This window comes from Tympanuchus pallidicinctus, unplaced genomic scaffold, assembly GCF_026119805.1.
Source record: "Tympanuchus pallidicinctus isolate F22 unplaced genomic scaffold, pur_lepc_1.0 scaffold9, whole genome shotgun sequence".
Lineage (NCBI taxonomy): Eukaryota > Metazoa > Chordata > Aves > Galliformes > Phasianidae > Tympanuchus > Tympanuchus pallidicinctus.
In genome coordinates this window covers 12,739,610-12,883,788 of record NW_026294813.1, presented here as the reverse complement: position 1 = coordinate 12,883,788, position 144,179 = coordinate 12,739,610, and the positions used below count along the sequence as shown (strand labels likewise).

The following is a 144,179-nucleotide window of genomic DNA, read 5'->3' as shown; positions in this document are numbered from 1 at the left end:
CATCCTTGTAATTATGTCCCTTCAAAAAAATCAACTAACTAGAAAATATTGCTGACTTAAGTAGTCTCTAAACACTGACTGTCATAAAATCTCACTGCAAAAATCTGTCTCAACACATCATTCTGTAATGATTCCAAGCTGCATGAAAAGAAGCCCTCCAGGCACATCCCTCAGAAAGCAGTCTGGCAGAAGATTCAAAACATTTTACAAGTAATCAGAACATTTTAAAAACGGCATTTTACTTACTTTAAAATGTGGCTACATGATGTCACACTGTCACCATACTAGCAAGTTCCTCAATCTGCTCTGTGGTCCATACCTCAAAATTTCCACTGAACATGAGGTTCAGCCATTGTTTTCTTTTCATTTTCTTCACTAGTGAAGCAAGCCATTTTGTGAAAAAAGCCTCTTAGCTATGCTGAATTTTCTTGATGCCTGCCAAAGTACTCCTACCCATTGAAAAGAGCACAGAATGATAGATACAATCTGAATATGGAGTATCAAGCATACTGCATTGCTAAGCAATATTATTATGAAACTAAAGCAACAGCAATAAAAAAAGAATTCAATTTATCAGTACAAATTTCTTGCTTTGGTACTGCTTCTGTTACCTCTAGCAGATTCGATAGTAAATATGCACATTCATAATTAAAATGAAATTTTATTTCATTCCTGATTTTACAAACTTCTCTTGACACCAAAATATAAAACGTTTTCTTTCCTTCATTTTGAAGTATTATCTATAACGAAGATTCTGTAGCTTGGAGGCTGATCACTGGATATCCCTGCAAATTCAAGAAGGACAGATGCAAAGGGCTGTGCCTCTGGAAGGAGTAACCTCTTGCACTGATAAATACTGAGTGGTTAATAGCTGGGGAATAACTCTGCTGGAAAGGACCTAAGAATGTTCATGGACAGAAAGCAGAGAATGAGTCAGCATGCTGAAACAGCAAAAGCCAATAAAACCTTAACTGATAATTAAGAAGAATTAACGAGAATATACACAGTAGGTTGAAGATACTCAATACCTTTAGACAATCAGCACTCATCACTTCCAGAATACTGTGCCCATTTTTGAGCTTCAAAACACATGAAATACATCAACAAATTGTACAGGGTTCAGTGGAGGGCCACCGAGAGGAGTTGACCACTTTCCAGGAGACAAGAGTCTGAAGGAACTGGGTTTGTTCAGTCTAGAGAAGAAAAGTCTTTGAGGGAATCAAACACTAGTTATAAAACATCTATGACACGGTTATCAAGGGGACAAAGTCCCACTCTTTTCTGTGGACAAGAGATAATGAGCACGATTTTAAACATGACTCATTCTGAGCAGGCAGAAGAATAAGCTTTTTCATGTGATGACCGCTTCTAGCAGTGGAACAGGTTGCCCAGACATGTTCTGCAAACTGTTCTAGAGGCTTTCAATGCCTGATTCCTATGGAATTCCTGAGGAAGCTGGGCTGGCGTCATGATGATGATACTTGAATACAAGAGTGGATTAGGTGATCTCCAGATGTTCCTTCTGAATTATTCTGTGATGTTAAATTTATTATTTTCAGGTGTACTATGCAAAATCATTGACTTCATTGATGTCACACAAGCAAAACTAATTGTCTCTTAATAAGTAGTTCTCCTGAGAATGAAAATAGATAAGAGCCTTATCAAGCGTTATTATTTACTTCATGAGCACCATAATGAGAAGAAAGAAAAAGTGAAAATTATTGGTTTCATCTCTCATACCAACAGGTATAACTTTGGCTATTTTCAGCTAGCACTGCTGTAAAGCAGAAAGCTATTTTCTACTGTCAGTTTTTAATGGATGCTTGTTTTCAACTTTGGCTTTGTAATATGCACGTTATGATTAAGTTGATTCAGAGCTTAGAAATAAAACACCACTACGTACGTTTAATTTGGAAGCATTCATTTTGAAAACGTAATTGCAGGGGAAGTTTCCTGAAATTTGAATGTTCTATATATAATTTTAAAGTTCTGTGAAACATTTTGAATTATGTGCGTATTCATCTGAAGTTTAATTATATCCTGTCTAATCATGAACTGTTGCTTTTCCAGAAAATTACACTCTGTGCTTGATTAGATATTATTTTTATTTGCAGTACTTTAACTGTTAAGTTTATAATCTGATCCACTGAAGAATTTCATGCATGTTATGTCTTAGCAGTAGTAGCAAAAATAAGAATAAAAATGGTGAATTTGGAAAGAGGGAAACAGACTTTACAGAGTAAAATTGGATCTGGAATTGCAAGGTAGAAATCTTCACAGAGGAGGTAAGAAGAGGCCCTTAATGAATGACCAGGAAAACACATCAAGAAATATGTGAAATACAGGAGACTGCACTGGTTGCATACAGGGAACTGGGGAACAGAAAGGGAATGCCAGAACCTCTTTTTGTGCATCAAACTTGAGAATGGACTGCCAGGATCCCAGCTTACTTTCCACAATTTAAGCAGGATAGTGATTTCTGCAACAAGGACTGCTGGTTCTGCACAGATAGATTTAACAAAGGTATGGAGTGCCCAAAACAGTTTGGAAGGCCACAAAATCTGGAACAGCAGTATTTGAGCAAGTGAGAAAGCAAAGGCCTATGCAACACTGAGAGGAGCTTGCCAGCAATACAAAATCACATAGGCAAATTGGTGATCTTTTGAAGTAAGAGGTCATGTTCTTTAAGGCTTGCCTGTTTTCCAGTTATACCTTAAGACAGATTACAGGACATGTTCTAGATCTTTGCTAACTCTAAAGAAACAGCATTTAATTTTGTCATTGTATAATAATTATTTTGCTTTTATGTTTATTAATACAAATAGCAGTACCTAAACAATCAAATGATTGTTGCCAGTAGTTTAAAAAAATCATTCAGAAATTGCTATGAATTTGAAGGCCTATGGGATAATTGGCCCTTTTTGCTCCTGGGCACACTGCTGGTTTAGATTGAACTTGCCATCAAGTAGAATCCTAGATCCGTTTCCATGGGGCTGTTTTCCAGCCTTTCATCCCCCGGTCTGTACATATAGCCAGGGTTTGTAGAATAACAGGTGCAAAATCTGGCATTTATCCTTGTTGAACTTCATGCTGTTGGTGATTGCTCAGCCTTCAGTTTGTCAAGATCTTTTTGCATGGACTTTCTGTCCACAAAGCAATCAACAGCTCCTGCCAATTTTGTGTAATCCACAAACATCTATAGTATGCATGTGAATCCTGAATCCAGACCAATTGTGATATTAAAGAAAGCAGGTCCCAAAATGGAGCCCTGGGGAGCCCCACTAATGCCAGCCTGATGTAACCATTTAAGCACGAGCTGTCAACACTCCATTTTGTTTTTGTTTCACTGTGTGCTGCACATTTTGTCCAGAAAGACACTATTGAAAGCTTTGCTGAAATCCAAAATTATTACGTCAACTTGCCTCCCTTAGTCAGCTAGGTAGATGTGCTTTTCATAGAAGGAAATTAATACGGTTTATAATAATAAGGCTTTACCCTTGTAAACCCATGTTGGCTCTGGACAATGACTGCACTGTCTTTCAGGTCTTTTTCAACTTCTAGAACAGTTTTCACTTAATTTTACCAGGCTCTGAAGTGAAACTGACAGGCCTGTAATTGCTGGGGGTCATCTTCCATACTTTTTCTTGATAACTGAGATAAGCCTTGCCAGCATCCTGTTGATTGGAACCTCCTGTTAAAATATGAGATAGGTCACATGATGACATAGGTCAGTTTTGTGAGTACACTAGGATGAATTAAACACACGGCAGAACTGTTCCACCATGATTGCTTAAGTTCAAGTATTATATGTTGGATTTGATTTAGCATTGCAATTACCTTTTGAGCTTCCCAATGAGTGATAGTGACACAGTGATTTCTGTTTTTTGTTTGTTTGTTTGTTTTTGTTGTTGCTTGTTTGTTTTTAAATACTGGGCATATCATTCACATTGTTTCTAGGAGGAACTTTGAAAGGGAAGAAAGATGGTCTTGTGGTTAGGGCTCTGTAATAAAGATGCACCTACTTTGTCAAGCAAAATGTAATACAGAGGTATCAAAACTGGGAGTAGCTAGGTTAATTAGCTAGTTTAGGCAACAGAAGCAGTCCTGATGCTACCAAAGCTGGTTTTTTACTGTAGTACCAACACTAAATTTAGAGCACCTAAATTTATTACCATGTATTGCACCAGGTATACATTCCTAGAAGACAAAAATCAGTTTTCTGAAAAATGTCTCTCATCTTTTTGTTCTTGTATCAGATAATAGAAGATATCAGCTTATAATCATCTGGAATCTCAAAGACTATATACAAGTTATTTTGAGATGAATATTTATCTCTTTTTTATCTCTTTTTTTAAAATTATTTTTGCCTGTCACTTTTAGCAACAATTAACTTTTATTTTAAAAGAAATATGTTTTCAGTACCACAGCCAGTTTGGCTTTTTTTTTCCTCCCTTACCACTTCCTTTGAAAATCTCTTGAATTAGATGAGCCCTCTGATGCTGAGAGTATTTTTACCTCTTGTTACCTGAATTACTTAGGCTTCTCAATAACTAAAACAACCTTCTCTTTTCCTCAGTTAACCTATTCAATGTGAGTAGCTCTTTCTTCAGTCAGGAGTGAAGGAAAAAGATAAAAATCATTCTTCTACTTCATTCTTGCCAAGCTCATTTGTAAGCACAAATTGTTAAAATGAAGAGCTCCTTAAGCAATCCAAAGTTGAGCAAAGGAAGGGCTAGAGTGGCTTCTCAGAAACAGATGAATTAGAAGTAAGAAACAGATTTCCTCTTCTATACCACTACCCACATCTGAACATACAAACAACAAAAACAATGGTAAGGTAAGAAACAAAACGGCGACAAAAAAAAAAAAAAAAAAAGAAAGAAAAAAAGCTGATAGTCAGATAGTCAGATAAAATCAAAGATTGTTTCTTACATTCAGTTTGTTTTGGAGCATTTCTATTCATAGGGTGATTTTTTGCCTATACTGAAGTCAGTGGATTGTTTGATATCGGTCTGAAACTAAGCCTAGTTTTCATAGGAAGATTTTACATTTTGATTAGGAGACATTTCACACTAAAATTGCCAACAAAATGTGAATTCTGGAATTTACAATAATTAATTCTTATTGATGGTTTTAGAAGTATCCGTTTATTTTGGAGAATGTTAACATAACATACTAATTTATTCTAACAGTTAATTACTCTCAATATTAAAAATGTGTACCTCCTCTTCATATTTCTACCTTCAGATTCCAATGCCTGCTCTTGGTTACACTTCATATTGTAAGCTGAAAATTCTTATTTCTTTTGGAAACTAGTTACAGTGACCAAATATTTTCTCAATTTTTCATTCATAGGAAAAAAAAAAATCTGAATTTTTGATTCATCTCCACATGTTTGTGTGGACATTCTTTTGTATTACTGAGTTCATATTCTGGAATAAAGTATTTGGTCAGAATTACAGTTTGGCTAATGCTAAGCTGTCCTATCTATGAATCAAATATTATTTAATATTCATAATTCTCCCATGTTATGTCTCATCAATAAATCACTTACAAAGCTTTCTGATGTGTTTTTAGAGTAAAAGAGGTCATTTATAAACAAATGTGCAGTTTGAAACCAAAACAGCAGATTAAATAACCAATGAGCCATTATTGCTGCAGAACACGGACACAATTTCCTTTAAGAAGTGCTATTGACACCAACTCTGCTCTTTTGGACCTGGTGAGGGTTTGGGAAATGTGCTATCTTATCTTCTAGCAGTTTAATTCATTACCTGTGATATTTAGAGCTGGACATGAGCACATCAGAGCTCTTGGAGGCTTAGTTAACTAAGCTTGTGGCAGTGTTGGTCTTATGTTTGCAATATTAGCAGCCTAAGCACTCTGAGATTTAGAGAATAGGCTTAGCTGTTAAGTAGACTTAGGAGTTGTAAATGGAGTTTTCATATCTGCATTATTCATTGGTGTTTTTAAATCTAGAGCCAAGAGCTGACACCAGAACTGGATGAAGTTACTCACTTGTTCTGTATTTTGAAGTACAAAGTCATTCTCATGTAGTAGAGGTTTGCAAATTCTTACATTAGATGGAACAGAATTGGACTTGCGCACTATTTTGAAAAGTATTTTACCAGAGGTTTTCAGGATAACACTGGAATAGTGGTGGGTTAATGAAGTATCTGTATTAAGCCATTGAACAAGACTAGGCTTTTAGCTCAGACTCAGAATGGTGTAAATGATTAGGTTTTTAGCTCATATGATACATACAGGGCTCTACTCTGCCCTGGTAAAGCCTCATCTGGAGCACTGCGTCCAGTGCTGGGCTCCCCAGTACAAAAAAGACAGGGATCTCTTGGAAAGAGTCCAGCGGAGGGCCACAAAGATGGTGAAGGGCCTGGAGCATCTCTGCTATGAGGAAAGGCTGAGTGAACTGGGTCTGTTCAGCCTTGAGAAAAGAAGACTGAGAGGGGACCTGATCCAGGTCTATAAGTATCTGAGGTGTGGGGGGCAGAGGGGCGAGGCCGGACTGTTTTCAGTGGTGAGTGGAGACAGGACAAGGGAAAAGGAAACTGCAGCATAGGAAGTTCTGCACCAATGTGCGCAAGAACTTCTTTACAGTGAGGTGACGGAGCACTGGAACAGGCTGCCCAGGGAGGTGGTGGAGTCTCCTTCTCTGGAGATGTTCCAGACCTGCCTGGATGCCTACCTGTGCGACCTGCTGTAGGGAACCTGCTTTGGCAGGGGGGTTGGACTCGATGATCTCTGGAGCTCCCTTCCAACCCCTACGATTCTGTGATTCTGTGATAAAACAGAAGTCAGGAAGAATTTTAGAAGGTTGGCTAAAGTTTTGTTCATTTCTATTGCAGGCATAAAGCATATCTGTATTAAATAGTTTGACTCCATGTGCAGAATCTCACCTGTTTTCTGCAGTGAAGTGCCAAGAACACTGATCTTGTTGTACATTCATGTTTTTTAAAAACTTTATGGGGAATTAATAGTTAAGCTGAATTCACAAGATCCTAAATTAATCTTATTCTAGCAGTACTGTATTCTTAGAGACTTTACTCCACAAAGGATCACATGGTGTAGCATAAATACTAGTGTAGTTAACTGGGTGTAGTTAAAATAGTTTAGGGAAACAAAAGCATGAAGCTTAGTTGGGGAAGAAACTATATATCTTAACAAAACTTCCAATATACGTAACGATATTCTTCCTCCTTAGCCCAAGAGTGCATGAACATGAAAAGTAGGCAACTAAAAGATGGGAATGCTTACACAAAATTAAAGATGAAAAACTACAAGTTTTATATTGTAAGCAGAGAAAATGTCTTTACTAATTTTCATCTGGCTGATTGAACAAATGTATTCAGCTAGACATACAATAGGAATAAAACAGATTAATATTATTGGAGAAGGAGATGCATAATACTGAGGTATGGGATAAGAATAACCTTACATTGTCTAAGTAAAGGTAAATTGAAATGGTATTTTCTCACTTCCACTTGTAATGGCCAAATTTAGATACGCCTGTATAACTCCCACTGATGTGAAACAGACTGTGGCATATTCCCCGTTGTTCTGGCTTCCTCTGTTAATTTTCTAACAGACCTTGTATCTTTTTTTTTCTAGAGGCATATTTTGGCAAGCAGGACACTGCGGGCTGACTTAACTTGATTTGAGTAGGTTACACTTCCATCACACTCACAAATACAAAGTGACCTAATTTAGATCATGACTTACTGTTGAAATGGACTTGATATTCATGCTTATGTGAAAGTAAGGTGCTTTGGAAACCTTTGAGACAGCCAAAATAAATGATGTGAATGTCTCAGTAATTTCTGAAGCAGCAGTGACTCAGATATAATCACTTACATATTTGATTTTAACATAAATGCTTAAAATAACGTTTCTACTTAATGCACTGTTTGAGATATCCATAACAGGTTAATTTTTTCCCAAAAGATGGCAGGACATATTTTGAGTCTGTTGCAGTGCTGGAGGACACCTTCATTGTTTTTCTTTTAGGCTTCTGTTTTTGTTGTTGTTTTTTTCAAATGCAGTATTAATTAGACCTTTTTTTTTTTTCCTTTTTTTCCCTGCCATTTTGGTTCCAGAGCAAATTTTCCCTTATTTTGTCCCTTTCTTCATTGTGTGTGTAACTTATGCTGGAGGTCTAGAACATGAAGCCAGGTTCAGTTAGCCCCTCCAGTTTAAAAAATTATTTAGAAAGTGATACTGCCATTTCAGGGAGAAGCTGTGATTTTTATTTTCTTCAAACTTGCTGCTGTTCTATAATTCTTTTGTAGTTCAGCTGGCATTTTGAACAAAACTAGTGAGTAGTGCTCACCAGAATACAGTGAGAGAAAAAGGAGAGGAAGGACAGAAACAGAAGCCATCAGATCTCAGAGATGCACTGAAAAAGGTGTTGAGACCTACTCTCAGACAGCAAAAATACACAGTCTGTGTCTGTATTGCTAAATAAAGTCCAAAGACTATCCTGACCTGATTAAGCACAGGCTGACTGGTAATCAAGATGTTTAGGATTAACCTTTTAAGAGCACAATGGCTGCCTTCACAACACATCACACTCGAACATAAGTCTGCTCCAGGGCTCACATGATCCCTCTGTTTTTTCAGTTTGAAGAGTTTTGGTGACCATCCATCAGAGCAGTTTTGCTATAGCATGAGCTTAGAGATACGTGTTGCAATACTTGCAGCTATTATGCTTGGCTGCATTAAGTGGCATCTAAGGATGAAACAACAACTGAAATTTTGGTGGAAGATTGTGGAGTGTCAAAACGACTACAGTCCCATTCATGCATCTCTAGATATTAGTTTGGAATTGTCCTACAGTGCAGCATGGATGGACACTGTATGAGAGCTCATTACAGTGGTCCTAAAGAGGGCACACATTTACCTAGCAAGTCAGTGGAGCGGAAGGTTTGGGGAGCAGTGCTCTAACTGTCTTTCCTGAGCTATCAAAACCTATTTAAATGTACCTTGCCTGACTTTGACACTTAAATATTACTCTTTTTTTGCTATGCATCCTTTATCTCTGTAGCATTTGAATGCTCATTTTTAGCACTAATCTTCAAAAATGTATTTTCTATTTCAGTCCAATGTCTCCAAGACAGGCAAGCAGAGACAGCAGCCTGACACCTGGTTCTTAGATAAAAAATTAATGAAATGATAAGTGTGTTCTGAAGAATTAGTCTGCATTGCATGTTAGTTAGATTTTCCAGCATAGAACACTTGGAGGAAAATTGTCCAGATGGGAAGGGAAGGGAAGGGAAGGGAAGGGAAGGGAAGGGAAGGGAAGGGAAGGGAAGGGAAGGGAAGGGAAGGGAAGGGAAGGGAAGGGAAGGGAAGGGAAGGGAAGGGAAGGGAAGGGAAGGGAAGGGAAGGGAAGGGAAGGGAAGGGAAGGGAAGGGAAGGGAAGGGAAGGGAAGGGAAGGGAAGGGAAGGGAAGGGAAGGGAAGGGAAGGGAAGGGAAGGGAAGGGAAGGGCAGGGAAGGGAAGGGAAGGGAAGGGAAGGGAAGGGAAGGGAAGGGAAGGACGTTTTGTGTCTTGCCAAGAATGTGACAGTACATTTTGAAACTACTTCAAAAGAAAGATTTCTCTTCATATGCAATTAAATAACTGTGTGCTGCTGAACTATGAGAAACACATGGACCACAATCATTCATTAACAATGTGTACAATCAGCAGCAGGTTGCCTGCATGCTAGTAGCTCATTAGATGAAACAGTTCTAACACATAAACCACAGGCAAAAGTGTCACGTTGCACCCGCACGTAATTGAACCACTTGTATATCTTAAGGGTAACTAAAAATTCAACATTGGTCAATGTTTTTTTTGGAAGTATCCTTATTCATATTTACACAACAAAACAGTTTATCAAGTGGTGAGTTTGAAAGAGGTGGTGGAACAAAACACAGTAACATGTATTTTTGTATCTCTTTAAAGATGGGAAACTTTGCATAAAAGATGTTATGTGTTATTTGAGGTAATCAACTGGAGATTGTCATCTTAAATAGCTGTCACTGACTATATTTTCAGAAGTAGTAAATTCCTATAGCTGGTTTGCAGGCACTAGTTTTTTGTGAGTTTACTGTAGATGAGAGGTTTTCAGAATAAACTACACGACAAATATTAGTGGAGCTCTCAAACCCATCACTATATATTACTCAGATTATTATTTTCAAATAAATTTTTGAAATAAACTTAGCCAAATTTCATTTTTGCCAGCCAATCGCAAACTGATTCAAAGACACAGAAAAGTATTTATGATTCACAGACGTCATTTCCACTTTGAATTGGCTGTTTTCAGGGTGTGTTTCAGTCCTCTGCATGTTTAGTAATTTGCATGGAGAACGCACATTCCTTTTTGCACAAAGGGACAAGATGAGAGGGAAATGATTAACACATGTTTTGGTTCATACACTGATAACAATTGCCATCACATCCAAGTACAAATGTTTGTAGCAACTACATAAAAAACAACTTTCAGTTATTTACATAAAACAAATACAGCTCCTACAACTATTACTTAATAATATACAAAGAGAAGAAGAAAGCTAGATGGGTCTGCTGCTCACCAAAGCCCATGAAAAAATCCCACTGTTGCAGCTTCCCACTTCCCCCCCTAAGCATGAGAAACAGCTTTGACAAATAAGTTATCAATCTCCTGTTTCCAAAATCTCTGTTCTGAGGCTTTCTAGCTTAACTACATAACTAGTTCCAGCCAGTTCAAGTGGTTTAACTCTCTGTAGTCCTCCGTCTCTTATCTTCTTTGCTGATCACTATGGTTGAACCCTCTGTTTCAGTAGCTGAGTACGCTTACACTGGAACAGAAAATTTCAAGTATTCAGCCCACATGAACTTTGTAATTTTTATAGTGGTAAGAACATTTTAATATTTTTATAGATAAACTTGTCAAGTAATCAGTATTGGCTGTGCTGTGTAAACAGGAAAACAGTTTTTTGATAGCTTCCTACCTGAACCATTTTCGTGTTTGCATGTGTGTATGAGTTGATTGTCAGGAAACTTCAAGATTCTGCATGTGTTGGTTAAAATACCACTTCTGTGACAGTGTAAACCACGGTCAGATAGCAAAGGAGCTCAGGGCAGATTCAACAAAACTATAGAGGACCAAGAACTGCATAACTGTGGCACAGATAATGTCCTGCTTTGGTGCACACCATGTTCCCACACTACATCCATTGTTGCTCTGCTCAGCTGCATGACTGAAATACACAGACAGATGGTTTTACATAAGCGAACAATTTTAGGGGAAATAGAGAGAAGCTGAAATAAAAGTGGAAATCCACACTTCTTGAGCTTAAGAAGTTGTATTTTTGGTAAAGGCTTTTTGTGTTTTCAAAACTGAGCAGAAAGGAAAGTTTTCGGTATTATTTTTATTATTTTCTAAGTTTAAGATCCTGGTTCACAATCTATCAGTGCTTGGGGCAGCTACTATTTCTTCAGTGAAAATCTGTATTCATTCATCTATTCCTTTCAGCTACTAGTTACTGCTAATGAAATTGCCTTCATTAAGAATACAGTATGGCAGAATTAGAAATTACTCCAAAACATGCAGTTCTGGTAAATCAACAGCATTTTTTTCCAGTCTTCTTTCCTAACCAACCATGTTAATTGTCTAATTATCCTTCTGAACCATTTCAACTCTTTGAATCTGATGGACAAATGGAAGGAATATGTGGCTGAGATTTGAGATGCTGGGCTCCTGACAGGATTCACAGTTTACATTTCTAGGTGGGCTTCCTCTCTAATAATCACTTAGCTAAAAGACAAACAAGCAAACAAACAAACAAACAAATAAATAAAAGTGAGTTTTGCTATCTGCAGTCTCAATTCAGTGTGTTGTAAGTACCATGGTTCCTTTTACTTTGTTTTTGCAAAGCAACTTTGGGATGATGTCTGCACCCTCTTTACTGTGAAGCTGAAGGTAAATGCAACAGACGAAAGGAAACTGTGCAGCCAACTTGCAGTGGGTAGAGAGACATTGGCATACAACACCTTCCTTATCCTGAATGCTCTTAAAACCTGTACTTAGCAATGTCAGCACTTAAATGTAAACAGACAGAAATAGTTTATTGGCTATCCCTTTTTGACTTCTTTGTAGAATAAAATCAGCATTCCTCTTACATAGTCTAAGTCTCAAAAAAGTCAATATGAAATCACTTTCAGTACAGGGCATTTCTGTCAAGTGTTATTATACATTCCACTTCTCATAATTGTTGAGAAAATATTCCAGGTGATCAGTAAAACTGTCCAATGTAACAAGGAGCTGGGAAAAGAGGTTGTAAAATGGGAAGAACACTATTTGGAGCAGTATCTTGGTATACACTATTCCTCAGAAGAAACTGTGGACAGCCTTTTCTAAAATAAGCCCTAAAAATCAGAAATCCATTTTTAGTTGTTCAAATACACAGTCAAATAGTTAGAAGTTCTGACTAGTTTGTAACAGATCTATGTAGGATGCTGAAGAGCTATAAAAATCAAGCTAAATACTCATTAACAAATAAGTTATAATGGGATTTTCTGAAGTTTTCCAGTCATGGAGAAACACAAATTCCAGTGGAAGGAGATTTTTCTCCTCATTCACTTCTATACTTTGAAAATCTTTCCCTAGAATGGGAGCTAAACAGAAAGTTTCAATTTTGAAAAACATTGTTTATACAATCCGAAAGATGAGAAATTTAAATGCAATAGCTGAAGAAGGGCAAAGCCATGATTCTAAGAGCATTTGTAATGCATTACCCTTGCTTGTACCTGCAAGGGTTTCTTCACATCAGGTATGAAGAGGTGATGAATACTCCAGGTTTCGAAATAAGTTTTTGGTGACAGAAGCAAATAAGCAAATCACTGACAAGGAACGAAAACTTTTCTTGATGTTTTAAATATGATTAAGTTTGCAAAAAGTATTATAAAATTTTACCATACACATTAACATAATCATCCTGGCTGTATCAATGATTGTGGATTATGATGCTATCTTGCTTTTCAGTGATTATAGCATCAAACATGTATAAACCTTCTCCTGATTTTTCTTCAAGTGTGGTTAAGTCTTTAGAAAATTGTTTGGTATATTATACTGGGCGTGTGAAATGTGCATTTCAGCAGCTGCTGTCCGTTGTTGTTTTCCCACTTCATTCATTCAGTATTCAAATTTTTGCTTCCCTCCTTATTTTTCTTTTTCTCTTTTTTTCCAACTTTTCTTTTTCCCAGGCCAGGTCAATTCTGTGTAGGTTGGCACTGTTGGCACATCTAGTTGTGAATACAAATGCTTTGAAGCCAATAACTTCCATTGCATTTGTATCTCACTGAGAGACTCAGCCTGTACTGTTTGTCACTGAAAGTGAAACCAGGGGAGGAGGTATACTTGTTTTCATGTTTTGTTTCAAACTCCACCTCAGGCCAAGGTCATTGAAAGGTTGGGCAGCCTTCATAGTCTGTAAGCAATCCCTTGTTTATTGCTTTTCAGAACTTTCACACCAAGCTTTTGCACAGGTTTGTGAAACTAACGAATTTATGACATCTTTGGAATTTTCCCTTCATCTGGACTTCAACATTCCTCCCTCTTGCCCACATAGAGTGGGATCTGAAATAAGTTTTTACCTTTTATAAGAAATTCAGTGCTATGCTTATAAGTCCAGACTACAGTACATAATGTTAATATGCTAATTATAGAAGCATAGAATTATTAAGGTCGGAAAAGACCTTTAAGATCATGTAGTTCAATGTGCAATCCATAATCACCATGCCCACAATACTATGTCCCTAATCAGTACATCTGCACTTTCAGTGAAAGCCTCCAGGAACTGTGACTCCACCACCTCCCTGGGCAGCCTGTTAAAAAGCATTACAATTCTTTCTGAAAAGAAACTTTTCTTAATATCCAACCTGAATTTCCCCTGGTGCAACTTAAGCCTACTACCTGTCTTTCTATCAACTGTGAGAAGAGGCCAACACCCACCATGTTACAGCCTCTTTTAGTTGTAGAGAGTAATTATGTCTCCCTTGATCCTGCTCTTCTGAGGACTAAACAATCCTAGTTCCCTCAGCTGTCCCTCTTAAGATTTGCATTCCAGGCCCTTCACAGCTTCACTGCCATTCTTTCAACACATTTCAGTGCCTCAGTGTCTTCGTAGTCTGGGATCCAAAGCAGAACATAGCACTCAAGGTGAGACCTCACCAGTGCCAAGTCAAGAGGAACGATTTCCTTGCTCCTGCTGACTACATTATTACTGGTACAAGCCAGGATGCCATTGGTTTTCTTGGCTACCTGGGCATACTGCTGACTCATGGTCAGCTGGCTGTTCACTAATAACCCCAAATCCTTTTTCTCCATGCAGCTTTCCAGCCATTCTTCATCAGTCTTGTAGTGTTGCATGGAGTTGCTGTGACAAAAGTGCAGAACCCTGCAGCTGGTCTTGCTGAAGACCATGGATACAGCCTATGCAGAACCCTCTGGAGGTCTTCCATCTCTGATTGTCAATCAGATCCAGCACATATCCAGCTTTTATCTGTGGAATGGGGTCAGCATACAGAAATCCAGTGGCTAAATATCAAGTATCCAGGCTGTTGTCATATGCCTAAAGACTGTATTCAGCCAAATCCGAGTAATTTTTTTAGCAGTTCAGATTTTTAAACTGAAAAATAAAGGAAGTTTTTATACCAAGTTCATTAAAAAGAAAGAAAATTCAAGCATATTTAATTTCAAAATTTCAGGAATCCAGTTAATGTATTTTGCAGAATTAAAACACATTCAAAAATACTTCATTGTCACTGAAAATATGTGGGGTTTTTTCCCAACAACATGTTCAAAAATTGTTGTTGAGCAAACTTGGTCCTGAGTGAGCAATGTCTGGATCTGACGTTCCTTAAGAATTAGAGGAAATAATGTAAAGGCAGTCTAAGTTTTATTTCTTATGCTTTAATTCAGGCTGTGGAAAACAAATGATTTTTTTTTTCCCTCAGCATTCCCTAAACACTTAGGAACTTAAAAGCGAGCAAAAGAACCCCAGAAGTATTAGTGTGACTGTTCCTGTTGCTGCTCTTGCTGTATTTGTTCAATAGAGGGGAAAATATCAGCATTTTTAGCCCCATGTATAGTTTTGGGGAATGGTCTCATAATATTTGAAAGCCTGACTGAAGTGCAAACCACTCCTGTTTTGCTCCTTACCCAGCAGTTTCTTTTCTTATATTTTTACAGGGCTCCTTTATTAATAAATTTAATAGTTCTCCGGTAGGAAATTCAAAGTAACAATTTCAAGCATCAATACCTCAAAGACAAAGAAAGTGCCAAGAAATTGTGAAAATTTACTGCTCTTTCCTCTTTTCTTCAGGACTGGAATTGGACTAAGTACTTTCAACCCTGCATTGCACACTGTATTCTAAATCTCAGTGTAATTTGGTGATGGAGAAAGCAAAATGTCCTCCAGAGTAACTGCATTCAATTAATTCAAATAACTGCATTCATTTAATTCAAGATTTAATTCTTACCAGAGCTGGTTTCTTATCTAACATATATACATAACCTTTTTCTCTCTCTGAGGCATCAAGTGTTGTTGTCCATGGTGATGTTGCCTTAAGCAACACTTCCCACTGCTGGATGAGCAAAATACCAAGAAAAACAATCCTGAGGCTAAGAAGAGGTCCCTCAAAGCAGGTCAGAATAAGAAATGTCAAGAAACAACAACAAAAAAATGTGAATTTCTTGTGTAGAAGTCCTCCTTCTCATTGCTGAAGCTCGTTGGATGATTTCTGCTACTGAGCGTATCTGGTAAAAAAAGAATAAAATCTAAACTGTATTTGAGTAAATATTTAATACATCTAGCAAGAGTCTGCTTTATTACTGACTTCAGCTTTATCAAACTCTTTCCTAACAGCAGCAACAAAATAATAGCAATCGTGTTTTAGTCTTCACCAACACTTAACTGTAACTTACGAATATGGTTATTTGTTGGCACCTGGATTTTGCATTTATTGAAATTATAAAATTTTGTTTTAGAGCTGCATAAATATCCCAATTTTTCTTCCTGACAACAACAACAACAAAACAACCTTTGGCAGACTTTACAAATGCTGAACTTTTAATTTAAAGAATATTACATGTGTTAAATTTATGCACAATTTAAATGCTGTATTGAAAGAGGATGGACCTAAATAGGTGTCAAAATCTGTCTTGAATTAGCACCCATGGCTCATTGAAGGGAAAAGATATTGTACCACCCTTCTCTCCATTCCACCATCTTCTTGAAATGCAAGGCAGAGCAGGACAGTTCAGGTGAGGCAGATGGACCAACGTCGTTGCTCTGTAAAGAAATGAATTTATTAATAGTCCAGGGAACAGAAAAAAAAAGAAGAAAAAAAAAAAAACGAAAAAAAACCCCACATGCCTCGTCCATAGAGAGAGCCAAGAAGACCAACAACTTCTGCTAAATCTTACTGACATGAGAAATATTCCCTCTCAGTCCTAAGCTGGGTTGTGATTTCACCTAAATTTATCTGTCTAGAACACACCAAATGAATTCTTCACACACAAGGATGCCTGTGTCTTCTGACTGTCAGACTGTCTATATGACCTGTGTCCATACTGAGATGTCAGGACCTGTCTAACCTGGCATCCACAGATGGTGATGGACCCTTGAATTGACATGTTTGAGATGGATAGGTGGTAAAATGATGACATTTATCATCTTCATATTTCTAAAAAAAAATCTAGAGTAAATTGAGAAGTCTTTTCCATTTTTTTTTTGGAGCCAAAACAGAATTTAAACAGACTTAGTGTCCTCGGGGTTCTAAAAAAAATGGGTGAACAAGCTGTATAAAATGTGAAAATGTATAAATGGCTTGCTTGATTAGTCATAATCACTGATTGAAAGGCAAGTAGGAGCACAAGAAATTACAAGACCACCTGTAGCAATCAGTGGGAACTTCATGACTGCATGCACTTAAGAATCACGGGACACAGAAAAAATTCCTTGCACAGTGGAGTTATCACCTGGCCTTAGACATAGCCAAACATGTCAGAAGGCTTGGGATAACTCAAAAATGCTAACAGTGCTGAGACAGTGAGAACTGGCACACCACTGGGAAGAACTGCTATGGTTTTGCTGTATCAACCAAAGCCTTGCCTGTTTAAAAGGTTATTGCTTTAAACCATTCTTTTTATATACCTTTCTAATTTTCCTGATCCATCAGCTTTCCACAGGATCTCAGACTATTACAACAGAATGAACAAATGTATCCCTCTGCTCAAATTTGAAGCCTAGATTCAGGAAAACGTCTTTTTCTTTCTTGTATAACATTGAATTAGGAGATAGATGCAGAATAAACTTATAGCAGAATAAATGCATAGCAAAAAAAGGTTAATTCTGTCTCCTTTCCACCCCTTGAGTATTAATACTTCCGCTGTCCTAAAATTGGACTCTCATAAATTTGATTTCCCATATCTAGTACATTAGAGGAAGACACCAAAGTGAGACTGATGGACTCAAATGCTTCTTAGAAATCAAGTAACTTCTGAAGCAAAGGCTGAGAAGTAAAACAAAACATATTTTTGCTTCTGTTTTTTTATTTTTACTAGGTTGGCTTTTTTTTCTTTTCATTGTGGTCCCTCATTTCCCCACCCTGACAAAATGCAGCTATGACAACATGGAAATCCCCTCAGCAGCACAGCTCTGTTAATAAGATTGCCTGAGGTTCAGCCAAAATAGTATTTCTGAAAAATCTTTTTCTTTTAGTTTGCTTCAGCTGAAACAGGAAAAAAAAAAATGATCGAAGTGATAGCCCACTTAATTATAAACAAGGCAAATTTAAAGTGAAAAGGTGTCATTTCCGGGCAGCAATCAGTTTGCCCAGGAAAGCCCTCCTTTATTGACATTTCTAATTGAAAATGCAGTAGAAATTATCTTACTGATTTCTAGAATAATATGATACAGAATATTACTAAGCCAGATGCAGGTGTTCTTTACCAAGAAAGGACAGTCCTTTGGGACATGAATTCACTGAGACCCAATCTCCGATTCACATTTGTGGTCAACAGGCTTGACATCAAGTACAGGAAGGTCAGGAGTGAGAGATGAGAAGCCAACTACTCCTAAAGTCCTGCCAGTTAACTAGGACCTCTGAAGGGGCATATTTCTTGAGGGAATGTTGTAGGAATGAAGAGGTTCCCCCAGTAACCCTGTAGGCTCCTCTGGATTGGGCCTGGTTAGGACAAGAGGAGGCCATTTCCAGTGGCTGCATGGCCCTGCATCCAACTCCTGTTTTTCTTTGTACAAGAGGTGGCTGCAGCCCAGCAGATCACTCCTGTGCCTGTGAGTGGGATGGATCATGGAGATCTATCTAGCAGATGTTTACCTCCATGTTATCTTGGGTTCTTTTTGTGCTCAGTGGACAGAAATTAATGTGTTTAAAGGATTAAATTTTGTCTTTTGAATGCCTTACCAAAAGGGGGCATTTCTTTCCATTAACATAAAGCTAGGGAGCCCAGAAACTTCCCCACTGCCCCTGCCTAGAGCAGGGAGCTACACTGGAAGATAGACCTTAACACCCAGATGAGAAGGATGCTGGTCTAGACATGAAGGTTGAGTTTTCATCATTTTGGTGAGTGGTTTAAATTCTTTGAAAATGAAATGTGAAAGCCACTGTGGGTTGTATGTTGCACTTTTTATAGTGTCATGACTTCTCAGTTTGCTTGGGCATTGTTACCAACTTTTCCCTCAGTTTCCTTCATGTCTGCAACATAAAGTCTTTTTGGTGCAGCCAGTGCTGATCTGGAGCTTGCTCTCCTCTTTCAGGTCTTCTGCTCACTTGTAGCTAGCCACATCAGTCAGCTGTAATACGTACCAGAGTACATTGATGTATACAGCCAGAGAAAGTGTGCAAAGGAAATATTTAACTTCGTCTCCATCTTTTTTCTGCCTTTGCTTTGTCCAAAGCCTAAAAAAAAAATGTGAGATGTACCACTTTTGTTCTCAGAACTGCATTTTGCAGGATTAATCTTGTAAATAACCTTTTTTTTTTTTTTTTTTTTTTTTTTTTTTTTTTTTTTGTCAACATTGCCTTATTTGTCCTTAGAATCATAGAATCCTCAGTGTTGGAAGGGACCTTTAAAGGTCATCTGCAATGAACAGGAATATGCACAACTAGATCACGTTGCCCAGGGTCTGATCCAGCCTTACCCTGAAAGTCTTCAGGGATGGGACATCAACCACATCTTCGGGCCACCTGTTCCAGTGCCCCACCACCCTCACTGTAAAAGATTTTCCTTATAACCAACCTAAATCTATCCTCTTTGAGCTTGAACCCATTCCCCCTTGTTCTATCACCACAGACCCTGAAGAAGAGTCTGTCCCGTTCTTTATTTTAGTTCCCCTTTAGATACTGAAAGGCCACTATCAGGTCACCACACAGCCTTCTCCTCTCCAGGCTGAACAGCTCCACTTCTCTCAGCCTGTCCTCGTAGCAGAGGCATTCCATTTGATGGATCAGTTTTGTCGCCCTCCTCTGGATGCACTCCAGCAGGTCTCTTTCTCTCCTGTACTGAGGATTTTCACATCTGAATGCAGTACTCCAGGTGAGGCCTCATCAGCACAGAACAGAGGGCAGGATCCCCTCCCTCACTCTGCTGGCCATGCTTCTTTTGATGTAGCCCAGGATACGGTTGGCTTTCCAGGCTACGAGGGCACATTGCTGGCTTGTATGATGCCAACACTTAAGGAATAAATAATAGTAATTATAATTAGCATTTTATAGCTGGAAGACTTTTCTCTCTGGTACCTGTGTATCTCCACTGAAAGGAAAGCAGAAATGAGGTCTGAACCATTTTCTCAGGAAAACCAGCAGCAGAAGTCTCACTAGATCAAATAAGAACATGGTCCATGAAGCTTGCTCTTGACCCACTGGACTTCATCAGCATATTCAATGGGCCTGATCCAGAAGGTCCTTAATTTTGAAATGGGAAATATATTTCAAAGTAAAAGCTCTGCAAATATCTTCTCTCTGGCTTCCTGCTCTCTGCCACTAGTCATCCTTGCCAGTATGTTTACATTTCCCTTGCCTGCGGTCTCTTTATCAAGCAATGGGTTTTTTGTTCTGCATCTAGTATAAAGTCAGTGAGTGAGGGTTTCACACACACACGTCCTGCACACATGCAGCATGCTCAGAATGACACGGACAAGTACAGTATTGAGCATTCTCATCTTGTTTCTTCATACCACTTTTGGGGAAAGTGGTTACACTTCAGGAGATGGTGATGGTGAGTCATTTCATGTTCATCTTTACACTCTTGTATGATCTTGAAAAGCTGAACTAAGAGCTCAAAAATGCAACTGCTGGGTTGAATATGTTAGTGTTTTAGCCTCCATTCTCTTTGTTTTAGAGCCAGTACTGGAAATGTATGCAGAGCTGAAGGATTATCTGTTTCATTCCCAAATCTTCTGTCCATGCAATGTTCAAACTTGTATGAAATGACAGCCATATGCAGAAGCCATGCAAGATTAGACCTGTTAATCCTTTCTTGCTGCTTCTAGCATTTGTGTGAGGAGTTGCACCTATGAGTAGGGTGCTGCTTTACTCTTCTGCAGCCTAGGATCACTCTGAGTTGCCATCAGAGAAGGCTGAAGTCCTGGCTTCTCTTTCTCTTGCCAATTTCCTCCACAGAATCTTAATGCAGCTCAAGAGTGACCTAACCTGTTTCACTAAAAACGAAAAACTTTCTTCTTTTTCTTTAAACAATTGTGGAAGTTGTATGTAGGGATAGTCCTAGCCTCTGTCAGTGTAGTAGCTGAGACCAGGGGCTTCTCACAACCCATCACTAAGAATACTAATCCCTTATATGACAAAGAATTGAAAACTAACTCAAAAGTTTAAATTAAGCTTTATTGCAGGTTTAACTGTCTTATCTAGACAAGTGAAAGTTGATTAGAAGCATCAAAATTGAAAAGCAAAACACAAAAAGTGATGATAAAATCCAGTCTTTAAATCTGCTATCCCTTTTCTCAAAAGGGATCTCAAAGGGATTTACAGATTCTCTATCAGATCTGTTAAACATTTTCTGATATGAACAAACAGCAGTGAAAGAGCTGATTGCATTTTTCTGAAAGACATCGGCTGTCACTCAGTGCTAGCCATAGGACACCAGAATTTTATTGCGTGGGAACAGAAGTGTCTTCTGGTTATTAGGAAGGTGATGCTCCCATGGATTTGATGACAAGGAATATCTTGCTTGATTGTCATGTATAGTATAGCATTACTACATATGTATGTGTATACAAAAATACATTTTCTCATACAGACATAGATAGGGTATGCGTAGTAAATTTTTGAGTTAGAAGAAAACAGAAGAGAGCTCTGAATTGCAACTTTTCAAACTTGCTTGTTTCATTTCTGTTTATATTTTGTTTATACAATTTTCAGCTTCCTAGAGCCAGATTTTGCAAAAAGCTGCAGCAGGGAGAGGTCAGTGCCAGTGATTTACAGCTGATGTCACTGACATCCTCAGGGCTTCCCAACAGCAGAGGGGAGAAGACCTCTCCTTGATTTCATCACTAGCTTCCAGTAAACCATAATTAGTATTTTGCTTAGAAATAAAGAGAAAGATGCTCAGAAAATCCACACAGAGCAACCACCAACTGTTACGATTTCTTCATGAGTGCCACAGATTTGGCCAACAAATTAGAGAAAAAGCTCATTTTGGCACTTGCCTTCATCTCCTCCTCTATGACGAGTGGCAGGCTGCCTTGTCAGAAATGCTTCCTTGGCTCCATCCCTGGCCTGGAAGAGCAGCCCCAGGCAAACTACAGTGGAGCAGCCATGATCCTGCAGATGGACACAGGCAGGGGCAGGGTACCATAAGCAGGATGGCCAGCACCAGTGGCCTTCTTCTCTGCACTTGTACAGCTTGTGCAATCTACAGCAAAATTGTTATGATGAAAAAAAGTCCTTCCAGAATCAAATAAATCCTAAGTCCAGGTGACGCAAATAAATCCTAAGTCCAGGTGATGGACTGTCTGCTGCCATCAGCACTAGAGATATCACATGGCTCTGTCCATGGAGATGGTCACTTCTTGACTTCACAGACTCAGTCACTGAGCATGCAGGCACTTATCAGTGTCTTCAGTTTTACACATTGTGGTTAGTTATAGTGGCTTTGAAGCATAAAGCTGACACACAAGAATAGCCTCTGCTAGCACTCTTGGTAACGGCTTGTAAGATTCCTCCTGTGATTTAAACATATCTGCTGGATATTGGCCAAACACAAGGGATGACCATTTCTGAAAAGATCAGTTTTTCTTGCACTGTAATAACTCTGTAACAAGTCCTGTCTTGATTTCTGTATTGCCAGGCTCACATATCTGTCTGGTCTGGGTTTCTCAAAGAAAAAAAATTATTATCTTGTAAATTTTTAATTGTGTATTGAGTCCTTAGCAATGCGGTTTGTGTTGGAGTCACTGAAATTGTTTATGTACTGGACACATTTGCATGCTGAGCTTCTGAGGGCTAGGGAAGGGGTATAACTGAGGTGATGCACATTTGTATCAAAAAGAATCACTCAGTCCTTGGAAAAAAAACACAGTAAAAGCATTTCGAAAGTCATATTTCATTCATAATCTTTATTTATTATATGTCTTATGATTAGGATATTATTTCAATGAATAAGGAACCACATTATCAGTTATGTGAAAGTTCAGAATGAAAAAGACGAGGTTAGTTTTCCTTCTGCTCAGCACCGAAGACTGTGTTGTTTAAACATTTACAGTCAGACTGACAGAGATTGGCTTAAAATTTCTGTCAGTTTTCAGCAGAACTGTAGCAAATAGATGAGAATATCAGTCTGATATGCTATGTTTGAAAATATTTATCTGTTTTGTGTATTTATATGAAGTGTGGTATATGTGATTTTTATATTCAGAAAATACCCAGCAGCATCTCTCTGCTATATTAAAGTAAGATCCATTTTTGTAGCTACATGTATGCCCAGACCTCTCAGAACTCTGTCTGTCAAGACTTTCCCTGCATGAAGCTGCTGAAGGGCTTGCTCTGGAGGTGCACGAACTTTTGTGTCTCTCTTAAATGCGGTAGTCAAAGAGGGTGGCCCTCTACCTACACTGTCTAAGCTGCACAGAGTGTTTCCTCAAACATGCAGCGCAGGTGGAAGATGTCCTATGTCAACATCTTTCATCTTTTTTTTTACCAACTCCCTATGGGACAGGTGACACCAGACTTGCAGTGAGAAGGGAAGTCCTGGAACAGCTTCTGAGCACCAGCTGCTTCCAGTGGCAAACAGCCACTTTTAGCTTGGGAGATAGATCAGAGAAACATCAGATGTTCTCATCCCTCCTGCTCACCAACACAGGTGCTAGTGGCAGCGGCTCACTTCTCAGTCCTGCACTGCTTTTGCCTATTTTTCTGGATTCCTGAACGATTTTTAAATTACTTCCCTTACTCCAAATGCATATAAGGGGAGGGATTTTCCATTGGAAATATTTCCATGGGCGTTTCCCCATACTGTAAATACAAATACGTGAATCACTGATATCCCTGGAGAAGTCCAAGTTTTCTTCACACTGAAAGAGATGGCATGGAACGGGCACTTTGGAGAAGTGGGAAGTAGAGGGACAAGAAAAGAACTGGAAGTAGTCCCTGGACATGGAAATATGTTAGAATATTATGACAGCTACGCTGAAACCCTGGTGGAAGGGATAGAGGCATTCCTGCCTTGACAATCCATTTAAGGGCTTGTAATAACTTCTTCATTGTCTGCTTGGCTACAGCATGTGGTATTTCATGAAATCAGGTTAAACTGGCAGGTGTGCCAGGGAGAAGTCCTCTCAGAAACATCAGCTTTTGTTTCACTGACATCATATATGCCAAGTGTAGGACATGAGACGTATGCTGTTAGTCAAATCATGATTGTTTTATGAGTCATCAAAGCAAATTTGCAGGAAGGCACATGTTCTGGCTGAATGTCTGAGCTTTCCCTCCTCAGTCCAAGTCTGTGACATTTAAGAAGACTCTACAGTACAGTCAAAACGTGCTGTGTTGCTTAATTGCTTCGTGACACAGTACTTTTGTTTTCCTAAAAACTGTCATATAATTCCCCAGGATTTTCAGGAATGGTGGGACTGAGCATGGACAGGGCAGAATCAGGAGGAGGCTGCTGGGTGTTGCTGGGATGTCTGGTGCAGGCACAGTGCTGGCAATTGTGTGCCTCCTCTGCTATGGGGCTTTTGCTTCAATGCTATGAGTGTCTCATATACTTCCAGGTTGTTCTGCACTGAAATTCTTGTACAAATAAGTTCTGTTAAAACTAGCCTGTGCTTATAAGCAGATATTAGCATTGAACATCAGCCCCAGACACCTTTGTCAGCAGCTCTACAGTATATTTTCCCAGTGCTTATTTCTGTGCTGTTTATTTTTGAAAGAGTTTTGGTCCTAGTGTATGACTCCACTTTGTGTAGAAGGATGGCAGCATTTTGTGGTTCCTAATAAAAAACATGTTTGAGATAGTTCTGAGATGATTTTCGGGTGGAGAAAGTCCCAATTTTACTTGGTATGAAGATCATCCGCAACTTTTACAGTGACAATGCCCCATACCTAGCTCAAGTTTTGGGAGAATTAGGAGGTAAAGTGGACAAGATACTTTCTCCGTTTTCATAAGAAGACAGGACTATTCACAGAGATTTCAAGGACAACAATGCTGTCCCCCTTTGCTCATAAGTAACAGAATAGAACAGGCATAGGTTACACCAAACTGTGATGAAGTGTTGTTTGATGGTTTACAGACTAGAGATGCCATATGTACTTCAGTGCGTACCAAGTGGACAAGTTTCATTGGCATGCACAGGGAGAAATCATGGAAGATGCAAGTGTCCTTTAATTTAATTTTGAGCAAGCTTTCTTTGCTTCTTACGGGACAGGCTGATCTTCCTTTCATGCAACCACATAAAGAAGCAATCTTCTTTACAATGAAGCAGCAAATTGAATTCATATACCATTTGCTTCAGTAACATCCTATTAATCTCTCTTTAGGGACCTTCGGAGATGATGAACCTGATAATTTGGACATTGACTGTTTCAGCCAGCTGGAATTTAAGGATTCCTATAGCAGCTTGACCTGCAATTTCACAGAGCTGCCTCCTCACAACACTAACTATACCCTGGCTGTGTGGTAAGTGCTCTCAGCCTGTCCTTTGGTAAACTTCTGGGAAATTTAAGAACCTGTGAGTCACACTGCCAAATGTTGGGAAACAGGAGCAGAAAAACATAATTTAGTTTGAGTGCTTCACCAAATTGAAATACTATATTTAGTGAAGAAGAGCTCACTGAAACAGAATCTAACCCTGGCAAGAAAAAAGTCAACTGAAGGATCTGTAAAGGGCATTATGACATCTCCGGAACTCCTCATCTTCCACCCATTGCTCTGAAATATTTGTAATTTCTGGTGAAGCTGAGCATGAAATGAAAGTATTTTTCCTTTATGTTAAATGATATTAAAAAAAAAAAAAAAAAAAGAGAGAGAATTCTGATTTTCTACTGGAAATATCATTATCTATGTCAAGACAAAATTAAAATTAATCAACTGTCTTTGCACACATGCAAAACAACCATAATGAAATCAGTATACAAAAACAGGAGAGTTACCAAACACATCAGTCATTCTCACTTGCAGCTGTGGCCATGAAGCTCTTGCACCTTATTTTTTAACTGATACACCTAGATGATGAAGTTCAGATTTTGTTTCTGCAGCATACTTCTGCTTTCTCTCTGTCTGATACTCCTGAAACTAAATATACTATGGCTGCAAGCAAAAGTCGACTTTCCTTCTCTTTTGCACTTTACTATTCTAATCATTACTTTTTCTTTTCTCCTCCTACCTAGTTTATTTTTCTGTTGTCATGCATTTTACTCAGGATTTTGTCTGAGGTTTTATGGCAGTCCACAAACACAAGAGGTACACAGATGGAAGAACAAGCAGACACATTTCAACTTCTGAAACAATACCATGAGAACCTCATGGCTGAGCTGACCACTGATATAATGCCAATTTGGTCATCAGGAAATTCCTCATTACCATCAGGGAGTATCCATACATATAACTTAATATTTAAATATGGCAGCAGTAAGATCATTTAAAAAGATATATTAACACATTAATCTCCAATTAATAATTACTGTTTTGAACTGATTTTTTCTTGGAGAACTCCGGAACTCTCACTGTGACTCATATCACTTGATTGTTATGCTCAAATACCATGAGGAAAAGCATTATCTATCTTTCAATCTCCTTATCTGCATGATATTTTTTCTTACTTAATATGGTGTCACACTTCATTTTATTTGAAATTAGCAACAAGGATTTTTCCCATACAATTTTACAGTAAGACTGAGAAGAAACTAATATTGTATTGCTTTGGCCAACAGTACCAAGGAAGACAGCAGTTACCCGTGTTTCAATATGGAGAAACAGGAAGATGTTTATTTTTTAAAGTTCATCGACATACTCTCAAATAAAGACATTTGTGTGGAATATGAGATAAAGAGAAGGGTCTGCAGGAGTCTGATTGTAACTGACATTGGTAAGGCACTGAGCATTTTGGACATTATTAGTGTATGCTCATTAGTGGAAGGAAATAAGTTTGTTCAGGGCAAACTTAAATGTCAAGGAAGGGATGAGGTCTGGATTTGGGTATTGATAGTGTGTGATGCTTCAAAGCCTAACATGATTAACATCCATTCAAAACGTACATCTGAATTCTGGCTGCTAATAGCCCAGAACTGGATGTAGATTAAATTATTATGCAGTTGGTCAAAGCAGCTAATCCTGGTCCTGGGTGTATTACTAAGCAGGGACATTTTATTCGTCTCTTACTAGGACTTGCATAGTATCAGGGCTTATTAGTTCAATTCTATATTGAGCTCAGCAGCAATTAGAAGTCCCACACAGTGACCAAAGAGTTGAAAGATCTCATTTTTTCAAGCTTTGCATTTTGGTGGAGCCTGTGGTGCCAGTGGTGCTGATGGGGCACTAAGAGCCCAAGAATGATCACATCAAAGCCACAGTTGGGACATGTCTAAACTCAGGAACTGCTTTCCAAGAATGAATATGACATGCCACATTCTTAAGCTGTGCTTGGCCCAACCCTGATTCATCTGGTCATCATTTAGTCCCTTTTGGGACCAAGGTGTAATGCTGAGCTGACCTAAACCAAAGTTCACCCAGCTCAGGGCAACCTTTACTCTCAACCTATATAGTTATCCTTAATGGATTTTAACTTGAAAATGACTCCATGATATCTTGGTTTGTTATTATTTGCAGTCAAGCCTGAGGTACCATTTGACATAAACATAACGTACCAAAAGGAGGCAAATGAATATCTCATTCATTATAGTACACCACACTCACGGAAGAAATATTTAAAGGATAAATTAATACACCAGATAGCCTACCGGCAGGAAGAAAACAATTGGAAGGTAATTATATATTGTTAAGATTACCTAATTTCTGAAATTAAATTTTTTCATGTAAATATCAGTATCATGCAAAAACTCTCAGATCTGCCTTTCTCAGTTTTCCAACTGACACTTGGAAAGGAGCAATATTTGGCATTCTGATAGTCAAAGCAATTCATGGCTAACAGTGTTCTTGTCTGTTCTTCTCTGGGCTACAGAGTTTTCATTCATTTGTACTTGGGCTTTGCCATGGAAATAGAAGACATAACATCGTGAAGAAACAGTATGAAGCTCATTACCAACAGTGTAATAGTAATAATGTTTGCTTTGGTGGTTCTGCTCTTATCTTCTATGCCTATTAGTAATTGCATTTTTTTATGTGTTTAGACCATAGAATCACCATACCTACAGATAAAGTTACTTGGAAAAAACCTTGAAACGGATGCATTGTATGAGGTGAAAGTACGTTCTCAGCCCAATGGAGATTACTTTAAGGGCATGTGGAGCGAGTGGAGCACTTCGAAGAGATTCAGGACCACAGGAGAGTACTCCACAGAGAGCTGTACGAGCAAAAACCATTTTGGTCCAAGACAGTTAAGGGGTTCTCAGGCCACAGACTAGTTTTTCCTGGCAGCAGTAGTGATGAAAGCATGGGGAGAGATGAATTAGTGCCCATAGCAGTTCCAGCCCTTGGCAGCACCTAGACACAGTGTAAGCTGGGAATCATATCAGTGCTGCCATAAGGACACAGCAGAGCACATGGTGCTTCAGTACAGCTGGGAACCAGCCTGAAGCTCAGCTAAGACTGGAGCCATGGCTACTCAATATCACTTTCGTGGAGTCAGTGAAATTCACTATTGCTCCAGACCAGTGGTAAGAAGGTACAGTGCTGGGCATTCATCCCTAATAGATTGTCTGAGGTGGCATTACAATTAGAGTGGCTAGCAGTGAGGCACATATATGCACTGACAGATGTTCTGTGTTTGCCTTTAGACAGCAGCATGTTCATGATTATACTCTCCATCCCAGGATTCATTCTGTCAGTTGTCATGATTGTTCTGATCCTAACATTTTGGGAAAGCAGGTAATGGTAATCTGGATCTTTTCATATGAGAAAGAAAGTTGCTAGCCAATCCTGTTCTGACAGTTCTATTGCTTTCCCTGTCGTACCTATGAACTATTCTTTTCTCATTTCTGAGCCTCTGTACCATGCCAAAAGCAAAGAGTAGAAGAGAGAAACACGTGAAGCAGTACTGGCAGGCAATAGTTGCCCTATTACACCTCTGCTTCAATCAGACGTTAATCGTGGACTTGAAATACTGAGACCCTCAAGGATCTGAAGCCACCATGAGACATTTACATAGTCAGTGTCTCACTGGAGGCACATTTGACTCAAGAGCTCAAGCAAGATGCAGAAAAGAAAGCAAACTGTGGGTTTTAGTAAATTTCTGAGAGGTATGGAAACTGCATAGTGGGGAGATTGCCTCTTTTTCTTTCACAGTCTGAGTCAGCAGGACTCTGCTTTTGGAAGTGGGGGGCATTGCTCTCTGCAGCAAGGACTTGATGTCAGCTATGAACCCAGCTGGGTCCACATTCATTTGTGTGGCAAAACTGCACAAAATCCCTGGCTTTTTTTGTATACATTGGCTACCAATAGTAGATAAGTATTCCTCTGAATAAGAAAGTGGGCAGGCGAGGTAGGAAACCGGCATGGCTCAGCAAGGACCTGCTGAGAGAACTGAGGGCGAAGAAAGGGGTGTACAAGCTCTGGAAACAAGGCTGTGTCACCTGGGAAGAGTACAGGGATGCCGTCCGGACTTGCAGACGTGGGGTCAGGGAAGCCAAGGCGCAGGCAGAACTGAACTTGGCAAGGGACGTGAAAAACAATAAGAAAACCTTCTACAGGTACATTGGCCAGAAGAGACAGGCCAAAACGGGCGTACCTACTTTGGTAAATTTAAAAGGAGAACTGGCTTCAACAGATGAAGAGAAAGCTGAGGTGCTGAATGAGTTCTTCACCTCGGTCTTCACTGGTGGCCAGGATTCTAGTCTTCTTCACGTCCATGAACCCTGCATCCCCAAACCTCTATGTGGGGACCAAGGAGGTAAATCCCTCCCCACTGTAAGGGCAGAGCAAGTCTGAGAGTACCTCCTTAGACTGAATGAATACAAGTCTATGGGGCCAGATGGCGTGCATCCCAGGGTCCTCAAGGAGCTGGCTGAGGTGGTTGCCGAGCCGCTCTCCATCATATTTGAGAAGTCGTGGCTGTCAGGTGAGGTCCCGGATGACTGGAGGAAGGGTCACGTCACTCCCATATACAAGAAGGGGAGCAGGGAGGACTCGGGGAACTACAGGCCTGTGAGTCTCACCTCCGTGCCTGGGAAGATCATGGAACAGATGCTCCTGGACAACATGCTCGATCACATAAAGAATGAGCATGTGATCCGAGACAGCCAGCACGGCTTCACCAAGGGAAGGTCATGCCTGACTAATCTTGTGGCCTTCTATGATGGAGTGACGGCATTGGTGGACGAAGGGAAGGCGACCGATGTCATTTACCTGGACCTGAGCAAGGCCTTTGACATGGTCCCCCACCACATCCTCATCTCCAAATTGGAGGGAAGTGGATTTGATGGGTGGACGACCCGATGGATAAGCAATTGGTTGAAAGGCCGCAGACAGAGGGTGGTGGTCAATGGCTCTATGTCCAGGTGGAGGCCGGTAACAAGTGGTGTCCCCCAAGGGTCTGTCTTGGGACCGGTGCTCTTTAACATCTTTATTAAGGACATCGATGAAGGAATTGAGTGCACCCTCAGCAAGTTTGCTGACGACACCAAGCTGAGTGGTGCGGTTGATACGGTGGAAGGAAGGGATGCCATTCAGAGGGACCTCGACAGGCTGGAGGGCTGGGCTCGGGTGAACCTAATGAGGTTCAACACGGCAAAGTGCAAGGTTTTGCATTTGGGCCGGAAGAACCCCAGGCACCCGTACAGGCTGGGAGGAGTGGTCCTTGAGAGCAGCTCGGCAGAGAAGGACCTCGGGGTCCTGATGGACGAGAGACTGAACATGAGCCAGCAGTGCGCTCTGGCAGCTCGAAAGGCAAATGGGATCCTGGGCTCCATCAGGAGAGGGGTGGTCAGCAGGGACAGGGAGGTGATTGTCCCTCTCTACTCGGCTCTTGTGAGGCCCCACCTGGAGTACTGTGTCCAGGTGTGGAGCCCTCAGTACAAGAAAGACATAGAGATCTTGGAAAGGGTCCAGAGGAGGGCGACTAAGATGATCAGGGGGCTGGAGCACCTCCCCTATGAGGACAGGCTGAGGGAGTTGGGCTTGTTCAGCCTGGAGAAGAGAAGGCTGCGGGGTGACCTCATTGCAGCCTATCAATACCTGAAGGGAACCTACACCCAGGAGGGGAGTAAACTCTTCAGAAGGGCTGACAACAGCAGGACTAGGGGAAATGGATCCAAGTTGAAGGAGGAAAGATTTAGGTTGGATGTTAGGGGGAAGTTCTTCACAAGGAGAGTAGTTAGGCCCTGGAACGGGCTGCCCAGGGAGGTTGTGGATGCCCCGTCCTTGGACGTGTTCAAGGCCAGGTTGGACGGGGTCCTGGGCAACCTGATCTGAATGTGTGCGTTTGGTGGCCCTGCTAGGCAGGGGGGTTGGAACTACATGATCCTTGAGGTCCCTTCCAACCCAGGTGATTCTGTGATTCTGTGATTCTTTGAAGTACCTGTTAGTAGACAAATTTAAGAAAATGAACACATGTATGGATAATCTGGTAGAAATGGAATCTAAATGAAAAACTCCCAAAACACAGGAGATGGACATCCAGCAAGGTGAAGGCCCAGGGCTGCATGGAGGCACTCTGCCTCTGCCCGTGGCAGTTCTGCTGACATCTTCAGGGATGTCTGCATGTGAACCACTCTATTGGGGACAATATTTGAGCTGTGCTAACTACTGAGTTGCACATGGGAATTGCCTTCCCATGTGTTTGGGTGGCATCAGTTAATGCATGTCAAGAATACTTTTAATTATTATACATTTTAGACACCTGAATTGTCTGCCAGGGCATACTCTCTGGTGCTGTTTAATTTACAATCACGGATGTAGCTTGAGATTTCTAGCTCTTGCTCTTCAGTGTTACTGAGCACCTGTAGTTCTCCAACTTTGCTGGAAGTTCTGCATGTATAAAACTGCTGAAAAAAGCAGGTGTTGAATCTTTTTATATTTATTTTATTATTATCATTATTATTTATTTGTATTTGTTTGTTTTTATATTTTTGTATATTTGCACACATACGCAAATACTCGTATGAAGAGGAATATAGATTTGTACGTATCTGTGATATTATAATGTTGCTGAGACAGTGCTGATATATTTGGCTATACTTATATTACTGCAATCTTGATTTTCAGGCAGGCTGTGTTGCTTGGATGTATCATGGCTAAGGGTTTCCACAGCACCACAGCATGAGAACTTTGCTAGAAGTAAGAAGAGATCTATGGGACAAAGCTGTACCACAGATACCTGAAGCACAGGAAAATGACTATGGGTTAGGAAAATACGCAATTCTTTGGTTAATGTGAATATGCAGAGGCAAATTTCTGCAAATTTGCACTTTAACCACAGCCTCTTTCTTTCACTTACAGAAAATGGTACAGAAAAGCCCAGTTAACGCAACTAGATGCAAATGAGATCTTTGCCAGCACTATTTGCTGCTTTCCCAGTACTTGATGAAATGTCTTTCTTTAACCGAGACAGTCTATGCTCTCAAAAGAATAGTGACTTTTAGGTGACCTTTATATCTCCTCTTCTCTTGTCTTTGTTTTTTTTTTCTGGAACCTCTCTCAGTCATTATTGTGGGTAATGCAAGCCACTCCTAAGGCTTTGTGAGAATTAGTACAAATAACACAATGTGAACATCTCAACGCATCTCATTTTTGCTGCTGTTGAACCCCATGATGTCTACTGTTGCTCTTTCAGGATCAAGCCTGTTGTGTGGCCAAACCTTCCTGATCATAAAGTAACTCTGGAGCGACTGTGTAAAAAGCCAAAAAATGTATGTATTTCTATTGTCTTTTTCACTTGATTACAGACTACCGGAAACAAAATTTATACTCATGACAGAAGGAACATGCCTTTGCTGCACAACCAATCCACCTTTCAGAAATGACTACATTCCACACAAGAGAGCTAATATTTGTACAGGCAGATGTTAGTGAAAGGTATAGATATAACAGACAATTCAACTAGAGCCTGAGTTTTGGATTGTGCAAAACAACTATAGAGGGCTAAAGAACTTGATATGTGAAGAACAGTTGAAGCAATTGGATTTTTTTGTGGGAAAGAGAATTCTGGAGTGCTAATCACAGTCTACTGATAACTAAATGGTAGGAAGCAGTGAGATGCTCTCTTCACAAGAATCCATGGTGACAGGACAAGAAGTAACAGGCCAGCACTGCTTCAGGGAGAAATTCACCTGGATATAAGAAAAGAATCCTTTGCTATGAAAACAATTAAATCTAGTAGATTGCACAGAGAAGAACTAGAATATTCCTTACTGGAAACACTTGAGTCTTCGCTTGACAGGGACCTGAAAAGCCCAGTTTAAGGTCCCCTTTTGGCACAAGGTCAAACCAGGTGTATTTCTGTGGTCCTCTCCCCCTGTGGCATTTTAGTACTACTATGAAACTGGTCGTGGAGCTGGATGGGAGTCACTTTGCCAACTTCAGATATCCCTGGTGATATCCATGTACCCTTACATGGCCAATAGCATTGCTCATAGACCATGGAGCACATCAGCCCTTCTTTTCCAGATAAAAACCTGGTGGTTAAATGATACAAACTATAACAGTTAGGATTAGTTGATTGCCTATTATATCTAGTTTTTTGGGTTTGTTTTTTTTGTTTGTTTGTTTGTTTTGTTTTGTTTTTGTTTTTTACTAAGGAATTCATCTGCTCTGTCTTTCCAGCACTCTAGCTGGTGATTTACTAGCAAGTTCTTAATTTTTAGACTCTCCCATCCTTTGTGCTCCCTAGTGCAAAGATTCCTAATGTATTTCAAAAAATGGTAACATTTAATTTATCACATTGCTAAATTAGGAAGATAAAGCTGAAAGGAACAACCAGGTTCAGCACCTTCATTCCTGTGAAATAGCCAGTGTGCAATGGATAAGTGGCTCCAAAAAGTCTACCACATTGTCCAATGATACTACCAGCAGGAGATTGCAGAATAGATTCAGATTAGCATACAAAAAGTTATTAAGTGGTGTTGTAGTTAATTCTCTGCTAACCTACCTTTTAGTCTGTTCAGGGTTACATTCAGAATTGAAGAAATAACAAACACCCTTGTAAAATCAGACAAACTCTTGAAGCATCTTTTCTGTTACACAGAGGGCTACTGTTAACTGAACATGCTGTTCCTTTTGCCATGCAGAATTTTGATATAAGCTTTAACCCAGAGAGTTTCGGTTATGTTTTTATCCATGAAGTGGATGGCATTCAAGCAAAAGCCGAACAGGAAAATTTTCTGCAGCCACCATCTACTCCAGAGACTGATATTTCACCAAAGCTTAGGAGTGGATCAGACCTGAAGCGAAGCCCTGCAAGGACTGACAAAAGCAGCCTGAACCTGTCTATGAATTACGGAGGTATCTGGTCTGCAGAGGCTCTTCATGGACTCCTTGGTAGCAGCCAGTCTACAGACACTGCTGACACCTGCAGCTCTGGCTTGTATGAGGTGTGCCACAGCAGCAGGGTGCCTCTGTGTGATAATGGCTTTCACCTTTCTTCTGCTCCTGCCTTGGATCCTCCTGGACAACCTGGACCGGAGTCCCAGAATGGCAACATGGTGCCACCTAACACTGAATTGAAGGCACCAAGCGATGAAGAAGCCTATGTCACCATGTCTAGCTTTTACAAAAATCAGTAGGCCTTACAGATATCACGAAACACTGCCTTTTCCCTAGAACAAGCAGGGTACTGAAGCTCTCTATTTTGTTCTCCTGTGTTCTGTCTCATCTAGTTCTCATCTCCACCACACCCTGCTCACAATGCAATGCTGTATGAAGATGTGTGGGTTCTGCCTTTCTTTGAGTGGCCCAACTTCTGCCCTCTGTGTCCCAGCAGAAATCTCCACTGCAGAAAAAATGAAATTTAATTTAAACTGACTTCAGATCTGATAAATCCGGAGCAATGACACTGCACCCCTAGACAAGAACAACAGCATATCTAAGAGATGTGAAGACTTCTGTTAATGCCTAAACAAGAAATATGGCAAGAAGTTCAAGTGAAACTGATCTGATCTTTCTCACACTAGACCAAGAGTAACTCCTTTGCAGTTGGTGAAGTCCAGAAGTTTGCAAAACTTATGGACAGTGACAGTAAATGAGAGTTGCTATCAAGCATTAGTTACCTGGGGATTCAGAAGACTGACCGCTGCAAAGGTAGTTTACTGAGCCCCCAGGAAAAAGCACATGGAATCACTTTTGGAAGATGTCTTCTCAGACTGATTTTTTTGAAGGATGAAAACAGCACAAAACCGAATATATCACTGTCTTTGCTATTGGTATAAACATACCCTAGAGCTAAAATCAGGATCTATACATATTTCTGCTACAGTCATGTATTAAAGACCTTCAGTATCTCTTCTGTTGTGTATTTGCAATTTTTAGCTAACAAAACAAAACCAATTAAAAGCAAAGTCCTATTTCTTTGTTTAACTGAATTGGGGCTATAAAATGCATGTTGCTTTCTTTTTCTGAAGCTCCTGTGCAAGCATTAATGCAGCATGCAAGTACTTTCCAGGACAGAAGGGATATTCAGGCAATGTTTGCTCTCTAAAATTATCACGAGTGGCTGTGTCTGCATAAGAATACTTTCAATTGGGCCAGGTACTTTTTTTATGTGGTGTCTGGCCTAGGAATATGAATGGAACATCACAAATCTTGCTACTGATCCAAAGACCTGTATTTCAAAAACAGAAGCTTGTAAATTGCCTGGAGGTAATGTAGTTTTAATGTTATGACCCAGGAAGGCACCCTATCTCTCCTCATTTGTCCTATCTCTCCTCATTTGTCCTTCTGGACTCTGTGCTCATTTCTGAGGGACCTCCCATGTGCTGCCACCAAGAGGACTGAGCCACTCCACTGTCCTTGTGGAACACTGCACACTGCGGAGCACAAACTTGGAGACAAAGCTGCTACAGCCACGTGGCCGCATGATAGCCCAGCAGCGTGGCCATGGGAAATCCAAGCCGCCTTGCTGTGCTCTGGGATTGAGGTTCACCAGACTGTGAAGTGCCAGCTCCTCTAGCTGCTTGAAATGACATGCCTATGTTCCCAGAGTATAAGGGCAAAAAGAGTCCTCCCTCATCCTCAAAGCTACCCAGACATTTTCCAACTGCTAATAACCACTGAGAAGCTGTTATATTTGACATAGTCTGCTGGAGAAAACCAATGCTTCCAGCACAGCTGTCTGCCACCCCCAGGTCTCTGCATGCACAATAGCATGGGGTTTGGCTCATGGAAGTGCAGTGACATTTGCACAATTTTTTATTGCTGGATCTCACCAAATTACACATTTATTAATACAGTAAAACAAGGTGAAAGCCCTGGACATTCATTTGCTTTATAATGCTTGTTTTACATTAAAATAAATAGCTGCTGGTAATGCTCACACAGTGCAGACTTGCACAGTGCAACTGTAGAGAGAATGTGCTGGAAATATATCCTCTTCCAGTAACACAGTGACAAACAGAGGGGATATCCAGTACAGTATGTGCTGTGCTTGTTCTGAACTCAAACCTACGTTTTTAATGAATAAAATACCCATATCTATTTGCACTATTTACATAGTAAGTCACCCACATGTAACAGCCTTCCTGTTTGTCCAGAAAGGTACACTGCTTTTTAATACAGAAAGAGTGTTAGCAACTTGGTGTATATTTGCTTTATCTGCTGAAATTGTTGTATTTTTCCAATGCAGTAGTCATATTTTTTGCATAGCTGCTAATGTTTAAATATTCATTCTGTTCCTCATGTCTTATTTTATTTAATTAGATAACTTGTAACCTTGGATTTATAACATCCTTACTGTATTAAAAGGACATCGCTATTTGCATGACATACTCATGTTATTTTCAGTCTCCCTAAACATATCTTGCTCTATCAGCACTGAAATGAGAACAATTCCATGGGTTCTGTCCAGCTTCAGCCAGGATTTTTCCCAAATAATTCTGGATAGCTCAGAAGTGTCAAAGTGTGGAAGTAGTGCTTTATGGCTGCAGCCCCTCTGCCAGGGGCTCACAGCTGCTCTGAAAGCTAGAAGCATTGACCAAATCCCTGTGTGCAGCAACAAGTCCTCACCAATAGCAACAGCAAAAGCAAAAACCCTCAGGTTTGTGACGGCGTGGGTGTGTGTACATTAAAGCAGAGTCTCATGTAGGTTGCATCCTCAGAGATGCTTCAATTATGCTGCTGAATGCTGATAAATATGCAGCCAATAAAAACAAAGCAGTCTTTTGTCAGCACATTCATTGCACTATGGCTTTTTCTCATAAACGTTATAAGCTAATTCATGTCAAATACGTCGGTTACTTTATTCCAGATATGCATCTGGGTAGATGTTGAAACAGAGAGTATTTTCAGGGATGAGCACAGCCAAATCAAGGGAGGTTTAGGGTTAGCAGTAAGGTTTGCAAAGGATCCTGTCTCTCAGAAACAGCAGTGGAAACCTGAACCTCATCCATAGAATCACAGAATCACAAAATGGCAAAAGTTAGAAGGGATGTTAAAGCCCACATGTTTCCGAATCTCGCTGCAAGCAGGGCTGCCCCCCACCAGCTCAGGCTGCCCAGGCCTTCATCCAGCTGAGCCTTGAGCACCTCCAGGGATGGGGCACTACAGCTCTCTGAGCAGCAATATCAGTGTCTCATCACCCTCTGAGTAAACAACTTCTTCCTAATATCTAATTTAAATCTCCCCTCTTTTAATTTAAAGCCATTCCCCCTTGTCCTATCCCCATTAGACCAGGTAAGAAGTCAGTCCCTTTCAGCTTATAAGCTCCTTTCAAGTACTAGAAGGCTATTATCAGGCCTCCCCAAAACCTTATCCAGGCTGAACAAGTCCAGCTCCCTCATCCTGTCTTCATAGCAGAAATGCTCCAGTCTTCTGAGCATCTTCGTGACCCTTCTCTGAACCCACTCTAACTTCTGCCCAGTCAGTGACAACAGCCTGGTCACTGCAGCAGTCCTGCCAGGCTGAGCTCACACCAGCCCTGAGTCCCTCCAGGAGAATGCTGCTTGGGGATTAGCTCCCTCTGAAGCACGCAGAGACCAGCAGTTCTCCCTCAGATTTGACAGTGGTCTGAACGGTGGGATATGAATCTCTTGAAAAAATCAGTCACTGGCTATTTTACTGGTTCTGGGTCATGATAAAATAGCAGTCCCATTTTCAGTATTCCTGAACATCACATGCTATTCTACAGTCATTGAGGTAAATATGTGTATAAAATTGCTCACTAACTTACAGAGTTTTTCTAGGAGAAAAAAAAAGAGAAATACAACTAAGCACTATACGAGATGCACCACCCATACTCTTGTTCTACAGACAGCTTGTAGATATGCAATGTATATGTGAAAGTCGGGTCTGAGTGATTTCCTTACTTTACAAGACAGCATTTCCCCCTGTTGCTGTTCCCAGGTCCATGTCAACACCTGCAAACCATCCGGCTCCTCTTTCACATCCTGCATGCCCCCTTCTCAAAAGCACAACCTTTCTCACCCACGCCTTCTACATCCTGCGCTTGAACTCAGCTGCACACACTGTCTGCAGAGAGCCAGACTACCCCGTACTGTGTGTCGGGGGCTGACAGCTGCTGTGTGTTGGAGCACTGGGCACCCCAGCTCCGAGTTCTTCTTGGGCTGATGGTATGGCGCAGCCACTCTCATTTCTATCCTCATCTTTCCACAGCTTCTTTGCATAATGCAAACAACTTCTAAGAGCACACAGATTATCACCTCTGAAATAAAATGTCTTTTGTCAGAAGAATTGCAGCCTAATCTTAATGAAGAAAAAAACGTTAATTATCTCTCAAGATGGTATTTGTTCTCTGCTGTGTTTGTTTACCAGATCTCTTCCACTTGTACATGTTCTTTGAAAATGACAATGAAGCGCAGGAAAATGTGACTTGTAGGGTTGTAACAGACCAACTAGGGGCTGACCAAGAGGAAGTAGGGGAACTGACTGCTCTGCTCCTCCTGGGCTAAGAATGGGCATGCATTGCCTGCATTTACACTGTGACCCTGTGGTGCAGTGGTGAGAAGGGCCGTACTCACTATTCTTCTAGCTTAAGCCAGTTATCAATTTGTTATGAGTTTATGAAGCTATCTTTTCAAACCTGCTAATGTGTAAAATAAAGGACACGATATCTCTGTGAAAGCATTATTTTAGGGTCAAAGAGTTCGCGTTACTGTGATCACAAAGAATCCTGAATTAGCACTGCTGTGTCTAAGAGGATGTTTGCAAAATAAATTGAATATGTCAACACTCAGGAAAACAAGTGCTGATGCTGGGGAACACAGGTGGCCTTTTACACAAAGCTAGTCCTTCTCTGATAAGTGCCACTTGTTGATAGATGGAACCACAGGGATATGTATGGGACAGTGCTGGTGCCACCACTTAATGCTGCTCACAAATTCTTTTCAGACCAGAAGGAGGAAAAAACACAACAAACAGAGAAGTGTTTCACTTCTTTATAGTCTCCGCTTCCCAATAGGTTGAGGCAAATGGAATAAAAAGTCAATTTCCATTGTTAAAACAAAGTAGGCACTGCTGTCCACAGAGGCACTCACTCCAGAGTAGTAGCTCTTCATCTTTCGTAACCTAGGAACGAGAAAAGCAGAGTTTAGAATGTACGATGGCACTAGACTGCAGCCCGCAGGTGTTTGTGTAGCACATGCCCTTTTCTTTTTTCTTTTTTTTTCTTTTTTTCTTTTTTTTTTAGCTGTTTTCACAGAATTCTGATGTTTGGTCAGACTGTCCTGACCTAACATCAGGTTACACTCCTTAGCAAGCTCTCACAGTGCACCTACTCCAGTGACTCTGACGTGGAGGTGGATTGAGCTTCCTGTGTTCAGAGAAAAACTGCTGGAAAAATGAATCTAAGAAAGGTATTCTGACTACAGCTAAATAGTGACAGCACAGTTTGGGTGCTGTGATGAAACTATGTTATTCCAACACTAGCACCATCACCAGATGAATGTAAAAAGCCCCTAAGGGCAGTCAAGCAAGTGAAAATGAGAACCAAAGAAAAAGTGCATTGGTAGGGCTACAGGAAAAAACCTGTGCTATAGGGTCAGACCTTGTTCTGGAAGAGCTCATATCATAGGAAAAGCCACAGAAAGTGGGTATCTGGCAATGGCATCAGGCTTTCTGCTCTACCGTGTGCAGATGAACGTGCTACTGCTGCTGCTCCTGGCATAGATCTGGGCATGCCCAGCTGAAATCACTGGTCTCACGTCAGCAGGGTGGCACAGCTCTGTTCTGCCCTCTGTTGCTGCACAGTTGCTGCCATGATGGCTTTCATAGAGCAGTGTGAGCAGCTGGTTTCATCTGCACCAGCCTCAGCCATTTCCATCTGTCTCTGCAACTCTGTGCAGTGCACCAACAATGCCAGCCAGCTCTGCCAGTGCAATCAGTGGCCATATATGTGTATATGTGCTAAGTAAGCATACTGTGATCTGGTTGCCTAAACCAGAAACTCATGCTGAGGGAGGGAAATGTGAGTCGAACAGCTGTGGATCAGAGCGAGCCAAAAAGCTCCCCTCCAGGAACAAAAACACAAAGCCACTAAACCACACTGGGGCAAAACCAACATTAAGTCATGAGTGAACAGGCAAGCGCAGCCTCAGCCTAGGAAGGACGAAAGGGAGAGCGTGAGCCTTGTATTGGCCTGCAAGGTCATGAAGATGCTCTGATAGCTCAGGCAGAAGAGACCAGGAGGAGCAGACAACACTTTTGCAGCAAGGCTGGAGCCAAAATCATCACTTCTGGCGTCGCCCTTCAACCGTACAGGCTCAGATGTTCCTATGGTTTACACCATCCTGTTTAGCATTGGTTGCACAATCAGAAAGAAGAAATAAAATGTTCAAGCATGAAGCACCAACCGAGATCTGACAATCTTGATGGCAGCGCCTGATATGGTCGCGTGCATTGCCACCTATCTCTCAACATCTGCTGGGTGCACCGTGCAGCCCTGGGCTGGCAGGACAGCCTGCATGCATCTGTATCTGCAGCATATGTACCCAGCACACTGCAATCTGCAGCTGAGCAAATCGGGAAAGCCACACGGGCATTCTCCTGAAGTTGCTGAGGATTGTGCCCTGTGGGTGATGAGCAGGGAGGTGGGAGAGCAGAGTCAGATGCTACAAAAAAGCATCACTATTCAGAGCTCAGCTCAAAATCCTCCTTCCACCAAATCCTCCTTTCTTGATAAGTAATTTCAATTTGGGATGAAGGGGTTAGTATTGGGAAGAGAAGCAGGCTGGGAGTAATGGTTATTCAGATTTAAACTTCCATTACCCCCAATTAAATGTCAGCTCAACAAATCACAGTTGAGACTGAAACTGCAAGCTAGCAGGTCAGGAGGAAATAATGCCTTTATTTTGTGATGCCCGCAGTCTGTTAACATTAACTTCTTTTCATTTGAAACAGAAGATAACTAACATGACACAATGCCCTGTTCTGGAGCCAATTAATAAATGAAAATGAAACAGATTGCACCAGGATGTGTAAAGCCTCTATTTCACTGCAAGTTTATTTTTCATACAAGATATACTGGCACCTCAGTAGCGTTCCAGTAAGTAATGACTCTTCATATGGTTAATGTCAGTCACAAAGAGACACTTTACACAAGGTAACAGCATTAGCTAGTGTACAGAAATCTGGAGGCTTGCAGATCACAGAAAACAATTGAGTTTGCACAGCCCTTAGTCAGGAGCTGCAAACTGCTATGGCTTCTACTGAGGTAATGGCTAAAAAAAACCACAATCAGAGCTTGCACAGAACCAGAGCACTCAGGGCTGCAGTACCCGAACTTCTAGCAAGCTAGACTAAGTATAAGCAGAGACTTTTCATTCAGACTCATCTGAAAGTACAGTGTGCAAGTCTATACTGCTTTTAGCTTGCTACCAGCCTGAAACAGAGTAAATGCTGCTGTGCACAAACCATTTACTCTGAGCAGCAACAGCTCAATCTGGCAGAACAGCAGCATGACATGAGGGAAATAGAAGACAAATGGAAAAGAAATCAAGGCAGGAATAATTAGATACATTAGATACATTCCCCCTCCCCAGATGCCACTTTTGAAAATGTTTCCTCATTGTGCCATTTCCCCACTCACTGTGTGGGGAGAGGCCATCAAATCTCAGAACACAGGCAGTCCCACTGGTGTGGATGGGACAACAGGAAAAGCATCAGTTCCCATCCTCTATACAGCATCAGAAACAAAAGATGATATGACAGTTTTAAGTTTTTAAGATCCCAGAAAATTTCCTGAAGTCATGAGCTTGGTCATAACCCAGTACATAAAAAGCAGTAAGCAACTTTTGGTGTTGGTGTGTACGGACAACAGGTACACAGCTGGTAAACTTTCCAGGAACAGAGAGAAGAAAACACTACAACACAATTTTATCCTTTAAAGCAAACCATTAGTTTTCAGAGTACAAAAAGAAAGAAACCAAAGGCAGGGAAACAACCAACAGATCCACACAGGTTTCAAGCAACAGGTGTGCAAGAAACATGGATGCACAGTGAGTGTTATTGGTTGTAAGTCGTGGAAAAATCAGGGTTTTAAAGACACTTAAAACTGTTCCATGTCTCTCCTGCTTGATTTGTTCCCTCTCCAGCTTCTGACACTCCAAAGTGAGCAATCATGCAGCTGCTCTATCCTGCTGGTGAGAGCTGAGAAACCAGGAGATGTTGCGGGAGAGGAATGGTGGCCCTCCAGCCTGCATCAAGGAGGCTGGTCCCTGCTAGGACACTGTCACTGGTGTTGCGTCAGGCCATCACCCTTTCAGAACATCTCATTTTCCTCCTCTTGTATCCTTTGCCTAGCAGAGATGGAGGGGGAAAAACTGTGACGTGAAAAAAGCAGCTCATCTCAGGAAAGAGAAGATATGTCAGGGATGCAGGTAGAAAAGAGACAGATCTGCACAGTGGCTGGATGCCAGATCTACTCTCTGATTGTGCTGTCCATCCTCTGAGGCTCAGTCTAACAAAACATCTGGGAATTGCTTCTGTAGATTGAATGTAATTGGCACAGTTACGGGAAGTTGCTGTTTTGGAAAATGAGCATGTTGTTTGCATACATTTAATCATGGGAACCTACAAAATATGGAAATAAAGTCTCGTTCATTTAATCATACAATCAGAGTTTCCAAGCATTCTTCATCATGATGATAAAATAGACATCGGTGTCTATTGAGGCGCTGACTCCTGCATAGTAGTTCATGAATTCTTCTGTTGTGACCTGGGACAAGAGAATTTAAAATAGAAAAATAAAGATGTATTTTTTCCAAAGTAGAGTAATTAAAACCAAATACTGGGAAAAAAAAACATAAATAAAACCCAATACCTGCCATTTTGCATTGTTTGTAGTGAAAAGGGACCCAACAGGAGAAATTAAGACAGTGAAAATTTGTAGAATCAAATCTATAAGAGCTCCTTCAAGAACACTTGGATGCAGATTAAATGCGCACAGTTAAATTAATCTCATCAGGAACCAAAGTTAAAATTAGCGCTGCCCATGAAGACAAATGTTTTAATCTGATTTTTTTCCAAGAATACTATCACCTCGTTCTTTGCATTATCATTAATGAAAGTAGATTGGGCTTCTGGTGCAACCCAGAAACAGACAGGAGCTTTACACTCCTTCAACAGAGAGAAAATGTCAGTGCTCCATGCAAATCTCATTTAAAGAACCAAAAATTTTTTCAAATACTGAAGAGATTTTAATGAATTTAATGGGTATTTGGAGGATGAAAATTCTGCATATCTCTTGTGATATCATAACCCTTGAACCATAGGAGTTATTCTTTGAACAAAACATCACACAGAAAAATATTTGCTCCTATAGTATCATGTATTTCAGAGCTAAGCAAAATATTGCAAACAGAAACAGCAAAGCCTACAGCCTGTCCTAACAGTACAAATGAACACAAACTTCCCTGACCATGTCTGTTTCAGAGGCATCCAGCAAGATCACAATGAAGAGTACCTTCATAGCAAATATTTAGTCTTGAGGCATTTCAGCTGAAAGCCTTTTAGGTGTCCTCAGTTCATAGAGCGGCCATTAGTGACCTCCATTCTGGCACAGGAAGCTAACAGTTCTCAGAAGAAACTGCAATCTAGCTACCTAGCGTCAGATTGTTGAACAAGACATGAGATATCAGAGTAACTTTTCTTTAAGTTCAAACACTATGGTATTTTTGAGAAGCAAGGCATTGGTGAAGCTTCTTGGAAGCACTCAGTTTATCAAGGACCAATCTTGTTTAACGTATTCATTTATGACCTTTAGCGCAAAAAGTGGGAATATTTTGCTGGGGTTTGCTATATATCACCAGAGCTGCAGGAAAGGGACAATTCACACAGCGGTATTTCTGAGAGTGCCAAAGAAGAAAAAGGTTTGAAATTCAGCTCTACAAAGTGAAAAGTGTTCCCCAAGGGAAATAAAAGCAATCACCTCTCAACCAGCTGAGAACCTGCCTATTGGAAGCCTGCCTATTTGTGTGTTTGCAGCCTGGATGGCCAGCAGTACTCTGGGCTGCATCAGTAGAGTGGTGGCAGCAAGGAGACAGAGTGGACTGTTCCCCTCTGCTCTGCCCTCCTGAGGCCCCATCCAGGACAGGGGCATCCAGGACAGGGGCTCCAAGCAAGAGAAAAAGGTGGAGCTGTTGGAGCAGGCCCAGAAGAGGCAACAAAGATGATCACAGGGCTAGAGTATCTCCACTATGAAAACAGGCTTAGTTTGGAGAAGAGAATGTTCCAGGGAGACCTGACTGTACTTTCAGTACTTAACAGAGACTTATAAACTGGAAGGGGAGCTATTTTCACATGGTCTAATAGTGACAGGACAAGGAGGAATGGCTTTAAACTAAAAGAGAGGAGATGTACACGTGATAGAAGGAAGAAAATCTTTACTCAAGTGGTGGTGAGGCACTGGCACAGGCTGCCCAAAGAAGCTTCCTTTTCACCAACACCCTGTGGATAAATCTGTCACTATTACAGACTGACTTTCAAGTAAAGCATGATAGCATTTACAGGTGCTAGAGAAGCGCTAACTGTAAAGTATTTCACCTATTAGGATACCTGCTTTTGAGCTGGATCTCGGTTTATTTTCCCTAAAAAGTAAAAGTTCCTCCAATTTCTGTGGATTTTGAAAATTAGCAATTGAGTGGGATAGTTTGAAAAAATAATATATGAAAATAGGTCTATAGAAGCTACAAGCTCATAAATGTAATCACACACCCATCTTTTCATCTTCTGCCAAACCCCTTTCCTATCAACGACTCAGCAAGATGCACCAACAGCTCTACTCAGAGGTTTCATTGTACTGTACTCCATGTATGCAACACAAATGACTGTTTGGTAGTGGCCACAGTGCTAAATGGCACCTAGTATGTTTAATAATTTAACTCAAATTGTGAGTCAGCTGGTGATTTCATGGCCTTACATTAGGTGTTTCACCTACCTTCCCATCTTTGTCATAAGGTGAATCAAAATTATCCAGAAAGGCCCTAAAAACTTGATCTTCTGTCCAGTCTCCGTTTTGGTATTTGGGATGGTGCTTTGCATTATATACTCCCCGTAAGTCTTCAATTGTGATGACACCATCTCCAGTTTTATCTAATTTCCTAAATGCCTGCATGATGATCTCCTTTCTGGCATTTGACATTGGAGGCTGTAAAGAATCAACAGATTAATATTCTATAGTAAAAATACAGGAACAAAAAATCGTTCAAGGCCCATGGGATAACAAAATGTTGACAAATTATGTTGCCCATGACATAGGAAGAGCAATGTATCATCAAAAAACTGGTTTGAGAGAGTTTAATTACTGTCTATCGGTAGGATAGGCAATGGAAAAAAAGAGATAAAATGCTTTCTAGAATATTTCTACCAATTTCAAATATTTATATCATCATTAAGCACTAATTATTTTCTTTCTAAATTGTTGAGACTTCAGCAGAGTAGGGGCTCCAACCAGAAACAGTCTCACTGTGGCCCCAGAAGTCTAGCTGATGTTATGAGGAGGAGATACGATATAAGACGATGCTTAGGTAAGTGAGATTAACAGGTTAAAATACATATGTATTCAGACTACAGAATAGAAACTGATGTACCCAAATCAAGACAGCAATTCATAATGATCTATCGTAACCTTTTATTTATAAGGAGGCTTAGGCTTTGCCAATAAATAGCAATTATGTGTAAGACTCTGCCAACCATAGACGGGTTATTTGTGGCAATTTTCTTTTTCACATATTTAGATGAAAATGGAATATTCTGACATCTCAAGAGTTACAGACACATAGAGTACATCTATAGATTTTGCTAATTACTAATTACTCATTAACTACAGTGCTGTGATTTGCTAGTTCTAATCAAGTTTAGCTAATGAGAAATCAGGACAAATTTAATGCAGTAATGACATAAATTCTCAGACTTACTCTCAGTGTAACAAGAAATTCATCAAAATCAATTGTTCCACTGCCATCTTTATCAAATATCTGGAAAATCTCTTGTGCTTCTTCCTTGTCTATCATCATAGCATAATCATTTAATCCTTTCACAAATTCTTTGAAATCAAGGGTCCTGCTGTTGTCATCATCCATAATCTGAAATACTCTGTGGAAAACATGCAAATTGAGGAGAACAGAAAGGCGAATTTAGAGGACACTGCAAAGGTTTATCACTGAGCTGGAGAATGGTACTGTCAAAGAGTCACATGAAGTTTCAGCTGGTCATGTGTGGTCCCACTTGTATCTAAGAGGGACAAGGAGGGGGTTTCAGGGCATGACCCTGTTCCCCCTCCCTAGGCTGGGTTGTCTACAGAAGGGTCTGGGTGCCCCTCAACTGCCCCTCAGCAGTGGACAGACCATTAAACAAGGGCAGTCACAGCCCAAGGAATGCAAGGACATTTCACATTCCACTTCTCTCTAGGGAAAGCATTATGGATTTTGGGAAAGCACTTTCCTTTGGGGGATTCATGATACTCAGTACTTCACCAGGTGAGCAAATCAGCCCTGTCTCCCAAAGCAGGGCTCTGTGAGTTGTGGCATGTGCATGAGAGGTGGCAAACACGGGTTCTAGATCCTGCTCAGACTGCTGCTGGCCAAAGAGCAAGGTTTGTCCCAAATGGTTAAGGAGTACTTACTGCAAAAGCAAGGAATTCAAATCTTCAGTGGGTGAAGATTTTGAGGACCAAAGTTGGTCCTTAGAATTTGGGCACGGGCAGAAAAAGAGCCAGTTGAATGGGATGAAAATCCCTAATTTCTTCTCCAGATCTAGTCCAGAATGTCTTGGGGATTCACTTCTCACATGAAACAAGAGATCAGAGTGGAGTGATGTGCTTTCCAGGTGCAAACAACTGCACATGGCATGCAAATCACAGCTGTACTTTATGGGTGCAGTGAAGATTTCTAATGTACAACTCAGCAGGGCCAGAATTTCAACAAAGATATGAGATTTTGTAACTTTAAACAGAGGATAATTCAGGTTGAACAAGACATCTGGAAGTGTCTCATGCAGCCTTACACTGAAAGCAGTGTTAAATTCAAAGCTAAGCCAGGTTTCTCAGTGCTTTGTCCAGATGGGTTTTGGAATACTCCAAAGATGGAAGTTCTGCAGTGTCTTCTAATGCTTAACCATGCTTATGGTGAACAGCTTTTCCGAATATTCATCTGGAATTTCCTTCATATCAATTTGGCTGTTGACTCTCACCCATCTGGATACTCTGGATACTCAATGAAGAACCTCCCTCTTTTATCCTATAACCACCCTTTTGCTACTTATGGCTAGGGCCTCCTGCAGCTAAAACTATTAGGTTTAACAAAGAAATTGACTTATTAGACTCACTTGCCAAGTCCTTTGATGCCCGCAGACCCTCTTGCTAAGCACTTCAGTCGAAGTCTTTCTACAGGGTCAGTGGTTTTGGACAGACTCCTTTTGGCCTGGATGGCCATCTCTCGGTCATGCCTTGCTGTGCCTGGCATCTGAAAGATAAAGGCTCTCTGGATACTTACTTACTTAGAGACTGGATTCTTACACACAACACACTGTATTTAAGCCAGTCAATATACAGAGCATTCCAAATCTCTCACTTGTAAGGTGCTGGCAGCACTTTCATGAGGACTCCTTTCCACCCCCTATTTCCCTTCTTTTATCCTTTATCCTTTATCTTAGTAAAATCCTTTACTAAGAAAAAGAAATTACTGAAGGAACTACTCATAATCTTTTCACTAGTGAAAATGATCGCTTTGACCTGTGCTTAATGGGCTAGCAAACGTGAAAGGAGAGCTCAGACAACCACACTGCAATTGTAACCCAGATACAAATGGGAAAGGGTGAGTAAAAGTTGGCTTGACCAACAAGCTTGTGTGTACAAGCTTGCTGAAAGCTGGTGGGCACAGCAAAGAGAACACTGCAGCCACTGCACCTCCTGCATCTCACTGGGCCTCTTCAGTCTTGTGGTCTGGTCAGTGATCTCAACCCAAATTGTTCTGTATGAGGACTGTCTTCTTGTCTGTATGTTGTTCTCTGTGCTGATTTTCGAGAGAGCATCTGAAGCCCATGTGGGCAGTAGAAACATATGTGAGCTCAGGTCCCTATCCTCATACAATGCATACACTCCTTATACGCAGCAATGGCTACAATGGCTTATTGTGGTGTGTGTGTTCATTTCAGACCTCAGCAGCTGGGCTTTAAAAAAAAACAGCCACCAAACAAAAAACAACAATTAGAGCAAACATTTTTGATCCCCCAAAATTTTGATCCACTTCTAGCATAATTGAGAAATTCAATGTGAAAGAAAAGAGATAGTTGTCAGCTTTTGCTTCATCCAGAAAGCGCAAAGTTCTCCCAGGAGCTCATTAATGAGTGACCAGGAAGGCCTTTCAGCTATGTGAAGTCAGCAGTCAAAAATGTTTTCTGCAGACAATGACCTGTCCTTAATGGATGTTTCTATCCAGCAAGAATAAAAAATACAGTGAGTTTACATCAATACTGCACAAACCGTATTTTCCTTCAGTGTCTATATACTACATCACACATATATTGTATCTATACATATATCTATTAATAGTGTGCACAACCATTTATAGCGTGAGGATGGTTAGACCCTGGAACAGGCTTCCCAAGACAACAGGCACTGAATTGTCAGTCAGAGTTCAAGAAGAGTCTGATTTTTGGGAAGTCTCATATGGAGTAAGGAGTTGGACTCAATGAGTCTTCTGTGTCTCTTCCAACTGAAGATACTCTATGATTCTTAAACATGTGCTGGTTTCCTGTGCCACACAGCAGCATGTTTTTGAGAATCCTCTCTCTGCATTCAGTAAACACAGAAAAGCTGAAATATAAATATGTAAATATAATCCACATATAAAAAAATGTATGTATATATATATAATTGCTCACAGTCATTGGGTTTGGATTTTGTGTAGTCCTGTGTGGAGCCAGGGGTTAGACTTGATCCTTGTGGGTCCATTCCAACTCAGTGCTACTCTATATAGAAGTATAAAGATGTAAACATGAGTCTGATCCATAGTAGCATGTCTGCCACTTCCTTATTTCTGTTGGCAGCTGCTTTAATGCTAAAGATAAATTTTCTAAGACTGTTAAAAGATCATTTTAAGAATTACTGTAAGAAAAGAGCTCCTGAATCATGGCATGGATTGAACATTCACAGCAATTCACACGCTCTCTCCTCTGCTTTCATTCTGCTTTCCACATATACTACTTCTTCCAAGAAATCCTCACTTTGCAGCCTGTCCTGTGAAATAAAGAGCGAGTGCAATATGTGATCATGTCTGTGTTAGACACAAGTGACAAAATCTACGTTATTCAGCAGGAGCAGGATCTGACCGCTGTCTCTGAGAGGACAAGAGCATGCATTATAGAGCCTACACACAATTAAGCACTGCAGTGCAAAGCCGGAGGTGCAGGTTGGTTTTGTCCCTTTTTTGCAACAGCATCACATTATTGTTGGAGATGGAGATAGAATAAAACACTTAACTGCAATAAGAGATCAAAACAGCACAACTCTAGAGGGATTTGTCACCAGAGACACTGCTCTCCAGAGGGCAGAAGGCTCTTCCCAATCTATTCTCCTCTGTTTCTTCTTTGTTTACTAACTCCAAGCAGCTCTTCCTGCAGGTTGATTTTAACCTATCTATCTCTCCCAATGCACTGAACAAGAGAACTGATGTGTGTGTGCCAGGGGCACACTACAGGGCATTTACAGAATAACCACTGCAAAAACAATTTTTTTTATTAACTGAGGCCCTCTTTTGGCTCTAACATAAAAGAGTTACGCAGAGGGTCAGGATTTTTTGACTGTGACAATTCACCATGTACCTTCCAAATGTGTTATGCATTAATAATCACAAATAAAACAAGAACAGATATTAACTGCAATTTTATATATTTATAATTCCAATACTTTTTGAGATCATCAGACATATCCCACTGTGAAATGAAAAAGAGTCTGGTTAATTAAACGCTGGACAGTCCTGTTTTGCCACAGCTTGGCTACAAGCAGTCACAGAACTGAGCATTGTTTGTTTCCACGGGCAATGTTGTGTTGTGCATGCTGAACTACAGTGACTGCATTTCCTAACAGAAATGAAACCTGATATATTGGGTTCAGAAAACCTCAGGTTGTTCAGCACCGAGATCCTCTTACATCCCTTTTGCACCTGTAGCTTACATCTGGAAAGAGCCAGATGTAACCAAAATGACATTATGGCTCTGTGCCACTCATTTACACATCATCCTTCAGCTGAGCCTAAGAGCTTTCTTGGAAAATTCTAGCCTTATTTTCCCCAAGAAACACCTAAGCATGGCAGATATAAAGCCACACTGATCTCTGGATTTCTGTCATTCTGAAAGTGCCTGTCCTGGCCAAAGTCCCAAGTCGCACACTACACTTGAGAAAAGATATCAGATCTGGTGATCAACTTAAGCAGCTTAAACTAATTGCATGTGTTTGAAATTTTTTCTAACAATTTCATTACATTATTACAAACATGAAAACTGCACAACTATTTGGTGACTACTCAAACATGAAACAAAAAATTGGTTTTCCAACCCCAGCAACCCTTCTGTAGCAAGCTGCAGCCTCCCCTCTGCCTCTGCCCGATTCCAGAAGCATCCAGTTCCCTTCCGGCAAGTTTGGCATTGCTATTCTGTGCACACATGTATGTATCTCTCTATATATAAAATAAATATATGATGTATATATATGATACATATAGATCTGTATGTAAAATAAGTTGTTCTTAGCTGAGACCCAAGCTCTGCAGATCAGAGAAACTCATAATGAGCCAGCAAACAGAATAGAAAACTTTTTACCTGCAATGCTGACTTGCACGTGGGATACCACTTGGGTTTCGGGGCTGTGAATGCAAGGAACCCTGGCTGCTCCCAGGCTCTCACCCAACAAGCAGAGGGCACACAGGTCCAGGCTCACGGTAGGGCTTCCTCATCCATCTCATTTTACTTGTTTACACTGCCAGTTCCCCCCCCGTTTCCCTCCCCTTTTTGGGAGGCCTGGAGTTTACCAGCCAGTCTCCAGGGTGATAGTGGAGCTGCAGCAGGGCCAACCTGCAATGACGTTGCTTCCCCAGACAATTGCTGGCACCCCTTTACTTAACCTGATTTTAAATGGAAACCTTCATCCTCGTCCCTGCCCAGTAGTGCTGAGCAGGGACTATCCAAAGGCTACAAGGTTGCTTAGAGCACCTTTCCACTGAAGAAAGGCTGAGGCGGCTTGACTTGCTCAGCCTAGAGAAAGGCAGGCTCTGGGAGATCGCATTGCAGCTTTCCAATACTTAAAGGGAGCTTATAAACGAGACAGAGAGTGTCTTTTACCTGCTTTGATAGTGATAGGACAAAGGGTGACAGTTTTAAGCTAAAATAGGGAAGATTTAGATTTGATATCAGAAGGAAAGTCCTTACTTGCAACCATGGGTGGGATTTGGGCTGGGCATGCTTGTGCTCCCTCCCTCCCAGAAGCACAGGACATACGCTACGGGTGCTGGGGAGATGGTGAGGTTTTGGTGACGTTTCTCTGCTCCATAGCTGATAGGGATAAGAGACTTGCTGGTTTAGTCTTTTACTCAATGTATAATAGGAGAAAGCGATTAATAGTCTGGAAGTTGTGTTTTGATATACAGAAATTTCCACTTTTTTTTTTTTTTTTTTTCTGGTTAATTGCCATTTTGGGAAACCAGACAGTGGCAAGAGCCCTTGGGGAGACTACACTCAGATGCAAGAAGAAGCAAATTGCAAAAGGTTAAACTTCCAACTAATGAGGGACAATTTATCTCCATCTTGACACCACTATTAACAATCCTGCCTGCAAAAGGTCACCAGCATTATCAGCAACAAACTGTGGCAGCTGCAGAAAGAGCTAGTATCTTGATAGACTCCTTAGGGGTGACAAAGCCTGTGTGTTTCCTCCTGGTATTCCCTGAGTTCATGGCTGGGGCGTAGGGTGAGGGCAGCTGAGCATGAATGCATGAGAAATGTAGAGAGAGCTCTGTGCTGCCCACAGACCAGAGCGAATAAGAGCAGGAAATTATTTTAGGCCACTACTAGAGTAATAACATTTGCATCCTGGCAGGTTGCTTATCTTTCATCGACAGGTACTTCCTGGTACTGAACTACAGCTTGTGCAGGGCTTCTTGTGCTCTTTATATCTCCCATCCGGCAACTGGCAGTATGTCAGTGCACAACCAGGAAACAATGCATGTTTAATCAGTCACCGATTCGAAAACCATAACTCCTGGCAACATGTCAGCACAGCCTGCCCACACTGCAGGCAAAGCGGGGGCTCGGGATGGAATCTTCTCCTAGCAACAGCTTGATCTTTGCAAGGCAGCATCCTTACAGAGGCAAACAGTTCTCCGTGCGCAGAATTTGCAGTGCTCCCGGATGCCTGTGTATTAGCACAGCAAGGCAGCCTCTGAAACACTGAGGGGCAAGTTGACACATGGATACTTGGTTGTTTCTATTGGAAGTAATTTATGTGTCTGAACACACATTGGCAGGTGTTCAGCCTGCCTTCAGCACACCTCTCTGAACATGGGCTATTCTGTTTAATGAGATAGGAATCTGTATCTGAATAATGATTAATTTGCTTTCAGATGTCTCAGATAGCATCAGGCTGGGATTAGCTTTATATGCTAATATCTGCTTACGGAAAGCAAAGCTGTAAGCAGAGCACAGATGATTCAGAGTTTATCAGAAAGGAGATAAAGTTTTCACCAAAACTCTGGAATTGTTCCTCCTCTGAACACTTAACCATTTGGTTTTTGTTCACGCCTGTTCATGCCAACAGCCTGTTCAGTTCATTCTGTCCAGTTTCTGGTTGAAAATGCGATTGAATTCAGCAATCTAGCAATCTAATGTAGTTGTCAAAGAAGACAAATCTTGCTGATGTTCAGTTTCAAAAAATTCAAACTTCTTGTTGAATTTCAGGTGGAGGGAAGACATAAGAAATATACGATGTCTCAAAGAAAAGAGAAAAGGCCCTGCATATTTTGCCATAGTTAGTTTACCTGCAGTAGTGTTGTTACTTAGTGTAAATGCACTGTACTGATCTGTGAATATTGGTGCCAAGAAGTTCTCCTGCAGTAAGGAGTATGAGGTATGAAAACAAGTGTGTCCATTTGTACTCGGTAGGAGAGTCAACACAGGGATTAATTATCGTGACAAGCTTGGAAAAAAAAATAATTATGAAGTATCAGAATACTGTACACCAAAGATGACTGTTTATATGGTATAGACATTGGGGATTTTTCCTGCCATTAAATTCAGAAAATTTCACACACACCAAAAAATAAACCCTTATGGTAGATGAAATGCCAAGGGAAAAGTATTCCTAAATGGGAATTCTAAATGGAAGCAAACTATAAACATATTGAATTGAATTTCCAGCTTATAAAGTATTTTTACTTCCCAAAATGCTGTGTCCACGTGGTCGGGAGCTATTCAGCTCTGTAAGTTGTGCTCATGATTGCTCTCTGGAGCTGAGGCTATTGTGTGTGCTGTGATGATCAGCTTCCACTACTGCCTGCCTGCATGCTCTCCCATGGAACACATCCTCAGCATTTCTCACCCTTCCTGTATCTTACTCCACCTCTACATCTCACTCTGGAGAAGCACAAGCAGATGATATAGTTTGCTGTTAAAGGCATGTGTTGCCTGACAACTTTTGTAAGGTGATTTGCAGAAAAGACAGTTGTTACGAAATCTTGTATTCCTTCTACTGAAAATCTTTTCTCCTCTGGAGAATACAAATTTGGGGTATTTCAGCTCTTTGAGAAGCTCAGCAACTAATGTTTACTGAAAATAAATTATTGTTAGCCCACAGTAGAAAACAATGAAAATTTAAATTTTAAAGCTTTTATGTAAGAAGTCAGTGTGTGCCCTGGTCCTCTGAGATGAGCAGCTGGTAAGTGGGATTGTGCAGGCAAGATTTGTCCTGGAGGTAAAAAGTGCTAAGAAAGTGGTTTCATTAGTCATACAGGAGAGGGTTGGGGCTTTTTTCTCTGGGCCTGGGCAAAGTGTCAACTTGACACTGCAGACAGGTGAAGCTGCTTTAACTGCCAGTGAGAGAATGTTTCACAGTCCATGCAGCAGGTCTGACAGAACCTCTTCAGTCTGTGTGACACAATTTTTTAAAAAAACAGATAAGATGCATGTTTTTGTTGTTCTCTGGAGCTTTCTCTCCAAGTGCTAGAGAGGTTTTGGTGCCAGCAGTTTGTGGCTCAAATGCTTTTTCCCGTGACATGGCAGAACAAGTGGAAAAAAAACTTGCCTGGGGGAGTTCAAAAGTCTACTGGCCCAATATCTTAATCTGTAGAGTGGCCATGGTTGGGGTATAAGTATTGGGTATGGGAATATAGATCTCCTCCCCTGTCTGCCTTCCAGCTACCAGCCCTTTCTCAGTATCCTAAGCAGGAAGCCACATCTAAAGAACCATTCTCCATGAGCTTTATAGTCCCTCCTTGAGCTCATTAGTGCATTTATCCTTCATGGGAACCTTACAGCAATGAATACCACTCGTGATGAGTTGCATCATCCTGCATGTTACTTCTGGTGTTGCAAGTAGTTATTATGATTTTATGGCATTCTCACTGAGGAATGAGGACTAGAAGGTGAGAGGGGATGTCATTGAAGAAGTCCAGCAAAAAGCATCCCTGCCAGTAATCACAAGGCCAACCTTTGAGCCAATTTGTTGGGATGAGTGGCCAGAGCCACTCATCAGTGCTGAAAGATAGGTGTGAAGTGGCTCAAACATTTCCATCTGAAAGGAGTGCTGATGGCAGCCAACTCAAGTACCTACATAGAAATGATGCATGCACACAAGAATAGAAGAAATTACAAATCTAAGTATTACAAATCAAATCATCTTCTTGTTTCTTCTTGACTGTGTGATGTAGGAATCACAACTGTGCATTTGTAATATCAGCCTTTGTCATCAGAGTTGACTTTTCAAGGATTCTATTTTATAGTTTTGGTGGAATTAAATCTACTTGATGTAAGCATTTCATAAGCCTCTAGTTGTCAGTTTTCCAGTAGAATAGTTCTGAGAATAGGTGGCATTCCCTACCTTGTTAATGGACACACATAGGTGCCTTTGGCACTTCAAGGTGAGCCCAAGGGAGTTCAGTGCCGCCGAGGCAACAGTGAGGCTCTGCAGATATTCCTACTGTTCAGCAAAAATATGCAGTGTGCAACCACAGCATGGAGTACTGAACTAATGAAATGCAAAGATGCTTCTCTTTCTCCATTAGCTTTTGGTAAGCAACATTTAAAATAAAACAAAATACCTACCCTATTTTTTTTTTTATTCTGATTTTTCATGGTACTCATAGTGAAATGAAATTTGCAGAATTCCCTGCAATAGCTGCATACAATCACAGTCCCTAAGAGATTGCGCTTTCTCCCACTCAGAAGTTTTTGAAATCATTTTAATGTTGTTTTCTGTGTGTTGTCTCTCATTCTCTGATGATGGTACCAACAGATCTTACTTCAAAAGTTCTTTTTTCTTTTAAGTAAATGCATGCGAAGGAGCGTGCATACATCTACCTGCACCTGATTATTACTCCCTGGGTTTTACAAACCCTGAAACACAGAAATTGTAGTGCTTAGGGGATTTCATTACAAGCATAATTTTCTGATGACTTTGACACACGGAAGATTCAAGAACTCAGTCACTCCTTTGATTCCAGCCTGGTAGCATAGTAATAGTAGTAGGAAAGTTCCTGGAATATATTTGTGCAACAAATGCTTAACCAGACACCTGTGTGTATGATGTCGGAGCGAAAAAAAATTAAAAAAATATTTTCTGCTCAAAGCTATATATCTCTAAAGCTTCTAAAATCTGTATCCTCCATTTCATTGGTAAACAGTCAACTAGACAGAAATGGATAGCAAAGGACATAGCGCATCATAGGAATGTAGAGGAGGACCTAAAACTGGAGAATGCCTCATCCCCAAAGAGGCAGGCAAGAAATGCAGGGGTGTGCAGCTGTGCTGCCCAGTAGCCTGCCATTAATTCAGCCAGCAGCATGACAGCTTTGTGCTGAGCTTGCAAAGCCCCAGGGAGAGCCCTACCAGCCTTGCACTGTCTGAACTTTCCTCCATCTTCCTGTAGCTCTGTGTTACTTTCTCCTATGACAGCAGTTTCTCCAACTGACCAGCAGCCTATGGCTAATCGGTTTGAAGAATTTTTATTTGTATGTGGTACAAACACAGTTTAATACAGATGGCAGTAACAAGTATTAGCTCTGTGTGTAATGAGAAACTTACTGCAGTCAGGAAAGAGAAATGCCAACCTGATACAACTGCAGGGGCCATGATAATTAAGGATGTGGAGTACAGCACAGAGCAGTCCAGGGATGTAACGCTAACAGCTGGGGCATGACCTTGGCAATAGAAATTCCATGGCTCTCATCAGTGTCCAGAGAAATGCATACCTGGAACTGTACAAGGCTGGGTTTGGCTTATGGAGCATGCACTGAAAAGCTTTTAACATGTTTGAAATACGCCGTACAAAATAAATTCATCTGTAACATGTACCTACAGATGAATGAAAATTAGGAAGGTTTAATTGCATGTTAGGAAGTGCACACAAATATATGAGTTTGAGCGTGGAAAAAGCCAGCATCATCAACACCAGTTTTCCTAACAAGGACATAAAGAGCTGAAGATATTACAGTGTTGTGTTACTGCAGTTTGAAGATGCAGTTTATGACCCAGAGGAACAACTGAGAAGTGAGCATAATCCCAAGAATACTGAAAAAAATTAATAAGTGTGTTACATTATTAACTATATTATTATTATTGGCACTTTTCCCTACACTGGAGTATTTTAACTTCAGTTTCTTCCTGTTTTTTTTTGTTTTTTGTTTTTTGTTTTTTTTTCCTTGCAATAATTCTTGCTTTTATGTAACAATTAGATCTGGAATATAGTCTCAGTTATACTCTCAATACGTTCTTGGCTTTACTTATATGTATGTTCTTCTTCTTCACCTTCTTTGCCTTTTTTTTTGGTTGAGAAGAACATAGAAGGCTTTGCAGGCTATGCAGGCTTCTTCAAAGCGAGCACAGGGACAGAAGGCGCAGTGTAACACCACTCTGGCTCTTTATGAGCTGTGTATCACTTTGCAGTCTGCAAGTTGCATTAGCAGGAAATTGTATTGTTACCTTTTTTGTGGTTGCATTCGCATCACTGTGATTGTACAGACCTGAGGTTTGTTTCAGCAGTGAGATTGTTTTGATGTGCCACCTTTTTGCATGTTTCCCTTAGAATAGGATGGTAGGGAGTGCTTCTTACCTGGGAGCTAGTCAGGTGGTATCTCTCCCCAAATTCCTTCTTCTTTTACCAGACTGTCTGCAGAGAAATGTTTCTGTGTTTTCCCCTCTCTTGTCTGCTGATCTGTGTTTAGCATAGAACTGTAGAATCATAGAATGGACTGCGTTGAAAGAGACCTTAAAGATCTGCCCTGGGCTGGTTGGCCTTCACCAGATCGGGCTGCCCGTGGCCCCATCCAACCCAGCCTCCAACACCTTCAGGGATGCAGTATCCACAGCTTCTCTGGGCAGCTGTGTCAGGGCCTCACTGCCCTCTGAGTAAGGAGTTTCATTATAATTTCTAATTCAAATCTCTTCTCATTTAGTTTAAAGTGATTCCCCACTGTCCTATTGCTATCAGACTGTGTAAACTGTTGATCTCCCTCTTGCTTACAAGTTCTCTTCAAGTACTGGCAGGCAACAGTGAGGTCTCCCCAGAGCCCTCTCCAGGCTGAACAGGCACAGCTCTCTCAGTATTTCTTCTCAGAAGTGTTCCAGCCCACTGATCATCTTTGTGGCCATCCTGGACCTGACACAACAGCTCCACATCCTTCTAGGTTTGGGGGCCAATCTGGCTGCAGTACTGACAAGGGCAGAGCAGGGGAGACAGTCTGCTCCTTCTCCTTGGTGACACCCCTCTTTTGATACAGCCCAGGATACTGCTAGCCTTCTGGGCTGTAATCACATACTACTGTCTTACATGCAGCTTTTTGTCCACATATAATAAAGAGTGATTTTAAATAGAGGTGAATGTATTGGCTACGTCCAACAGATTTGGTACTGGTTATCCCAGTGTTCCTGCTCTGAATCGTGACACAGTTCCCAGGACATGTGCTGGAGAGACATCTGACAGGGGACAGCAGAGAGGTAGGCATGCCCAGGGCTGCAGAAATGCTAGCATGATCCCCAATGCTTTCCTAGATCTATAGGCCAAACAGTATTATTATATTATATACATATTATATATATACATATTATATATATATTGTATATATGCAAATTATATACAGTCTCTTCTTTATTTCAGACCTTCTCCACTAATCAAATCTTCATATCAAACCATAGTGGAGCTCCTGCTGATTAGAGAAATGCAGCATCTGACACATGCATCTTAGACTGATGTAATAGGAGTATAGAGTTCTGTCACCACACTTTTCTCTGGTGTCTGTCACCTGGGCCATGTCTATATTCACAGGCTGATGCTCTCAACAGAGGTCTCTCTTAAAATCTCCATTATGAGATTATTGGTACTGTTTGGGACCCTGCTGCTATGCAAACTGCCAGCAGGACCAGAAAGCAGCATTTACACAGCATCAGGCCTAGAATATTGGAAAGTGCCTGCTTGTAAGCACTTGTAAAATACATTTTCTGCCAGAAGACATGTTCTATTTAAAAATAAATTGGCCAAACCATCTCATGTGGAATTACGGTGCAAAATGTAGTTCAGTCATATGAATAGGCAATTGGACTACAAATACTGTGTTTCTGATATACTGTTCCTGCATTTCAATCCAGATAATGCTAAAAAGAATTTTTTAACGTTATCTACCCAGAAATTGCATAATCTGGCCTGTTTGTTATCTATGGGAGGAAGTCACTATCTTCTGATGGATGAAACCTCACAAGTTTTTGTACAGTCATGCGATCCAGATGTCACCCAAGATGGCTGTTTTGATGATGCCAACCAAAAAGAAAAAAAAAAGGTACCAAAAAGACATGACTCACACAGTAACAACAAACACTAAATATTTCTCAGAATAAATCATTACAAAAATAATGCAAATTCTACACTGCTAATTTGCATACTACTGTGCATATTACGCAAAGCATAGTAAAAGTATATTTGGTCCAGCACCCATTGTCTCTGGCAAGGACACTGGCTGCAGTACCGCACCAGCATGGCATGGAGCATCAGGAAAGAAGGTGGGAGCAGAGTCCAGAGACTACTGATGTTGCTTACAGTAGTGTTTCAATATGAATGCCAAGTAAATACTCCCGACTGCTTTATCACCCCAGTGCCTAGTTGCCTGTAAAGAATATGATTGACCAAAGGAAAACGGGGCTATGAAGCCTTGAAATAACTCCCAGCTTACTTTCAAGGACTTGTGATGGCATGGCACAAGCTTGGGCCTATTCCTTAGTTAGGGACAAAATGGGTAACAAGGATTTACTCTCTGCTAGAGGATCTTTCTGAGAGGTTTGATTCCTGTTATCTAGCTGCCTTGTAATTGTCCAAATCTGGGATCCAAATCAAAACAAATAGTGAACTGTTTGCCTCAGCGCTGTGAAAGACCAAGTGTTAAACTCTGCTGAACTCATTTTTGAACACAAGGTAAATTTTAGCCTCTGAAGAGTTCAAGGACAAAAGAAAGAAGACTGAATTAAAAGCAATATGTTAAAAATGTCCTGTTTTGGAAAAAAAAGAAAATTTAATATAATGTGTGTTAAAATAGAACCAGGTAACCAGGTACAAAGTACTCTGTTGTGCAGGACTACACCAGTGAACACACAAAAAATATTTTTGAGTCACACAGATAAGTTTGTGGAGGAAAGGGACGGTCTGCAAAGCTCACCAGCATCTCATCATCCCAGCTAGGATCTTCTTAAATTCTAGGCATTAGATACAGATGTAGGAGTGCAAAGTACTTTCTCTCTCCCCCATGGCATACCATTATTTAACATATTATTGCTAGGCAAAGCAAATGCGGCTTAGAATTAAGTACCGCAGACCCTTGTTTCAAGTCTAGGGATTTCACCGGTGGATCTTATTCTTAGAATAAAATACAAAATAATTCTAGGCACGACACTGAGGAGAGTCAGTGTAGCTCCCAATTCATTACCGATACTTCAGTGTAGAACTAAGACACAAACTGAGTAATATGAAAACAGAAGAAAACACAAGACACACAACGCATTTCTCATGCAGATAGTCTTATGCTTTCTCTACTTGAGGCTTTGGCTTTTTGGTTGGAACATCCCTGGTCATCAGCATCAGAAATCCGTGGCTGGCATGGGTGAGGCATCTGTCACTGACCTTAATGATCAACTCCTCAGAAATCAGACAGTGCACTGGGGGAACTTGCAGAGGATATGAGCTTTCTTTTCCAAAGTTTACAAAACGCTTAAATTCATAGACTTTTTAGCCCTTACCCGGGGACTTTCCTAGTACAGAAGCTTCCTGGAAAGAGACATTGTGTTGAGTCAGGGGTTACTGATACATGGATGTTCTTGAACTGTTGCAGCTTGGATTGAAAACAAACTCTTTCTGCCTAACGCTAAGAACTCAGTCCAGCCCTTTGTTATCATGAGATAGGGAACGGGATAAATTCTCTTAATGAATTCTGTTTCACTTGTACCCAAAGCTTGTCCCAGAGTTGGCATCAGGTCTGAGAGACTGCTCTGGCGCAGGCTCTTCAGTTGCTGAGAAAGATGGAAGGTTCATCACACCAAGCTTGGGGATTTGATATGTTTGGACCTATAATGAAGAACAAGCTTCCTGATAAGTATTTTGTCTGGTGTAGATAGATAGACTCTTAGATTTTACCTACCAGCATAATCTGTTCTGTAGAATTTTTGAAGACTGCTAATGATTTCCTGGGAGGCAGAACTTCGCCTTAGTTGAATGATGAGGCTATTTCAGGCACTGCAATGCTTATCTCAGCTCTAGTCTCTTGAAAACCAACACATGGTTTCCTGTCAACATAAGCAAAGTGGTAAGCAGACCAAAAGAGTTTGCTGTGGGGCAGGATGGAAGTGGCAGCTTATAAGTGGGCATACATATAGCTGGCAAGAGCACTAATTAAACATACTTTTTCTATTTAAGGATGCTCTGAAAGTAAGCCAACCTTACAACTATGGATTTCAGTGGTAAAAAGAACCGAGGGATCATTTTAAAGTAAAACTAGTAGGGCTTGGCTTTGTTTTGTTCTTTTGTTTGTTTTCTTAAATACAGTCGATTACACACTTTCAGAGGACTCACTGAAAAGTTAACCAAATTTGCTAATTTCTAAATAAAAATCTACAGAATTCATGATTTTTAGATCTCAGAAAGAAATAGTAGTTAAAATGCTTAAAAACAATAGAACCCAGATAAACAGTTTTGCTCTTCGTTCCATACAAACTTGATTCAAGAAGTCTGAATTTTAAATCAATTGCTAAACCAACAATATACTTAAAGACTTCAATTACTTGAAAGAGAAATTTGGCATAACTCAGCTCGTGCTTTTAATACTTCCTGCTCTGATGTAGAAAAATCAAGTCTGAAATCTACTGCATAGTTTTCTATTGACAGCACTTCACAAGACTGAATCACCATACACATCCAGTGTGCCAGCATTTCACTGTCGCTTAACTGCATACTTCTGGAGCCATGTAGAGTTTTGTGCCTCTCTGGTCACTAGCAATAAATAGGCTAAATCCAAAAACATCAGGAAAGAAGAAAAAGTCAAATTCAAAGAAAAGCTGACTCTACATATAGAGACCTCTGAAAACATATTCCATATTCTTTGAATCCAATTAGGGTAATAGCAACTATTCTGTCCTAATTGCATGGCAGAAGTCAAAGCGACAGAGACCTTTGGGAATCTCAGAATACAAAGATATGAAGAAATAGCTCTGAAAAAATATTCTCAGCCTTATTGCTGAAAATGCCCTTCTGGAAGTGTATTAACTTTGATTCTCTACCTTCAGGCGCTTGGAATTATCATCTGTTCCTATGGCTGATGAGCTCAAATTGTCACATGATAAAAATCAGAGCTGGGATTCCTCAGGATGGTTGAAATTGGAAGGGAGATCTGGAGGTCATGTTGTAGAATAATAGGATCACAGAATGGCTTGGGTTGGAAGGGACCTCAAAGATAATCAACTGCCTTGCTGTGGGCAGGGCTGTCAGCCTCTACATCAGAGGAACCCATCAAGCCTGCCCTTCAGTGCCTCCAAGGCATCCTCCGCTTACCTGGGCAGCCTGTGCCAGTGCCTCACTTCCTTCCAAGTGAAGAATTTCTTACTAACATGTAACCTTAACCTCCCATCTTTCAGTTTAAATACATCCTGCCTTGTCCTCTTACTATCTACCAGTGTAAAAAGTTGATTCCCATTCTGCTTGTAAGCTCCTTTCAAGTATTGGAAGATCACAATGAGATCTCCCCAGGGCTTTGTCTTCACCATGCTAAACAATCACAACTCCCTCAACCTTTTTTTCACAGAAGAAGTGTTCCAGCCCTCTGATCATCAAAGGTCACATAGTTCAACTTCCTGCTAAAGCAGAGACATCAAGAACAGGTTACTCAAGTTTGACTAGCTAAATAATACCCTAGCTATACTATAACCAAAGGATTGGTTTAATATTTTCTGGTGCAGAGCCTTTCCCCACCCCCAAGCCCTCCCCTGATGCAGCTCCATGCCGTTCCCTCGGGCCCTGTCGCTGTCACGCAGAGCAGAGCTCAGTGCTGCCCTCTGCTCCCTGTGAGGAGCTGCAGCCACCATGAGGCTCCCCTCAGTTCCTCTGCACCTAAACCTGCCCAAAACTCAGTGCTGGAGGCAAGGCCCCACAGCACAAAGCAGAGGGGACCCTTCCCTCACCCACTGTCAGTGCTGGACCAGTCTGATGTAATCCCATTAGTGTAACCCTTTGAACCTGACCCATCGGCCAAGTGTTCACCCATTCCATTGGGTTTTTTGTCAAGCTGCATGCTGGGAATTTTGCCCAGAAGAATGCCATGAAAAACTGTATGGAAAGCTTTGCTGAAAGCTTTGCCAGAAAGTGCAGACCTACTTGCTTCTCTTGGTCAGCTAAGTGTGTAACCTTGTCATAAAAGGAGATTAAGTTCCTTAAACAGGACTTTCCTCTCCTGAACTCATGTTGGCTGTGACCAGTGACTGCTTTGTCTTCCAGGTGTTTTTCAGTAATTCCCAAAACAATCTCTGTAATTACACAAGGCACTGAAGGTAGACTGACAGGCCTGAAATATTTTCAAATACATTGATGTGCTCAGATAATCTCTGTAACAGCTCCCAAACAAATAACCACATAAGATATGGCCAGATCTGCTAGTCCTGTTCATTTTGATGGGATCAGAACCAAGCTTATATCTCCTACGGCACAGCAGTGTTGATCCTGATAATCTGCACAGGGGTGAACTCGTAACAGCACTGCATGTGCATTGCCTAGATACCTGTAAGAAAAATAAAATCCCCAGGGAGTTTGCACAGTACTGAACCCAATATGTGCCTTCACAGCTGCTCTGCAATTGCAGAACTATGTATTCTTAAACCTCAGGGGTCAGTTGTCAGTGTTGATATCAGACTTCATCTTGAAAATTCTAGATGAGGCTGTGAACACGGAAAGTTGTAAGATTACAACAAGACTAGGCACAGCTTACACGTTAGTCATCACCTCCTGCAGCTCCGCAAGGCCTTGCTATAACTCTGCCATTGCTTCCTCTGTCCTTTCTCTCTGGTCGTGGTTCCTCTTGCCTCACTCCTTTCCACATGCAGAGTGATACACTGTTTTTGTACCTTGTCGATCTCCATAGATCTAAAAACCAAAATCCTCCAAAGTAAAAAGCTTAGAGTTTTTACCATATTAATGCTAACAGAAGGAGCCTCTGAGGGACAAAAAGGCATGCACGTTTTCACAGAGGATGTCTAGACACAAGCCTGAGTTTTTCTGTTGTGCTGACTGAGCTTTTCAAGTCCACACCTTTAACAAGATAAGCTATTTGCGTTGATGGAACTCAAGAGCTTTTCTTAGGTTTGTGGATAACCTGACAACAGCGCCAATCCCTGACCTCTGGTTCTGAACTAAATCACTCTCTGCGACTTGCCATGAAGAAAAGTTGTCTCTTCAGAGTCTGGTCCTCACCAACTCAAAAATACTCTTGAAAAAACTTGATGGCAATGGTGTCTAGTGAACAAAAGCGCAAGATAATACAAATGATAAGATGTATACAAAGAAGAAAGGTCAAGATTTCCATCACAGCATGCAGAGCAGACTGAGCAGACACAGCATGGCACGGTGCAGGCAGAGAGAAGTGAAGTGATACTAAGTCACAACTCATACAATTCACTGCCAGTTCAATGCTATTTCAAAAGGCACTCACTGAGTACACTGAATACACTAGATAGGTGTATTATCAAACACTGAGAATTAAACAACAGAATCAATATTGCTCTGGGACCACAGAAAAATCTGACAATGAACACTGACAAGGTAGAAGATCACTCTGCTACTCCTATCTCTTTCCCAGTCAACAGAGGTAATGTCAACCCCTGGAATGTAATAAATGAGATGAACTTCATTACTATCTTTTCTAACATCTTCATGCATAGTTCACTTGCTGCATTGTCCTGAACTCACATATACATAAAATGGTAAACAAAAAAGATTTAAAGAAATGTGATAGTGCAGCAACAAAGAGGGATAATGGGTGACAGTCCAGAGAGGATGTGACAGGAGAAGTCTTTACCAACAGTTGGAGCCATTCCTACTGCAGTGATGGTAGACACTAGTCTTGATAGGCCAAAACATGTCCTGCAACTAACTTGAAACAGCAACTATAGATTAAATGTAAGAGACAACTAATGAAATACAGCAGTCATCCTAAACTTAGTTGTTGCAAACATCCTGATGTGCTAATAAAATGAGTAATTGCTTGCTCCAGGATTTTCAAATTAGTACTTCCAAGAGATAATTCTGTAGTGAATTGACAGTTGATAATTCCCAAGTGAAATGACGTTTCATTAGAATGAAAAAATGAAACCTAAATACATATCCCACCACTGTAGCTGTATATAACATTTTAAAAAATTATTATTATTTTAGGAAGGACAGAAAAACGTGATAAACATGCAAAGGAAGAGATGAGAGTTAACTCTTTCCTTCACCTTTCTCCTCACAGGAAACAGTCTTTTGCTTGTCACTAACAGCTGCATATATCTAGGACTTCTGTTCCAGCGTGATGATGGAAAAGGATGGAGCCATGCCCTTTGCCCATCTTTTGTCCCCCAAAAGTACCAAGGACCCCAGTCAGCTTCAGGAACATACAGGCTCTTTGCAGCATTTCAGTATGCACTGTGGGAAGCTTACAGTCTCCCTGCACCCACAGAAGCATGATGAGCTGTCAGTAAAGGGACTAGACCAAAAGCACTGGTCCATGCCTCAGCTCTGGGCTCTGACAATGATATGTCAAGGCATGCAGGCTTCTGAGCAACTTCCCTTTCTAACCTGCTTTAAAGATGTAAAAAATGTGACCACTATGTGGTTGTATTGTCTCATAGAATAAACTCTCTATCTGGAAAGAAGAAATAGGTAGAATTTCTCTGAAAGATCATTATCAAAAATATTTCAGAGAAGTCTGAGTATCTAAAATACACCAAGAAAAAAATGTATTGCAGAAATGATTTATTTCATGCCAACTTAAGTCATTGACTAGATATTTTAACATACATTTCAAAAATATATCCAGTACATCAATAATTTAAATACTACACAGGAAAATTTATAACTCAGTGAATTTTAAAACAATGTTTTATGCACACGTACTTGTATCATAAGGCAAAAGAAGCTAGTCTATCCATGAGCAGCACTCCTACAGCCTACTCTTGATATACACTGGAGAATAAACATCTTCTGTTACTACAGCCATATTCGAAAATGATTTCCCTTGTCTTCCAGACACTTCCATAGAAATTTAAAGTGATCTCTTAAAGAAAATAATTCCTACAGTGACAGTTAAGATATCACAGTTGAACTCCTAAAATTCACAGAAATGTCAAATATAACAACACTATCCTGAAGAAATAATTGAAGTCGCACATTATTATTGCCTCTCAATTACATCTAAAACACACGCACACAAAATTAAGCATGCTGAGGAATACATTCCAGTGCATTTTAATGGAGACAAAGAACATATGTGATTGGCATTACCACACAACTGAAACAGAAGATACCAAATGTAATGTAATATAATCAGTGACAGCAATCTATATACTAGAAAGGGATCTAGTTCAAGGTGCTATTCTGCAAGGGATGCTGTGTTTCTGTCAACATAATCAAATGGTGTAGGAGTGTCTCAGCTTCAGATTAGACTACTTAATTAGAGGCACAGATAATATCAAAAGAACTGCTGTGAAACAGCATATTCCTGCAGAGTTTATTAGGGAAAAGGAAAAATTTCAAAACATTTACAAGATACACCAGTAAGTTGCTCTGTAAAAAAATCGATCATTTTCCGAATGCTAAAACAAAAATAAAAAGCTAGGAGACAATATACGCAATGAGTGGCATTTCTTTTAATTATACATATGGAAACAATTCTGTTATGAATAGGCAGATTTCCTTAAGAAGCCTCACAGAAAGTTTCCATTCACAAAATGATCTCTATTTAGTACTGTAAATCCCCTCAAACTGCAAGTAATTAGCAGCAGTAATGAAATTTGGAAGAAATAATGTATTTTTCATTAAACATTGACAATATTCTGAGATAAATTTAGTAAAGTGAGAATTATCATCATTACTGAAAATCAGAGTAACCATTGGTAATATTTCACATCTAAAAATCACCACGATTGTTTTAAAATAGTAAGAATAAATATTGAACAGATAGCAGCTTTCCACCATTCCCTTTAATACTGCTAATGACGATTTATTTTACAAGTGCTAGATTGCAGAAGACAGAAAGCAGAAGAAGACAGAAAGCAGAGACATATTGCATACTGTGATTTTTCCAGTAGTGTAAGTTACAGTAGTTTAAAGTTTGTTGCCGTACTCATATGATAGAATATACCATAGTATGCCCAAATTGTCACTTGCTAACACAGACTAGAAGCTCAGGTTTTTTTGTATTCCCTCATAAAAAAATTCCTTACTTTACATCACTAAGTGCTGTGCCTTAACATGCAGAGAGGGCTCATTTCCCAGTACGTGTAAGTTAGCAGAACATGTACATGCTTAAATGCCTGAAAATACAGAACTACAGTTCTAGCAGGAACAGTAAGACTAGACTAGAGCTTTTTGCTATCTGTACTGTCTAAGAAATCCAGCACTGACAGAGTGTTAAAATAGTTACGGTTTCCACTCCCGCTTTGTAAAGTTTGTGACAATTTACTTTTCACTGGTTTACAATCTTGGGTGGTTGCTTGGTGCAATTTCTATGTGTAAGTGGTGCTCACAGCATAAGAAGTACACTTTGGCTGCTTGGTAATTCAAAAAGTGGAATTGTAAATAAAGATATAATTGACATTCTTTAGTTGCAAATAAACATGACTATACACCAACAGAATTAATAAACATTCTGTTTCCGAAAGCAAACTTTGCAAGCTCATTTTACTTCAAATTATCAAATCTGGAGCATCAAATGTGCTGCAAGAAAAACATCAACATACGTTACAATCACAGCTTAAACATGCCAAAGCTGGTTTTAGTTTATTTACTCATATTTCTTTTAATATAGGCTATTTTTAGAGTATAATTACAGTAGCAAAGAACTCAGTACAGATGCCACAGTCAGGCACTTACTTAACCACCGGGCAAGTTCTGCATTATTTTTATAAGCAGTAACTGAAGTAGTCTGCAGTGAGCTCAAGTACACAGCAAATGTTGTGCAGGTACATAGCTTGGTTCTGTCATGTTCTTTTATTGTAACCAGTCATCTTTAGTTAAAAGCTTTTCATATTTAGTCATAGGAACTTACAATTACTTTTTGAAACACTAATTAGCTACAAATTGCACTTAGAGCAAGAGTAATAACTGTTAGTCAGTAATGAATACATGGATGAAACATCACATGGATGACATCACTTATCATCTCCTTATTTAAACCTTTAGTATCCAGCTGGTATGTGACACTGGGGATCTCTAAGCACTATCCAGAGAGAGCTGTTGAGCTATTTTAAAGCCCTCATGTCTGTGGTTTCAAAAAGCAGCCATTAGTTACTCTACTACTCCACTGCAACATATGACAAAAGGTCAGAAGATTCCCATCTAAATGACCTCATAATTTCAATACTAGCAGATGGATTCCCACAGCAATTAATTTACAGTAAAATCCTCATATTACTGTATCCTGAGGAAAACACACAGATGTCTTATGTCACGAGCTAGTTAGCTTTTGTACATAAAACCCTCAACAAGTTTCAATTGTAAATTCGCTAGCAACCATTCCACCGATGTCTGAACGACTGAAGGAAGTGGAGCTGTTTAATCTGGGGAAAAGGAAGCTGAGGGGAGACCTTATTGCTCTCTTCAAATATCTGAAAGGTGCTGACAGCGAGAGCATGGCTGGTCTCTTCTCACTGGTGACAGGATGAGGGGCAATGGCCTCAAGTTGCACCAAGGGAGGTTGAGGTTGGATATCAGGAAAAACTTCTTTACAGAAAGGGTTAAGCACTGGAATAGGCTCCCCAGAGAGGTGGTTGAGTCACCATCCCTGGATGTGTTTAAAAACCATTTGGATGTGGTGCTCAGGGACATGATTTAGTGGTGGGTTGTTAGTGTTAGGGCAGCATGGTTAGGTTGTGGTTGGACTTGATGATCTTTTAAGGTCTTTTCCAACCTGAGCAATTCTATGAGTCTATGTGTCTATGAATGCAGAAAAATCATGCCCTGAGAAGGCTGATTCAATACTCTGAAGTCAACAGCAGCTAGATAGGAGTACTTCACAAGAGCTCTGAAAAATAAACATTCCTTTCATGGTTTTTCCATTAGCACTGAATTAGATCCCTTTGTAGTGACATTTCAAGAATTAAATAAAGAACTTACACCTTATTTCATCCATGTATTTTTACAAATACAAATTACAAATAAACTTTTGGGCAATTAAATGACATATAAGCTATAAAAATAGAAATATAAAGTCTAGAAATGTTAATTGTTGATGGATGTCCAAAAAACATATACAACCTTTTTCAGATCAAGTTGGACTAATAATAGCATTTCTAAGATTATCTAATAAAAATTAAATATGTAACATCACAAAGTTGCTATAGAACAGTCTGCATCCAGAAACAAGTATCCTATTTTCTTGACTTTCATTCCCTGATACAGCCATGCTGTATCATGCTGATCACGCTTTTATAAGACATAAAATACTCAAACTAAAATGTGTCCTCTTACATGCAACATAGAAATTACATGAGCTTGGGTACATTTGAGCATGGCTGTAATTCAGTGTATTCACCTCAGAAGTGAGGGTTACTTTATGTCTGCCCTTTTATTTACATAATCATTTCTACACAAGCATTTTTCCTCCTTCATAACAGAAATATAGTATTTTAAAACAGGCAGGTCAAATTAATAATATAAGATCAATATATTATAAATACCACTACTGTTAGAACATACAATGTACTAAATTGCAGGAGGTAGAGTTAGATCCCCATTAACAGTTACTTCAGAAAAGACTACTTCTAAAAATTAGTAGAACATATAGTTCATGAAAGTTTACTTTTCAGACTATCTCAGTCTCAGGTGCTTTAATGGATGCTTATCTTTTTAAGCATGATAAAGAATTAATGACGGAAGCATGTTCTCTTTCCATTTTCATCATCATTTAGAAATAAGTAAAAAGAAAACTCCCAAGTGCAAGAATATATGACAAATTCCCATAAAGCAGCATTTTAAGTTAATCGTATTTCCCAAGATATCATGAGTATGATCACATCTTTTACCTTATTATTACACTTGAAAGTTCATTTGACAAACTACAGTTAAAATGCATCTACACCAATTAAATTAAATAGAAGCATTTCTACATAGTTAATAATTGGCATTTTTGAATGGCATTTAAATGAATATGCATTTAATCTTTTTGCAACAATTTACTGCAAAATACAGGCACCTTAAGAACTGATACATAATGCAAACAGGACATGTGGGATATTAAAAGTGTTCAGCATTATCTAGTTGTGCTATGTATTTCCCTTCTTCTAAAGAAACACTCAAAAATTTTAAGCTGTGTCTGAAATCTATGCAAATAATTTTTTTCCAAATTTAACTCATTATTCACATTAGATTTCTTTTATGCTTTAAAAAAAAAAAGAACCCAAATTCTGCCAATATTTTTCAACAGTTAGAACTGTAAAAATCTTAAGCAAACATCATGCCTTTGATAACATTTCCTTGCTATTGCACATACACTCATACGACAGTGAAACCTTCATCCATTTTCATCTAGTCACACACACAATCTAGAATTGCTTGGGTTGGACCGTAAGGACAATCCAACACACTGCCCAGGCACAGCTGCAACTCACTTGCCCAGGGCCCCATCCAGCCTGGCCTTGAACACTGGAAAAGAAAATATTACCTTTCTTGACAAATACATATTCTGAATTTCATTAGTTCTAAAACTAATGCCAGCAAGATTTGTGAAAACAGACTGCCATTCAGTCCTTCTGCTTATTTAGGGTCTGATCTAAAGACTACTGAAGCCAAAAGAAGACTAATTTAAATATGTAAATTTTGGACTAGTCATAAATGTTCAGACAGAAAATTTAGTAAGTGTCCACTATTGTAATCAATATAACTGCACTTTGGATGCATCAAGATTTTCTCATAGCATCTTTTTCTATACAAATAAAACCCTTCCAGAAAATGTTCATTCTGAAGCTTAATATTGTAATTCAAGTTGAGCCTTTTTTATGAAATTAATCTCTAGTAATTTAATTACTAGTTCTCTCCTTTTGTTCATTATAAAAACTCATATGGATGCACAATAACATCTAAAATAGAAGAAGAATATTCTTGTTGTAACTGGTAGAGTTATCATACAGATACATTTCTAAAATATAACTGTTTCTTCATTTTTTTAATAAAACAAAAATGATCTTTTCTGGTTCAGCAATAGCCATAAATACAATGTTTTCCAAGCAGCGAATAGGAAATAGATTGCCAATGATTTTTCTTTAGATTTAGATTAGACATCCTCAAATATTCTGCTTCGAGACATTGACAGATATCTTCCACCAGGCTGGTACCTGCAGAATGAATTTTAAATATGAAAAGATATCACAGCAAAAAGAAGAAAGACCTATGAATGAAGACTTCAGATATCACATCTGCTCCAGAACAATTATATATGCCTACTTCCATTTTTGTAGACTGTTACTTATTTCAAACACTGTATCGAAGTAGAAAACAGAATTACACTAGGCTGCTTCCTATTTAAACTTTGTGCTAAAAAGAAACCCAAAAAGAACTCCAGAAGCCAAAACTTTTCCAAATGTGGTGACATTAGATTAGACAATTTAGTTGTCAGTATTAACAAGTATTGCTGAATTAACCTGTCGAACCTGCCATCATCATTTAAAAACATTCTTTATATGTTTATGAACTGGCATTTATTTGCTGAAGTTACAGACAGAAGTCAACACAAACAATTTCAGATGGATTTGATATGCTAATTTAAACTGAAAAACATACAAATTATAACTTTTTGTAGAAAAATTTTAAACAATTTGTCATAGCAAGGTTCTAATACATAGCTGTCTAGATTAAAAAAGCAAAATTAAACATTTTACTTCTTTCCTGAATGCAAGCAGAACTTAGCAGCTAATATTATATCCTATTTCATGATGGATATTGGAAACACACACAATTCCCTATTATTCACATAGCTACACTGCTCAGCCTAAGACTTTGCCCAATAGGTTCAGATTTGAATTTACTTTACTAGTCTCAAGATCTGATGCACAGGTGCACTCCTGCAACTACTGATCCTATAATACTCCGTTTCATTTCCTTCAATCTTTACAGATTTTCTTTTATACAAGGTATAATAAGCTCTCTGAAGTCTTTTAGGAAATTGAGAAAAATAAAATACCTATACTGAGCATATGTAAGTCATTGCTCTGTACTTTCACTACTGTGTTTATATGCATAGTTTCCAGATTATGCTAACACATAAATTTATGGTCATCTCAAACCTTACTCAGACATTTCTATAAAAACTGATAAAATCCAGTGGTTTCAATTGGGTTGAAAACACTTTTGATATCATCAGAGAGAAGGAAGAAAAAAAAATAGTGATGTGAGAAGCAAATACTGTTTATAAAGGTATTATACAAAATCATCTGACGTAGCTGTTACAGGACAGGAGATAAAAGCTATTAAAATTTTTAAATTGTAAGTAAAACAGAGGATTCCTCACCTTCCAGAGTCCGATTCAAGAGGGTCATCATTAACTGAGTCTGCATTAAAATCCAAAGGTTCTGCATCCTGAAGAAGTTCTATTCTATCTCTTTCAGTCCTACCATTTGTTCGAGTGTACTTTGACAGTGCTGAATAGGTAAAAAGCAGGAAAAAGATCCATTTAATTCTATAAACACATCCCACTGTGTGAAAATATCAAACTTAAAAGACCAGTATAATAATTTGCTAGTAACTCATCTAAAGCATAATCATGAATATTTAGAGTAAATTCAGTATTAAATAAAATCTGACTGTATGCTCAAAGTTTTTAGAGTTTTTGTTCTTATTTATCTGCAGAACGACATAACTGCAACAAGCAGATGAGATCTATTTTGCAAAGTCACAGAAAATTAAAAGTTCTACAGAAACATTATTTACAAATAAATAAATTCTTGCCATTCTTGACATTTTTAACCAAGACAGACAAAAACGCTACGTGCAAAATTTAGCTGGAATTTTTTAAGATCTTCTGTTTGTTTTGAAATGGAAAAACTCATGAATGAATGAAATACAGCTGTTTGGCAATTCACTGCCAGCTTCAGGCCAGTGTCTACAGCTTGTTTTGGGCCTAGTTAATAGCAGAATATAATTGAATACAATTTCAGTTAGTCTTTATCTGAATACTTTGGTTTCCTACTGGTTTCCACTCTTAAAAAAGAGTGGCAGTAAGACCTACTTTATTTTTTATTGAAAGCACTTGTCTTGAATCTTCTCCTTTTTATTTTCTAAACTTTAATCACTTTTCCATCACTTCATTCAACCTGTCACATTTAGCTGTTTAGTTTCATTTCTCACCTGTTGTTAGCTTACAAGAGTACATGAAATAGACACTGAAAGTTAGCAAAAGGACAAAAAAAAATCAGTGGACAATAAGAGGTTTGTTTACTTTTAAACATTTTCAACTCAACATTCTTCTACAAGCAAATACTGCTGTACATGTAACAATCTAAATTGGCTAGTTTAATGTGCTATTAAATGACATGCATGCACTCATGTATATCCTGGCTTTATATTTGTAAGTCATTACTCCAACCCAAATCAGTTCATTTGCATGTAAAAGAGGTACATTCCAATATTTAAAATTTCCAACTGCAAGGTATACCTCAAATATAGTTTTGTGGGGTTTTTTTTGTTAACAACTGCTACTCTAGTTGTATGTCCCATGAGAAAATCAAGTAATTTAGACCAGCCAGAATCTCCAGCCTCAACAAGTCACAGAATCACAGAATCACAGAATTGTAGGGATTGGAAGGGAGCTCCAGAGATCATCGAGTCCAACCCCCCTGCCAAAGCAGGTTCCCTACAGCACAGGTCGGCATCCAGGCAGGTCTGGAACATCTCCAGAGAAGGAGACTCCACCACCTCCCTGGGCAGCCTGTTCCAGTGCTCCGTCACCTCACTGCAAAGAAGTTCCTGCGCACATTTGTGCAGAACTTCCTATGCTGCAGTTTCTGGCCTTTTCCCCTTGTCCTGTCTCCACTCACCACTGAAAACAGTCCGGCCTCGCCATTCTGCCCCCACACCTCAGATATTTATAGACCTGGATCAGGTCCCCTCTCAGTCTCCTTTTCTCAAGGCTGAACAGACCCAGTTCACTCAGCCTTTCCTCATAGCAGAGATGCTCCAGGCCCTTCACCATCTTTGTGGCCCTCCGCTGGACTCTTTCCAAGAGATCCTTGTCTTTTTTGTACTGGGGAGCCCAGAACTGGATGCAGTACTCCAGATGAGGCCTTACCAGGGCAGAGTAGAGGGGGAGGATCACCTCCCTCGACCTGCTGGACACGCTCTTTTTAATGCATCCCAGGATGCCGTTGGCCCTCTTGGCCACAAGGGCACACTGCTGGCTCATGGCCAACCTGTTGTCCACCAGGACACCCAGGTTCCTCTCCACAGAGCTCCCCTCCAGCAGTTCATCCCCTAACCTGTACTGGTGCATGGAATTATTCCTCCCCAGATGCAAGACTCTACACTTGCTTTTGTTGAACCTCATCTGGTTTTTTATTTATTTATTTATTTATTTATTTATTTATTTATTTATTTATTTTTACATTTTACATTTTTAAGTCAAAATGTAAAAGATGAGAAGAAACACGGCACTTGTCTTGAATGGTCAAGATAGCACTATTTCCTTCCTAAAGAAGGAAATGTATCAATATATGATCTGAGACAAAAAGGAAACTATTTACTTTTACTTACAGTCAGTAGTGCACAGACAGGATATTAAAAACCTAAAAGCAAGCAAACAAAAAATTTCCACACAGCACAAAAAAGCCCCACACAACTTACGTCTATTAGTATTGGCCTCTGAGAAGCTGGATTCTTTTTGCTCTGTGTGGACAACCCTATTTCTAGTGGAATCCTCTCTATTTCCATACCGTTCTTTCCATTCCTGGAAAAAGACAAAAAAAGAAAAACATGAACTGTCAGAAAAGTAACACAACTAAAGCACACACAGGATCAACAGATACTGCAGTCTAGAACTAACTGATCAACCTTGCCACACAGTGAAAGAAAATACTTTGAAAATGTTACTGCTTGATATCTTGATACAAGAAGAGTTCTTGTTTTGTTTTTAGCTCAGTGTTTATGTACCTTTACAAAACCAATTTCAGTAACTGCTCTTTAGAAGAAAAATACTCAGAGGAAACAAACTGCATATTAAATCTACAAAGTTCTTCAACTGTTACAATGCAAAGGCAGATGCTCGTTGTTTGGTTTATATTTCCATCTAGTGGCAGAATGGTAGAATACCCAGACAAAAAAAAAAAAAACAGTTATTGTTATACTTCTATCACATAATCTTTTAGCATTTAATAATTTTAATATGAAGAATTATGAAGTATTAAAGAAGAAAACCTGCTCTTCTTAGGAGACAAGTTCATGACACAGTAGAAACCTTTCCTATTGCATCTGTAACTTCCATATTGATCAGATTCTTATATGGACCCTTGATAAACTCAAAAGTTACTATGCTAATTTATGCCAACAGATCTTACAGTTCAAGCTGTAGAGAAAGTATTTATCATGATGTAACAAAAGAATACTCTTATATCCTCTAGAAGTTTCAAGAATATATGTGCTACAGTGTAAAATGCAAACTCAAAAAACAGGTTTTTTCATATTCATATTTTTTTCTATTTCAAAAATAGAAAATGAGTTTTCTATTGAAAATAAAATTGCTGATTTATGTCAGTTCATTTCAGTGTGTAACAAAGGTAATGCACTGACTGGTACTTGGTTTTGTATTAAGGGAAAGCCTTAAATCTATGGGATGGAAGGTGCAGAGCAGAACATCAGAAGAAAGGTTTTTGCAGTACTAGCTGTTAACAAGAATTGAAGGCAAGTATCCCTGAGCTTGAAGAATCCAGAGGTTTTAGACCCTGTATTATCCTAGCTTTCTGCAAATAATACTTTTCCTTTTGGCAGTTTATTTTTCACATGTACTCCTTAGATATCCTTTCTTTCTATACTGAATTTGAAGTCAAAAACAAAAGCTACAATTAACTGAACTTGCTGAAGCGAAACTCTCTGAATTATGTTTCAAAAATTATTTGAAACAAAGATTCTGTTTATTACTCAGTGGCAACAGTACTCATTCCTTCCTGCTTATTTTCTTTGAAGAAGGGAACTACATTAAATGTTTTCCCTGCTCAGAAGGAAAAAATTAATCTTTGCCAATTACTAGCAATGACTACGCAAAACAGCAGGCTAAGTCTGGGAAGAGCACTCAGTCCCCATTCCAAGAGAACAACCCAACACTGCAAGTCTGTTATTTCAAGCAAATCAGCATCAACAGAAGAGACTGAGAACAAACTCTTCCAGATTATTCTGAATCTTGTAGGTCAGGACTGGTTATCTTGACCTATGTTTATAGCCATAATTGATTCTAAGAATAGAGTGAGTAACAAGAGAGTACAAGTAGTATCACCACAATAACCCTCTTATCTTTTAAAAAGAAAATATAAATTATCTTTTTTCCTCAGCCAGGCAAGACAAAACTGTTTCCATCTGTGATTGTAGGACTTTTTTCTTGTAAAAAGTTAGGTTGAATTAAATAACAATGGCCATCCCCAGTAGATTTTTTATTATATTAACATTGTGATTACATAAAATAAATCTTTTACCCTTCTTCTGTTTTCACCTTCTTCCTGCCTTTGCCGTTTTCTTTTCTCTAGAAATAAAAAATAAAGTCTGTAGCTAAATACAAGAACAATCACTTCTAACAGGTTTTTCTTAAACAAATGCAACGAAAAAAATAACATTAACTACTGAGATTCTTACTGAAATAGTTGGTTAATACAATTAATTAAAGACACACGAAGTTCATTGTAATGGAATTTCTCATTAAAATTAATTTATCATGTTGACAATGGCTGTCATCAGTGCTGAAATGCACCACTTACATGCTCACATCTACTCCTTTGATCTCCTTAAACATTCAGCACGCATCAATGAATGCCAATGGGTGCCATTTTTTCACATGGAGGAATTCAATAACACACCTTTGCTTCATCTGCATTTCCATGTCACATGCCATTTTGTCAGACTGCCCCTCTGCTGCCATCTCTCACACGGCAACAACATTTAACAGAAATATTGTCAGGAAGGCTCAACCTCGACTGCCATGAAACCAACATCCACCTCTGACATTATAGATCAACACAATAAAATAGGAGGCATTACTTTCAGATCTCAGCCCCCCTAAGATATTATTGATATTAATACTGGTACTACTATAGATATTATTACTAAGATAGTAATGGCTTCAGAGTACCAGCACTTAACTAAATTGTAAAATTACCCACAGTGAATGAGTAAAGTTGGTATTTTATTGCAGATGTCAACAAAGTCCAACAATACTTACACAGCAACCTGTATTGTTAATCTGTTGTGTTTTGTGCAGTAGATTGCCACCTACAGTTCAAAAATTGAAAAGCTATGTCTTTTCATTTTTTTCACAGACATGGAAGAATTACTGTATTTTGTAGGATGATTAGGATATGGGATCTGAATTACCTCTTCGGATTAACTCTTTTCCTTCATCAATCAAATCAGAAGTCATTTCACTGTCCCCCATGAACTGCTGGAAACCCAAAAGATTCAAGCAACGAGTTCCTAAACTGGTAAAAGCAGAAAGATAAGGAATTTCCCATATTAGTTTACAATGGGTAAATGGATACATTATATTGCAAAATGTAAAATAGACATTTCAGAAACACAGTAATTTAGGAACAATTAAAAAAACAAAAAACAAAACATGAAAAACGGAAAACAAATAATACTACCTGAGAAATCAGAAAATTCAAACCAGTGACACGGTTCCTGAATGTAATTGAAAGGATGGAAAGGAAGGAAGTTCAAGTAGTAGGATAAAAATGCTTATAGTCTGAGAGTAGTACAAATTTAAAATAATTATTTGATATCTTCTCAAATAGAATAGTAATTATGCCTATGTCTCCTCTTGACTCTCCTCTGCCAGAAGAAAATTACTGAAGATTACATGCAACAAGATTTCTGTTTTTGGAACAACAATAACAGGAAAGCTGCTTTCATCTCAGTTATTACTCAGAAGAAACACCTGGCTTTTATTTATTTATTTATTTATTTATTTATTTTTCCAGCTGTAGGAACACTTCCCATTTTGTATCCCATCAGGCAGCAGTCAGAAAATAAACTTGCTCTACCTTTCATAAAGGATTAAGCTAATGCTGAAATTGTATCCAGGAACTTTTTCAATTTACTACCAGAGACTGCAACTACTGTTTTTTCATTTTTTTCTCTGTCTAACCCAGAACATTAATATTATGTCTAAATACAGCTTCACTTAAGGGGAAGATTTTTCCTGTCCTGTCTCAGCATTAAGACTGCTGGATTAAATAGCTTTATTTGATAAATTTTAATAAACATTCAATCCCATGTGTACTTGATTTTTTATAAGGTATTAGAGATCCTGCAAATCAGATTCTTCATTTTTTTTCTCCCCTTTCCTTTCCCTTTCATTACATTGTAACAGCAAAGAGAAAGATCATCAGAGACGAATTACACAAATCAGTTTTCTTTTCCTTTCTTGTTTGCTTAGGGAATTATTTTCTTCATAGAATGGCTTGGGTTGGAAGGAACCTCAAGGATCATCAAGCTCCAAACCTCTTGCCATAAGGCAGGGCCACCAACCTCCATTTCTAATATTAGACCATTTAACCTGAAAGTAGGTAGGGAAAAACTAGGACTGTATTCTTGCTATCAGTGGATGCTCAAACTTTCTAGCATCAAACCACTTTCCCTAAAATTCTAAACATATACAGTGCTTCTAACTGAATAGCAGTGCAAGACTGAAGAAGCAAACAAACATGAAATCATATCTCTCAGAGTGGTCAGAAGCAGATGTTTTGAAATAAAACAACAAAAAGCAAGCACATAACAGTATTTCCTGTAATTATCTTTTCAGATTCCAGCAATCTGTGTTTAAGGGAGAAAGATCCAGTGATTTAAAACACCAGCTAGTCTAGTAACCACTGGATTAAATAAGGAAAACAGCTTTCTTTTACAGATTTTAATTAAACATTCAGTTCCACATACGTTTGTTGCAAGTCTGCTGGAACATTCATTATCTAGAGGTTTTGCAAATCTGTGTATCAGAAAACTGCTGAAAATATAGCTTCCTCACAGTAATTTTAATTTCATTTGGCATAACGTATGTTTCTGTGGGCTTCAAAATTTGAACAGAAAAGAACCCAAAATCTGATTAATGAATGTTTGGTGGAAAATGGAATTAGTATTAAAGAAAATCAAGAAGTTAGGAGTTCATACAAAGGATATTCTTAAAATGAATACTTTTGACACAAATAAATCTAAAACTATTTCATTATTTTTCGCATTTCTGTTAATATGTCACATCTCATCATCTGGAAATGAGTCTTTTCCTAAGTGATAAAATTGAAATTATTAATATAAAGAAATGCAGAGGATGAGTCTTGCCCATTACTTACCTAAAGTACGTGGCAATGCAGAGAATGACAACAAGCATTGGGTAATATATGTAGAATCCATCTGCAATGAAGGACAGCACTTTCATTGATCCCATTATCTGGAAAACAGAACCAGAAGAGCAAGAAGCTCTGATGATACCCAGGAAAGATTTTGCTACCTCATTCTTTCCAGTTCACAACACATAAATACACAATTCTTAGGTTACATACACATAGGTATTATCATCACACATCTAATTCTTGTCATCTCACCTAATCCAAATTCAGTACAAATTTAGTGTGTTTCATCTGGTGTTGAAGTACAAGAAAAGAGGACTATTTGCTATGAACAAAAGTAGACATTACTTGCTGTCAGAAACTATTTATTCAGTAGAACCAAATTCAGCAATTTTCAGCAGCCAGTAAGGTTGGCTCCTAATCCATAAAGATACCCCATGCACAGAAGCCAGTGGGAGCTAACACTCTTAAGAAGAGAAGCCTGCACTCTTCAGCAATCTATGCTTTTCTAGGACAAAGGACAAAACATTTGGTTGACAACTCCACTGTAGCCAGCAATCATTACCAAACTCCTGCTCTATAACTCTTTCTACCCTGTTTAACCTAAGTGCAAAAATACAAATATCTGAATCTTACCATAAAAATTATCACAAAGCATTTTCTTCTTCTCTAAATCATGACAAAGCCCCAATGCCTTATTTCCTGTACTTACTGATGTGTAAGCAGTTGGCTGAGCATCTCTGTGAGAGATTGTTGCATCCATATGGGTCAAGCCCAAAAAATTCAAGCATAATGGTGGAGTGAGACGGCAAAATAACCTGAATAAATGCAAGAGGTAACAAACAGCATTTAAAACAATTTACTGCACCAAAAATATTAAGAAATCATATCAAGGAGTATGGCTTTCATGGCCAGGTTGGATGGGGCTTTATGCAACTGACGGACATGAAGGCAATCCTTCCCAAGGCAGTGGTCTTGAACTATACGGGCCCTCCTAACCCAAACCATTCTATGACACAATTTAAACATATATATGAATATAAATGAAAGAATATAAATAAAAGCTTAATGGACATTTTCAATAGATTATTTGACATGAAATTTGCAAAATACGTGCCACATACTCACATGCCACTGAAAAGGAGACTGTATGCATCTGTTTGATGATGTGAAGCTAAGTAGTAATAGTTAAATACGCGGATTCTGAAGACAGTGGAGTAAACACAGATACTGAGGAAAAAGATGGTAAGAAAACAGGCCATCTACAAAAGAGGGAAAAAAATACTTATTTGAATATAGAACTATCCTGGTTTGGCCTGGGACAGTATTAATTTTCCTCCTAATAGATGGTATGGTGCTGTATTTTGGATTTAAAATAATACCGATAATACATCCATGCTTTAGCTGTTGCTGAACAATTCATTACACTGTCAACATATTACCCTATATTACCACATCAGCAAGGAGCAAGGGGTGCACAAGGTGCTGGGAGAGGACAGAACCAGGACACGTGATCCAAACTAGATAAAGAGACACCTTATACCATACAAAACCAGGCTGAACAGTAAAACAGGATTGGGATTTGGTTAGAGCGGCTGCCGCTGCCTGGGGACTGGCTGGACACTGGTCAGCAGGTGCAGCACTTATTTTGTTTATTCTTTTTGTTATCATAATAAAAATCATAAAATCTTATTTTTAGTTCTGTTGTTTTCCTTTTCTTTCTTTTTCTTCTTTCTTCTTACATTGTGCTTATATAATGCTGCAAGTTCTTGTGCTATTCAATTTTCTCCCCTATTCTGCTACATGGAAGCAATGAATGAACAGCTGTGTGGTGTTTAACTGCTTGCCAGGTTAAAACACAAGAACTCTACTAAAGGTATTAATGTGTTAACACAATTTGTATATGCAACAGATTGAATGCAGAGTAATTTTTCATTTTGAAATTGGACAATAAAATCAGTGCCAATACTAGGAAAAAAAAACCTCCATAAACTTGTGTTGAACTATACCTGAAACATTCTGAACTTCATGTAAGTTATATCATAATTGACACTAGAAACACATATTCTACTTTTTTGTAACATAAATGGCATTGATTTAAGTATCTTGATAATTACAATGAATCATTTAACATCTTCTTCCTTTAAAAAGCATTAAGAATAGGTGTTTTAAGTTCAACCCAATTTATTAGTATACTGAAGCTTCTTCCGGTCATCTGCTTTACTGTTCCCAAGACAAGGGGAAATGGTTTTGAGGGAGGGAAGATTTAAGTTGAATGTCATGGGAAGTTCTTTACTACGAGAGTGGTGAGGTGCTGGAACAGGCTGCCCAGAGAGGCTGTGGATGCCCCGTCCATGGAGGTGTTCAAAGCCAGATTGGATGGGGCCCTGGGCAGCCTGGTCGAGTGTTAAATGGGGAGGTTGGTGGCCCTGCATGTGGCAGGGGGGTTGGAGATTCATGATCCTTGAGAACCCTTCCAACCCTGGCCACTCTGTGATTGTGTGATAACTTTCTGCAGTCAAATTCTAGCCCCATCAGGGAGTACTGGATTTCTGGCCAGCAGTGGATTCCTACTTAAGAAAAAGAGGTCATATAAATGGTTGATTAGATGGTAGGTCTAATATAAATGGTCAACCATATAAATGGTCGATTAGATGGCAGGTCTAAATATTTAGGCTCCAAGCTAATGTTTCATGAATTATTCTACATGTGGTATTCAGATCGAACGACTTTCTCTCTGTAACAGAGAGGTAAAAGGCAGGCCTCCCTCACAAAATCAAAGTCTGGTACAATGTATTTTACAGAGCTTCTGAAAGCTTGTAACAGAAACTTAAAGCTTGTTACAGAAACTTAAAGTCAATTTCATCTACTATTATTGTAAAAACAATCTAGTTTAAAGCTTTCTGTTGAGTGATGATCTCGAACTTACCTCTATGTATATATAATTGTATGTCTTTTCTGCGAGCTGTATGAATACTGCAAATAGTGATAAAACTGGCCTTGTGCTGAAAAACGTGCATTCCGACCACACGACAATTACAGAGAATGTGGCCAAAACAACTGCAAGAACCCTGTAAAACCATGGTCGTAGAAGACACTCCCAGTACCACTCTGAAAAACAAATACACATACAACTCTCCTGAGTTAATGAAAATTAGACAACCAGAAATGGAACTCCTGTAGGAAAACAAAAAAACTATTAATAACTTACTGCATGAATAACCTTAAAATCAAGGCTAAATCTTTGGAGTTGCACATTCGAATTCTGAGATTTAATGATGCCTAGAGATCTGCCTCAGCCCTAGAGAATCATATGCACCAGCTGTGGAAAACAGAATGGATTTGGGTTGCAAATATTGCAAAATTATTGACAAGAACTATTAGAGGGAGCAGAACTGGATTCTCCACTTTCAGCCCACTTTTTATTTGTTTGCTCTTTTATTACTCTACTTCAAACAAAGCTTAGACTGTAAAATTGTACTAAGAAATAAATGACTGATATTATACATCAAATCAGAAGTTAATATATGACAAGAAGACACTTTCTAAAAAACTGCACAAGCAACAATATTTCTAATTATCAGTATAGGACAGACAAAGAGCTCTTTCCCCTGTGCATTACTACAAGAGCTGCAATATCCCAATATTCTACAAATGTAAAAGACGGCTACAATTCCATAATTTGAAATTTCAAATTTTTTCTTCATTTAAAATTTCAAAATATTTCAGTTGCTATTAAAGCATGCTACTGCTATTAAATTTGTAAAAAGTTTAAACTGAGAGCCAAGTGCATAACTCAATGCCTGATGAATCTTTCATTAAACAAGCATTTCAAATGCACATTTTGGAGAGTTTCCCTCTACTCTAACCAAACATCTCCGTATGTCATGGCTTTGTGATTTTTGGTTTTCGGTATTCCACACAATAACATCGTGGGGCACTGGGAGTTTAACTGTTAATGCTCAAGCCCTGGATACCTGCCCAAAAGAGAAGAACTACATTCCCCTGGGGACTTTGCGGTCAGGTAGAGAAGATTTAACTCCTGGCAAGGTCACTTGATGCGCTTTCTTTTTCTTCTGCACTTGGTCGTGGGTGCTGCTCCTGTCTCCTTGCTTCTCAACAGGACTGTGCATCTCACCTCAGTGTTATGGTGAGGCCTATCCACCTTTCGGACATTCTCCCTCTCATTATATTTGATTTATTAGCTTCAATTCTAATTATATTGTATTGTGGTGTGTTATCTTGCATTCCAATAGCATATTTAGTAAAGTAGTTTGTTTCTCCTCAGATCGTTGCCTCTGTTTTTAATTATTTTGGGGTCTCCTGTTCCCTTTTCTGGAGGCACGGAGTTCTGCGAAATCCCTCCGCCCTGCTTGTCATGGAACCAGGCCAAACCAGCCCTTAAACCAGTGACATCATATAAAACCAGCTGTTCTTACACAACATTACCAGTTACTCCTTTATATATTCAAAATCTGGATAACAGCACTTACCAATTGTTGGTGTGTAGAAATACTGAATAATTTTATTCTCTGGTTCCTGGGACTGAAAAGTATGAACAAACTGTCGAGTTGCGCTAGTCTCATTTTTTGCCACATCTTCTAGGTAAAAGGCTTGTTCTAGAAGAATTTGCCACTGGACCTGTGTACGACGATGCCTTTGTACTGAATAAATCACCTACCATAAATTCCAAGAAATTATGGTTACAACATATCATTCCAAGAAATGAGAGAAAAGCTTTGCAGAAATCCCTTAAAAATTTCCACATTACAAAACTGCTAAGATTAATTCCATACAACCACAAAGGCAGACAGCAAACTCTCTTAATAGGTAAGCAGGAATAAGGAAAGAAAAAACAGATTCCTGGGTATTGCTGTATTTTCAGAACAATCAATCTGTATCATTATCAAGCCTACTTTTTCCAACATAGCTTCTTATTTTTGCGAACCAGCAAATACCATGCTTTTCTATAACACACTGCTAATAAGTCATTCCAAGGCCCCAAATATCATCAATCATCTAGTCAACCAAAATATTGTCAAGTTATCTTACAGTTTTTACATAACCAGAAAATACATTTGGATCACTTGAGATATTGAACTTCTATACTTTCTTTCTCTATGAAAAGTCATTAAGTAGCATTGCTAAACACACTACAGCAGGCATGCCCAACCTGTGGCCCATCCCAGCTCACAATGCATCCCATCCCACTCCTGATACAAAAACAGCAGCTCTTCTCCACAGAGCAGCCCCAGGCATGCAGCCATCACTCAGCAACAGCCAAACAGTCAGTGTGCTATCAACACTGTCAACTGAAAGCAGGGCACAGGGAAGACAGTGCTGTGCAGTTCTGACTGAGGTGATGGCAAATAATTGTATGCATATTGATACAGTGGCTAAACACAGGACTCTGAAAAGAGATGAATAAGCAGGTGCTTTCTGTTGTGAAGAAGGAATTTGAAAATAGAATCACAGAATACTTTGAGTTGGAGGGGACCTTTAAAAGCCAAATCCCCTGTACTGAACAGAGATATGCACAGCTATATCATAGAATCATAGAATCACCAACGTTGGAAAAGACCTAAAAGATCACCCAGTCCAACTGTTCACCTATTCCCAATAGCTCCTACTAAACCATGTCCCTCAACACAACATCCAGCCTTTCCTTAAACACCCCCAGGCTCGGTGACTCCACCACCTCCCTGGGCAGTCCATTCCAGTGCCTGACCACCCTTTATGAAAAGCAATACTTCCTCATGTCCAGCCTGAATCTCCCCTGCCGTAGCTTGAAACCATTCCCCCTGGTCCTATCACTAATGACATGAGAGAAGAGGCCGACCCCCAGCTCACTACAGCCTCCCTTGAGGAAGTTATAGAGAGCAATGAGGTCTCCCCTGAGCCTCGTCCAGGCTGAACATTCCCAGCTCCTTCAGCCTCTCCTCATATGGCCTGTGTTCCAGACCCCTCACCAGCTTTGTTGCCCTCCTTTGAACACGTTCCAGGGCCTCAATACCTTTCTTGCAGTGAGGGACCCAAAACTGGACACAGTACTTGAGGTGCGGCCTCACTAGTGCTGAATACAGGGGAACAATCACCTCTCTGCACCTGCTTGCAACACTGTCCCTGATGCAAGCCAGGATGCCATTGGCCTTCTTGGCCGCCTGGGCACACTGTCGGCTCATGTTCAGCCGAGCACCAATCAATACCTCCAGGTCCATTTCCTCTACGCAGTCCTCCAGCCACACCGCCCCAAGCCTGTAGCGTCGCCTGGGGTTGTTGTGGCCGAAGTGCAGGACCCGGCATTTGGCCTTGTTGAACCTCATCCCATTGGCTTCAGCCCAGCTCTCCAGCCTGTCCAGATCCCTCTGTATGGCCTCGCTACCCCCAAGCAGATCCACACTTCCAGCCAATTTGGTGTCATCTGCGAATTTACTGAGGGTAAATATCAAATATCAGGAGCTCCCAACCTGGTCCCGTCTGGCCTTGCATGTTTCCAGGGACAAGGCATCCACCACATCTCTAGGCAACCCGTTCCAGTGCTTCACTACCCTCACTATAAAAGATTTTTTTCTTAACACCCAACTTAAATCTACCCTCTTCAAGTTAGAAATCATTTCCCATTGTCCTATTGCAACAGATCCTGCGAAGGAGTCTGTCCCCTTTTTTCTTACAGCTGCCCTATAGATACTAAAAGGTCACTACCAGCAATCTGATGCCTTCTCCATATTGTAATGCCCCAGCTCTCTCAGCCTGTTCTTACAGAGAAAGTGTTCCATCCTTTGGGTCATTTTTGCATCCATCCTCTGAACACACTCTAGCAGGTCCATGTTTTTCCTAGGCTGAGGATTCCACATCTGGATTCAGTAATTCAGGTAAAGCCTCCCTAGCACAGAGTAGATGGCACCTCCCTCATTCTGATGGCCATGTTTCTTTTGATGCAGCCCAGAATATTGTCGGCTTTCTAGGCTGTGAGGGAACGTTGCTGGTTCATGTCCAGAGTGGTGCAACGGTGAATGTGAGCACAGTGAGTTGGTGGGTAGTGTTTCAGGAGTGGTGACAGTGGGTCAGATTGTTACGTGGCATGCAGGCTCTTGTTCATTGCTGGCAAAAATGCACAGCTAATGATGGCGACAGTGTTGAAAAACACTGTTTTGCAGCTCAGAATTTGGTCTATCAAATAGCGTTATTGTGCTCTTCGTATCTGTTATTGTTTCCAAGGAAATGAATCAGAGGCACTACTATTGGAGCAAACTATGTATATGCCACCCAAGACAATTTCTATTCACTAAATGTGGCCAGGCAAGCAAAAAAGCTGGACAATCATGCACTACAGTAAGCTATCTGGGTAAAATACTTTGAAAAAAATATTTGATTTGTATTTATTCTCATTACATTAGAATAAATTGCACATTCCCTCATTTATTAATATACCTGCTTGTGAAGTTTGACCAAACTTTTTTCACTTGGATAACTGTTCTGTCTTTCATCAAAATCCTCATAATCATCCATGTTCCTACCCATTCTTTCCTGGTACTCAGTAGGACACTAGAAATAAAAGAAAAATAACAGTATTTTTATATATTTTTCAATGTTATGAACATTTCATGCAACTGAGAAGCTCACTCTAACTACAGATCTTTCCTTCTGATACTAACATTTATTTACTACTGTTAGAAGAAATATTTTTTCCTTCTGAAAAAAGATCAGTTTGATATTGTTAACCAAAAAGATAAGCACTGAAAACTATTTCTCAAGAACATACTTTGTATTTTGCAAAAATTCAGAATAAGGCACACAGTGGGAAAACACAGCATTTTCTACATACCTCATTACACTTCAGAAAAAAAAAGGTATTACTGTATGTAATCAACTGTTACAAATTCTGCTCATAACGTACTACATATCTTAAAACACGTCAGATAATTACATTCATCATAGTAACTCATTCTGTACAGAATTCAAACTCCAAAGCCGGTCTGAAAACCACAAGGTGCCAATTAGAAAATTCAAGTTAAAGAGAAAATAAAATGCAAGCATTCAGTAGATGTTGGAAGTACTCCATCCTCCTCCCCCCACCATGAACCAGCTGAAGATAGTTAAAGAAGAGCAAATTAATGTATTTATTACCTTTTTCAGTATTGTGTCAACACATTTTCTCAAAGGGTGATTATACTTGATACTCTCACTTACTTTACGAACTTCCTGTCGAGAAAAAAAATACAGAGTTGTTTAGTTCAAGTAGATGAAGTTTTACAGGAAAAGACAAGAATTCCTTCCCTACCAACGAAAACAGTAACCATCAGAGCCTATGACCGGCAAAACTTAATGAGTTTTTTTTACTAGACATCCAATAAAACACAAATTAAGGACAATTTAGAAAGACGTTATGTATTTATAAAGCACACTACAGTGTCAGCGTGCAAATATTATTCTGGTTTGTGGAATACTGTTTTCTACTCATGAATGCTAATCAGAATTTATAGCTAAGTAGCTTTCTAAGTGTCCTCTGGTACTACAATTTCTAGCATTTTAGTAATTTCATTCTAAAGAAAGAAGATAAAGGAAGAAAACGGTCTAAACTAAAATGGGTGAAAGTTAAAATTTTCTGACTAAATTGCCACAACACTAATGTATAATATTCACAAGTTATAAGAGTCAGCACTGCTGCTCTTAGGAATTTTTTTTTTTTTTTTTTTTTTTTTTATATTTTCAAGTTTCAGTGTTCCTCTGAAGGCTGGAAAATAAAGAATATATATATTGGACAAGTTTTCTAAAGGAAAAGTGCAACATCTGCAGATTATAAGACAAGTGACTGCCAGTTCTCAATACTTGAAATACCTTTTTATATGCATTAACAATATAACCGATTTTATCTTGTACAAGGTATAACCTCAGAATGTGTCAATCATCTTACTGGAACTAAAGCACGGTCAAGTAAAAAAAAAACAACAAAAAAACAAGTGCTATCTTATTAAACAAAGTTACTGTTGCTCTTTCTCAACTAAATTTCATAGTTATGTACCTCTAATATTTTTAGCATTTTCATCGTAGAGCTGTTACTGAAGGAATTAAGACTTCACTGTTATGTTATGTTGAATCATCACAGAAGTTACTAGCCTCTCCTGCAGCTCCTCTGAGTATTACTTCTATGCCACAGTATTACAACAGTACAGCAGGACACAGCATTTCCGTTCTGTTACTACAACACGTTAGGAAATACTGCTTCCTCACACAAGCAACAGCAATGTCTCTCTCACAAGAAAATCTTGGAAAAAACATTGATCTATTTTGTATTTGAAGAGCACAGAGTGGTCCTGCAAATCCAACTTGGTACCTCCAAAGATCCTGAAGTACCTTAAGACTGCTGCCCACCAATGCAGATAAGCTCAATAAAGAGGCTAAAGTTGAGACATTCTGGGCTGTAGCAACCATGCCCCAGCTGAGCTCTTCAAAGTCAGGACCCTGAACTTCAGGAGAGCAAATTCCAGTTCAAGGAACTGTTGGATGAGCTCCCCTGCAAAACTGTTCACAGGCACATATGAACAAAACCAAGCTGGCAGCTCTTCGCAGACACCCTTCTGATAGCAAAAGAGCTCTCCATTCCCCACCTTAAGAAACCAAGAACAAGAGGCAGGGAACTGGCACGGCTAACCAAGAACCTGCTCTTTAGACTGAGGCAAAAGGAAAACTGTACAGACAGCAGAAGCAAGGAAATGTGGCCTGGGAAGAATACATGGACATTATCCAGGTATGGTACCAGGAAAGCAAAGGTACAGATGAAACTGATCTTAGAGAAGAATGTGAAAAACAACAAGAAGGGATTCTACAGGTACACTTTTCAGAAGAGAAAAGCAAGAAGAGAGTATACCGCCTGTGATAAATCAAAAGGGAGAACCAGCAACAGCAGTTAAAGAGAAGGTTTAGGTACTCATAGAGTTCTTTGCCTCAGCCTTCACTGGTAGTCAGACTTCTCATGCTGCTCACATCCCTGAACCTGGAGGTGGGGGTTGAGGGAGCAAAATCCCTCCCAGTAAGTACAAGATTATCCAATGAATTGCCTACTGAATGTGTACAAGCCTTCAGCGACCAATGACATTAATCCCAGAGCCTTAAAAGAACTCACTGATGTGGTTACCAAGCCATTTTCCATCATACTTAAAAAGTTCTGGCTGTCATGCGAAGTCTCCAGAGAAACAGAAACATTACTCCATTCTTAAGAAAGTGAAAAACGAAGACCTAAGGAACTACAGGATTGTGAATGCTAACCCAATGCCTGGGAAAGGCATGAGGCAGATCCTGCTGAAAGCTGTGTTAAAGTATCTGTGAGACAAGGAGGTGAACCAAGATAATCAGCATGGCTTCACCAATTACAGATCATGCCTGACAAATCTGGCAGACATGGGAGACAGCACCAGCAGAGAAAAGGAAGAATAAGTGATGTCATCTGCCTGGATTTCCACAAGACCTTTGATATCTTCCCAGACCACAATGTTATCTCTAAGTCAGAGAGATGTGGATTTGAATGGTGGATTCTTCAGTGGATAAAGAATTGATTGGATGTTTGCAGACAAAGGCTTTATGCTTAGACAGAGGCCAGTGACAAGAGATGTCCACCATAGCTCTGCCTTATGACCAATGCCATTTAACATCTTTATCTTGACAACCTAGTCAAGGGAATCAAGTGCACCCTCAGCAAGCTTGTGGTATGGCTGACATTACAGAATAAATGATGTCATCCAAAGGAACCCGAACAAACTCAAGAAGCGGGCTGACATGAACATAATAAGGTTCAACAAGGCCCAGTGCAAGGTACTGCATTTGGATTGTGGCACCCAGATGTGCACAACCTGGAGAAGTCGCTGAGAGCAGCCTTGCAGAAAAGGATTCAGATTATGGTGGATGAAAAACTTTATGCAAGCCAGCAGTGTATGCTTGCAGCTCAGAAGGTCAACTGTAACCTGAGCTGCCTCTAACAAGGAATGACCAGCAGGTGGAGGTGATTGCCCCCCTCCACTCTTCCCTTGTGAGGACCCACCTGCAGTATTGTGTCCAGGTCTGCAGCCTCCAGCACAAGAAAGACGTGGAGCTATTGAAACAAGTAAAGAGGAGGCCACAGAGAAGATCAGAAGGCTACAGTACCTCTATTATGAAGAAAGACTAGGCTTGCTTAGCCTGGAGAAGAAAAGGCACAAGGAAGACCACACTACGGCCTTCCTATACTTAAAATATATACTTGTAAACAAGAGCCAGACCAGCTTTTTGTCTGATAGTGATACTTTGGAATGGTTTTACATCTAGCTTAGATGTTAGGAACAAATTCTTTACCCAGAACATAAAAGAACAGGTTGCCTTGATACACTGTGAATGCCCCATCCCTGGAGGGGATGGCATTCAAACTGAATAAGGTTGTGGGAAGCCTGATCTAGTGACTGACAGCCCTGATTACATCATGGGGGTTAGAACCAGAACCCAAGCAACTCTATGACTCCAAAACATACTGAAAGATGAGCACAAAAGCATACACAACATAGTTTCAAGAACACTAGCAAAACACCCATACACCGGATTTTCTGGATTGCTATTCATTAGTCACCAACATTACTCTGAAAAGGTCAATAAATAATAATAAAAAAAAGAACAAACAAACAGAAAAAAAACTAACAAATAATGACTAGCAGGTTGCCATGAGATAAATATTCTTCTAGTTAGCAAAGTACTTCCCTTCTGATACTTATATAGGATGTAGTGTCATCAAGAGGCACACTATGATGATCTTAAACTACAGATACCTCATAGTAAGTACTTGCATTTTCTTGCCACAAATGCCTAATATCAAGAAATTCAATGATGACAGACAGACAATAACCTTCAGTTACTTCGTGGCATAACTAGTTGCCTACCTCCATAACATCCTCCAAATTCTCCTCTGCATCTGCTTTTTCAGTCATCAGTTTGGCAGCTTTGAAATAGGTCTTCATGAGAAGATAACCCCTCTTAGCCCCATTCCAGTGAGAACGGGGAATTTCCACCAGACCATAGCCCAACAGCAACACAAGAAGAAAGAGACCCCACGTGTTTGCAGCAGCTATCCCAATAGTCTGAAGTTGATTCCTAAAGAAAACAAAGACCACAACCAAAAAAGCAAAGTCAACAAGATATAATCCTCCATCCCACCTGCAAGAAAGTAACCTTGGAGTGTCTGTGCACAAACAAGGCTTTCAAATTTACAGAAACAAACTCTGAAACTGTTGCCTAGGCCCAATTCATTATTTAGTTGGGATTTAAACCCATCATGATTTTAACATCTAGTACATTTCCAGAAGTGGCAAAAGTTCTTTCGGGCATGCCTTTCCTCGAGGGAGATAAAATATTCTTCCTGGAGGGAGATAAAATATTCTTCCTCAAAGGAATATGTTCCTAACAATATAAAGTTAGCAAACTTAATAAAAGTGAGGTCATAACACCACATCAGGAGACTCTGTAAGAAACAGTTTCAGAACTCAGGATTTGTAGTCAGTCACATAAGCTGACAGCAACTAGGCAGTGTACAACATTACAATACTTACAATATTATTCTTACCATTGTAAATTGAACTTTGGGTTTACAGCAACATATATTAAAAATGCTCCAAAAATCAGCAGATAAGTGCCATAATATATTGCATTCTCAATCAGTGCAGTTTTAATCTTTCCAGTAATGGAGAACCCTCCTGACCTAGCATACGATTGCATGAAAGGTAGCAGAATCCTATGAAGAATGCAAACAAAAGCAAAACAGATCAGCTGATCAAAAAAAAATATACACATATACATACATACATATGCACATATAATAGTCTATCAGAAGCAAGACATTGACACAAAGGTGTTCAAAGTTTCTGACAAGATGAGCTAATGAAGTTCTTATTCCAGATAAATTGGTCTGAGGGCAAATCTTTAAAAACAAGTTGTAGATAAAAGCAGTAGTTAGCTTTACTAGGAAAAAACTCCTTATCAAGAGCTTGCTACCTTGATCTTGATTTTCATGACTGAAAAAAAGAAGTAGCTATTTAAGAATGTGTTGGTCACTGATTATGTATAATCTAAACCAAAATCACTATCAGTTTGAAGTAGATATATTTATAGTTTTTTTACTATATAATTTAATGAAATCAAATAATTTACATTAAAATTACCCAACTTAATCATTTGATGTTATGTTGTCTAAAATGCAATCTTTTCAGATAATCCCCCCATAAAAATCTGTAAGTTGGTCAGTTTCAGATACGAATGTGAACTACAAGTAAAAGGCTGCCACCTGAAGAGAGGCACAAAAAAAATACATGATACAGTATTTAGAGAAATATCTCAGTTTCAGCTGAGACAGAGTTGTTTTTCTTCATAGTGTCTGGTGTGACGCTATGCTTTGTTTAGGAGAAGAACAACGTTGATAATACATCAATGTTTCAGCTGCTGCTGACCAGTGCTTTACAGAGGCAAGGAAATTTTGTCATAGCTATTACTCTTTTTTCTTTTCTTTACCTTATTGTAGTAAATAGTTTCTATGTCAACCCACAAGTTATACTTTTTTTCCCCCCGATTCTCTCCCTCATCCCACTGGGAAGCGAGGGTAGTGAGCAAACAACCACCTTTCAGGTTAAACTACGAAAGAAATTTCGTTGATAGCTTTGCAAAATGATGATATTGCGAGTGCTACAACATAACACTTATAAATTGGACGCGTATAACACTGTCATATTCCTTGGCTTAACTTACCATGTTAAAAATTGTGATGTCCAGTATACAACACGCCAGAAAATTGGCATAATTCCATTAGGGATGTAACTCCATGGTTTGAAACATTTTTGCTTGCTGTAATAACATACAGAAACTTATTAGTAGTTGTTAAGTCAAAAGTCTTGAATTGCTTTTTTTTTCCCCTCTTTAAATTCCACTATCTAGAAAGGATTTTGGAAAAAGCAAAAGAAATAACACATTATTTTTTAACTACTCAACCATCAACCATACCAGAAGAGAATAAACTGAAGTATATTTAGTATTTGACTCACTAAAAATAACATATTTGGACAAGGCGGCTTAATTTAAAAAGAGCCTGCTCAAAGAGACATTTCAATAAGTAATTCAAGGCTTTATTTTTTCTTTTTGCACTTCCTTCATAAAAAGAAAAGCATTTAACTTCAGTTTGCACCGTAGATTTTTCAGAAGTATCTAGGGAGCATACCACCTCAATATACTAAGAAGACTATTTAGTGGCAAGAAAGTATATTAGTTGTTTCTCCTATAAACCAACTCAGCTTAGTTGCATCTCATAAACTGATTTTGTTGTATCTTTCAACAGTTACAACAAAGGTAATGTTTGCTTCAGGACACAAACAGAAAAAAAGCCTCTGGAACCTTTTTGACAGAGCAGAACAAATGGCATAGTGCTCATCTGCACCAAGATACTTGTGGTGTTATTTTCCACACTTGTCTGAGCAATAAAATAATGGTGAGTCAAGGGGCAACTCCACCAGTTCAATAGGAGTATCTGTTGAGAAATAATTGATGTTTTCCAGAATGAAACCAGTTAAACCTGTGCTGTGAGGTGTTTTTTTTTCCTCTATGTACAGTCTAAATATTTTCAGAACTATCAAATTAAGATGGTATGACACTCGGTGTGACTAGAGGTTTCAAACAAAATTTTAAGATCTGATTAATACTAACACGATCTAGCCAACTAAGTTAATATTTCTATTTTATAGTCTCAAGTCATATACTGTATAACAGTTGTCAGCATATTCTGGAATTACAGGCAAGTCACAAGGCTATTAAATAGTTTTCACATTGTGTATTTACCTAAATATACTTAATCAACATACACTGAATAGTCTAAAACAAAAGGTAAAAAGTTGTGTTACTAGGTCTAGCATTTTAGAGTGTATCCATAAATAACAATATCCTGGCAGTCTCTACTTTTGGAAAACAAATCTGGCATTACATTGCACATAATGGACATCTTAAATGTAACTACACTGCACATATCTGCAAGATGTGGAACTAGCCAACAGAGGCAAAGGAGACACAGAAAGAGTCAACATACATCCACGTTTCCCATCTTTTATTGATTATTTCCTTCCTGCCAGAAGAGAGCACGTGAGCAGTTTCAGATTACTGATTTTCTTTTATTTTTTTCCTCTCAGGGAGGACATGAGGAAAAACTTAATTACCACAAGGGTGGTCAAACACTGGAAAAGGCTTTCTAGTGAGGTGTTCAATGCTGCGTACCTGTCAGTTTTGAAGAGGCATCTGGATAATGTCCTCAGTAATATGCTTTAACTTCTGGTTAGCCCTGAAGTGATCAGACTGCTGCACTCATCTTTGAAGATCATCTGAACTATTCCTATATCCCACTGATCTACTCTATTCTAACTTCAATTATTATATATGCACAATTATAATAACCCTTACATATGCTCCCTGAATATAAAACAAGTCTATTAATCTCTACATTCATGATTTATAGAATTAGATTTTCATATCCAAAGCCTTAAAATTATGGAGCATTCAAAGCATTTCCTGGTAGATAACCAAAGTTATTAAAAAAAACTTACTTCTATCAGTTTAACAACAGCAGAAGTCTATTATGAAATTGAAAGCATCAATAGGAATATTTAGGTAATTAATTAGAACTAGAGGTATTACAAATAAATGCCTACCAATAGATGCAGATACAACTTTCTTCGCCTCTTCTCTCACTCTCCTATATGCTTCCAATCTTCAAATGTCACATCAAACAGGTAATACTTACATAAAGGAAGCCATGAAATATTTCTTTAAGAAAAGCCTATTTGAAGAAGACTTACCTTGGAGCAAGAGTAACAAAAGAGCCATTGGTTTCTGCAGGGCTGGAGTTAACAGCAAGCTTGCATCGATTATAAATTGTCTAAAAGAATTTTTTATCGGGAAAAAAGTACAACATGTAATTAAAAAACAAGTCCCATTTTAAACACATTTCCTTTCCTCTGAATTTACATTTGGAAGCAATTAAAGTAATAAACACTCAACATGCAATCTGCATGCAGGCAAAGAAAATAAAATGGAAGTGCTTTTATGCTGCTGAAATAGTTTTAAAAATTGCTATAAACAAAAAGAATTCTAAAAGATGTGAAAGATTTGTTGTCTTATAAGAGCAACAAAATTAACTGTAATTGAGAAGTTGTCATGCAAAAACTGATGTGCTAAGTTTAAAAAGATACTATTAGAGAACTTTATTTGCTGTTTTAAATATAGTACTCTGCAAATACGAATTTAAAAACAAAAATACAAATGCCTCATTTTACCTAACAGAGTGGAAAATCTTACAAACTTCTTACCGTACTGACGTCCAAAGGCAGTATAAATACAATTAGAAAGCAGAGATACCAAGCCAGTAATGTTGCAATGATCACCAGCCTATGCTGTTTCCTGAAGTCTCCATATCGATGAAGTAGGAATAAGGCCAGAAAAAAGACAAACACAATCTCAAGGCCCAACGCTGCACCACTCATTATTGAAGGTTCACTCCAGACACACAGCAGAGCTCACATAAGAAGGCTGATTAGAACTGCAAGACAAGACGTTATTTAATTACATTAAAATCTCTGAAAGATATTTAGGCAGAAAAGTTTTCAATATACATTTTTGAACTTTATAACAGGTTTTTCTGATGTCATTCAAAAAGAATGAAGATTTTTTCAGTAAGATGCTTTGAACTCTTCCGCATCTTCATGGTCCAGAAGATCCTGAAATCATTTTTTGTCTGCGAATAAGATTATGTAAGACTATAACTTTTACAATAACTACAAATTAAAAAAAAAACACCAAAAAAACTCTTTTATCTTCATCCAGAAGAATTCAAGTAATTTTAACAAAGGAGAGGTTTAAACTTAAATGTTTCCAAAAAGCTACTCAGAAACTTCTATCTAATGGACTGTTGATCAACTATGCATTTAAATTCTCTACTCTAGAGTTAATAGAGCATAAAAATACAGCGAAGCTACTTGCAATGCAGCTCTTCTAAAATTTCATAGGAGGGAATGTGTTAGCTAGCTAATTCACCTTCCTACTTTTCTTCTGCTCTTCTTCAGAAGAACACAGGTCTCCATTCACTATTAGAATTACTATATTTTCCTTTTCTCTGGGATGACTTACTGTTACAGTCAGTTACCATTACTGCTAAAAATTCTTAGAAAGCTCGTCCTCACTCAGGCATGCTACTAAGCAAAAGACCAGTGAGCTGCACAAATCTGCTGAGAAAGCGTCATCACCTTGTTATACAGTTAGTAAAATTGTTTCTGATTTTTAACACTTCATCCATTTAAAAATATATATATATGTTTACCCTGCTCAGACTAACTTGCTTTTCCACCAAAGTTACCATTTTATTTGTTTTGATTCAACTGAAAGACCTTTTGACATCATTTCCTCACTGTTCTATTTTTAAGTGTTTTTAATTGTCACTGAAATCCAGGGATTTAAAAGAAATGCTACTACTAAAATTTCCCTCATTTTACTCAAATTCTGTTCAAGTAAACTGTTTCTTCTACTAATTCCACAGTACACAGCTAAAATATGCTATAAGATCTCTACGCATTGAAAAATGCTTTATTACTAGTAAAGAATTTCAAAGTTTGTGATGCCACAGTACTTCCTTTAGGAAGTCCTTTGGGACACATACAACAGTTATTCCCTGAATTTTCCCTGAAGATTTGTTTACCCCATTTTGCTCCTTTTGCATTTAATTTCTAAATACTGAAAACAGTCTATTTACTTCATGTCAGCTGTTATACACAAAGCACCCCATATTCTGAAAATGGGTTGAATTACCTTCTTGTATTTTATGAAAGATGTACTTTCTATATTCACTTCCTATATTGTCTATTTTGTAAGAGGTTTATTAAGTAATCGGTAATTTTATCAAGTCAAAACATCCCCCTGCTATCTGCCTGTACTGCATTTTGGACAGCTAATTTGTAATTCATGAATCCAAGGCATCTAATCTACTTCTCGATAGTACAATAGAATACATAGAATGAACTATTCTCATTTCCTCAGAAAAGAAAGTCTTTCACATTCATAGTATAATACCAAATTCCACTAAAAATACAGCATTTCCTCTTCACTCAAAGCCCAATTTTATTAAGGCAGAGCTATCTGACATATGCAACTTTGGATGCCCATCATAGCCACACCTTATGCTATGTAATTAAAATTATACATCATACCCTCCATGAGTCATACCTATAGAATTTTTTACTACAGTCACACCTAAGGAGCAGAAATCTGTATAGAATGTGAAAACTTTCTGTGTAAGATGCTGCACTCAGTTCCTAACCAGAGATTTCAAAAAGGTTACAAGTGTGTACACAACGCACTAAAATAAAGAGGGAATTGAACTTAGCACAGCTTCAACTCACTTTCAAAGATTTTGTTCAAAAATGTTAGACAGAAAACAGTAAAAAGTAGTTCTAGGGAGAAAAAAAAACCCAAATAAATAAAAAAAAGTCTTACAAAGAGAGAAACAACACATCTCTTATTGTGAACAAAATCTTCTTATGAGGACAGCCACATCTGGGTCTCTTGGTAACAGAATGAAGACGTAGAATATATTACTGAAAGACATGCTTACCTGTGGGAAACCGCACGTGCCTCTGAAGCTGGCTGTTAGCTCACAGAAAGATAAGATACTTGCCCACAATCCTGTTTCTCAACTATTAGCACTCCCCAGAATGAGCTGGCTAAAATTCCTGAACCCTCAGAAAATTTTCTCCTGTGATCAGAGAACTACTTCAAAAGAGCTCTCTCTGCTCCAATGTTTCTGTTAAACAATTACAAGAAGTAACAAGCTTATTAACTGAAGAGTATCTATTGACACTCCATCACTTAAGAAAAAAACACAACTTACTGTAATTTAGATCCAAAGCTATTTTGTTTTAGACATGGGCTTTAAAACCATATATTCTGAAGCTTATGAATGGAAGAATCTGAGTAGCCCCACACAGGGCAAGAGCTTCAAAATTCCTGCAGGAAATCTTCTAAGGTCCAAACACAGCTAAGGACTTAGCAAGAACCCTGAAAGGGTCAATTCATACTTCAGTAACCTTGAAGACTCCCTACCATCATGTCTTAAGTTACCCTGCCAGCCTGGAGTCTATCCAAGTGCAGGGATACTTACATTACAAATGAACTAACTGCTCACTCAGCCTGGCACAGAAATTATGTGTTAATAGATGAAACAGCAGAAAACCAACTGTGCTGCTTCTTAAAGATTCTAAATAGCTCTCAATTTTATAGCAAAGGTATTCCAAAACAGGACTAAAAATATCAGGGCACATCTGTGTAGAAAGGCCCAGCAGGGAAATTAATGAATTGTGAAAGGGATGCTGTAAAGAACAACATTGAAGACAGCCAAAGCATGCTGAAAAAAACATCTGTGCAGCAGCACCTCCCACTTCAAGCTGAATCCAAGCTCTGGAGCACAGGTAAGAAGAAAGCTGCCACCTCCAGCACACTATCAATGGTGAGTTCCACGGTGAGCTCCTGCCTTTCTGTCAAACCAATATCAACCAACATCACCAATATAAGTGCTTAACTCTAAGCTTTAGAAACATTCATCTTTAAAAAAATAAAGTGGACTATCTCACATTTCAGAAATACTAAAAAGAAGAGAACGTAACACTGAAAAGCAATCCCTTCAGACACTTTCATACTCAGCTCTGCTCAGTCTGCTGATTTTCTTTTTTTGTTACCTCCCAAGTTCTGTAGTACACACTTACCCTTGCACCACAGGGATCAGATAAGCAGATGACAGATGAAGAGCTTCTTAGCACAGACAAAACTATCTACAGAAAGAAACTGGCCTTCAGCTGCCCACAAAAGCTGATCAGTGCAGTCACCCTACTGCACCATTAAAAAGAAATAATCTCTGAAATGAGCCAACAGATGCAATCTGCATAGCTTTGCTCTTCTAAGAAACAGTGATCAAACCACACACCAACCAGTATTTTATTAATGCCTGCAATTTCAATTATCTTGGAATGTACAGAATTACAGAATATCCTGAGTTGGAGGGATCCAAGACGATCATCGAGGTCAGCCCCTGGCTACATACACAACCACCTAAAAACCAGACCATACGTCTGAGAGTGTTGTCCAAACACTTCCTGAATTCTATCAAGCCTCTGTCTCAACTACTGCCCTACAGAACCTGCTCCTCTCCAGGAAGAGAGCTTACAAGCAAGAAGGTGACAAACTTTTTACATGCTCCAATAGTGACAGGACAAGGAGGAATGGCTCTAAACTAGAAGAGAAGAGATTTGGGTTAGACATTAGGAGAAGATTCTTTGCTCAGAGGGCAGTGAGGCACTGGCGCTGCTGCCCAGAGAGCTGTGATGCCCCATGCCTGGAGGTGCTCAAGGCTGGTTTGAATGGGGCTCTGCGCAGCCTGAGCTGGTGGGAGCAACCAGCCCACCGGGGGGGTTGGGCTTTAACATCCCTTCCAACCCCTGCCAATCTATGATTCTAAAATAATGTATGTAAACAAGGTTTAAAACTAACTAAACATTTAATCTTTGCATATAGTACTCTGGAAATAATAACACATCAGAGAGAATAGACAGTGGGTAGGCACCAAGATGTACGACATGAAAGCTGTGTAGCTGCAGGATGAACCCAGAAGAACAGAACCTGCGACGCAGGCTGCCTGGGGGATGCTCACACAGAACAGGTGTCACTGAGGAGGTCTTCACGTGGTTACAACCAGAACGCCGCAGTGAGACGGACAGACTGTTTGGAAAATCAGAACTGAAATTACAATTAAGTCTTATTTACCCCTCCGCTCGCGGCTGTGCCCGACCGGGCCCCTGGTGCCATGCGTCCCGCTGCCGCGGGCACGACCCTGCCCGCGACAGGAGGCTCCGAGCAGCCGAGGCCGGATTCCACACGGTGCCGAAGCAACGACAGCTGCCCTGCGACACAGCCCGGAGCGCCGCGGGGGCCGCGGCGGAACATAAAGCACCCGAAAATGGGCGCAAAGCCGAAAAACGAGCGTCGGATCTCCGATTCCTCAGCGCCGGGAGGAGCCCAGGCCCGTCGGCCGCCCGCAGCCCAGTGACGGGAACCGCGGTCGGGCCGGGCCGTCCGCGCCCCCCGCCGTGCCGCGCCCCTCCCCGGCCGCGATTCGACGCTGCGGCCCGTGCCGCCCCTCACCGCGCTCAGCAGGCGCTCCCCCGCACGGCCCGGCCGCCTTCCATGCTCGCTGCCGCCTCTCCCCCGCGCGAGGCCTTAAATCGCCGCGCACGCAGCTCCGCCCGGCTCCTTCCGTGCCGCGGGGCCCGGCGCCGCTGACATTTCCTCTCCGGCGTCGTCACCGCCTCGGCTCGGGAGGCGGGCGCGGGACAAGGCGGGGCGAACTACGGCTCCCGGCAGCGCTCGCGGCGGGCGCCGAGTGGCTTCCGGTCGGCTGGGCCTAGCGGGCGCGCGGCGGACGGCGCGGGGCTGGCGCGGGGCTGGCGGGCGCGGAGCTCGGCGGACGCTGCGCGGAGCACGGGTCTCCCGCCCAGGCATCCGCCGCTATGCTCAGGTACTGGCGCCGTGCGGAGTATCGGCCCTCGCGGGGAGGCCGCAGATCAACCGGGAGGAGGGCTGGGGGCAGCGCGCGGGGCTCCGCGGCTGTGGGGGCGGCGGGAGGCAGCGCGCGTGCCTCTGCGAGCTGCGCTCTGCGCTGAGGGCGCGAGAGCCGTGCGGGCCGCTGAGGCGCGCGGCGCTCCCTCACGCCGCCCGGGTGGGCGCTGAGGGAGGGCTGAGGGACCGCCCCGCTCCTCTGGGGAGGGGGGAACTGGGGTTAAAATTAAACTTTTTAGCGGGGATTGTTGCTCTACTTGAGGGTACGGGTTGTTAGCGAGACCTGCTCCCTGCCTAGGCGGCTCTTTGCCGCCTTTCTGTACTCCGCGCCGGCCTCCAGAGAACGTGGCGATGGCCTCGCAGAACGCGGGTCTCCCTGAATCCCGTAATCCCTCAATCCGTGCAGAAAACATCTCCAGGAGATCCCCTCCTCCGGCAGCAATGTCTCCGCTGGCTTCAGCTGGGACTGGGACTCCAGCAAGACCTCGGAGTTCCTCTCGGGCATGGGGGTGTCGGTGCTGAAGAAGGACAAGCTGGGCAACGAGAATACCCCTCAGGAGCCGCTGCTGCCGGCCTGCACGCCCCACAAGCGGCTGAAAGTGAAGGAGAAGGAGTTCGTCATTGTGCGCAGGCCTCGGCTGCTCCGGGAGACAGAGCCAGGTATTGGCAGGCGGCCCTGCTTTCGTTTACTCTGCTAAATTAGTAGGAACTATTGCTGCAGCCATTCCCAACATAATTTTGAAACCCAAGGACTTGAATTTTTTTATATAGGAATTCTCAGAATTGAGAAACCAGGCCCTTCAGACCACAAGAATCCAGATGCGCATCTCTTGCAGGGTGCCAGGGGGCAGCCACTCACTCCATTGGGGTTGCTATGTTAATGCGTGCAAGGGTCCCTGTTGGAAAACTGCAGGAAGGGTGCAGCAGGGACTCTGGGCTGGCAGGGGAAGGATTCAGTCCTCAGAGCAGCAGGAATACCCTTAGACACTTCTGCTTTTAAATGAGCTCTGGGTTGTAGGCAGCTGTTCTGGAGCTCCAACATGTAGAATTTTTTTCTGGGCAGACAGAAACACTAGGTAACTGTGTACCTGTTTGTGAGAATTTTGGGTCGCACACATTCTTAAATAGTTCCTGAGAGATGTTTTGAAGAGCACTTTCCATTACCCACTTTTCTCTGTGTACTATACAGATGCATACCTCCCTTTGGGCGCCTTCTGGAGGTGTAAGGTATGTGGCAGGGATGGGCATTTCATCAGGGGAGTATAGAGACAAGAAATCCTCAGATGTCCTTCTAGACCTGTTTTTCCCTTCCTGCTTTTGGGGAAGCATACAAGCCTTAGAATACAAATGAAATAGCTGAGATGTTCTCATTTCCTGAAGAATATTTTTTAAAATGAAGAGATGAAAGAGGAATGAGTAGTATGTAGAGTCCAGGGACAGACTGTAGTTGTCCTTCTGGCAACCAAAGTGAATAAGGCATCAGTAGGCAAAAATGAGCCAGCTTTAACTAGAGCATGCTCACTCTTTCCCTAAAGGAGTTTCTTGGGATGAACTTCCAGATGAACTTCTATTGGCAATCTTTGCATATTTGCCCCTGAACGACTTGTTGAAAGTTTCCATGATTTGCAAGAGGTGGCATCGTCTGTCGTAAGTATTGCTTCTTGTCACTTAATGCTAAGAACTTTGCTTCCATAGGTTGATAAATGATTTGGTTTTCATCTTGCATGTTCAAGTGTAATTCAGTCTATTATGTGAGTTGTAAGTACGCATAGTCTCAAAAGACAACTGAACTATTTTAACATTATTAAATTGTACTAAATGGCTTTTCTTCCTCTCAACCTTTTGTGAGTCTGGAAAGTTTCTGTAGTTGTACTCAAAGATATGTCTTTTCCTTGCTAATGAGTAAAATTCTTCTCCCTAGATTTGATGAATCTCTCTGGCAGACTCTTGATCTGACTTGTAGAAGTCTGCTACCAGGAGTTATTGGACAGTTGCTACCTGCAGGTGTTATTGTGTTCCGCTGCCCAAGATCTTGTATTGGGAATCCGCTGTTTAAAACCACAAAGTAAGGCTTTCACTGTGTACCGAGTTATTGGAGTCTCAAATTTTCAGTGTTTTTCTCTTTGTTTGTTTTTTGTTTGGTTGGTGTTTTTTTTGTTTTTGTTTTTTGTTTTTGTTTTTTTTTAACAGCTTCACCAGTTTGTCATCTCTGTGGAGTGTGAAATAGCTGATCAGTGGTGAGGCACGTGTTGAACTAAGATCTGTATTCATCAGTCAGTTATTAAGAAATAAGCTAATATATTTGGGAGTATACTTCCAGGACCGTCATGTTCTTGCAAGTTATTTCTTCTAGAACCAGGAAATACGAGCCTCATCAGCACTGTTCTGTGTGAACCTCAAGAAACCTGTGTAACTCTAGCAGGATAGACTTGCAGCTATTCTGATAAATCCTCTTAAGTATCTGAAAGATAAAACTGCTGAAGTTTTGGCTGGTAGATTATTGGTACAGCCAACAAGCTTAGTAATACATACAGTATGCAGCTGATATTGAGAAATACAACTCCTCTCTGTAAGCTTTGCACGCTTTTACAGTATTGCATATATTTATGGTATATGAAATTTGTGGTTGCTTTTTGGTGCAGTTTTACTAACCACTCTTTCTCATCTCTTAGACCTCTCCGGGTTCAACATATGGATTTGTCAAATTGCACAGTATCTGTTGCAGATCTCCAGAGTATTCTTTGTCGTTGTGAGAGACTGGAGAACCTCAGCTTGGAGGGACTAGTGCTTTCTGATGATATCATCAAGTGAGTGAAATGTTTGGGGATATTTCATAAGTAACTTACATTTAGTGCCATTCTTTTGTGCAGGCTAGGGTCAGAATACAGTTGGAGTTGTCTCTTGTAGGAGTTGTTTGAAAAGGCCTGCCCTAGTCATTTAATGGATTTAGCTGGCAGGCTATGTGAGCTGCCTCTTTCCTATATGTCCAAGAGACCAGGTGGGGAAGAAACACAGGTCTAGAAGAGTTGTTGGGGTTTTTTTTGTTTGTTTGTTTGTTTCCTTTTTCTCAGAGTACTTACCTCTGTGGGGGTTGTGTCCCTTCACTGTTCCTACATGTGAGCTGCAGAGCTACTTTTCCAATTTCTGTGCTCCCCGGACATGTTCACATTTAGTGTATATATTCTTTTATATTTTAAGGAGTTCCAGCAACTTTTCTACCAGATGCTCTGTGTGCTTCTGCACCATTTCTCATTTCTTTGCTGACCTTCAGTGAAAAAGGTATCTGAAAAATTAGACTCTGTCAAGCACATGAACTGTTCTGTTAAACAGGAAAAGCACTAATGGGCGTGCAGTCAAACTCCAGCTCAGTAACATCAGATGATTATGGGGGTGCTAGGAACCAGGCTAGATGGCTAGTGCTATGGGTGATCTGCTTTCTACTCTTGAGTTTCCTGATGCTTTTCTCATATCAGGAAAAAAAAGAGTGCAAATAAACCAGTATTGTTTGGCTTGTGATGCCAAATGAAAATTGTTTACAAATTAGGCAACAATTAATGAACTTAATTGCCCTGTGTACAAATATAGTAGTTGTAAGGGGAATGCTGTTTGGAAATGTGTGTGTTTTTTTATTTTATTTATTTTCCTCCTTAACTAACCTCTGCCTCGTAGAGAAGATTTCCAAAATAAGATGATTGAGTCATATAATCATTTCAGTTTGAAGGGATCTTTAGTGGCCATCTAGTCCAAGTGCTCTGCAGTGGACAGGGACATCTACACCTAGACCAGTGTGCTCTGAGCCCTCTTCAGCCTGATCTTGAATGCCTGGAAGCACAGGGCATCCACAACCTCTCTGGGCAATCTCTTCCAATGCTTCACTAATAAGTGCTGTAGTGAGACTGTTTAGTCTTTTGTAGAGATGCAATGATCTTGAATAGGTCATGGTGTTTGTTCAATGAGATGTAACAGGAGAGGGCTGGTTATAAATACGCAAGCATATCAGGAACATTGTGTAAATAGGCAAGTGTCCTTTACCAAACTGTGCCGTGATGCAGCAAGCAGTTGAGATCTTTAGTGACTCTTTTAATAGAGTCTGTTTACTAAAGATGCAGTGCTGCACATTCAACAAATAATTCCGTGCCTGGAATCTTCACTTATAAACGTTATCATGTGTCTTAGTGATAAAAGCAATGTTCCAACATTTTATCTTTTTTTCTTTTCTACAGGAGCATTGCTAACAACCCCAGTCTGATACGACTAAATCTTTGTGGGTGCTCAGGGTTTTCTGCAGAAGCTTTGGAGCTGATGTTAAACAAATGTTCTATGTAAGACAAAAATAGTTTTTGCTATTCCTACTTACTGTTAACTCCTGAGAGGAATTGTCCTTTTTATTTTTTGATAGGCATTCTAATTGTTTGTCTGTCAGTATGTTTCTTATGAGGCTTATTATGTTCCCCAATGCTTAACTGTTGGTTATTACTTGAATAATTATATAATTTCTTTCCATCAAGCTTTCCTTCTTTAATAGCAAAGAGGTACTTAGAGGTACTTGAGTAATTTTTTGTAAGTTTCTTTAGTCATCATCCTTAAAGGAAGTCTTGGTTGGTTCAAAACTCATCTACATCCACTTGGTTAGCTAGTATATTTGATTTTCTTAATGAAAGCACTACATCATTCTCACAGTGTGAAAGCATACAAGTTTGTTTGAGGAAGATACCATCTGAATGTGGAGTACAGGAGTTCCCTATGCAGTCAGAGAACAGTATGAATGGCAGAAAATATTATGCTCTTCCATCCATGGTAGAACAGTTCTGCAGTTTTTGAAGCACTGGTTCAGATTAACAGATCTAGTGATTAAACCATCTGCTGTCAGAAGTCACTGAGTTGAGCTTCAGTAGCTCTGGGATTTACACCCCAATCTTTTTGCTGAGTTCTTGTGAGATGTTGGACAATCTTCTTAATTTGTTTCTGCACAGTAATATTTTTAATCAAACTGCAGTAGACCAGTGGACAGACAAAACCTTAATCTTGCTCTGGATAGTTAATGCTTACAGCTGCTGGATCGGATTACTTGGATGCTGAGCTTCTTAAAGAAAGGCAGTATCTGTAGAATGCACAGTGCATAAAGATCAGGTCTGCCATCTGATTAAAAAAATGATATTTTTGATTTTACGTAATGATTGACAGCTGAAGGCTCTAGTCAAGCAGTCTACTTTGCCTTTATCCTCTGATTACATCTCTAGCAGCTGCACACAAAACAGTAGTATGACAGGTGATACGCTATTGGCTGCTGAGCGTGTAGTTGAGGTAAGGTCACAACCTGACCCGTGCATATATAAAACTGTAGGTATTCTATGATGACAGTGCAATTGGTCACCTGAACAATGCTAATAAGTGATAGCAAAAGATTTGTGTTTCTACCTCTCAATGTAAGATCTGGTCAGTGGGAACAAGTTCACATCACCAACCAAATACAAGATGAAAAGAAGTATCTCCCCTTGACCATTTAACTTTCTACAATGATCATGAATTATTTTGATTGAAAGTGATCTTGGGAAGATGCTTAGGCCCTTTGCCTACAGCATGTTCTAATTTCAGCACTGGTCAGGACTTTGTCTAGTTGAGTCTTGAAAACCTTTGCAGACAGATTTCTCACAGCCTGTCTGGGCAAACTGCTTCAGAGCTTAATTATTGAGAAGTTTGTATTAACGAATACAAGAACTTTGGTAGTAGATGTACCACAGTTTGAGTTCTTATATATATCTAATGCAGTTGATACTCCTAAGGCAAAAACATCTATTTCAGTTATTCTTCCAAACCATTCTTTCTTTGTGTGTAGGTTGGAGGAGCTGAACTTGTCCTGGTGTGACTTCACAGCCACTCATGTCAAAACAGCAGTTAGTCACATTACTTCAAAAGTAACCCAGCTAAACTTAAGTGGATACAGACAGAACCTACAAATATCAGGTAAATATCAGCATGGAAAATATTTATTCCACTAAGAAATAAAGCAGCAGGCTTTGTATTTACTTCTGACTGGTGTCCACTCTAAGTATTAGAAATACTGTGTGCTAAGACTGATTTTTATGCTCTGTAAAGAGCATAATGTTTGTATTGTCAGAAGATCCTACTAATTTCTCCAGCTTAGCCTTGAGGAATGAAATAATTTGTCTTCTCAATTTAAAAATAGGTAGAACTAATTTCATCTTCACTTGAAAGGTATAGCCTTCGCTTTTGAACTAATTCCCTCAAGCAGGGGAATAGATCTCGTGTTAACTATGAATCATCTTTTCTGATATTGTATATTGGAAAGAAGCTTAGTTTTTGGAACATTCTTTAGATAAGGCTTCTGCTGTTGTGTCTGCTGAAAAGGTCATTCAAAAAAAGAATAGACATAATGACTACTTAGGTTCTGCCCCAATGTAACATCCTACAGATATTACAGATCCTACAGTTAATTTGGAAGGCAAATAATATCAGTATGAGAGGTGTTGAAAGCACGTATGTCTTTATAACTGAAAGGTGGGCTGACTGTGACTTCTTTACAGATGTTAAAACGCTGGTGGAAAGATGTCCTTTCCTTGTGCACTTAGATCTAAGGTAAGAACTCCTGTGCAGGTAGTCCTTAAGTCCTTATGGTTCAGGGGATTGGTAATGATACTGCTCTGCAGTAACCATACAGCAGTAATTAGTAGTTGAGTAGGACTGCACAGCCAAAAGTTGCTTCCCAAGTTAAATTTAGAAAAAAATTACTATCTGTTTTAACTTAATCTGGAATAAGTAACTAACTTAAAAATTTCTTTTTTACTTCAGAGTAAATAGTAAATAGTAGCACATAAATGATTTGTTAACTAATAAATGGTAGCAGTCAACAGATAAAATAAAAGGAAGCATACGGGCTTATGGTACCCTAGTGAGAATATCTTTCAGCTCTCATACTACATGGCCACAGAACTGCTTTGATTTCTGCTGCAGAAAATCTACTTGCAGAGAATTTTTATTTTTTTGCCCTTCAGTGAAAATCAAAACGTGTCACACGTTAGGAATGGGTTACTTCTGTATCGAGCAGGAAGTGCTGTAATGGCAGGAAAACAAGTGGATGTTTTACACTTCTCAGCTTGAATTTTAGAGATATCAAATTTACTTCTGTTTTATAATCAAAAGATAACTTCTAATTAATATGCTCTCATGCAGCGACAGTGTGATGTTGAAGCCGGAGTGTTTCCAATATTTTCATCAGCTCATCTTTCTGCAACATCTCTGTCTCAGCCGATGCTACCAAATATCACCTGCTGCCTTAGTGTAAGTAATCCCTAAATGGCTTTGGTTTACTAATTCAGAGGATAAATAATTTTAAACATGCTGTGTTTTGGGCTTAAGAACTGCAAGTACTGTTTTGATAAACATACTGGTACAAAGTAGGAGTAAAATAACGTGGTGACTAGGTTGTGAACCTTTAAGAATACAAACTGGAACCAAAGGTATCTGAATAATGTTTCCAGTCTGTAGTTGTTGAGCAGTACGTTCTACATGTGCCTCATGTCTGTTTAAAGGCATTACTTTGAGGTTCCAGTCCTGTCAGTGACAGTGTCAGCATTAGGTTTTTAATTGTGCAGCAATCAATAACTTGCTTTCAGAAACGTTAACAGAGTGGATGGTATTTGCTGACCAGTGTAAGAATCTCTATATACCTTTCCTTTCTGTGCACCTGCATTGGTTATTGGTTGGCACTGAAACACAGCTTAGAGTTATTTGCTCAAAGGCTTTTTTTTTTTTCCTGCCTTTCATTATTGCAACTATTCAGCTCTATCCTATTTTGCATCTGAAATAGTATGCCCTCAAGAAAAAAAAACTTAAGCCTAAAAAATTCAGTAAAAGTACATTTAGCTAGTTCGGGTATAGACTGCAAAAATGCTTTCAGTATAATGATTAACTTCTCACTACTCTCTTTCTAGAGAACTTGGTGAAATTCCAACATTAAAGACTCTTCAGGTATTTGGAATAGTGACTGATAGCTCCCTACAGCTCCTCAAGGAGACGCTTCCTGACATGAAGATCAATTGTTCACATTTTACAACTATTGCAAGGCCAACTGTTGGCAGTAAAAAGAACCATGAAATTTGGGGTATCAAATGCAGATTGTCACTGAGAAACCTTAGTGGCTAGTGATCTTGTACGATGGATGCCATGAATGCACCGTGTAGTGAAGCTCCTTGAGAAGCAGAATGTCAGAGCACATCTAATCATAGTTCTGTTTTTTAAAGTATTGTATCTTGGTCTTACGCCATAATGTAGTTCTATAAGTATGTTTATACTCTTTAAAAAAAAAAAAAAAAGCCTTTAGAAATCTGATGATCTGTAAGCAATTGTAGAAAATTTTTGTTTTAGGAGAGCTACTTCAAAAAAAAAAATATTGTGAAACAATCACTGTAATGGAACTGTTACAGCCTTTATTAACTGCTGCAGGTTTTGATGCAGCTATGATTGTTCTTAGGCATTGTAAAAGTGCTTTCGATTAAATCTTCCAGCTCTGCAACTCCTGGAAAAATCAGTGGAGGTACTAGATGGCTTAGTTTCCTGCTGGTCTGAAGTTTACAGAAATCAAATAATGCTATCAAAATCATTAAAATTATTAACTGAGTGATATGTATACTAAGATGTGAAGCTACCCTGTTTGGGAGAGTGAGTCTGAATTCACTGAACATGGAAACAGTAAAGGAGCATTGGAACGGAGGAAAGCACTTAAGAGCTCAATACTGTACAAACAAGAAGCAATACAAATGAAGTTTTTCTTCAAGACTTCATGTTGCTTTTCCTTGCTTAAGCGAACTTAAATTAGGGATGAAATCTCCAAACTTCTTTCTTAGGGTCTTTCAGCTGCATTTAGTATATTGAAAAAAAAGTTGCAGGAGTGAGTATCTTGGTTCTAGAACTCAGAGCAGCAACAAAAACTGGGGCTGCACTGTAGGGATTTTGAGAGGAACTCCTTTGGTGCTATTAAGAGAGATCCATTTCTCTTTTAGCTTAAGTTTCTAGTATCATTTAACTTCCTGTATCTTTTAACACTAATAGGAAAAGCTAACATTGTCACAGGAAAAGTTAAATAACTAACCAAACAAACAAACAAACAAAAAAACAACCAAACTAAGACTAGGGACAAGTAATGAGCCCCCCACCTCTTGGGGAACAGATGTGGCTCAGTCCTGCTGTGGGCTAGGCATGTTCCAGGGATAAGGGTAAGAGTTATTATCATCTTTTAGCACAAAACTTGCAAGCAGTGAGCAACAGTAGGGGATATACCATTGTTGTGGTAAATAGGCTGTTGCATAGGCATAGTGTCTTCCAAAGTCAGTCCAAAGATAAAAAGCTTAGTAATAAGTACACAGCAAAGTAGTGTGGAAAATTGCTTGTTTGCAGTTTTAGTTTTCATGCCTTAAATTACTTTAAAAGTTTACTTCAAGATGAAAGGTGTATCTATTTGTAATTCTTCTCTCTCTGTATAATGTAACCCCATAAAACATGTTTTGCATTTAATAAAAAGCTAAGGAATCGCTATATTGTACTAATGATTTGCCACCACCATTTTTGCATAACTGAAAAAGCAGAAACTTGTGCAATCAGTGTCTTACCAACTGTGATTTAGATGACAGGGTATCATAATGTCATGCTTAGTAAATGAAAGGAAGGTGAGCACAATAAACACACACATCACATATGCATTATATATATATATTTAAGTTGAAATCAGGCCTGGGACAACTTCAAGCATCTATTAAACTTTTAATTTTATTACATAATGTAGAAATTAAAAAAAAAAAAAAGCAAAGACAACCTGTTTAGTTTAGCAGAACACAAGTGTGGACTGGCACTAAAAGATGACACCATGGATTTTATTTGATTCAGCAGGTAGAAGAGTTCAGTGCCAGTCCAGGCCAAATAAATCAGTGTTATACCAATACTCAGCCCTGTCACAGAACATTGTCTACAAGGTAAGTTGTCTCTACTGCTTTCCTTTATAACAAAGGATTTTACAATTCTTTAATAGAAAAGGTAGCTGCTTACTGATTATCTATTATAGATCTCTATCCCATCCTTGTTATTTAAATCAAGCATTCACCAGTAAATGCTATAACAGAAGTGCAATTAAAATACAGACAAAACCAGTAGAGGCCACTCATGAGTAGGTCAGGTTTACGGTTTGCTAAGTAACAGTCAGGAACTTAACTGCAAAATGTAAACCCTAAATCAGATTATACTTTGGGTACACAGGACTTGAAAACATTGTGTTTTAGTCTCAACCTTCAGAGTAAGAGTATTTTTATCAGGAACACAACCGACTCAGGCTAATCTTTAAAACATTACAGCACAAATGTCTCTGAATAAGTAGCATATAGGTTCCTTGCCAGAAAATTTTACTTATGCAGCTAAACTGAGTAACTAAATAAGATTTTAATCTCAGAGTTGTTGGTAAAGTCCTAGGAAATCATAAATTAATGTTACTGGCATTGCTTTTTGAATCTTAACACCAAGTGGATGAGTATCCTGGACAAAAGGCACGTAGGGCAATCTATAACTGGCTATGAAGGGATTATGAGTAACCTTATCCTGTGTGGCCAATGTTTTAAAGTCTTGCATCTTTACATTTAGATAAATTCTGCAAACTACTTTAGGTATTAAGAGCTTTGCTCTTTATATAGTTCTGAAAGAATATTTGGCTGTTTTGCTTTTCCTCTTCTGCTCTATAGTCCAGATAACTCAAGATCAGGTGAATAAATTGGTCTACAGCACACTTAAAGGTGAAATGTGCACAACACAGTGATAGCTTATTTTTAACAAGTTCCATAGATACCAGGTTTTTCTTAGAACTGAAACCCATTTCTAAATTCTGTTTCTAACTGAATACAAAAACTAACACAGTGTGAAAGAAAAATCCTTCATACACTTCCTACAGCTATAAAAGTTTATATTTTGTGATTGGCAATAAATACATTGATTGGCCACACTGGAGAACATCCCCATTAAAACTGAGAACATCTATTACAGAAGTCTCTTCATTCAAAAGTAGTTTGAAAAAACTCACTTTTGGAAATACATTTTTCCTAGTAGACAGGAAAAAAACTTTTTTTCAAGTCATGTGTCAGAAGAGTTCCTGCTGTAGAAATCTTCATTTTGTCAAATTCTGCCCTCTGATCTATGCATTATTCAGCACAGATTTTCAAAGGCAAAGTTCACAGTTTCTCTAAAACAGTATCTACAAAGTCACTTCCTCTTCTACAACCAGTTTTTTATAGCATACATAATCAGAGGCACATAAAACTATATTTGTTGTCAATTCAGTATCAGTTAGAATTCAGCATAAATTTTGTGGGGAAATTAACAGGGTAACATGTAAGTATTATTTGCACTCTAACTACAAGGGCTGCTCCAAAAGTAATGTCTCCTCTTTTATTGGCCTGTTATGTCACAAGCAGATGTTGATGGTATGGCAGTATAGGAGGAACCTTCCCACCAATATTCCATTACATGTTGTTGCCACGTGACAGATGGCAGCAGAGGGGCAGTCTGACAAAATGGCACCTGACATGGAAGTGCAGATGAACCAAAGGTTTGCAACTGAACTCCTTCATGTGCAAAAAGTGGCACCCACTGACATTCAATGACACTTCCTGAATGTTCAAGGAGAACAAACAGTGGATGTGAGCACAACATGGTGAGTGGTATGTTTTAGCAGTGGCTGCAACAGTGGGTCATCATGCTGTGGTGCAGTTTTATGAGCAAGCCTGCATTCACTGCTGATCAGTAGTGGTGACTGTTGAGAAACAGTATTTTGTAGCTGAGAATTTGCTCAATCAAGAAGTGTTACTGTGCTCCTTATACCATTGTTGTTTCCACAGAAAGAAGCAGGAAGCATTGCTTTCACAGCAGCCTACATAGTAGGACTCAGCTGAGCGCATTTCATTATTCTGCAGTTGTAAAGAAACTCAGAACCTAAAACTTCAAATCATTCAACTTAAGGTCCGTATCTTTCTTTATGATAACTTCACACCCTGTGAGTGGACATCTGCAAGCCATATACTCCAGTCAATGAGGAACTGTCTTAAGCACATTTTCTGTAGTTTCATATTCATAGCAAAGGGCTCAATAAAAGCCTTAAGTTTCAAGTCTCCCTCTACTCAAAGAGCAAAGGAAGGAGCTACCTCACTGAAAATATGAAAGAGCTGGAAATTAAACCAGGCTTTCACTTTTGATACAAATCTACAAAGTAGAAAAAAAAACTGGATGAGCCAAGAAATTTGTCATGAATCATATGAAACTACAAAGTTGTAAAATTTCTGAAAAGCATACAAAAGATTTGTGTTTCTATTACATCAACATTAGCAGTTACCAAAATCTATATATCCTTGCACCAAATATCTAGATTTTGACAGATTTTCTACAAAAGTGGATGTATGAAGATATTTATTTTTTTTTAACCAGTTCCACACTTATTAAAAAACTGTACATCTGAATATTGAGTGCTACTGACTTAGTATTTAAACCCATCTACCCATGGTTCAAAAAGATATTCACATTTGCCATACAGGTTAAAAAATGTCAATCTCCACTGAACTTAGAGGTAAGACTTCAGATACATTTCTTATACACCAGATGCAAAAACAGCATAAATAGGCTTCCAAGATATCCCCAACCCAAGGAATGAAAAGCACCTCAGTTTTTCTCCAATTTCTCTTACAACCAAAAAAAAGCCAACTTCCAAATTAATGCAGCATTACGATGTGCTGTCCTTCTCCAGGAGTTCTCTCTCTGGATCCAGAATTGCTTCAGCAGAAGACACTAGGGTTCTTTCATTCTTCGAACAGAACAGTGCACAGTGCATCCTCCGTATCAATCAGTATTGAAGCTATTGCGCCATCATTGAACTCAAATGATGTTCCTCCATCTATAACCATACATGCATCCCAACAACGAGAACGGACACAGACTCTGCCAACAAAAAAATAGAACAGTTTAGAAGTGAGATGGTTCACAGAAGCACTTACCTGAACAAAGAGACTGTCTCTTGAATGTTTCTTTGCATGGACCAGTAATGCTGAATCATACAGGAGCATACGTAACAATATCACAGCAGAGAGAATTAGAAGACCTATTCAAAGGAAGGCTGTTACTCCAAAAGTCTGAGGACTCTTATAATGCTACACCTGAAAATGAAACTGGAGTTCAGTGCATTTTTAAACAAAGCTACTGATGATCCCATTTAATAAAGGTTTGCCTAATCTTTCACAGAAAAGAAGTCTTACATAATTAGCATGATTTCAGTATATTGGCTTTGAAGTTAAATGGAACATGCATTTACAACTAGCAGTATCTCAAATACTTTGGATATTACTGTATTCTGTTGTGCTGTATGAATCGTTGACAGAAAAGATAAAGTCATTTCAAACACAAGGCTGAAGGTCAGAATGCTTGCCACACAACTTCAGTAGTTATGGCAGCAATTTCCTTTTAATAATAAGAGTGTGACCAGTATGTTGTCTGGTTAACAGAAAAATTTTAAGGCAGCTCTTCTACAGCTGGTCCAGACAGAATAAAGCTACTAACCATCTTCTTCACTTATAAGTGAAATTAACATCTGTCAAGATTTCTTCTTTCAAATATACAGCAAATTAGAATGCTCTTTAATATTGTTCTCAGCAATTATTATTATTTATCTTAATATTGCTAGATGGGATCCAGGAGTGATTTCAGAAAAGCTGCAAGACTGCAGTCTTACACAGATGTGCCTGACTGTTCCACAAACAGGCCTTGGTCTAAACATGTTCTGATCTCCAAGATTTAATTGGCAATTACTCCAGTGACTTAAATCTTCATGAAGATCATCTTTCACAAAGATAAAAAAACTTGGAAGGATGGCCCAAATGTCAAGCCAGTCTCTGCCAAGTCTGAAGCCTGGAGGCACATTACCGCGTTTCACTTTAGACAAAGTATCTCAAAAAAGAGAAAGAACAGCAATAGCAAGATTTTTAGCACAGAGAGCAAAAGACAAACCATGAGAGGCAGCAAAAACTAATTCAAGGAAAAAAAAAAAAAAAAAATGGACAGATACCCCTCTCAGAATTATGTAGACATTTTTTACTGCAGGAGAGTTTTTATAGTATATCCTATCCCTGTCGACAGGACAGGAATTGATCTTGTAGCACTTACAGATGAAAATTCAGTTATTTATTTCTATTTTGAACTCTTCTTGTACCATCTCTCTAGGTTTATTCAACCTGGAAACCTCCCAGATCAAAATTACTAAGAAGCAGTAAACATTTAAGACATTATAATTTTACTATGTCATAAAATGCTGCAACACAGCTGTGGCTCAAAAGGAGAATTCAAGTCTCCAAAGTCAGACTCCTTTGTTTTGACATAAAAGGTTGAATTAACATTTGGTTGATATTGACACACTGTATTGTTCTCAGCATAGTTACTCTAAACATACAATAACAGTTGCATATGTTTTTATTTACTTAACTATAGTGAGTTCCATAAAAAGTGCTCAATGTTAAAATGACTAAATTACAGAACAATTTAGTTTGGAAGAGATCTAGGCCACAGCCTTCAACTCAAAGCAGGCCTTACTTCAAAGATAGATTATGCTGCTTTCAGTCTTGCCTTTTCAAGTTTGGACTATTCCAAGAATACTACCAGCAGTCTCTCATCAACCTATTCTACTGCCAGACCATTCTCAGTGAAAAATATTTCCTTATCAGAATTCTATAACATATAGGTCACGACTGTTGCCTCGTACTCTTCTGCTCTGCAGAGTTTTTCTGCTCTATAACTTGAACTGTATTACCCCACTTAGTCTCGTCTTCTTCAGGCTCAACATGACTCCTTCCCATATGTGCCATGTGTTTTAGCCCCATAATACTCTTAGAGACCCATTCCTGAACTCACTCCAGTTTGTCAATGCCTGTCTCATAGTGAGGGCAATGGCATGTGCGCAGAACTGAGCACAGTGTGATTCTTTTATTCTGTAGGACTGTGTGTGGCTCAGATGTTATGAAAGCATAATGCAGCTTGGAAACCTCTTCCTGTTCTTACCAGAACTATACTCAAGCCACTGAAAACACAAACTGGCAGTTGAAACACTTTAAGGAAAACTCCTGTGTTACCTACATACAGAAAATACAGAATGTAGAGATCTTCAGTAGCTGCTACGGTCAACACTTACTTTGAAGAGAAGCCACGCTGCCGACTGCTAGAGAAAACTCTGTTTACAATAGGTTCTCGGATGCTGAAAAACATCTTTGGTTCTTCTGGACTATAAAGCAGGGATTCATTGTAATCATTTGTTACTGTAAATAGAAATCAGCCATTAGTTTTTGTAGATAGAATTTTTCAGAAAAACACATTTGTCCAGGAAAGAACAGCTTCCCTATTTGGAGATATAATATTGAGACTTGCCAGGTGTTTAACAGCCTTCACCTTTCAGGTGATTCTACAAGACCTAAGTTCTATTCCATGACTTACATTCACTAATTTCTTCAACTGAGTAAGTATTTAATGTTTCAAATCTTAGGACAACTGAAATTCTCATGAAGATCTACACATTCTAAAGTCTAAATTACTGCTTTCATTTCAAGTCAGAGGTTTTTCCATCAAATTCGTGTAAATAATATTTCTGAAAAAGATTAAAGAGGAAAAACTTCTTTACCTTGATGGTAATAGAGCACAGGATCAAGCAGACAGGTTGTGCAGTCCCAGTCCCCTTCTCTGGAACAACACAGCTGCATGCTTTCCTATGCAATCTGCTCTACAGAACCTGCACTAGCATGGGAGTTGAACTATGCAATCTGCAGACCTCCCTTCTAACAGCTACAATTCTCTGATTCAGTAACATTGCAAGAGCACTAAAACAGCTGAAGTGGTGCTGAGAATATAAAAATAAACTCGTCAACATTTATGATATCTTAATAAATCTTGCCTTTTTCACTAACCTTTTTGTACTAGTTCTGTGTTCAGTGGCATATTCAAACTTCCATGCTTTTTAGCTGTTGGAACAAGATTAAGAAGAGCACCTATTAGAGAAGAGTATCTTTGTGTGAACTGAGCCAGGTGATGCCAGGCTGTTCACTCACCGATATTAAGAATCTCTTCAACAGCTTGATTTGCTACCTTGTTAATATTATAGGACCTAAACAGAAAAGTAAAAGTCTTGTTTGGTAAGCAATAAAATTAAAGGGAACAAACAAAATCCCCAAGTATCTTGCATACAGATTAAAAGTAGGTTTCAGACAATGGAAAAATTAAGAATGCTGTTAAGCATAGGCGGACAGCAGTTTTCCTCCTGGGACCAGATTCAAAAACTGACTGCTGCCTCTGTGCACAGGTACTATGAACATGGCAGTTGCCTAGTTCTCAGTGGAGCTTACAATTCTCAGTCCAGGTCTTTTGTTATGGCTGTAAAACACCTTAAAATGCAACAGACATCCACATAACACACTACAGAAATGCCATGGGTGTTTTTCCAACAGTATTCCTCTCACTGACTTCCAATCTACAAACCTGAACAAATGCTGAGAAGAAATTGAGATGGATGGTTGTTCTCCCTCCTAACTAGTTAACCTGGCAGCTAAAGAAGTTCTTGGACGTTTAAATTTAAACGCCTTGCATACTGAGGAGCTCTGAAATCTCAACAAGACCCCTAAACCAGACACCAGTTACAGCAAAGAAAACAGGAATCCTGGAATCCTCTGCTGAGATTGCTCAATAGAAAACAGGCAAATGAAATGCATAAGAACAGCTTTTGAACTATATGTTCCCAAAGTACCAAACACTAGGAAAGTTCTCCTAGCAATCTGCCAGTTTCATTCTTGGCAGCCTCCAGGACAAAGTTATGCTGACTGAATACAAGATTCTGAATTACAGTGAATATTTAAGCCCAGTAACCATGGCTACAGCATGAATATTCATTTTTCCAATTTCATTAAAAGCTTCAATTTTAGGTCACCTTAGCTTGCCAGAAAAATCCAGCTTGTACAACCTTAAATGATAAGGATAGCCCATTTCCAAATCTTTCCCACTGTACAGAAAATTAAATTGATCAGATTTGCATGTAACACTATAGATTGTTTAAACTGCTGCTAAGGAAATCTACTCTTTGATTAGTACAGCTCTCCTTGGATATATGCTTCTTCATCTAAGAAGAATATTTTGGAAAAAAAAAAAAAAAAAAAAGGTGCCTTTTCAGTTAAGTTTGAAAGAGACCTGGAAATCCAATAACGAAAAAACAGATGTGCCAGACAACACTTAAGTACAAGTCTTCCCATTGCTATTAAAGCTTCAGTCTTCATAAATGTTTTCTTGAGCTTCTTCATCTAAGCAGTTTAATTTTAACCAACGAGACTACTCCAGAGAAACCCACTGGACAGAGCAGGATCTCTCCCTCAACATTCCCAACCTCTCCTCTCTAGGGGCATACAAACTTCCGAGCAAAATTTCAGGTAAGCTTTTGTCACAATTCCTCAGCTCCTCATCCTTTCAATTCTTCTCACCATATCCATAAGGAAGAAATTCTCCTCTCAAACACCCAAAACAGCTTCATACTATGTCTAACAGTGAGACTATTTAGACATAACTGATACACATTGGTTATTCATAGCTCAACAGTCACAATATGGACAATATGCTTCAGCAAAGTCAGTCTACTTTATCTGAAACAATATTTTGTGTCAAAGCAGCACCATGTACTTACCATGCTTTTGATCCTGTTCCTGTGCATACATTGAGCCCTGAACTCTTCTGCTTTTCCCAAGGACCATCATCAACTGATATCTCATAATAGGAGGCCCTATGAAGCGAGAATTTAAAACTGGGTTTGCAGGACTTAAAGTTCTCCCTGAATAAGACAGAACACACAGCCTTATCAGGCACATAAAAATTTATAGGGGATATTTTCAAATCTGGATGACAATTTCACAGGCTTTGTTGAGTATTTCAATTTGGTGGTCACTTTTCACTCAGTTTTATAGCAGGTGTTATAATGGACAAAAGCAATTTGCAGCATGAAGTTCTAGACAGTTTTCCTTGCAACCACTTTTAATATTCAATTCCATGTGAAGACCTCTGGATCATTTGGCAGTGACTTTGCATATGAGCAGAGTTTGCTGTACTCAGAAATGAAACTGCAAATACATTACCTTTCTTGTATAATTGTTGAATTACTGCATAAATTCTTATGCTGTGACTGGGTCTCAAAATTACAACAGGGAACACTAAAAGTAAATAATAGCATGGCTTCAAGCTGAATTCATGATCACTTCAGTAATTAAAAACCCACTGTGATTCTTCACAGACAGCTTGCTTTTTTTTTTTTTTTTTTTTTTTAAAAAACTGCATTCAGCAGGTTTTTGAGTTTCTCCTCAAGACAAATTCTTCCTAAAACTCAGGTGTTCAAGTCGTGGGGCACAATCATCACTGGTATTATGATGTATCAGAGGATTCATGTAGCACGGTATTATTGATGTATTAGAGGATTCCTCATCTTAGGCCTATCACAACCAATCTCTCTCGACAAGCTTCAGAACTTCCAGTCATATTTAAGAACAGTTGTTGATGCCTAAAAGAAATAGTACGATACAGCCCTCAGATAAATAGATAACCCCTTGGAAACACATCCCTTTCACTGTGTTCACATGACTGAACTTCTTAATAAAAGAAGTTTACTGAGCTTTTAGTGACTGATGTTTTGATTTGGACAAACTAAAAATACAAAGCTTGTAATACTTTCTTGTTTTCTCAACTGACATTTTGAAGATGCACTAGTACTTTGTCTTCTTATGCAGCATTTCAGCCTTAAAAATAAAAATTTATTTGAGCCTTAAAAATTAGACCCATCTGTGTGACATCATTACTGAAAGTCTTCAAGTCCTATTAACACAAGATTTATTACTAGAGATTTGTTCCTACAGGTATTGTGTTCTTCACTGCCTCTCAAAAATACTGAACTAAGAAACAGTGTATTTATGACATTCAGATGTAGAGGGCTATTGTAAAGTGTTGGAAAGCAGCTTTGTGTTCCTCTATCGTTGTACATTAAGTAAACGTTTTAGAATCTTGATAAAATTATATTTGATTAGTAGACAGCAATATATGTATCTGTTTGAGACTAATTCCTTCTGCCAGTCTGAGGCTGCAGTCCAGATGGAAGATAAAGCACTCATGGAACATTTATACTGTTTCCAGCAGCAATCACAGTGTCCCAGGCACTGTACAAACACAAGAAGATGTTACACACTAAAGTTTAAAAAAAAATACAGAATAAAAGGATATAAAATACAAGTAAAAGTTTGGTGAAGCACTGACTGAGGATCATGTTTTAACTCCTTCCTCAAAGCCCCATTCATATTCCCCATATCCTTCTTGTTATTGTTTGACTAACAGAAATGCATTTATCTTCAGATAGGACAGTCAAGAAGGTACATCGCATAATGCAGTACCATTATGTGATACAAACTGTCTTCTTAGAACAAGGACATTTTCCTGCAATAACAAGGCTTCAGCCAAATGCAGGGCTTCTAAATACAGAGGCAGGGAAAGAAGTTATTATTAGTATTTCAGTTTGGTCATGCTAGGCTAATGAAGAGTAAACAATTCAAAGTCATCTTCTGAAATCTTCAGTTCACGGTAAAGACAGTAACTGAAAGTATATGATTAGATAATAGCTAGCTAAGAAAGTAACAGACAAGAACAGAGGAGAGAATGGCCAAACTGGAGAATAGAAAAACAGATGCTTACAGCACTGCACTTTGCACTTAATTTCTGAATACACGCTTCATAACCAGCAGCAATCCAACCTACTGGATTCTAGATTGATGCTAGAGCAGAAATTTGACAGCAAAGACATCGTAAGTGATTGCCCACTACAGAGTTATGAAAAGAAATGAAGCCATTGCAACAACAACAAAAAAAAATTACACATACCTGGATGAAAGAGATTCCCCAATGAAGACTTCATTGAGTGCTCTTACTGGTAAAAGATGTGGACCAGAAACATCAGATCCTGCAGATATTGAAAAGAATCATGTTAAATCATGGCTCCAAAGCCTAGATTTTCAAAAACAATCCATGATTCATTGGAAGACACACTTTACTGCCCATGTTTGCATTTAGATGTTGGTTCTCAATGCCCAATTTTCATTTCAAGGACTTTTTCACCAGTTTAGTCTGTACCTAGTTATTGTCCTTTAGTGGAAAGTACAAGTAGTTGAACCAAGGTCAGAAAACCAATGCCACACGTTTTCAGACACTGCTTTGCCTGAGAACCAATGGGCAACCAGACTGATTATCTCCTTTTCTAGTCACTGACAGCGACTTAATAAATATTTTAGATTAAGTTCTAAGAATTAGAAGTTACATCAAAGGTAGTTTAAAGGAATTAATGAGTATTTCATAATGAACAGGATTTCTCAGTGAAGAAATACAGGACTGGATAAATGAGGCTCTTGAATTCTCAGTCCAGCATAAAGAAAACAATGGAAGGTGTTTGATGACCAAAGAATTACCCAAGAAGACATTGTCACTTGTCTTTTTTCATCTGCTTGCACACAGAGTGACAGCTTATTTTTCAATTGTGAGGTAATCTACCTCAAATGTAGTAGAAGTGTATGCAGAGACACTTTCAGTGTGGACCTGATAAATTCATGGTAAACTGTTCCTATGGTAACCCCAAGTAATCCTAAGAGAAACCACTTAACAAACATAGAAGACGATCATACTCCCATCTAAAAAACCCAGAGCCTGAACCTTGAGCTAACAAGTATCACCACTTCCCACTTTTCAAACACAGTGACCACACTTCAAATATTTCAGTTCTTACAAATCTATGCCTCCTATTCAAAGTTATCATAGCAAAGTGATTACATTCTTGTCACAGACTTTAACCTACTTTGATCCTGGAATCTTTCATTTATATGAGCTCTGCTGTGTTGTTCTTGGCTCAGCTGCTGTTCATGTAAATCTACAGGGACAGGGTTAATACCAGTTCCTTCCAGATACAGTCGGATTCTTTGTCGCCACTGCCACCTTAGGGAAGGGAAAAGTTTTTATCAGTATCCAAAATACTCATTACAGAATTAGCTAAGATCAGAGAGTCTTGAAGATACAAGGGTTGTACCCGTTCATTCACAAAGCAGAGCATCTTACAATTAAAGGCTAAATACAAGGTCACATTACAAGTTTTATAGCTTCCATATCACTTATCTACTTATGAAGTTAATCATATCAAAATGTTAATACTTTACCCTCACCAAATTGCCAGCTAATGTTTTTTCTATGCGTAAAATAAGATGACACTGACCAAAATATATCTTCAGAAGTTACATTATGCAGAATCACGCAGAATCACAGGTGTCAGAAAGGACCTTGAGATCATTAAGCCCAACCCCCTGCTAAAGCAAATACCCTACAATAGATCACAGAGGTAGGCATCCAGACAGGTCTTAAGTATCTACCATACAAGAAGACTCCACAGCCTCTCTGGGCAGCCTGCTCCAGTGTTCCATCACCCTTCCCAAAAAGAAGTTCTTCCACAAGTTTGTATGGAACTTCCTATGTACAAGTTTCAGGCCTTTGCTCCTTGTTCTATTGCTACACACCACCGAGAAGATTCTGACCTGATGCATTTGTCTCCCATCTCCCTTTAGATACTTACAAACATTTATCAGATCCCCTCTGACTTCTTTTCCCCAGGGTGAACAGACCCAGGTTACTCAGTCTTTCCTCATATGGGAAATGCTCCAAGGCCTCAAACATTTTTTGTGGCCCTCTGCTGGACTCCTGCTAGAAGATCCCTGTCTTTTTCGACTGGGGAGCCTAGAACTGGACACAGTATTCTGGCCATGCTCATTTTAATCCACCCCAGGATCCCACCAGGCTTTGTGGCCCTAAGGGCACACTACTGGCTCATGGCCAACCTGTTGTCCACCAGGACCCCCAGGTCCTTCTCTGTAGGGCTCCTCTCTTAATTAGTACTGATGCATGTGGTTATTCCTCCCCAGGTGCAAGACCTTACACACTTGCTTTCATTAAACCTCATCAAGTTTCTTCCAGCCAATCCAAACAGAAAGACTACTTTCAATTAAGAAAGAAAAAAAATTATAGAACTGGACTATTACGTCCCTATTCTGAGATCCTGTTACACTGTTTACTGTCACAAAACAAAGATAGTCTGATATAGCTTGTTCTTTATAAATCAATTGGATTGGTTGTTACATGGAACAAGGCAAATGCTAACAGATTTCTTCAAATAAAGTGACTTCCACATAGTTCAAGGATAAGGATTAAAAAAAAAAAAAATCCTCTCTTTCCAGTCTCCAACATATATACATCACCATCCTAATAGAACTCTGAGCCATCAGAAGTTCTTTCAGGCAAGTTGATCCAGGTATCCACCTAGCACAAAATTTCCTTCCAAATGAGTGTAGGGATGTGTATGGGAACTGCTGAGTCACGGCCTGAACTTCTGATTGATCACTGAGGCGAGCCATGAGTCAGCGAGAGGAGCACAGCTGAAGGCAATTCACCTGTGCTGCCGGAAGGGGTGGAGCCTGGCTGCACCCCTCCTAGACCTATTGAAGAGCTGCCTACCAGACGGGAAGGATCTCTTCTGGAGATCACCTCTCTTGGTGTCTTCTGGTGAGCTCAGCTGAAGGGTAAGCTCTTCCACTTATTCTCTTTTTGTGATCGTTGTCTACTTTGTCTAACTCTTGATTGTATTGTGATTATAACATCTTGGTATCTATTGATTATACAGGATGCCATTCAGAGGGACCTCAACAGGCTTGAAAGGTGGGCCTGGCTGAACCTGATGAGGTTCTACACAGCAAAGTGCAAGGTTTTGCACTTGGGCCAGAGGAATGCCAGGCATCCATATAGACTGGAAGGAGCAGTTCTGGAGAGCAGCCCTGCAGAGAAGGACGTGGGGGTCCTGATGGATGAAAAACTGAACATGAGCCAGCAGTGTGCTCTTGCAGCTCAGAAAGGTATCTGGGCTCCGTCAGAAGAGGGGTGGCCAGCAGGGACAGGGAGGTGATTGTCCTGCTCTACTCTGCTCTTGTGAGGCCCTATCTGGAATACTGTGTCCAGGTCTAGGGCCCCCAGTACAAGAAAGAGAGAGAGAGGGTCCAGAGGAGAGCCACAAAGATGATCAGGGGACTGGAGCACCTTCCCTGTGAAGACAGGCTGAGGGAGCTGGGCTTGTTCAGCCTGGAGAAAAGAAGGCTGCAGGGTGACCTCTTTGCAGCTTTTCAGTACCTAAAGGGAGCCTACAAACAGGAGGGGAATCAACTCTTTGAAAGGGTAGATAACACCAGGACAAGGGGAAATGGTTTTAAGTTGAGGGAGGGAAGATTGAGGTTGGATGTCAGGGGAAGTTCTTTACAGAGAGAGTGGTGAGGTGCTGGAACAGGCTGCCCAGAGAGGCTGTGGATGCCCTGTCCCTGGAGGTGTTCAAGGCCAGGTTGGATGGGGCCTGGGGCAGCCTGGTCTTGTATTAAATGTGGAAGTTGGTGGCCCTGCCTGTGGCAGGGGGGTAGAAGATTCGTGATTCATGATCCTTGAAGTCCCTTCCAACCCTGGCCATTCTGTGATCCTGTGATTCCTTATGCTTAAATAAATCAGAGAACAACCACTCAAGTCCTTGCTTAGGAATATCAGTTTTCAAACTTAATCTGAAGCAATAATCAGAAAGATATTTTGTGTTTTGCCCTGATGAGGCTTTAGTCCTGTTAGAGCAACAACAGGAGCAAAACAATGAAAATTTCAAGATGGCATCCAATAAAATGTTACAAGTGGCTAGAGTAGCAAGGGACTTTAACAGCTTTAACAAAACTACTTACCAAGATGGAAAGTTAAAGAGCTTCTGCTTTCTAAGCCTGAGGACATTTGATTTGAAAGGTATCTTTTCATTTAGTAACAACTTCTGAAACTCCTTTAGTTAGGTATAATCAAACCTGATGGCTATATTCACCTCATTCTAGAATTTTTCATGGCACAAATGCAAGAATGCTTCAAGCTACAAATTAAGCATTCTAAAAGTACAACAAAAAATAACTGCAATATATTATAATGTGAACGACTTGCTTCTGTTTGATTGCTTGCCATCACAGAATTATTTCTGGAATGTTAACACACTACATGTCACAGTGTGGCCTGGTTCAGTCTAGTTCAGTGATAAGGGGGTGAAGGGACCCACAGACCCACACCCTGGAAAAGGAAGCAGAGGGAGGGAAGGAAAAAAAAAAAAAAAAAAAAGGTAGGGAGATGGGCCTAACAGGGAAAACAGTGGCAACAAGCTAAGAGGAAAAACAAACTTTGTTTTCTAAATATAACAGTGGAATGTGAGATAATATAATACAGTAGGATTGGAATTGAAACTAATAAATCAAATAAAGAGTTTCCAAAACTGAAGCCCTTACTCTAATGCTGTAGGCAAGACGGCTAAGGAGCAAAGAGGGCAATCCGGCAATTGACAGTGCACTGAGTGATGCTTTGATGTGGAATACCAATCAAAAATCATAAAACCAGGACACCACAGAACCATGTCTTTTGTTTTAAATAGGAGACTGTAAAAAACTGTACCCTAGTTTGTCCTTTAAAATTCAAATTGCTTCCTCCTTAGTTCAAGTGAGTTTAATTATTTTGAGAATATATAGTATTGAAAGCATCGAGCAACCTTTATGATAGAGAAAAGCTTTCCCTAAGACTACTCAAGTAACAAAATTTAAGTCACTGTACCTTAATCAGCAAAACCATCTACATCAAACTGACCACTTCCTAACCATGTAGGCTTCATCAGCTTCTATTAGCATCACCAGGCACTGTACTATGTAAAATTGTACACTGTAGAATGCTCCTAAGTGTTGAAATATATTAAGCAAACACATCCGTCATTCACTAAGTCAGAAAAGAAAATCAATTGGTGAAGGTCATACCAAATGCCTTTTTTTCCAGGAACCAGCAGCCAACTTTATCCTTTACAGTCCAGCACCACTCTGAACCACACGTTTTTCAATACAGTAAACATTTACACAGAATTAACAATTTGAACCATTACAATTTTACTAAGCATCGCTTCTTCCTTACAGATCACACATTATTAAGCATTATCCAAACAATGTACTGTAAAACACACAAACAAAACAAAACAAAAATCAGCAAATCATACCTGAACTCACCACGATAAAGCTTCTGTAGTGCTTCAGGAAATGAGTGTGTATACCTCACAGGCAAGCACAGGTGACCCTCTGATCTGGAAGCAAAAGAGAATAAAGGCACTGGAAAATGATAGTATACCAATATCTGATGCCTTTAAAAAAAAAAAAAAAAAAAAAAAAAGCTTTTTGTTACACAAAGCAAAGCTAGACTTTTTACTTTTACAAGCCCATAGTATTAAAAGTACATCAGCAACCACACCCATCTTCCACCTCCTGTAGCATACACAAGAGGTGAGGATCTTATTTCCATATTTCTCCTAACAATGGGCTGCTCAGCTAGCAATCCTGCAATAATGTATACATTCCAAGAGTTCTTGTCACTGCAGTTCTAGGCAAGGAATTTAAAGTTAAAAACTTTGCCAGTTAGGAACAATATTGAACACAAGTTGGTGATACAAGACAGGCAGGTGACAGGCCTAAGATCAAATGAACAGCACATCCAAGCCAGAAAGCTAAACACTGTTTCATGAGTGATACTTGATAACTTGAAGCAAATTATTTGAACCCTGTTACTTAGACTTGATACTGTAGAAAATATGTTAACAGATTAGAAAAATGTTTAAGAGAAACAAGGTATGGAGATTATTACAGTATTTTATCACTGCTTTCTTATCTATCTACTATTATTATATATTTAATATTATATTATTATAATATTAATTTTAATATTATTATTATATTAATATAATTAATATTATTACTATTAAATTGGTTATACCAGAAGCAAAAATCTAAATCTTAGTGAATTCTGAGTTTTTATCTGCCACCCATTTGAAGGTTATTCCCACTGAGCAGTACCAATACACTGGATCCACCTGCCCAAAGCAATCTTACTGCTAGGTGGAGTTTATAGAGGACAACTAAATGCCAGTAAGTGGTTGAGAAGGCAACATCTTCCAAGGATGCTTCCCTTTAAGTAAGTATTCAGGTACCACATTGAGTTGCTTTTGTTATCTAAGTCTCCTTTCCGTTCAGTACTCTATACCACAACCTCCAGCACCAAGCTTGTTGTCAGTAACACAAGTCACCAAACTCTAAGCACTTCTACATTTGTATGAAAGCACTGAATACAGTAATGCTTATCCAATACACTGTAGTCCTCTCAGATGAGAGGGGACAACCCTTTCTGGAAACTTTTATAACAAAACTTTTTATAATATATAATAAAAAAATTATAATAATAATAAAGTTAACTTGATACCTACAATCAAGTACAATAGACATATATGTTGCTAAATGCCATGGGCATGCCACATGCATCATGAAAATAGATGCACATTATGCCTGATATTAAATGGAGCACTGCTTCCCCAAATGTGTTTTTACCTTTCAGGATCAGTATTTACTCCAATAACTGGTTTAAATTTATCAAAGACCTTACTGGCTGCTAACAGCATTGTACCATCACCTACAGAAAAACAAGAAGATGTTAGTTTCACTTTTCCTTCTAATCCAAATAGTCTCACATGTTTTGTAGCACATATCACCCTTAACCATCTATCTGTATTTACAGCCAATCAACTAAGGGGTACACACAGACACACACACACACACACACACACACCAAAAAAAGGACCAGAAAACTACTAATATTTTATAGCAAAACACCACCAACAAAATTCAAGATAACAAATGTGACTGGAAGAAGTTAGAAAAGAGATTTATGGAGGTTTCTATATACTTATTACCTACTAAGATGAATCATTTAGAAAATAATGCTAAACAAAATCTCAGAAGCCAGAAAACAATATCAGATTTTACAGTGGTTCCTATCAAAACAACAGCTCTAGTTTCATATCAGAAGGCATAATTTAAACATCTTATTTGGCTCCACATATCCATGTTCAGAAAAAAGTCTCGCATTAAATTGAGAAGGTAAATTGAGAATAAGCCTTTAAGTGCCACTGTTTCTTCAGATGTTAATATAGTTCCCTGTCAAACAGAAGAACAATTCTAATCCAAATCAGTCTTTACAACAAGATAGGAGCTCTGAAAATCTTTGATGTGCCAACTTCTCTCATAACTATGAGGGATGTTGCCACAGTCAAGCTGGCAGAGGAAACATTAATCCCTCATTTTAGTATTAAACTTTGAAGATTTGACTGAAATCTACAGCAGTATTATTGAGGTGTTTGTGGTATAAACACATCCCATAAAACCTATTTTGAGTACTAAGAGCAAAATGGACAGGAAGAAGACAAATGCAAGGCAGTGTTCAGGTACTGCCACAAATGCTTGAACATTACGTCAGAGCTCAGCAACACACAGTAGATTTTGCAGCAATTTATAAAAGCAAAACTGAATGACCAGCTGCAATCCAATGTTAAAAGGAATCAATCAGGATAGCTGCTCTGTTGGTTCATTTAGAAAGCTCTAAGCAGTGGCAGAAGCGGCTCAGAAATTGCATACCTCTATCTATCCAAATAGATACGTCTGTCAGTCACTGGAATTAAATGTGAAAGAAAGAAAGAAAGTTTGGGAAGGGAAGGAAATGGCAGTTTGTTAGTCTCCACCTCACATTTCTCAAAAATAGAGTGAGGTAAAGGGCTACACATAATCACAGAACAGTATTTTATCCTCTTCAGTAGATAGCAATAGAAAAGTCAACAATTTACACCATTTTACAAAAGACAACACTAAAGATATCCAAAGTGGCCACGTGTTGCCTTTTATTTCCTACTGCTACATCTTTAGATACTGGAGAATTTGTTTTCAAGGTATGAATATCTCCAGATGCTTCATACTTTGCAAATTTTATTTGAAAAATGTATCTATGAAAACATAATGAAATACTTCATTTTCATAAAATCATACCTCCTGCAGATATAACAGCATCTGCCCATCGAACTGTCTCTTCATTATATTCTCGACGTTTAACAAGACGGACTTCTATCTTCTCACTCCTGAAAAGTGCAGAAAAAAGCCAGAATGTGTGCTATATCTTTTACTGTCACATCCTTCTGGAAAACTAGCATGTAGCTATGGACTAATTAAACTGTTATTTGGCTTAGAAGCATTTTATGCCCACACAAATGCTTTCTATCGTTTCCATCTGTTTTCAAGATAATCATTTCATGTGCTAGTTAACCAAACTGAACTAGTTCACATGTTTCAGGAATGACCGTCCATCCATATCATCCTGTTCTCAATATTCTTTTACTAAGACTTGTCATACAAAGCTTTCTTAACTGTTCTTTTCTGTTTATTTCGCACACCTATGTACAGTTGCAAGTTCTGAAATTCTCAGCATCCATGCATTCTTACCGTAAACTGTCTACAACATGCTCCACATTTTTTGTATGAATGCGATGCCGCTCTAATAGACCAGCGTAATTAGATCCCTTCAAGGCAAGCTGTAAGACAGAAAATGGAACAGTTAATCAAGAGCACTTACTGTAGCAACTAATGTAAACAGAAGCTACATAAAACTTACTTTATCTCATTATAAATATACATGTTTTTGTAAGTGTCCCTTTGGTTACATCTCTGTATAAATCCCAGCCAGCTTGTGCTCACCAATTAAAGTAATGACACTGCCACAGGAATCAACCTCCAGGGCTGCACACAGTCATGCAAACAAACATGGTACACTGACCTCTATGCCACTGCAGACACTTCTCTAAATTCATGCGTTTAAGATTCTGGGTAAATCTACATAAAACAGTTTTATTAATATCCTCCTCCAGCATGTGATGAAAGCACTGAAATAGTTAGCTACTGACCTAAACTTCATGCTAACCATAGGAGGACAACAGAAAAAGCAACACGAATGCTTAATTAAAACCGGTATCTCCAAAAGACTTATAGCATTAACCTTCAAACCGCATTTGAGTCAAAATGGAAGACTGCCAAATGGTAACAAAGGTAGCACTTCCCCTGCATCAAAAACAAAGCAAAACTTAAGGTAAAGCCACCTATTGCCTTCAATATTGGCCCTTGGTTCACTGACCAAATTTTTCAAAACTGTATCAGTAACAAGACAAACTGTAGTCAGCAATTGCATTCTATCACCATTCTTCTCGGAAGCAAAAAATTAAAATAATCTCAGGACACTCTTCAGACTGTGCAAACATTTGAAGTTCATATAGGTAAGACCTGAATGAGCAGGCCGGTAAGACCACTGCCTCATTATCCGATACTTTGTTTTTTTTGAATGAGCTTCCATTCCAATAATTCAGTCACTGCCTCTCTATATATATTCTCCACCTCATTATTTAGTCTGTTCATTTGCTGCTGGTATGCCAAACACACGTCTGTATGCAGATTAAGCTGAATTTGGAAGTAGAAAAGGAAAAAAAGATGCCATTAAGTGAAAGGAGTTAGTAAATACCTTGCTAATGAAAAAGATCCTGCTTGGAGCAGTAGGCTAGACTAGATCACTAGACTAGATCACCTCTTAACATTACTTCTTACGCTTCCATCTAACCTGAAGTATTCTAAGATGATATACTGTCACCATTTCCCCTTCTCACTCCGCAGAGCAGAAAAAAAATCCTCCTTGAGTTTGTGTAGAGAAATTTGTCTGTGCCAGAAGCTTTGAAAAGGCATTTCCAGCTATTCATTTCTGTGTTTTTATACAAGGCTGCACTGCCTTCCAAGAACAAGCAGTGCCAGACAGCTGAATCTAATCCCATTTTCATATAGATTCCCACACCACAGAACTTGACAGCAAAGGAGAAAGGACAGGCAAAACATGACAATCACAGCTAACTGCAGTTCAACATCCGACAAACACAATCTTTATTTGTCTGATAAAAATTGTCATGAAGAAATCCAACCATAAGCCACACACAAAGTGCTGAAAAAATTATACAAAAGAATGGAATTGGCTGTTCTCGAATTGCATCTTCATTCTGCTTAGTGGGTTTAGAATCAGTGATTGAAACCTAGTAGAAATGAAATCCTCAGCTGGTTTTACAGCTGGGATGAGGAAACCTTCTCCAATAGCAATGGCTCCTAGGCTTTGCCTGGATGGCATCATCAGCACTATAGACAGCCAGTGTGGGCAGCTGCCAGCTGTGCTTGGTCATAAGCAAAGAAACCTGAAAAAACCTTCACTGATCTTCCAGGTCATTGTGCTTGTTAGCACAACTTTGCTGGGGTGCAGGGTGTTAAGTCCCATGAATTGCCTTGTGTTTCCTCCCCTGCTACAATGCTTACACATTCCAATTGACTCTCTGCACAAGAACTCATGGTGAAGCTCTGAGGAGCAAAGAGGTCCAGATGTGGGCAGGGGGAAAATCACAATGCTGCAGACAGAGCACTAATCACTGCTGGGCTAGTTCTCACACTTATAGAATCCATCTGGAGTGGAAAGGAAAAAGAAAAATGTATGTATTTACTACCCACAGACCCCTTAGCACCAGAGGTCTGATTTGCTAAAATTTGGATTTTCAATCATACTTTCTGGAGCACTAACTGACCTTGTTTTACAACCAAAAAGAAATCGAAAGCAAATAAATGCTACACTCAAAAAATCTACAGGGTTACAAGGTCAGGGCTCCCATTCACGTCTCCTTTGGAAACGTACACTGTGAATAAAGCACAGTCACCAAATGAGTGCCTGACTAGCAGACACTTATTGCAGCATGTTTTTCAGACTGCTAATTTCACAGATTATTTACTTCCACACATGAAATACAAACTCCATCTTGCAATTTTATTTACCTTATTCATTTGCCAGATTTGCCAGCAAATGATCTTTCAGCTTAGTCCAAGAAAGCTTCTGCCTCAGAACAATGAGCAAGAAATGAATCTCTGCATGATTATTGATGTTAGGTAGCTACTCTATCTAAAATTTTCTTTCTAGACACATGGTGCCTTGCACTGGATTTGAGATGAGTATACAATCGATCACACTTCAATATGTTAGCTGTTGGTGAGCAGCGCTTACACAGTGCCAGAGAGCTTTCAGCTTCTCCCCTGCTGGTGAGGGGCTGGGTGTGCACGAGGAGCTGGAAGGGTCAGAACCAAGATAGCTGACCTGAACCAAGAGGTCACGGCATCACATTGAACAATAAATGTTTGGATAACAAAGAAGGAAGGTCAGGTATTGGAGAGATGGTCTTTGTCTTCCTGACACACCACTACATGTGCTTACCCTGCTGTCCTGGCACCTGACTGCTGATGAGGAAGAGCCAATAAATTATTCCTCACTGTGCTTTGCTTCTGCGTACAAGGCTTCTGCTTTGCGTGGTGAACTGTCTTCATCTTAACCAGAAATTCAAGCACTTTTACCTCCCTCATCCTGTTTTACATCCTGAACAAGTGGCCCTGTGCTGAGCTGTCTGATAGTGTAACACCACAACACAACCTCCTGCTTGATCATTTTGAAAGAAAGGCTGATTTTTCATAGAGCACCTTTAACAGCCATTTAGACAGGAGACAGTTGCTGGAGGCTGCCTTCCTTCTCCAGCCTTCAGCCTGACCCCATGGGGCCTGAGCTGCACAGCCACTGTCCCAGGGCCTCACAGGCCCCATGCGACAGCACTGCACTGACAGGCCAAGTGCCACACAGCTGGCAGCACCAGGATTCCTGCTGCTGTCCACACGTATTTTAGAATCCTGCTTCTGTGTACGTGAGTTACTATCCTTGCAATACAGAAGGGGGAAAAGAAAAGCTAAAGTTTTACTGATGTTTCCTAACCATGAGGATTGCAGAAAAGTAAACGTGAATGTTGTCCAGTGCAAAGCCATGAACTGATCATCTTCTACATTTTATCCTAAAGATTTTATGATATCCTATTATCATAAAGAAACCTTAAGATTAACAGTAGCTTTTCAGATGCACATAATGTACCTATTTATACTCTAAGGCTTAAGAATTTGCAACACTGACAAAGTCTTCTTAAGTTGCTACTGCAGCAGGATGGAGGCAATGCCTTAGCGACCTCCGCTCATTTTAAGACCCTTTAGGAGTCAAACTAGGAACAATCGCACAGACTTCCACAACAAACCTCCCCCCTCACACACAAGAAGCAAAAGAACAGATTACTAGTTTCCTACCTATCCAACTTCTGTAGAAAGAATCACCAAACAGATTGAGAATGCAGCAGCTGAACACACAAGCTTTAATTTTAGCTTTAAGATAAAGGTGTTATAATCACTACAGATAAAGTCTATCAACTATTTCTAAGCAAAGCACAGAGTTATTAAAAGCCTTGTATTCTCAAAAATTTTCTCTAGATTATATTAATCTCCCAAGACAGATAGCACTCTTGCTTTAAAAAGAAACAATTGATTTTGATGACACTATGGAAAATTGTCCCTTCTTTTTCCAGGCCTAGAAACAGCTCTGAATGTAGCATGCACTTCAGGCAGCATACACTTCTTAGTTCCCTTGACCAGTAAGGAACACTAACTCAAAATCTGCTTAGAGACCAAAGTCTGAGTCTAAAATTGCATGCAAATCATCTTCCTATGCTCTCATGTTAAATACTAGACAAATTGATGAGTTGCATTAAAAACAAATTCATTTTCCTCAGCAGTAAGGAAGACATGGATCTTACCCATTTCTCCTCACCTGTATGTAAAAGTCTGACAACATACTTAAGCTTTCCTATTTTCTACTATAGGAAGTTCTACTATATTTGTAGATAAAGAGGGAATGAACGGCAGCTCAGTTTCCAGACTTTAGAGAACAATGGGCAAAAGACAAGAAGACAAAGACTGAGCACTTATTTGTGGTAGAACCCACCTAGTAGGAATGTCCATTCCTTAGACTTTGGGATCATGCCACAAAAAAAAGGGTCTGCTCAAGACACAGCTCTAAATCTCTGGGGCTTCTTTAACCTTGGCTGGAACCAACAGGGGCTTCAGCTCTCTGCTTTCATACAGTAGGTGTCTGAGTCTGAGGATGACAACAGCCATCACTGTGTCAGATCATGCCCACCTTCAGCTTCTGTTAGATGAAGACCAATTACCCAGACAACAAATAGTGACCACTCACAAGTTTCAGCTGCTTTATTTATTTTACCAATGATCCCGCCTTCATGGGATTCAGCCTTTTCAAATTTCTTAAAGCCGAAGCATGTTCTCCTACTTGCTTCTGCACTACAAATGCCAAATTTATCCAAGCTGACCCTCTATGCTTTTGTTAGAGAAAAAGAAGAAGATTGTGTAGTCATCAAATTTAGAAAAAAAAAAATGAGTCCAATTTACATCTTCGTTGAAGAAGACCAGGCTCACTGAATGGATGTTTTGTTTGATTAGGCTATGGCTGAAGCTTTTGATAGCAATATGACAGGCTTCAGCAGAGTCATGCCTGCAATATGAGAGCATGAACCCATCCAGGGTCACTCAGACCAAGCAGACTGACCTAACAAGAGTCCTGAAGCCCTCTCTGAAGCAAAGCCACCAGTTTGACTGAGATACTGAGGTCCTGGATGAATTTACAACACACTGACTTAATTTAAAAGTGCAATTCACCAACTCAACATCTTGCTTACAGAATTACCATTTCCCTTAGCTGAAGTAGCAAAGAAACACATAGTTGTCCAAAATGAAGCCCTGCTGAGAATCCACAAGACCCGGGCTCAAGGTTTAAGTTCCCTACAAAGCTTTAAACATGAACTGAGTTTTCCATTTCAAAGTACCACTGAGTTGCAGGCTGCAGGCATTAAGCCCAGTTCCTTCTTTCTTGTCCAAGTCTGGGACATGTATAACTACACAAACTGTTCCCAGCGTCTGGCCTTTATGCATGCTGTGCTTCTATTAGTTCTGTATGTAATTTCCCATGCTGTACCTTAGTGGGCTGCAGTAGCAAGGAAGCATTTTGTTTACATCTCCCAAACCTTTTCTCCCAGCAGTACAGACCCCTCACTTTTGTAAGCGCAGCCTTCCAAATGCTGCCTTTGTATCTGCCATAGAGTGACAATGATGAAGCATTTTGCGTTCCATTACTTCTCTGGCAGATGACAGACTATTTCTTCATCTGGTAAATAAAACAGGCAAAATCACTTTCCCAAAGCTTTAAAGAAATGCTGCTCTGAGGGTGAGAATTTTATCTGCAGGTGAACAAAAATAGAAATACCACAAACTGCTTACTAGTTTACCACATTTCATTCATTCATGTGGTTCATTTACCACATTAAAGAACTGTTACTTTAACCACAACTGAGGAATCCATATAGTGGGTTTGCAACCTAATCCAGAACAAGTTGTTGTGTTAACTATAAACAAATCAGGAATTTCTTTCTGCAGTTGCAGGCTTCCAGAAATCCAGCACAATGCAAGCAATCCAAGTAGACACTAACATAACAATGACATAAATCACAACTACTTAAAGGCTCCCCCCCCCCTTCAAAAACAGCCTTTCTCAACTGTATTAAGCATTAAATTACAAGCCAGTTGATATTTAATTTAAACACACCAAAACACCATACATTCATGTTTATTTGCTATATATAATCTAAGTGCACATGAATGAGGTGCTGGAAAAACAAACACAGACTACGGAAGAAGAAACAATGTTCCAGTCATTTGTTTCAGTCATTTCCAGACTCTTCACAAGACCAAATGACAACCTTGAAGGCATTTTATTCTGTAATGTAGCAACTGAACTTACTGAACACTGAGACACAAATGCCAAGTCTGGAAAGTAAAGGTAAGTAAAAAAACACTGACTGTGACTTGAACGGCAGTTACACACACCACAATGCTTCCAGCAGAGCAGCTCAAACTTTTTGTGAGAAAAGTGTCCTAGTTTATATAACCTTGGCGTACTCTAATCCATCTCTTGACTCCATGATGCTTCAAATTCAGTACACAGTATTCTTTTTTTTTCTTTTCAAGGCGAGGCAGTAAACTACGGTTCTGCCAGTTTTCAAACCCTCTTTATGCACTCCCTAGAAGTCAATCTGCTGGAATAGTTCACATTACAGAACATGCAACCAGAGATGGCTAGTCTGAATTCATATGAATAAAGAAAAGCTTCACAGCACCACCTCAATGTTGTTAATTAAGTCCTCATCCTACCTTCATATACCATGCATCTGGATCCACACAATATATGGGCTGATATGCACTCTAACACTCTGTTTTTTAGAATGTCTCAAGTTCTAAAAAGAAAACATGGGGGGGCTTTGTGTTTTTCAAAAAGACTGAGATTTCAATTGAAAATCATTATTTTGTTAAACTCTTCAGTTTGCACATTAGTTTTCCCTTTGTGCTCCCTGCCTTGTATCTATAAAAACCCTAGTGTTAAAAATATCTGAGTGGCATTTTCTGAATAGAATTCTAGTGGATCAAGGGCATTTTGAGTGAAAAGCAGATTTCAAACAGAAGTCTAAAGAACAAAAAACCTGTCTAGTTGCTAAGAATACCTTGTGGGTAGTGATATGACACCCAGAAACCAGAACTTCTGGTAGTTAGGAAAATAAATTTAGAGGTAAGGTCACAAAAAAAAAAAAAAAAAAAAAAAATCTTTTTGCTATTTGATGTAAAAGAAGCAATGAGGTTTTTCTGTAATACAAGAAAAAAAAAAAATCCTTATCCAGTGAGAGCTAATAGTGCATTTTCCTTAAGAGATGACTGTCTAAGCAGCACTGAAACTTTAACGCACAGATTAGTAACAGCTGGTGCTGCAAGCATCTAAACTGTAGGGATGCACCCAATTCCTCTCCACTTCTATGATTTTCCTTTTGGTGCACAAGAACTCACAAGCTCCAGCTGAGGCTTTTGTACTGCTGGGGGAAACTTCCTTCTGGACCAGCCCTGCTTAGCATTATTTTGGTGCCCTATATTAACACTGAGCTCAAACTGTGCCTTATTCAGAGGCAGCAATACCCAGAATATTCCTTCTCTACCCATCTGCTAATTTTCAAGATATCTAAATAAACACTTTTTTGAGATGGCCATCTCAGCCAACGTGCTGCAGTGTTCCAAAATTTCAATTCTTTCCTTTCTCTCCCCACTCCAAAGACAGACACCTAAAACAGTCACAGCAGAGCATCAACTGTGGTCCGCATTAAATCACCTTCCTCCAATCAAGAAAAACACAACCTTTTACTTTTACCAGTAAATTTTCACTGGACGGCATTTTCAAAAGTAGTTAAACTGAATCTGATGTGTGTTTGGACAGCTAATTTTGTTTATCTTCCCAAGATACCTTCCAGCAGTGACAGACAAGTCAGCAGTTATGTGTCAACCGCTTTGTAAAACTGAAAAAAATAAATAAATAGGGCTGAGGAAGTTATCTAGTACTGGAACTGAGAGTTCTCAAGTTTATGTAAGGAAGACAGCAATGCTTGCCTGCCCAAAAGTTTTCTGGGAAGAAAATACAGGTTCGAAAGTGGCACTGAAATTCTAGCAGCAATAGCAGCCTTCACTATTAGCTGACTGGATCAGTCGTTATAGTAACCATCAACCTTTAGACGCCAAGCAGAGGAAATTCAGAGCGCTGTAATTCTTGCTTCTTTCCTATCTTTTCTATCGCCCTACTTCCCTTCCCTGTCTCCCTGATTAGGATTTGTAATAAACTGGTTGGACTAACATATGAACCATTGTTTCTTAATCTCACGCAGATATTAAAAGAACCTCATCTCTCTCCTATAAATTGGAGCAAGACATAAGCAAACTATGTGTAGGGGCTTGCAAAATGATCAGGACTTTTACTGAACTTCCAGCCAATAAGTGCAAGTGTTAGAAATACAAAAGTCTCTTAAGATCTCATGAGAGCAAACAAAACATCTCCTGTGTGATATGACGCACAAATCTTGCTAATGTAGAAAGTGCTGGATTACTTAAGGGCATTTTTCTTCCAAGGTATCAGAAGATATTTTTTATTTTATTTTTCATCATCTTTTACATGTATTTGACTTCCTTTCTAAGCTTTTAAAGACTCTGAAATCTTCTCCTGCATAGTGGCATTCACAGCACTTAACTATCCTTTCCAGAACCATTCAGAAATAGGATGTGAATGACAAGCCAGAAGTGAACAGGCACAGTTCTCAACAGACTCATTTTTCAGTGCGCAGAGCATCTGCTACGGGATATAGGAACACAACCTCTTGCATGACGTACATGCAGAGATGCAGTGAAAGATTTAATCTTTCAGAGATCTCCTAAATACTTTCAGTGTTTACTCTCTATGCATGTCTCCCCCATCTGTTCTATTTTTCTGCTGGCTGGACTATTTCTTCACCTCTCTCTGTTTGCAGTAAGAAAGAATTAAGGAATTCTCAACTTGCCACTTTGACTCTGCAACCTTTAACACTGCCTGTGCAGTACAACTCACTTCGTGCACACACAAAATGGGCCACAGCTCCCAGGTGCCTGCATTTCCCATTAGAAGTGTTGGCAAACCAGCTTCTATACCAAGGTAGCATGCTATTCAGTGTATGTTATAATTTATATAGCATATCATGTATATGATGCACACTGATTTACATTTTTTCATGTATATTAAAATACATCAATGATTTAGAGCCTCTATGAATACAGAACAATTTAATTGTTTGTGTAATCTATTTAATTTGAAGCTCAAAGGCATGCACAAATGTGTCTTCTGCATTAGGTGATTCACTGTTTTTTCTGTCTTCATGCAAAAACAGCTAAGTGCAACACCTACATTTGGGCCTGCTTTCTTGCTGCAGCAATCAAGCACAACTGCTTAGGCCTGTAACAAGTGCTTCCTACATACATTCATGCTTTTTGCCATCATCTCATCGCCCACAGGCTTTCAGGCCAGCCCAGATGCCCACTCTGCTACCTGTCTCAACTCTCCATGTGACTGAACTTCTGCACTACTCATATCTGCATTAGGGCATGGCCTTCATGATGAACCAAACCCCAACCCTGCATACCCCCAGTGGGACACCCTGTCCACGTGTCTGGCTTCTGCTTCTCAGAGACCAGCAGCCCAGGGACCAGCTCCTGCAGCCTACACCAGAAGGAGATGCAGGAAGCAGCATGACTAATTCAGAACAAAAAGCACTGAGTTCCAAGACTATCTATAGCAGGAAAAACATTTTGCAGATTCACAGGAAAGCTGGTAAGACTCTCCTGAATCCTCATCTAATGCATTTGCTGAGCCTACTGCCAGTCCAGAAATCAAGGAAAAGAATATGAGACCTGATTCCCAGCAGACAGTAAATAGAGGCATTTTTGCAGAAAGCCTAAATAAATACTGATGGACACGTATTTGGGCAAGTTAGACTTTGGTTACATAGAGATAACGAGTTCTGTTGCTGCAATTCCTCACATGGAGGTATTCTAAGGGGGAAGCCAGACATAAAAAGGCACTGTTCACAGTCTGGAGAATTAGTATTCCTGAGATTTTCTCCAAAAGTACACTGAAGATTTTTGTGCAACTACTGCAACAAAGCACTGTGCATTTGGGGTTACTTTTCTTTAAGAGATCTTCAGCTGACACAGGCTATCGATCCCCAGGTCTTGATCTTACCTGCACAAAAGCAGTTAGGGAAAGGTGAAACAAGCAGATTTGTTCCTCCAGGGTTCAGCTGCACGCTGAGGAACTAAGCTGATTCTCTATACTTCTCAGCAATAAAAGTTCCCTTGAGAGAAGCTTAACTGCACGCCAACAGAGGAGCAGTCTTGATGTGAGCTGGGTGAGATGCCGCTTCTCTGCAGCTCTGGTGGAACAGGGAGACACTCAGCAGCACTGACCTGCATGCAGTGACAGTATAAATGCGGGCAGGTGGTTCCTTGTGGCACCACGTAAAGTTCGATCACGTAAAGAGATTTACGCAACACGCAGTATGCACAGACCAGAATTCCACAGGAGGTGGACAGCTGCCTGAATACCCAGAAAAATGGTTAAAAAGGAAAACGTTGAAAAACGGCAAGAGCTCTCTTTCTTCAGATACTGTACTTCTGAAGGCAACACAAACACATCACCTGTCCCTCCTACAAAAATGAAACCCCTCTGCAAGTTTCAGCCCAGCCAAGACTGCAAGTCCAAAGCAACGGTTTGGAGCGACGACGGACACAGCAGGAAGGTGCTGCCCTTGGCGTGCCTTTCCCACCAACCACCTGCCTTTGCACCGATCCCATAAAGAACGAAGAAAAAGGCATCAAAAAGCAGCAGCAGCAGGACAGACAGGTGCGCACGGGAGATCCGACTGTTTGGCTGGAGTTGTTAGGTAACGAAAGACAAATCGAGGAAGCAAAGCAGAGCTAAAAGAGTGGGAGGGAACGCGACCAAGTCCTCTCCAGGTGTCGGAGGGATTTTCGCAACGCAGCGCTTCCCTCCGCCTGCACCTCCGCACATGCAGCCTTCTCGCTGCGCGCCGCAAGGGAAAACAAGAACGGGGTTCTCTGATCTCGAACAGCTCGGCACAAACCCGGGCACACCCGGCCCCCGGTAACAGCCCCGGCTCGAGGCCGCGCCGCTCTCCCGGCCCGACGGCGGCTCCCGGCCCCGCTCACCAGCTGCTTCAGGTCCTCCTCGCACAGCCCCGCGTAGCGGTACCGCTGCTGCTCGAACTCGTAGCGCGTCGTCTTCACCACCACCGCCACGCGCTCCGGCCGGAATCCGCCACCCGCCGCCCCCGGACCCCCGCAGCTTCGTCGCCGCGGCCACCATGGCCCGGTCCCGGCCGCGCTCGGCCCGGGGGAGGCGAGGAGACGCCGACGGGCTCCCTCGAGCAGCGGCAGCCCTATCGGGGCGGAGGTGACTCCAGCCGCCCGGCTGGCGAGGCAAAGATAGCGCCGCGGGACGGACATGGTCCGACCTCGCCCCGCTTCTTCTCAACACCGGAGGCGCGAGGGCGCAGCGCTGCCCGGCGGCTCCCACCCCGGCTCTAAGGCGGCCCCCGCGCCCGTGCAGAGAGCGGCACACATGGCGCGTCCGCCCCGCCACGCCCCCCGTCCGCCGCGCGCGCGCAGCCACAACCTCCGCCAATCAGGAAACGGGAGGGGCGCTGCTCCTGGGCTGGTCCCGCGCACGGCGCGCGTGCGCTCTTGCTGATCAAAGGAGGGGTGGGGGCTACCATGGGGCGAATGGTTTCCCGTCCGAGCCTTGGGGCGCGGGCTGCGCATGCGCTGGGCGAACGGCTGCGTCTCCCGCGTCCCTGTCTTTGGTGGGCGGGACGCAGCTCCAGGCACGTAGGCTGAGGTGCGGGATGTGCGCGGGAGCGCGGGGTGAGCCGATCCGCGTGGCTGCCGATCCGCGTGGCTGCCCCTGCTGCACCCTGCGCGGCCTTCTACGCAGCCCCTTTTTTTGTGCTCACAGAACAAAATAAAGTAACATAAAGCTGTTAGCGTCCTCTTTTAGGTCGTGCGCGCTCGCTGCTTAGCCAGGATTTGGGCGTCCCGGGGCTGACCTTGGCGAATGAGGCTGACTTCGTGGCTCCTGACAGTCAGGAGGGGAGGACTTGGAAAGTTGGAAAAACCAGTATAAGCCCTTTGTTGAGGAGCGCTTAACACGGCGTCCTGTGAGGATCGGGTGAGAAACGAGTTGTTGGAGAAGCCGCGCCTTTTATTCGTGACGCGGGTGTGCGTGCTTTGCGAGCCCAGCAGGAACGTCATCGATGCTCAGCTGCTTTCTCATATTGAGAGCCGCCTGGAAGTGCTGGCGTTTGAGTTTGCTTTTTTTTTTCTTCTTTTTTTTCCCTACCATTATGAATATCTGTCCTATCAAGAATTCTGTTTCGCACTCGCAGTACATCTACACCAAATGCTTTGCTTACGCACTTACCCAACTTCTTGTCCTGTGCCTGCACTTGCCCTAGGGAAGCAACAGCAGCTGTTTACCTGTGAATGCAGCACTCTTCTAAGGGGCTTTTAACTGGGAGCCTTAGGAAATGAGATGGCTGAAGGCATTCGACTGCTCCCCGCTATCCTGCAGCAGTACAAAATCTGGTCTGTACTGACAGGCAGAAGGATTTTCTGTCTACTGATTAGCTTAGCCTTGAAAGACACTACCACAAACCAGCTTATCAGGAGAGTAATTAAACGTAACTAATCCCCAGAAAATGCCTCATTCTGTATAACCATTAATTTTTGGATCATACAAAGTGGTAGAACATGTGGCAATATGAGATTTTGAAATGTTGTAGCTCAGTCCTGCAAGATACCTATCTTATAGCTCATTTAACTACTCTTCCAGGATTCTGTGCTTCTCACAGTACCTATTTATATTGAACTGCTTTGATCATTGTGTACAAATCAGCTTCAGTCGCTATGTCAGGCTTGAATGCAGAGCACTATTTTACTCTGTGGCCATACCGCTATCATGATAAGGTCTTTTGGATTGAGGCCTACAGCAAATATCATAGGTGCATACATTATCAGAACATGTGTTTTAAATTGTAAATTCAAGATGTCTTAAGATCTAAACCTCCTGGAAGAAGAGCTGAGGCACAGAAAATGAAGTGATTCATCCGTGACTCCCAAGAGGAAGTCTCAGGCAGAACCATAGAAAAAAAGTTTAAACTTCCCACAGCACATACACTGCTTTGTGCAACATTACTTTGTAAATAGGCCTACTTGCAGAACATTCAATAAATACTGTTTTTAAAAAGGAGAGACTGACCTTCTACATGGGTAGCTAGTGACAGGAGAAGGGGGAAGTTTAGGTTAGATGTTAGAAGGAAATTCTTCATTTGGAGGGCAGTGCTGCCCAAAGTGCTCTGGGTGCTCCATGTCTGGAGGTGTTCAAGACCAGTTGGATGGGCCCTAGGCAGCCTGAGCTGGTGGGGAGCAACCAGCCCATGGAAGCAGTCTCTAGTATTAAGTCTTATAAAATCCATGTAGAGAAAAAAAGAGGACGCTCCTCCCTCCTTGTCTCTTTTGTGCAGACTCGGTAACATTAAAAGCAGTATCAGATGTGCTAAAGGTTTTCCCTGTATTCATTCATTCATTCATAAATCATTCATACATTTAGTCAATAGAAACATTACTAGACTCTTAGTTTGTCAGCAGTAATTAAGAGGTCACTAAAGATGATGACATTGAAGAAAAAAAAGGGTGCTGAAATTAAGGAAAAGATAAAATGCAAGGAGACTTGACATTACGGATTTTTTTTTCCTTTTTTTTTCTTTAAGAGTATGGAATAAGTCATTAACGCTATCCTGTCCAAGTCAATTTTTCCAACAAGTCATAGTCTTAATGGCAGGTATCTGCATCCGTATCCTTTGATTAGGAATTTTTAATTTTCCCTCCTTGTGATAGTTATTCCTCTACTAATTCCTAAGAATTTCAAGCACTGCATCCTCTATATATACAAATTAATCACTGAGATTTGTCAGAAATTTTGCATCTAGAATGTATGTTCTTTAAATAAATAAATTTAGAATACTTTTCATCTGAAAAAGCACAGAAGTTGCTCCATGAACGCAAAATTAGTGATCTCTAACTTCATGTAGATTTGTGCCATGTGAAAGGTCCCTATGCCACTTATCAAGGCATAGGAACCACATTCCACCCTTCCATGGTTTTACTCTCTTCCCTCCCTCTTCAGACCACAGAATATAACAAGCTTATTGAGAAGCAGTTTCTTCAAAGCATACCTGTATCTGATT

At 39.8% G+C, this 144,179-nt stretch overlaps 5 protein-coding genes across 10 annotated transcripts; 2 read left to right on the top strand and 3 right to left on the bottom strand.

The window, feature by feature from the left end:
• Window positions 1-20,050: 20,050 nt before the first annotated feature.
• IL7R (interleukin 7 receptor) lies at window positions 20,051-35,130 on the top strand. Its single transcript, XM_052670506.1, has 8 exons — window positions 20,051-20,287; window positions 25,063-25,201; window positions 26,455-26,609; window positions 27,350-27,504; window positions 27,871-28,045; window positions 28,477-28,567; window positions 32,469-32,544; window positions 33,922-35,130. The coding sequence occupies exons 1-8, from the start codon at window positions 20,188-20,190 to the stop codon at window positions 34,414-34,416; spliced, it is 1,386 nt and encodes a 461-aa protein (XP_052526466.1). The 5' UTR covers window positions 20,051-20,187; the 3' UTR covers window positions 34,417-35,130.
• Window positions 35,131-39,223: 4,093 nt separating this feature from the next.
• CAPSL (calcyphosine like) lies at window positions 39,224-51,258 on the bottom strand. Of its 2 annotated transcripts, none has more exons than XM_052670512.1 (6): window positions 51,113-51,258; window positions 47,621-47,757; window positions 46,213-46,390; window positions 45,234-45,443; window positions 42,873-43,013; window positions 39,224-39,367 (listed from the first exon to the last, which is right to left on the bottom strand). In XM_052670512.1, the coding sequence occupies exons 2-5, from the start codon at window positions 47,755-47,757 to the stop codon at window positions 42,912-42,914; spliced, it is 627 nt and encodes a 208-aa protein (XP_052526472.1). In that variant the 5' UTR covers window positions 51,113-51,258; the 3' UTR covers window positions 39,224-39,367; window positions 42,873-42,911. The 2 variants fall into 2 exon arrangements, with proteins under 2 accessions (XP_052526472.1, XP_052526473.1); XM_052670513.1 differs by having other exon boundaries at window positions 42,910-43,013.
• A 16,767-nt stretch (window positions 51,259-68,025) lies between these two features.
• On the bottom strand, window positions 68,026-101,162 carry LMBRD2 (LMBR1 domain containing 2). 3 transcript variants are annotated; one of them, XM_052670499.1, is made up of 18 exons: window positions 101,024-101,159; window positions 96,151-96,380; window positions 95,641-95,720; window positions 93,554-93,649; window positions 92,379-92,546; window positions 91,699-91,909; window positions 87,926-88,000; window positions 87,230-87,343; window positions 84,292-84,475; window positions 82,728-82,909; window positions 80,927-81,060; window positions 80,511-80,616; window positions 79,802-79,899; window positions 77,832-77,935; window positions 76,940-76,986; window positions 75,102-75,204; window positions 72,775-72,904; window positions 68,026-71,602 (listed from the first exon to the last, which is right to left on the bottom strand). In XM_052670499.1, exons 2-18 carry the CDS (start codon window positions 96,322-96,324, stop codon window positions 71,542-71,544), a joined length of 2,067 nt encoding a protein of 688 aa, XP_052526459.1. In that variant the 5' UTR covers window positions 96,325-96,380; window positions 101,024-101,159; the 3' UTR covers window positions 68,026-71,541. The 3 variants fall into 3 exon arrangements, with proteins under 3 accessions (XP_052526459.1, XP_052526460.1, XP_052526461.1); XM_052670500.1 differs by lacking the exon at window positions 101,024-101,159 and adding an exon at window positions 100,646-100,903; XM_052670501.1 differs by lacking the exons at window positions 68,026-71,602; window positions 72,775-72,904; window positions 75,102-75,204; window positions 76,940-76,986 and adding an exon at window positions 77,641-77,729 and having other exon boundaries at window positions 101,024-101,162.
• A 102-nt stretch (window positions 101,163-101,264) lies between these two features.
• Window positions 101,265-110,989, top strand: SKP2 (S-phase kinase associated protein 2). 2 transcript variants are annotated; one of them, XM_052670509.1, is made up of 10 exons: window positions 101,265-101,396; window positions 101,844-102,097; window positions 102,973-103,084; window positions 103,359-103,502; window positions 104,110-104,244; window positions 105,661-105,759; window positions 107,274-107,401; window positions 107,983-108,034; window positions 108,629-108,736; window positions 109,390-110,989. In XM_052670509.1, the coding sequence occupies exons 1-10, from the start codon at window positions 101,389-101,391 to the stop codon at window positions 109,598-109,600; spliced, it is 1,251 nt and encodes a 416-aa protein (XP_052526469.1). In that variant the 5' UTR covers window positions 101,265-101,388; the 3' UTR covers window positions 109,601-110,989. The 2 variants fall into 2 exon arrangements, with proteins under 2 accessions (XP_052526469.1, XP_052526470.1); XM_052670510.1 differs by having other exon boundaries at window positions 101,287-101,396; window positions 101,877-102,097.
• A 160-nt stretch (window positions 110,990-111,149) lies between these two features.
• Window positions 111,150-141,493, bottom strand: NADK2 (NAD kinase 2, mitochondrial). Of its 2 annotated transcripts, none has more exons than XM_052670507.1 (12): window positions 141,085-141,493; window positions 129,961-130,049; window positions 129,511-129,599; window positions 128,023-128,104; window positions 126,648-126,731; window positions 122,370-122,506; window positions 121,406-121,484; window positions 119,178-119,321; window positions 117,562-117,617; window positions 117,421-117,474; window positions 116,655-116,778; window positions 111,150-114,418 (listed from the first exon to the last, which is right to left on the bottom strand). In XM_052670507.1, exons 1-12 carry the CDS (start codon window positions 141,379-141,381, stop codon window positions 114,280-114,282), a joined length of 1,374 nt encoding a protein of 457 aa, XP_052526467.1. In that variant the 5' UTR covers window positions 141,382-141,493; the 3' UTR covers window positions 111,150-114,279. The 2 variants fall into 2 exon arrangements, with proteins under 2 accessions (XP_052526467.1, XP_052526468.1); XM_052670508.1 differs by having other exon boundaries at window positions 119,178-119,273; window positions 141,085-141,492.
• Window positions 141,494-144,179: the final 2,686 nt, after the last annotated feature.

Bases quoted from the DNA above. Each gene is read 5' to 3' on its own strand.
- IL7R (XM_052670506.1), top strand. From the start codon at position 20,188: ATGCTCAGAATGACACGGACAAGTACAGTATTGAGCATTCTCATCTTG. The intron at 28,046-28,476 runs GTACGAGCAAAA...GTTTGCCTTTAG, and splicing joins AGAGTACTCCACAGAGAGCT to ACAGCAGCATGTTCATGATT. The intron at 28,568-32,468 runs GTAATGGTAATC...TTGCTCTTTCAG, and splicing joins CTAACATTTTGGGAAAGCAG to GATCAAGCCTGTTGTGTGGC.
- CAPSL (XM_052670512.1), bottom strand. From the start codon at position 47,757: ATGCCAGGCACAGCAAGGCATGACCGAGAGATGGCCATCCAGGCCAAA. The intron at 46,391-47,620 runs GTGAGTCTAATA...TGTTTTCCACAG, and splicing joins GGCATCAAAGGACTTGGCAA to AGTATTTCAGATTATGGATG. The intron at 45,444-46,212 runs GTAAGTCTGAGA...GATTCTTTACAG, and splicing joins AATTTCTTGTTACACTGAGA to CCTCCAATGTCAAATGCCAG.
- LMBRD2 (XM_052670499.1), bottom strand. From the start codon at position 96,324: ATGAGTGGTGCAGCGTTGGGCCTTGAGATTGTGTTTGTCTTTTTTCTG. The intron at 82,910-84,291 runs GTAAGTGCTGTT...TTTGTTTTTCAG, and splicing joins TTTCTACACACCAACAATTG to AGTGGTACTGGGAGTGTCTT. The intron at 76,987-77,831 runs GTAATTCAGATC...TTTTATTTCTAG, and splicing joins AAAAGAGTTAATCCGAAGAG to AGAAAAGAAAACGGCAAAGG.
- SKP2 (XM_052670509.1), top strand. The intron at 105,760-107,273 runs GTAAGACAAAAA...CTTTGTGTGTAG, and splicing joins ATGTTAAACAAATGTTCTAT to GTTGGAGGAGCTGAACTTGT. The intron at 108,035-108,628 runs GTAAGAACTCCT...GCTCTCATGCAG, and splicing joins CTTGTGCACTTAGATCTAAG to CGACAGTGTGATGTTGAAGC.
- NADK2 (XM_052670507.1), bottom strand. From the start codon at position 141,381: ATGTCCGTCCCGCGGCGCTATCTTTGCCTCGCCAGCCGGGCGGCTGGA. The intron at 126,732-128,022 runs GTAAAAACACAT...TTTTGCTTCCAG, and splicing joins GTAAATACTGATCCTGAAAG to ATCAGAGGGTCACCTGTGCT. The intron at 119,322-121,405 runs GTATGTGTAATT...TGTCTTATTCAG, and splicing joins GGGGAATCTCTTTCATCCAG to GGAGAACTTTAAGTCCTGCA.